Genomic DNA, 121,593 nt, shown 5'->3' with positions numbered 1-121,593 from the left:
ATACCAAGCTGTTTTCAATACTGTAGCTCTGTAGTAGAGTTTGAAGTCAGGGATGGTAATGCCTCCAGACGATCCTTTGTTGTATAAGATTGTTTTGGCTATCCTGGGTTTTTTGTTTTTCCATATAAAGTTGATTATTGTCTTCTCCAGATCTGTGAAGAATTTTGATGGGATTTTGATGGGGATTGCATTGAATCTATAGATTGCTTTTGGTAGAATTGCCATTTTTACTATGTTGATCCTCCCAATCCAGGAGCAATGGAGATCCTTCCATTTTCTGGTGTCCTCTTCAATTTCTTTCTTTAAAGACTTAAAGTTCTTGTCAAATAGATCTTTCACATCCTTGGTCAGAGTTACCCCAAGATATTTTATGCTATTTGTGGCTATCGTGAAAGGTGATGCTTCTCTAATTTCCCTCTCTGTTTCCTTATCCTCCCATCTTTCTTTAAAACAGGAATTTGTTACGCCTCTCTCTCTCTCTCTCTCTCTCTCTCTCTCTCTCTCTCTGTGTGTGTGTGTGTGTGTGTGTGTGTGTGTGTGTGCTTTCACCTTTACATGGGTTTCAGGGATCAAACTCAGGTCATCTCCCTGGCCTCAAAGCTTACGGCCTGTGCTGGGCTACATTCATAACTATCCTTGGGCGCTCACAGTCCAGGCCACTGTTGACACACCTCATACTGCTCTCCTTAAGTCTCTGCTACCCTTACAGGGAGGGACAGTGGCTCTTCACTTCATCTATCCTGTGACTGGCTCACTGGAGGATTGAGCAGATGTCCACTTGACCCCATCTCTCAGTTTCTGGGGCAGATCCTTGCCTCCCACCCTCATTTCTTCATACCTCGCAGACTCCTAGGAGTGGTACTGCTAGACACGGGAGGAGGGACAAAGACGGGAGCAGGGCAGGATGTGGTGTCACTGGGTGACTCAGAGGCTGGAATTCAGACTGGGTAGAACTGGGCTGTTATCTGCAGAGGCCAAACTTCTGGTGACTTCCATCAGTAAACTATGTGAAAGGCTGCGCACGATGATAGCCGTATCTCCTGGGTAAAGGCTTAGTTTATACTCCTAATGAGATGAGCTTGGGGACGTCAGACAGCACATGAAAATCTGCAGGCTAAATTCCATTTTCAAATTCTTAGAATTCTGATAAAGTGTAGGCTACCAGCCTTGGGATTCATGTTGGTGCATTTATCAGCTTTCAATGTCCCTTGGCCTCTGTGTCCTTGAGGCCCACATTTCTAGTAAACCAGGACACAACTGGCCTCGTGTGAGCTTATTTCTAGGGACCCAGTCAGCCATCTGAGCCTGTCGGTGGACTCAGTAACGTGAAAGAAGAAAGATAGCGTGTTTGCTTTCAATGGAACATTGGGTCCCCAAAGAGGACTCCAACGAGGCATTGGGGAGATGGCTTAATTGATGAAATGCTTTGCCAACAAACATGAGGACTGAGCTTGGTCCCTGGCATCTATGTAAAAAGGCACACCTGTGCTACATCATCATCGTCCCAACCCTGGAGAGGTAGAAACAGAGAGGCACCTTGGGCTCATTGGCCAGTCAGACTAGACTATTTTCGTGAGCTCCCGGTCAGTGAGAAAACTCCAACCTGGTCTAAAAAGGGAAAAAATAAGAGGTGAGCAACACCCAAAGTTGTCCTCTGGCCTCCACATACGTGTACGCGAGCATACACAAACACACAAAGAACCATCACAATATGTGTGCTCCATGGCCCCAGGGTTTCATTCCCCTAAAGGCAACACAAGTAAGGATTTATTGCAAGCAGTCTGTGTGGGAGGAGACCCAGAAACCACTGGCAGATCTTCCTCAGAAACCTGTTTATGGATCGTAGAATCTCTGGGAGTCTCCCAACCCCCCTAAGATGTTTGCCTCCCGGGGAGGGGGATCCGTGTACATGTGCTCTTGGTGACAGGTGCTACACGGACACGAGTGTGTGTGTCTCACACTGTGCTTTGCATTTCCATCCAGCACAGTCTGCAAGCCTTCTCTGTACTCTTAAAGATCAAGGTCACGGTTGTTGCCATGGTGATGCCCAAGCCTCTCTTCTCTCGCTTGTACGTCTGTATGGGTTTCTTGTTCACCTGCTCGTTGTTTGGCTTTGCTGTCTAGGAAACACTGCCACAGACATCTTTAACAAACCCCTTCCCCTGGGAAGATCCATCTCTCGGGCACTGTACAGGGCTCTCTCAGGCCCTAACCTAACTTCATCCTTATGGAGGGCTTCTACAGACAAGCACTGGCGTTCTTGGCCTTGCTCCTCGTGTGTGACAGAATGGAAGGACCAGAAGTCAGCATCTCCCAGGAGAATGCAACACGACCATCCAGAGTTGGCAGACAGTTACTTCGTGTGCAGGTTAATAGTGACAGCTTGACTGGTCTAGAATCGCCCAGGAGACAAACCTCTGGCTGTATCTGGGAGGGATTTGTAACACCCGATTTGGTGTTACACCCTCGGTACAGTTCGCGCCACTGTACGGAACGCGAGTCGGGCAAGGGCCTGGAGATTGAAAAGAAGACACAGAGAGACCAGGGTCATTTGAAAGGAGATCAGCCGAATGCCACTTTATTCAGCATTGGGGGAGTCCTTATCTACCTGACTGCAGCACAAGGATCTCCGCCCAGGCAGGTGGGAAATTACCATATTAACAATGGAGTAAATGCCCTGCAGCTAACTACCAGGTGGGGCAGGCATAGCACAGAAACACACAGGAAGTTTAGTTAGTTGATCATAAACTGTCCCCATAAATGCACCACAGGAATAAGGGAAACCAGGGCCCTACAGGGATTATCTAGATTAGATTGATTGACAAGGGGAAGACCCAATTTAAATGTGGGCAGCACCATCCCATTGGCTGGGCTCCAGGACCAAATAAAAAAGAGAAGGTTCACTGAGCACCAACCTTCACCTTTCTCTGCTTCCTGACTGTGACCGTCATGTGACCAGCTCCCTCATGCTCCTGCAGCCATGCCTTCCCCGCCATGATGGACTGTGACCCCTCCAACTGTGAGCCAAAATGGACTTCTTTCCTCATGATCCTTTTGCCAGGTATTTCCGATACAACCTCACTCCCTCAAGACGTGCCTGAGGTAAGCTCATACACACCTCCAGAGCCAGGAGCACCCCAGCCAGACTGAGTTATATATGGGCCTCACAATGTGTCATTAAGCCCTTCTTACCATTGTCATTTGCAATGTCTTACAGACAGTGTCTTCTAAAGGCCATTTATAATGCCCCAGGGCCCGCTGCTGGAATCTCCTGGAGGAATCTCCGTCTTTGGGGGCTGTTTCTGGCAGGGAACAGAGTGACACATCCACACAGGCATATGTCGGAGCTGGGACACGGGGACCTGGCTAGAAGGCCCCGTGATTCTCACCATGAACTCAATGCTCCACTTAAACTAATTAGCCTCCCCTAGTGGCTTGCTCACCAGTCCCTCCTGAAGACTCCCCTGGCAGGTTGGTCCTAGGAAGCATGCTTCTCAGCGGGGCAGTGTTTGGGGTGCCCTCCTGTTTTCTCTGATTCAACATTTGGGAACCATCTCTGAGGAGCACCGAGTACGAACCTCAGTCCTTGGAATGATGGGTGAAATTCTCTTGATTGTTTTTTACATTTAAATAGGCCATATCTTTGTTGTGTATGTAGGAGTGTTTTGCTTATACTTGTGTCTGGGTACCACATGCAAGCCTGGTACCTGCAGATGCCAAAAGAGAGCATCAGTTCCCCTCAAACTGCCGTTACAGGTAGGGATGAACTACCGTGTGGGTTCTAGGACAGTAAGTGCAGAGTGTGTGTGTGCGTGTGTGTGTGTGTGTGTGCATGTGTGCATGTGTGTGCGCATACCATAGCACATATGTGGACGTTAGAGAACAGCTTACAGGAGTTGTCTGTCTCTTCTAGAGGACATGCTCAGGCCATTGGGTTTGGTGGCTGAGTCATCCCGTTAGCCCTCTTATGGTTTTGTTGTTGCTGTTATTTTGTTTTGTTTCTCTGTAGTTTTTGGAGCCTGTCCTAGAACTAGCTCTTGTAGACCAAGCTGGTCTCGAACTCACAGAGATCCGCCTGCCTCTGCCTCCCGAGTGCTGGGATTAAAGGCGTGCGCCACACTACCTGGCTTTGTGATTTTTAAGACCTCTGTGTAGATGAACCCTCCAGGCTTGCTGGCATGTGTTTGCTGGCAGGTTTCACAGGGTAACCTGGACTTTGAAAGACCAATCAGACAGTGATTGGGTGTGGTGAGGATTTTGTAATTCAAGTGCCAGAGAGGCAGATCTCTGGCTTTCCCTGGCCAGCAAGCCTGGCAAAACTGGCAAGTTTCTGGCCAGACAAAAACCATACTTCAAAAATAAAGGTGGTGAACACCTGAAGAATGACATCCAAGGTTGTCTTCTGGTCTTTACCTATACACACATGTGTGCAACGCACACATACACACACACTCACCCACACAAACATACACACTCAGAGATAGGGAATGTGACAAAGGTGGAGGTTGGCAACAGGGGACCTTACAGTGCCAAAGCCTTGCTTCTCATTGGTAGCCCAACACCCACGAAAACTACAGGCACCCCAGTCACCCTCCACAGAGTGGTCTGTCACGCACGGCCTCACCTCAGCCTTTGGACATTCTGTTTCCTTGACCAAGGTTATCTCTTCAATGCTTGTGTACCGATGCTCTTTCTCCAGAACAGCTCCAACACGGACCCCTTCCCCCCAGGCCTACTAAGATCTTACGAGAGCTAACTGACTGACTCTCCTTTCCCGTCCTCCAAGCAGCCTGATCTTCTTCCATTTTGGCATGACTCGAAGGTATCAGCAAACTCTCAAAGAGGACAGGAGAGAGCTATGGTAAAACATCTGGCTGTGAAGATGAATCTAGAATTGCCTTCACCCATTTTTACCTTGTCTTTGCTTCCTCACTGTTGTGGGTTAAGTTGCATCCCTCAAAAATATCTGCTGTATGGTCACCCGTTTGAGTGTAGCATCATTTGGAGCCAGCTTTGGCATGGTATCAGGCTGAGATGAGGCTCCATGGGGGGTAGAATGGGCCCTAGCACAGTGACCAGAGTCCTGACAGTGAAACTTGGTCATAAAGACACGGAGGAAAGAACACTATAGGGACATGGAGGCACACAGTTCAGCACTGCATTTGTACACCAAGGACCACCAAGATCGCATACACATGGCAGAACCTGGGGGACACAAAAAGGCCAACCATCAGAGCCCTCCAAAAGATCACAGCCCTGTTGACACCTTCATCTCCAGCGTGTGGCCTCCAGAACAGGTGGTCAGTTCCTGGTTTTAAGCTGACCAGTTTGTGATGCTCTGTACGGGACGCCCAAGGACCCAAGTGCAGTGGCCCCAGCAAGATGAGATCCACTCATGTCTGTTCACCACGTAGCTACAGAGCACCTACCGTGCACCACACACGGTGTTCTCTTCCGTAAGGGCCACTGCTGCCTCTGCGGGGACTTTGCCTTTCACCTTTAAACCTGAAAACCAAGATGTGACCTTATCTCCCCAGCTTATCGCCCCGGCTAATTAGCAGCACCATCTAGAACTTAACTTAATTGGAAAGCTGCAAAATAATTTAGATATGATAGCAGTATCTCCTACCGGGAAACAGTCACTCGCGAAGGGCTGTGACTTCTGGCAAGAGATAAAGAGTTGCAAAATAAGACTGTTGAGATTTTTATAACACAATTTGTATTTTTTGTTGATTTCAACTTTTACTTTGTGTGTGTGTTGTTGTTGTTGTTGTTGCTATTGTTGTTGTACAGGACGACCCTCTGAGTTCAACTGCCACCATCTTCAGGATGGGCCTGCTCCCAAAAGGATTATCACAGCTGGGCTTGTTGACTGTCAATGTCCCTTCTTGGAAGCAGAGGACAGGGAGGGTTGGGACACCCTCAGTGGAGTATCCAGCCACCCCTCCCAACCAGTTGGGTGCAATTATGCCCTAACTGAACATGGCCTCAACGCCTCCGAGAAGGACAGAAGGATGTAGGTGGGGATTAGAGGAGACAGCTCCATCACCCTGGGGACAGATCTTCTAGGGTGGCCACTTTAAGGTCACCCACCCTCCTGCCTGTAACTATAATCCCTTACCCAATGCTCTGAAAGTCAGTCTGATATACTCATTGGTTCCCCAGAGTGAATGAGGGTGAAACAGCCCCTGGGTTTGCCATTGTGGGCATCTCCCTCATGGAAGGAATTTTAGCAACATGTGTGTGTTTATGTATGAGTGAGTACACCTATGTACAGTCCAGAAATCAATCTTGGGTGAGGTTCCATTTGATTTTGGAGACAGGGTCCCTTTGGCCTGGCGTTCACCAAGTAGGCTAGTCTGGCTTGCCAGTGAACCCCAGGAATCCCCTGTCTCTGCCCCTCCTGCTGTCCTGCGAGTCACTCTGTAGACCAGGCACACACACACACACACACACACACACATGCACACATACCAAGTGGCAGTGGCTGCTGGTGACTCAGTTTGGATTCCCAATTTTGTCTTGTGATGTTTGTGCATGGATTTTGTTTGATAATAAGCAGTCAGTTCAGCTTTTAGCCTCCTTTCCCAGGTGTAGATGTGCAGGGCACATACAGAGGCAGGGGGACAGCTTAGGAGTCAGTTCTTTCTTTCCACCACAGGGGTCCTTGAGATTGAACCCAGGTCATCAAACTTGGAGGGAAGAGCATTTACAGACTGAGTCATCTTGCTCTCCTAGGTGTAGCACAATTAATAAAAAAACCCAGGGACAGATATTGCGGTTCAACCTAAAGATCAGAGAAGTAACGCAGCCAGCCACTGGCTCTTACCTCGACCGCAGTCCGAAATGGCGATCCTGCCTTCAGGAATCTCAGAAAGAGACTGACTGAGAGCTGTCTTCTCCCGTTTTATATTCCTCTCTAGTGCTGGGATTAAAGGTGTGCACAACTCCCACCCAGTTTCTATGGTAAACTAGTGCAGCTACTGGGATTAAAGGCATGTGTCACAACTGCCTAGTCTGTAAGGCTGACCAATGTGGCTGTTTTACTCTCTGATCTTCAGGCAAGCTTTATTTATTAAAATACAAATGAAATACCACTACACCAAGGGCCACAATTACTAAAGCTCAGGCTGAGTTTCAAACCCAAGTCCTCTATCTTTTAACCGGAATCTCCTCCTTCTCCCCCAGCACTGTAATTTCTCCCCTGATCTGTTGATGCATCCCAGATACCTGTCCAAGGAAGGATACAGCTTTCACAGCCTGGAATAAATAATTCTGGCGTTGACGCATGTGTTTGGACATGACAGCAGTGTAAAGAGATAGGTTATCAAGGGACTTTCTGGAAATGTGGGGCAGAGGGAAATGCTTTCTAGGAGAAGACAGAAAAGATAATGGGCTTTGGGATTCCCATGTCATTGCACCCTACTGCATAGTGAGGGGAAAGGAGGCTCAGAGAATGTGGCATGACCAGGCCCACAGACACTCCAGCCCGGTGCCAGTCAAGGTCTCCACTCTTCCTGCCAATGGGTTCCTCAGCTCCAGCTGTGCCCAGTGGAGTCATCTGGAGACAGAAAACACCACTCTCCGGCTCTGCTGAGATTCTGAGTCAGAGGGTCTGGAGCCCAGCCCAGCACAGAACCGGCATTTTGCGAGCTCTCACTAGGCGCTGGCAGTACGCAGACAGGGGAGGAAGCACAGCCTGTTCTAGAACTCTCTGACACCCTGAAGACACTCTCAGCTCAGCCCCCATCCTCCTCCGCAGCTGGGTATGCGAAGGCAGACACTATGGCCTCCTCTTTCCTCTCTCCCCAAACTGTGTGTGTGTGTGTGTGTGTGTGTGTGTGTGTGTTGGCAGGTGAGCAGGTGAGCATTACATGATCGGGTGTGCACTCACATGTAATGCAATCATGTGTATAGGTCCTCAGAGGACAGTTTTGACAGTTGCCTTCTCCAGTACCATCTGCCTTATTTATTTTTGACACATGGTTCCCTCTTGGCCTGGAATTCACCGAGAAGGCTAAAACAGTTGGCCAGCAGTGAGGGAGCCAGCTGCCTCTGTCTCTTGTAGCACTGAGAGTATACACAGGTAGCACCAGCTCTTTTTTCTTTTCTTTCTTTCTTTCTTTCTTTCTTTCGTTCTTTCTTTCTTTCTTTCTTTTTTTGTAAAATGAGTTCTGGGGATTGAACTCAGGTCTGCCTCGTGTTTACAAGTTAAATACTTTACTGAACAAGCCATCTTGCCCACCCCAAGTCATCTTTATTTCAAAACTCACATAAAGCAGAGAAATTGTACACATGCGCAGTGCCCCATGATGCTTTGACCCCTGTACGTGCTGTGTAGTGTGGAACCCAGGTCAATCTCAGCCTTCTGTTGTTCTCCCCACTCAGGCAGCACTCTGAGCAGCGGGCATTGTGAGTTCACCAACTCCCACCCAGAGCCCTGGAAAAGTCAATGTAGATTTCAGGCAATGGCATCGTATCAATGGCTCATAGACGTGAACATCGGGGACACCCTAGAGCCAAAGATGGCCATGGTTTCTCCCTCTTGACAGCCCAAGTTTAATCAAAGGGTTTCAGCTGGACTGGCTGTCCAGCAAGCCCTAAAGATCCTCCTGTCTCTCTCTCTCAGTGCTGGGATTTATATAGATGCTACGAGTGGAATGCAGGTCCTCACGCAGGTCCCCAGCCCCTGAAGCTGTTTGGTGTTTCAATTATTCTTTGGTTCCTGATGGCAGCCTTTTCTTCCCTGTCTTTGTTTTTTAAATATGTACATGACACATTTTGTCCCCTTTTTCCAAAAGAAAGACAATCAACTGTCGATTCATATGATTTCTAAGAGTGAGAAGGAACACACACACGCCCACATGTGCGTATGCGCACACACACACACACACACACACACACACACACTCATTTCCAGAAGGTGAAGTTGTCACCAACCCACACCATGCAATAATGTGATCGATGCATTTGATGGTTCCCCAGCTTGAAGAGCCTTTGCTGGTCTTGAATATCTCCCTGCTCCAACCATAAACACATCCAGTTCTCAGGATGGGCTAGCTCAGGCAACCTAACTCAGCGGAATGCACTGAATCCTCTCCGCCCACTTAAATCAGAGCCTTCCTAGGTTAAGCCAAAAGTGAAAGCGGAGAGGAAGAGTTGGAAAAACACTAACGGGATTAAAGATTATCCGTAACACATGGCTTGGGAACTGACCTTTGACCAAACAGCGTATAAATTACCCAGCAGCTTCCGGCAGCAGGCAGAAACACAGACCTGCAGAGAGAAAGGAAGGAGAGGGAGAGAGGAGGGAGTGTGGAGGGACAGATGAAGTCGTAAAGGAACAGAGGGCAGGAAAACAGGAGCACACGGGATGCCAGGTCTGCTCCAGTAACGTCCTCCTCACTGCCATCCGCCAGCCCCATGGAGATAATATTTGGCAGGAATAAGAAAGAGCAGCTGGAGCCAGTGTCTGCCAGAGTGACCGGTGAGACATCTATGCTTAGATGAGCATCTCTTTTTCTGTATTACAAGTTGCTTTGGGAAGCCTGAAAACCCACGCATGAGAACAAGATAAGGCAAGATCCCTAAACCGTCTCTGTGGGAACCTGGGTGTGTTTGCAGATGCTAACTTAGTCTCCAGGGAGAGAGCTGTCCCTTCCCGCTGTCCCCTGAAGAGTGCCTGGAGAGATAGCCACAGTGTAAACAAGGAGACTGCTGACAGCTCACACGCGTGGGGTCTTTCCACCATGTGGGTCCCAGAAATCGAACCCGGGTGTCAGGCTTGGGTGCCAGTGACTTTACCTGCTGTGCCATTTTGTTGGCCCTCGGGTGGAGTTTTCCAACTGCGGGGTTGCGTTAGAAGTTGATGGGAGCCTTCCCAGCTTTATTATATATTTTCAATGATCATCAAGGTAATATTCAATGGCTATATGTTCAATTATATGTAACAGGTGAATATTAAGATATAAAAGACAAATTTAAAGCATCATTATTTGAGTATATTTCCTTCAAGTGTTTTTTAAGCTTTTATTATCTTTAATCGTTTATATGTGTCTATACCTGTGTTTGGGTGTGTAAATATGAGTGCAAGTATCTGGTTAGACTCCCCTGGAGCTGGAGTTACAGTTGGTTATAAGCTACAGTAGGTACTGGAAATCAAACTCAGGTCCTCTGGAACTGGAAGAGCAGTGAGTGCTCTCAACCACTGCGCCATCTTCCTCGATTCTCTTGAGTTTTCATAAGACAGATGTCTTCATTCGGGTTACTACAGCTGTGATGAAACTCCAGGACCAATGGAACTTGGAGAAGAAAGGGCTCATTTTGGCTTACACTTCCATGTTACTGTTCACCATCAAAGGAAGCAGACAGAACAGAAACTCAGACAGGGCAGGGACCTAGAGGCAGGGGCTGATGCAGAAGGGATAACGCTATAAAGGGATGCTGCTTTCTGGCTTGCTCCCCATGCCTTGCTCTTCAGAGACAGTGGAAGAAGAGAGCTGACCCCTGAAAGTTGTCCTCTGAACACTTGAGGATAAAAGTCAAACTTGGGTCTCATTCCTCAAGATGCCGTCCAGTTTGTTATTTGAGACAAGATCCCTGACCTGGAGCTCGTCATTCACTTTGCCTTCACCTTGGTCCAGAGCTTGCCTGTTTGGTTGCCAGGTCTCAGGGATCTTCCTGTCCCCACCTCCCCAGCACTGGAATCACAAGCACGTGCCATCATGCCTGAGTTTTTATGTGGCTCATGCTCGTGCAGGAAGGGCTTTACCAAGGGAGCCACCCCTAGCCTCTAGAGTGTTCTTTGTGCCTCAGTGAGGCAAAGGTTCTCCCTCAAGGCTATCAGGGCAGCCCTGGGCTGCAGCGCTGCCTCCAGAGAATTGTGTTTGGAGTATCTGTTCTTCTATCTCCTTCATGGACAGAGAGCAGCTTCAGGCTAGAAATTGTGTCTATTCTTCTTGGTCATCCTCAGTGCTAGCAAACTGCCAGGCCCGTTGCACCATTTTGAGAAAGGACTGTGGAGCAGACAGACAGTGAGAAGCTGTACCCACCCTGTGTGCTCAGTTCCTTTTCAACACCTCCCCCTCACTTTTTGAGATTTTTTTCACTTTGATCATGGAATCTGGCAACTAAACAATTTATCTTTTAACAGGCACGATTCCAGCATGGCTGCAGGGGACCCTGCTTCGAAATGGGCCTGGGATGCACACGGTGGGGGAGAGCAAGTACAACCACTGGTTTGATGGCCTGGCCCTTCTCCACAGTTTCTCCATCAGAGATGGTGAGAACCCAGCGTGAGTTTTCTGTTGCCATGGTAACAACAGGAGTTTGTTCCCTTTCCGTTTCGTGGGGTCAGAAGTCTGAAACTGATCACGCTGGGAGTAGTGCCAAAGTATTGGCAGGCTGCTTTCCTTCTGGAAGTTCTGGGGAGAACCCATTGTCTTGCAACGCAAGATTTCAGAAGCTAAAAAATAAATTAAAAAAAAGATTTCAGAAGCTGCCTGTACCCTTGGCTTGTGGCCCCATCCCTGTCTCAGTTGCATAGCATCTTGATGTTTCTTAGTCTCTTTGTCTCTTCTCCTCTTCTTTCTTCTCTGTTCATGTTCCTTCCCTTCTCCTTCCCTCCCCTCTCCTCTTCCACCTTCTCTCCCCTCCCTCTTCCTTCTCCCCCTTCCCTCCTCCTATCTTCCTCCTCCTTTTCGATATTCTTCATCCTATCCCATCCTCCTCTTTTCTCCCCAACTTCTTGCTCTCTCTCTCTCATTCTCTCCACTCATCAGTACAACTTCACTGACCATCCCCCCTCCCCACCTCCCCCTTAGAAGGACCATCAGATCATCGCCAGTCAGATAGCCCCAATGCTTTAACTGAGTAAGACCCACAAAGTGACTTCCATCACACTGGTACTACAGGGGTTCGGATGCAGGCTGATCTTGGGGAGGGCATTACCCAGTCTACTGCAAACAACCTGGAAAGACGCCCAAGGTTCTTTGTCATTTTATCTTATGATCAAATCTGCCGCAGGATGAGCCAAGACAGAGAAGGTGACGGGCTGGGAGCTCAGACAATCTGTGATGAAAACAGGAGGCCAGACTGAAAATAAGCCAGCTGAGCACACTGCTTGCCGTAACCATCGTGGCAATGTGTCCTGGGCCCTCTCCTATCAGGGTCTCCCACATTTTCCACACAACCCTCTAAGTGTGGTCAGATTGCCAACCAGGCCTCTCATCTCCTCTGGAGCTTCCAGTGGCCCCCCAATGTGTAACAGTGGAGGCAGAAACACAGAATATCAGGTCCCCGTCCTTCCTAGTTCAGAAGAGAGCATGTGCAGAGAAATTGGGTTCCGGGGGGTAAAGAAGAAAATGGGAGTTGTTGTTCATTTTGTTTTGGACATTTTTCTTATATTTATTTTAGTTCTCATAAACTAAAGGTATGTATCAGATGTTGAACCTGCCCCCCAGATTATATGTAATTTTATGTGATTATATAAGATCTAGGAACCACAAATGAGAAAAAGCCTCCAATATTTATCTTCCTGAGACTGGCTTAATTTACTTAATATAATAATCCCACCTCCATCCATCTTCCTGAAAATGGCAGAACTTCATTCTTTTCAGCTGAGAGAAAATGGTATTGTATACACTAACCATACTTTCTTTACCCAGTCTTCTGTTGTCGGACACCTAGGTGGGTTCTGTACAGCTATTGCCAATGGAGGTGCAGTAAATGTGGGTGTGCAGGTGAACCCAGAATGTGTTGCCTTAGAGAGCTTTGGGTAAATACCCAAGAGTGGCATAGCTGAGTCATGCGGTAGATCTAGTTTTAGTTTAGTTTTGTGGGGTTTTTTTTTAAAAAAAAGATTTAATTCAACTATGTGTAAGCTATTGCATCAGTGTATGGGTATGTGCATGTGTGTGCAGTACCCTAGGAGTCCAGAAGAGGGCACTGGATCATCTAAAGCTGGAGTTTCAGGAGGTGCTGGGAACTGAACTCAGGTCCTCTGTAAGAACAGCAAGAGCTCTTAACTGTGGATCCATTTCTGCAGCCCTTATTTTCAGTTTTTGAGAAACCTCCAGCTGACTTCTAACGTGGTTGGAGTAGTTTTCATTTCCGTAGGAGTGGATCATGGCCACCACGCTCACTGGGGTGAGATAGCATCTCAGTGTAGCTTTGAATTTTACTCCTCTGATGGTTAGTGAGATGGGACATCTTTTTGTGTGCTCACTGGCGTTTTGTGTTGGTATTTCGTTCTTTGCAAACCTTCTGATCGTTTAGTAGCCCACTTGTTTCTCTAAGAAAGTGAGGGACAGGATGGGCATGGTGGTGCACACCTTTCATCTTGGCACTTGGGAGACAGAAGCAGGAGAATCTCTGTGAATTCCAGGCAGTCTTGTCTTCTGGAGCAAATTCCAGGACAGTCAGAGCTGCATAGTAAGACCCTGTCTCAAAACAAAAACAAAAATAAACAAAAAAAGAAAGGAGACTGGAGAGAAGGCTCAGTGGTTAAGAGTACTTGTTGCTCTTGCAGAAGACTGGATTTAGTTCTCAGAACCCACGTGATGGTTCCCAGCCATCCACAATGCCTGTTCCAAAGGACCTCCTTATTGCCATGGAAACTGCATGCGTACGGACACATACATACATGCAGGCAAACACTCACACACATAAAATAAATAAATATTTTAAAAAGTGAAAAGGCAGAAAAATAGTCTGTGGTCTTCACAGGAGACCACTAGAAGTTAGTGTCTTAAAAAACAGTAAGGATTAAGCATGGTGGTCTCTGTGAGTTCAAGGCCAGCCTGATCTACAAAATTAGTTTCTGGACAGTTGGAGCTACATAGTGAGACCCTGTCTCAAAAAAAAAAAATCAATTGAAGACTGGGTAAAAGAGAAGGAGCAGAGAAGAAGGAAGCTGGAAAAGGGTAAAGAATAGGTTCCTTCATCAAAATCTAAAGGACTTCAAAATAGAACTGTTTGTTTAAAGTTCTGACCGAGAATGATATCAGTCTCCATCAGCAAAGAAACTGTTTCTAGGAGATAAAGTCATCCCACTGGGATCTGAGTATTGGGGTGCAAGCTCATGTATATGTGTGAGAGTATATGCAGCATGTGCTTGGGGGGTTGTGGTGTGCACGTGTGTGTGGTGTGTGTTAGAGTGTGTATAGTGTGTGTGGGCATGTTGGGGGGTGTGGGAGTGCACACGTCTGTGCGATGTGTGTTGGGGCGGGTGTAGATACACAGTACTGTGATATGTGTCAGGGCGTAGGTATGGTGGATGTACGTGTCGTGTGTATTGAGTGTGGGTGCACACAACGGTGTGTGATTTGTACACATGTGTGTGAGCACATGTTGGGGAATGTGGATGGACGTGGGTATGTGGGAATAGATGGTCCCAAGTGTGTGTGGTGTGTCTCGTCAGAGTGTGTGGGTGGACATGCCACCGATATGAAATATTTCTCCAAGAGACTGAAATCTCTGACCCAGGCTTCCAAAAGTAGATCCCCCCAGCTGTGAAGGAGGCTTCAGGGGTCAGGACAACCTTCCCAGTCAGTGTTCTAAATCTGTGTCTTCCCCGGACAAACACCAGCATGGTGGAAGGCACTGCCCGTGACTAGGCCATACTGGGCAAGGTGACTGGGTGTTCCTGAGTCTCAGCTCCTGGGTGGAAATGGGGAGTAGAGGGACACACTGACCATCTCGGTATGAGTCTCCAGTGAGGCTCTATGTGGTGTAAGATGGAGATACAGCTATTAGTAGAATATTCAACTAACTTATACAGAGTCCTGGGTTTGATTCCCAGCACCACGTAAACCAGGCGTGGCAGCATATGCTTGTCATCCTAGCAACTGGGAGACAGAGGCAGGAAGATTAGGAGTTCAAGCTCATCCTTGGCTAGAGCAAGTTCAAGGTCTGCGTGGGCTACACAAGACACCCCCCACCCACACACAAACACACGAAACATCCACATTTTTTAATGTGTTGAATGAACTTACGCTCCATATTCTCTTCTTATTGTAGTACGCACTGGCATGAAAGAGGCTTGTCTGGGTGGCACACCTCCCCCTGGCCCCCAAGAAAGAGGCTTGTCTGGGTGGCACACCTCCCTGTGGCCCCCAGGAAAGAGGCTTGTCTGGGTGGCACACCTCCCCCTGGTCCCCAGGAAAGAGGCTTGTCTGGGTGGCACACCTCCCCCTGGCCCCCAGGAAAGAGGCTTGTCTGGGTGGCACACCTCCCCGTGGCCCCCAGGAAAGAGGCTTGTCTGGGTGGCAAACCTCCCCGTGGCCCCCAGGAAAGAGGCTTGTCTGGGTGGCACACCTCCCCCTGCCCCCCAGGAAAGGGGCTTGTCTGGGTGGCACACCTCCCCGTGGCCCCCAGGAAAGCCCCTGGAATGACTGACATCAATTTCACAGTCCCAGAAAATGCCAGGCTGACAAGTGTTTGTTTTTTCTATTTCAGGGGAGGTCTTCTACAGAAGCAAATACTTGCAGAGTGATACCTACAGTGCCAACATCGAGGCCAACAAAATCGTGGTGTCTGAGTTTGGGACAATGGCCTATCCAGACCCCTGCAAAAACATCTTTTCCAAGTAACATTCCCTTCTGAATCTTAACCAGTTTCATGCTCTTTTGGTATTTTTCATGGTCAAAGCAGACTATATTTTCTCCCTTAGTAGTTTTCTTCAGGGTAGATAAAACGCCGCGTGACTGGCCTGTCACCGTGGATGCTGTGTGATTCTTGATCACTGACGGCAAGAGAGGTACAGAGCAGTTGACAAATTGTCAAATGTTCTCCTGCCTGACTGGTGGGAGAGTGTTTGAACATTGTCAGTCAAAATTACAAATGTGTGTTCCCTTTGCTCGTGTCTGATATGACAGACAGACAAAGTTCTTCCTGGCTATGTCATTTGTTATGGTAAAAGCTGCACACAGCCCTGATGTCACTACCAGAAATCTGGCTGAATACCTGACCGCAAAACTGTATAAGAGAATGCCTCAGTGGGGCAAAAAAGAAATGAGACCACTAGCTATGCTATTCAAAAAAATTCTAAGATGCATTAAGTTAAGAAGTTGTTTGTTTAGATCCAGGTATGCTGAGGAGGTGGCTAGTGAGTGAGAACCTGAACTCTTGTAAAAGCCAAGCATGGTCACAAACATGCCTGTAACCCAGCACCGTGTGAGAAGGAGACAGGCGGGTTGCAGGGATTTACAAACTGCCAGCCTAGCTCCAGGTCTAACGGGAGATCTTGCTCAATAGAGTATGGTAAAGAGTGAGAGGCAGGACACCTGACCTCTTCCCCTGACCCTGTGAACACATATGGCTACATGTACCCGCACACACACACACACACACACACACACACACACAGATGTGCATGAACTACACACATACCACACACACACACACTTTTTTTTTTTTAACAAAAAACAAGTTTCATAAATGTGTTCTCTGTTCAGGGAAAAAAAAACAGAAATTAAGACTAGGCGTGTTTTTGCTCGCACAGAGCATAAAGAGATCAGCTGTCGGAAGCTCACGAATGAGGGGGAGGGGAGATTTTTCTGGGACACATCTGAAGCCATCTGGGCTATGAAACAGATGTGTATGTTACACCTTCGACAATTAAATTCTTGGCTAGAGTCAGGCCTGCTGCCACTATCTCCCTTCTGATACACTTCAGACAGGAGAGAACTATGGAAAGATTCGGGGTGGATTGGCCAAAGATCGGAAGGCTGCTTCTGCTTTTCCAGGGTGACATCATCCATCCCCGGAACAGAGTGACTCGCCCTTGCAGGTGGGCTGAGCTTGGGGAGGCGTCAACAGAGAAAAGGGAGTGGGCTGGAAGGGCTTCAGAACCACACCTGGAGGAGAGTCCCTGCAGTTACATCCTCTGCCAGTAGGCGGAGCACCACTCAACACTTGCATCCGGTGTTTGCAGTTTGGCGTTTGGCAAAATGAATCATGAGTCTTCGCTAACATGAGTTTGTTTTCCTTTTTGCCAAAGCTAACTCTAGAGCTGAGGATGTAGCTTAGTTAGTAGAGTGTTTACACAAAGTCCTGGGTTCGATCCCAGCACAAGCTTAGACGAGATGTGATGGACCAACGCCCCATGCCCGGGCAGTCTCTCACTGAAGTCGGAGCTAAACAAAGCCAGCAAGTCCCCGGCAATCTTCTTGTTTCCACTTGGGTTACAGTGTGTGTGACCATGCCTAGCCAAGCACTCAGGAGGAGGCAACAGGATGATCAGAAATTCAAGGACATCCTTTCGTACATATCAGGTTTGAGGCTAGCCTGGGACAAATGCAACCTTGTTACGAAAGGGAAACAAAATAACCCCCAAATCACTTCTTGAGAAATGAAGATGTTCAATGAGTACTCAGATTCTGCCAAAGCAGAGATGATCTGTTTTGCTAGGTTTTTAGGGGGGTCGGGGTAGGGGGGTGAGGGGGGATTAGGAGGGTGGGAGGGTGGGAGTGGTATTATAGGTACACGTCTGATATCTGCATAGCAACTTAACATAGTTGAAAGCATATCAGTTCCTGCTGGCTCCAGTTGAAGAGACCCCCTGCACTTTTGACATGCAGGAGGGGTGTCATATGGCCACATTACCCCAGTACTTCACTTGCTGGCTGACTCCATGTTGTGGAATGCGTGGGGAAGCTGATACCTGAGTCCTTCAGATTCCTCAAGTGGCCCACGGAGACCCAGAGACTTTTCTTTATCGCTGAAGCAGAACGTGTTAAATGATAAGAAGGCAAGTCCCAGAGAGCAGAACTACCCAGGCGGGAACAGAGACTAACCCAGCCCCCTTTCTTTCCAGAGCTTTCTCCTACCTGTCCCACACCATCCCCGATTTCACAGACAACTGCCTGATCAACATCATGAAGTGTGGAGATGACTTCTATGCCACCACAGAGACCAACTACATCAGGAAGATTAACCCCCAGACTCTAGAGACCCTGGAGAAGGTATGACAGACTTACAGTCAGCGCCCACGTCTGACCCGAGAAAGGAACCCCACTCCCCACCCCCGGGGGAGGGCAAGCTGCCTATGAGGAGCTTACCGGAAGGTCCCCTCCTCTGATGCCATGGTGCTTGTTGTTCTAAGAAGGAACTGCAGGGTCTCCATCTTTGTGGCCGTCCTAGTTCCTGGTGGTTGTTGTATACAGCCTAGTCATGTGCTGTTTAAGTATATTTCAGTTAACTGTGGAACCCATGCGCAATAGGGGTCCTAAAGATGGTTCCACCTACCGACACGGTAGCTATCTTATCTGATAAACTCTATGATGTCCACAGATTAAAATCTCTTCACAATGCCTTTCTCATGTGTCCCCACAGGGCTGGAGAGATGGCCCCATGGTTAAAAGTATGTACTACTGCTCTTAAAGATAATCCGAGTTCAGTTCTCAGCACCCAGGTTGGGTGGATCACAACCATTTGTTAACTCCAGTTTGAGGGGATCAGATGCCCCCTTCTGGCCAACAGGGATACTGCACTCATAGGTGTGCACATACACGCATGCACACACACATCACAATGCACTACCACACACTCTCATATGTATGCAAATACACATACACAATTTAAAAAATAAATCTTTAGAGCATCTCCCCATCCCTAAAAGTGGCACAGACTAAACAACTTAAGATAATAGATATCTACTGTCTGCATACATGGAGGCCACAATTCTAAATCCAAAGTGTCGGCAGGGCCAGGCTCTGGTAGTTTGTAGGAGAGTATCCTTCCTGTGTTTCCCAGCTCCTGGACTTATCACTTTAGTCTCCATCTCCTTGATCCCGGAATACCCTTTGTGTCTATATGCTCCAATTCTATAAGCACACAAGTCATGAGGTCACAGCTCATTCTCCTGTGAAATGACATCATCTTTTGATTATACTACTGCCAAGTGAGGTCACAGTCACAAGCACTGGGGTTAGGACTTCCCTCTGTATATTTGGAAGACAACCCAGAGTCATAGCCATGGCTCTTAGCACCCAGGGGTTCTACCAGCAGTGACCTGCAGAGGGAGGTATTACTCAGAGAGCAAGGGCACCGGCAGACAGAGCCTTCCTGGGAAGGGCTGGGCCGATATTTTCGTGAAAATCAATAGACCCGGATTCAGTTTGCTCCTGCCGCTTCCTCAAAGCCACAGTGTTGTCATAAGACATTTGAATGATCTGCTAAATTGAACACTTTTCTTAGCTGGGAAATGACGTCCAGTTCTGTGTAACTAGGTGGCGAGGGCCCAACTAATGCATGTTTGGAAATACCGGACGGGCCAGAGTCCCACCTAACTCTTGGCTGGCTGTGTTGTCCTGAAGAAGGACAAACAGCTAGTCCCTAGCTATCCTATGGTTCGTTCTGAGCAGGGGTCATAGTTCAACTTGCTAGTAGAATTCATGAGTTTTAGTAAATGGTGTTATGACCTCTGTTTCCAGAGTAGTGCACTGTGAGGCCTAGAGGGCAACACCTCTGCCTCTGTGGACTCCAGCAGGGGTGAATTTGAATGACTTAATGAAACCAGCATAGAGCAGTGGCTGAAACCAGCTGGAAGATGACAATCTCCCTGCCCTGATCATTGTTGGGAGCCTTCTGTCAGGAGGCACTCTCTCGCTATATGCTGAGGATCCTGACAAGACCAGAATGTCGGATGGGAACACACACACACACACACACACACACACACGCACGCACGCACACGCACACGCAACGCACGCACGCATGCACGCTCATGCGTGCTCACTAGCTTCCCACACCTGATTAGTTGCAGAAGCACCTCCTACTGCCAGGTCACCTCAGGTCATGAGAGTAGACATCTCTGTTTTTGTTGTTTTGATTTATTTTTTTTCTAGAGAGGGCTTCTTTGTGTAGCACTGGCCATCCTAGAACTTGCTCTGGAGACCAGGCTAGCCTAGAACTCACAGAGATCCTCCTGCCTCTGCCTTGCAAGTGCTAGGATTAAAGGTGTACACCACCACCTGGCTAAGACGTTTCTTTAAAGGCAAAGTATGCCTTTCTTTTCCAATCGGGAGATGTGCACAGAGATCTGCCTTTCTCGACCCAGGCTTAGTCAGGTGTTCCTTGGACCCCATCTTCTCCTCTTTGGAAGACGGAGTGGCTGTTGTATTTTGCAGGTTGATTATCGGAAGTATGTGGCTGTCAACCTGGCGACCGCACACCCTCATTATGATGCAGCTGGAAATGTCCTTAACATGGGCACATCCATCGTGGACAACGGGAGGACAAAATATGTCATGTTCAAGATCCCTGCCACAGCTCCAGGTAGGTCACTCTGGGATCTGACAAAGCAAAGACAGCTAAATGACCCTCGCTGATGAGCCCCCGATCTGTGTCTGTGACACACAGCTCAGTGCAGAACTTTCCCCCATGGATTTTCCAGATGACCTTCAATTCAGGTTTGTCATTTAGGCAAAATCCAAAAATTCCTTCGGGAAACACTCAATTTTCTCTTTTAACATGGAAGAGACATTTCTGAGGTTATTTTGGATAAAGGAAATCCTGTCACTATTTTAACCTCCTGGGTTTTAGGCTCCAAGTCATGAAATCACTATTTAATTTATCCTCACACCCATCCATTCATCCATTGGCCCATTATCTATCCATTCATGTATTCTCCTGCCCACTCAGTCAGCCACCCATCCACTCATCTACCCAACTCTCCGTTTATCTGTCCATCTATCCATCTACCCATTCATCTATCCCCTCATCTACTCACCTGTCACTCAGCCGTCCATCTCCCCATCTGTTCTCCTACCTACCGAACCATCCATCCATTTATCCGTCCATTAACCTATCTGTCCATCTATATAACCATTCCTCCATCCACCCACCTGTGTAGTTATTCATCTATCTATCTATTCATCCAACAATTTAGCGTATTCTAACTTTAGGGATGAGTTAGTCATTTTTTTTTTAAAGACTCCTGACAAACTTTTGCATGCCAAGATTGTGCCACCCCCTCCATCCTGCAGCCAGGCTCCCAGGGCTGTCGGGGTGCTCAGCCCTGCCGGGATCCACTCCAGATCCACACCCTGTTCCTGGGGCCTTCTGGACCTCCTCCTCTTAGGGCCGGGTCCTGGAGCAAAGCCCAGGCCAGTGATTGCGTGTTCCTGAGGGGGAAGAGGGTGAGGCTCCCAGCCACCTCTGTTTGTCCAGGACCCTCCTGGTTGCCACACCCAGCCAATGAGGCCTTAAAGGGCATTTGACCCGACATTCTGGCCTAGGTAACAAGTTTCTATCTGTGACCCTGAAAGTCTCTGCCTGTTCTCTACCCCTACAGTCTGTAGGAAACTACCAGGCTCTGCCAGAATCTGGAAGCACAGCCTCCCCCATCCCAGGTCCAAAGGTGCCTTGAATATTGTTAAGTGACCCTCACGTTACATGGGCTGGTGAAGGATGTGTGATCCAGTTGTCCAGCATCCTGGCGTGTCAGGCAGCGGTCTTCTGGACATTTTTATGTAGTGCCTCATATGACAGGGGACTGTGAGCCTCAGAAGATTAGGAGACATGGTGTTGGTCACATAGCTTACAGGAGCCCTGACATCATGCAAGAGGCCGTCTCAGGTTCCCGTTGGTGCAGGGGCATTCATGCTCTATATCCCAGACCTGAACCTTCCATCTTAGTTTGTTCTGTGTTCTCCATTGGCATAGAAACTAGCCCACAGCCCCACAGCATCCCCTCCCACCCGCCAGCTGTTTACAGCGTGCACAGGTGGCCTCCCAGAGGTGGGGACATTGACAGGGAACTCATTGTAAAACAGCCCCAGGACTGGGTGGGGAGGCCTTTTGCCCAAGGTTGATTCATGCTTACAAGGGACTCACAAAAACAGAACACACACACACACACACACACGGCCATGGCCTTCCGTGCCAGGCGAGCTGCACTTGTGAACTGTCAACTTGTGAACTGCAGTTGGAACAGTGGTGGGTTACCCACCCAGTGGCTTACCTACCCTCTCACTCCTGCCCCATGTCTTGTTTTTTGTTTTGTTTTGTTTGTTCGTTTGTTTTGTTTTTTTGGGTATGTTTCTCTCTAGTAACACAGGAGGACGTCAAGGCTATGACTTGGATCATAGAGCATTCCCCTCATTTGCCCATGTGTGCAATGGGCATCCTACAGTCTTGTTTAATTGCCAGGGTCCATGTCAAAGTCCCTCATCTGACGGATGGAGGCGTGGCCCTGTCAGTAGAGCTCTAGCCCGGCAAGCAAGAGGATTTGAGTTTGGTCCCCAGAGCCTGTGTAGAAAGTCAGATGCAGTAATACACACCCGTAATCCTAGCACCGGAGAGGCAAAGCTGGGTGGACTCCTAAGACTCGCTAGTCTAATGTGTGGGCTCCAGGTCCTAGTGAGAACCCCTGTCTGAAAAAAGCAAGAGAACACACCTGAGAAGCAATGATAGCTCAGGTGGACTTCTGGGCCTGCGCATGCGCACACACTTGCCTAACCTCGGAGACGCACAGGAGTCTGTGCATGCGCACACACTTGCCTCACCCCAGAGATACACAGGAGTCTCTCGACACAATGGGTAGTGAGTCCTCTGCTGTGTGTTTTGTTATGGGTAGTGTCAGAACAATGGGTAAAAACCCTGTGGAATATGTTGTGTCTACTGACATCCCACAAAACACACATGGAAAGTTCATGCGTTTCCGGGAGGCTTGGTAGAAATGGAGTCTGGGGCCCTGGCCCAGGAACACGTTAAATTCTCCATTTGATCACCATCCCCACGAGCTTCATATGTTCTTCCAAATGTGAGGAAAAGATGGCTCTGCCGTAGGGGGTCAGCAGAAGAAACTATTTAAGGCCCTGAGAACCAGCTCTCTGGTGTGTCCGTCACAGTTGCCCTACTGGCCTACTGTCCCCGGGAAGCAGTCAACCATGACAGAAAGCAGCGGGTGTGGCCGCGTTCCACAAAGCAGCTGGAGGTTAAGTTTAGTTCCCAGCCTGGAATGGGCACCTTTGGATCCTCGAGGCTTCCCTGGGTTAAGGTAGTGGTTTTTCAGGCTGGAGACCCAGAGTTCAACGTGGCAGGCGGGCTCTAGGGGAGTCTCTCCGGTCCTGGTATCTGGTCTTGTGGGCTCTTCCTCAAAGGTTCTCCTGAGGACACAGTCGGAGTGTAGGTGATGGTGCTATCCGGCTACATTCCCAGGTTTGCTCTTCTCCAGGCACCAAGAAGAAAGGGAAGAGCCCCTTGAAGCACACGGAAGTGTTCTGCTCCATCCCCTCCCGCTCACTCCTCTCCCCCAGCTACTACCACAGCTTCGGAGTCACAGAGAACTATGTCATCTTTCTGGAGCAGCCTTTCAAGTTGGATATCCTCAAAATGGCCACCGCATACATGCGGGGAGTGAGCTGGGCTTCCTGCATGTCGTTCCACAGGGAGGACAAGGTGAGACCTTCCTGTCACCTACCCCACTGGAGGGAACATTGACTGCCCTGGCGTGTCTCTGCAGGCAGCTGCCGCCAACTGGAGAGTTCGGGTTCACTAAAGTGATCCTGAGTTCGGAAGTCCCTACTCCCAAGTGCAGATATCCTGGGAACAGGATGTGATCTTGGGCAAACAACCCGCCCCCAAACTGTCCCCAGATGGCCACTATGGAATCAAGTCTTTCTCCATAGTTAGAGCCTACTCTCGTCATATATTGGGGGGCCTAGTGAGTCCAGGATATCAGTGATATTAAATATCAGGATAACTCTGGGTTCCACGGATGTTGAGTGAAAATATCTCCTTCAGTTAGAGACACCTAGGTGTCCCATGCTTATATACATGAGTGTGTACATGTATGTGCATGCATGAATGGGTGTTAAAACACACGTGCGAATGTACTTATGTGTGTATTTATTTAGTTGCTGTTGCTACTTTTGACAAATGTCCAGTGATTCTCAGTGTTATCTATTCAAATAACACACTAGTATAGAAAGCCAAATATATAATCTCTTTCTTGGGCTAGGAATGTAGTTCAGCTGGGAGAATGCTTTCCTAGCATACATGAAGCCCTGGGTTCAATTCCCAATACTGTATAAATTGGGCAGGGTGGTGCTTGCCTATAATCCCAGCACTCAGAGGAGGCAGAGACAAGAGGGTCAAGAGTTCAAAGTCATTCTCAGCTACACAGTAAGTTCAATGTCAGTTTGGACTACATGAGACCTTGTTTCAAAATTGTCATTTTTTAAAATCCCCTTCCCACAAAACTCCCCACCCCCTTCCCTCAGAAGGAGAAGGGGGTAGATGAGGTCAACCACTGCTTAAACCTTCTAGCACTTTTTTGTATTTCTCAGAATAACATCAAGGGCTCCATTCACCACTCCTCAGCCCCCTTTCTTCCACCCCCTGCTAAGGGCCCCTTTGTCTTCTGTTCCTCCATAATGAGCTGGCTTCCTCCCTCACTGATCTCGCTCCCAAAGCCTTCTTTCCTGAGCCTACCTGCAGGAAATCCCACACTGGCTTCTTCTAGGTCCCTACCACTACTGCATTTTTCTTGAGAGTGCCCTTCATCCTTCAGATTTTATTGCAGATTTTATGTTTCTGTGGGTTCCACCTCACTTGTATATACTGTCCTCAAAGGAGTGACTTTTTTGTCTCTGTGGTTCCCAAAGAAGCGCCTGGGACTCATGTATTTGTAGCATGAATGGACAGGACAGAGAAGCCAACTCAAGTTGAGTACACCCTGTATCCATCTCCAGAGACACTGGGGCTGCCCTGCTCCAGGAGCTTGGAGAGCTATAAGCCTGCACTCTGTGACTAGGAAGGCCCTGGGATAGTGGGTCCCAGGCTCTAGAAGTCAATTGAGGTAAACTCTTTTATAAAAAAAAATCCAAGTGTCTGGCCTGGGTTTGGGGTCACAGGAGAGACAATGCCTAAACCAATCACCCTGGTGCTGACCTGTCCACACTGACACTCCCCACCCCTATGATGTCACAGCTCTCCTCTGGCCTCTGGGAGAGGGAAGAAAACAGCTAGACCAAAGAAACTACCTCCTCCTTCAGGAAGGAAGTTAAGCAAGAACTGCCAAAAGAGAACACACAGACACAGACACACACTCACACACACAGAGATACACACACGCATACTCACACACACAGACACACACACACATACTCACACACAGATACCCACACACATACTCACACACACAGATACACATACAGATACACACGTGCATACTCACACATAGATGTACGGACACACACACATACTCACACACACAGATACACACACAGATACACGCACACATGCATACTCACACACAGATACACAGACACAGACACACATGCATACTCTCACACACAGATACACACACATGCATATTCACACACAGATACACAGATGCACACACATACTCACACACATACACAGACATACACACACATGCATGGTCACACACAGATACACACACACACACACACATGCTCACACACACAGATACACATATACATGGGGGGTGGTATCAGACAACTGACCCGCAGAGCTAGCAAATTAGCACCCAGGGTGATTCCAGCCTGGTAGCACACAGCCAGGTCACCCCGGGGCAGATGCAGCTCCCTAGCTAGACCTGGGCCTGTTTCATTGCAGCCCTGGGGCCAGGTGGGGTGAGTGTGACTAGCAGCCCTGGGGAGCGGACTCTGCACTGCTGTGTGCACACGTGCAGGAGAGGGGACCGAAGAGCAGAGCACTAGATGCTTGGGGACTCCAGTTCCAGGTGGAGACTGCACTTAGCAGGTTCCACCAGCGCAATTGTCCCCAGGGAACTTGTCTGTCTGCCACTGGAACCATGGGAAAGCTGTCCTCCTGTGGCCTCTATATGGCCTTTCAGTGAAGGCTCCTACCTGCCTGTCAGTTTGGTAGGGTTTCTTTTGTTTTGTTTTGTTTTAAATTTTTACTTATTTAATTGTGTATGTATGTGCTTGCATGTGTGTTCCTGTGTGTGTGTGTGTGTGTGTGCGCGCGCGCGCGTGTGTGTGATACCTTAGGGTACCACCTACCTTGTTTTTTTGAAACAGTGTCTCTTACTGGCCTGTGGCTTGCTAATTCAGCTAGATTATTCAGTCAGAAAGCACCACGGACCCTCCTGTCTCAGCCCAACCCCATGCCTTAAACACTGGGATTATAGGTGGCCGCCAACACTCCTGGTTTATACACACAGGTGCTAGGGTTCAAACTCAGGTCCTCATGCTTGTACAGAAAACTCTACCAACTGAGCCATCTCCCCAGTCCCTTGTCTTAATCGTTATTAGCAAGTCCTCGTTATATAACATGGTGGATTTACACCGGTATTTTCATTCGACTGTATCATGTACTTTGACTGTGTGCACCCCCTACCCATCTTCTGCTCTCATCCACACGCATGCATTCCCAAATATATATAAATGTAATCGTGAAAAAAATTTTCATCTACGTATGGCCAGCTTGGTTGATTTCATAATTTGGCCGTTGTGAATAGATAGCACTGTCTGGCATTCTGAGGTGAATACGGAGCTCAGAATGGGGAAAGGGACGTCCATAGGGCCCTGGGCTAGGGCAGGCCTGGCTGCTGCGATGTCACCATGCCAGGTATATCAGAGAGTGAGCTGACCACTGGGTCTTCTTTCAGACTTGCATTCATATCATCGACCAGAGGACCAGGAAGCCTGTGCCAACCAAGTTCTACACAGACCCCATGGTGGTCTTCCACCATGTCAACGCCTATGAGGAGGATGGCTGCGTTGTGTTTGATGTCATCGCCTATGAGGACAGCAGCCTCTATCAGCTCTTCTACCTGGCCAACCTGAACCAGAACTTCGAGGAGAATTCCAGGATGACGTCAGTGCCCACCCTCAAGAGGTTTGCTGTACCGCTCCATGTGGACAAGGTACTGTGTTCTCTGTTCTCTGGACAGCCCTGAATCTAGGCCAAAATTTTCCGGACGCTTGTTAACATTGAATTTCCAAATGAACTGGGCTTTCTTTGTTTTGTTTTTCTCTTTACTTTGCTTTGTAGAGCAGAGGACAGAACCCAGGACCTCACAAATAACAGATAAATTCTTTGCCACTGAGCAACATATCCCTGCCCCAGCCCTAAACTAGTCCTTAAAAAAAAAATTCATTGCTTTTCTAAAAGCAGCTATGTTCTGTAGAAACTGTAGAAAATTTAAGTAAGAAAAAAGGAAAGTCCTTTTAAACCTGTCTGGAAATGGTAACATAGGCTGTGTTGCCAGCACTGAGGAGGTAGAGGCCAGCCTTGGCTACGTAGCCAGACCTTGTCTCAAACAAATTATCTCTTTAAACCCACCATACAAGATGGTCACTGTGAATGTGTTTGTGTTGACTCTGGTCTCTTTAGACACGTTTCATATGTGTATAGATACATACATACATACATGTACATGTATATTTTATATTTTAATTGCATCTTTTTAACGGTTTTATTGAGGTATAATCCACACACCACAGATTTGATCCATTTAAAGTATTCAATTCATTGTCATTCGTTACAGTCAGATTTGAGCATCATCCCAAGTCTCGATTTTGAACATTTTTCCACCCTTAGAGAAATCCCATCCCCTTTATCCCTTAGATATTAGCTCCCAGAAACTCTCTCCTTACCCCAGGCAACCATGGATCTCCTCCCAGCCTTAAAGGTATATCACCTGACCAAGCCCATTATGTTGGCAGAATCTGCCAGCACACGGCCTGGCCCTACTGGCTTCCCTTACTCAGCAGTGTATTCTGTTTGCCCATATGGTGGTGTGTATCCACACTTGGTTTTCTCTCATGGCCAAGTGTGTGCACACCATCTTGCCTTTTATATCAGTTATATACCGAGGCGTCTCTCTATGTTTCCATCTTAAATATTCAGCTGATGGTCCAGCCAGGGACCCATCATTGCCAGCTTGCACGATGCCCCTGTTGCATTGTTCTTCACCCTGTCGAGACTCTCAGGACAGGAGTCCTTCTCAGTCAGGGTACTGCTGTCACGGCTCTGAGCAGAAGGAAGCTTCTGGCCCCAGAACTCACTGACTTCATGACATAATTAATTTAAATGGAACCAAATTGAACTCAATTAAACTGCGGCGGCTCCCGCTTACTAGAGGAGAGCTGCATGCCAGGTGCTTCGCTGGGCGTGTTATCTCGTGGTTTGTGTTACATCACTTGGTGACCAAAGCGACTTATGGGAAAGCTTAAAAGCCTCGTTTTACAGCTGTAAAAACTGAGAGTCAGAGATAAAGGACCGTGTCCCTGGCCACGGTACAAGGTTAGAAACTGGACCAATCACTAAAGGTGAATCTGTACCCAAAAAGGGACAGGAAATCGGTTGTTCACCCTTGCAGGCCTCCCGCCTGGAGAACAGCTTTCCACAACCCAGGGAGCCTTTTCCCACACTCGTCTCTGGGTTCTGTAGTACAGGGGTTCAGCCCAGCTGGGGGGCCAGTCCAGGGGGCAGAAGAGTCAGGATTTGTACCCAGGTTTGTGGGTCCTCAATTTCGGCTCTTTCCTCTCTGACAACTCTCCCTGTGTCTCTGCCATGGCTTCTGCCACTTCTCACATCACTCTGACTTCACATCTAGAATGTCTAAATGTTGGTGTTTGAATCAACTGACTGGTCATTAAGCTGTGTGAAAGGGAACATGTCACTCACCAGGGAAAGCGGCCCTGCCTGCTGCAGAGAGGAGAGGAGCACAAATGAGATCTGAGAGCCCAGCAGAGGTCTGTAGCTCCAGCTGAGGCTGCCTCCTCCCAAGGCCTGACTTCGGAAAATAAATGTAGGGTTGGGTTTCTATGGCTGTGATGAAACACTGTGACCAAAATCAAGGTGAAGATGAAAGGGTTTCTTTGGCTGGCACTTCCACATCATAGTCCATCACTGAAGGAAGTCAGGACAGGAACTCAAACAGGGCAGGAACCTGGAGGCAGGAGCTGATGCAGAGGCCATGGAAGGGTGCACTTACCGGCTTGCTCTCTATGGCTTGCTCAGTCAGCTTTCTTATAGAACCCAGGACCACCAGCCCAGGGATGGCACCGCCCACAATAGGCTGGGCCCTCCCCCATCAAGCACTAATTAAGAAAATGCCTTACAGTCAGATATTATGGAGGCATTTTCTCAATTAACTTTCAGATAACTCTAATTTGTGTCAAGCTGAGATAAAACTAGCCAGAGCAGGGGTGTTAGTCAGAGGTAGAAAGAATGCTTAATACTCTGAGATACTGGGTTTCATTCCTGATCTGGCATTGGGCAAGAATGAAGGAGCCAAGCAGCTGGGCATGGTGGCACATGCCTATAACACCAGCACTCTGGAGACCGGAGCAGGAGGATTGTAAGGTCAAGTCTGGGTTGATAGGCTACCTGGTGAGATATTCTTATTAAAAAAAATTTGCTGTTGTTGTTTTAATTGGAAAATAAAAGGGAAGGAAGCGGTTAAATGGAACTCGGTGGTGCTGGTCTGTACTCCCAACTACTCAGGAGGCTGAAGCAGGAAAACCTGAAGTTTTAAGGCCAGACTGGACAACTCAGTGAGACCTCAAAATAAAAATAAATCTAACAATTAGGAAAAGGGTTTCATATAGTTCAATGATAGTGTGCTTGCCTAGCAAACACAAGACCCTGGGTTCAAGTGTTTCACAGTTCTGCTAAAATATGGGGATTAGGGCACTTAAAACTATCAGAAAGCCACCCTCATGGTAAGGGCTATTTGAGTGATCCATGGCACCCCATAAAGTCACCCCCAGCCCTGACCTCTTGCACCCCTTATGCTGGGAAAGCCCCACAATGCGGCACCGAGGACTGTCTTCTGGTGCAGGCAGGAGTGTCACAGAACACACAGGGCATGAGTCACGAGGCTGAACTCAGGCCAGGGCTGATGCCAGAAGAGGGACAACGTTCCCTCCCTGCCCCCATGTAAGGCTTTGCACCCTTTGATCACGGGGGAGAATGGCTACTTCTCAGAGCCAAGCTTGAGCTGTGTGTGCGTGTGTGTCTTTAAAAGCCACCTTGTAAGCCACCAGGAGCTTTGAAATCAGCAAAGAAGAGCAAAGCCTCGCATGGGTGGCTCTGACCACGCTGCTTAATTGCTGTTTATTGTCCCTTAAAGATGGCTTCTTGGCTTTCAAGTCACTCAGCTGCCTGGCTGTACAAATGGGAAAGCTGGGTAGGTGGACACAGCCGCACACACCCTGCTCCGAGGGCCTGGCTCCATCCTAACCGTGGGTTAGGAACATTGGTCCTTCTCAGATGCTCTCTCCTCGGGGGCCTCTGCCCATCAGTGTCCCCTCTGCCTGCCCCACTGACCTATTCCAGAGCCCTGCCTGTTCTCCCTGCTTACAAATTGCTTATCTGCCGCAATTTCCCGCCCACGCTCAGGACAGTATCAGCAGAACCTCCCTGCTACTGTACCAGTGGACATGAGGATCCTGAGTGATTGCAGCACAGGCTGAAAAGACTCTCTGGGCCTAAAGAGCTCCTCATCCTTTGGGTCTCTGTGCCACCACCCCCTGGGGGCATGCGTACACTGTGGTACCCCCCTAGGGTGACACTCTACTCCAGCAGGACAGGCTTGTTTGATTCCCCTCTTGCTGCTGAAGTATAGGCTCCTGGAGGGCAGGGACTGTGTCTTGCAGCAAGCCATCCTTGCATTTAAAAACTCTTAAACAGCCAGGCGGTGGTGGCACACACCTTTAATCCCAGCACTCAGGAAGCAGAGGCAGGTGGATCTCTGTGAGTTTGAGACCAGCCTGGTCTACAAGAGCTAGTTTCAGGACAGGCTCCAAAACCACAGAGAAACCCTGTCTCGAAAAACCAAACAAAAAAAAAAAAAAACTCTTAAACATAACCAGCCCACAAATCACAATCCCAGAGAACCTAGACAACAATGAGGACTCTAAGAGAGACATACATGGATCTAATCTACATGGGTAGTAGAAAAGACAAGATCTCCTGAGTAAATTGGGAGCATGGGGACTATGGGAGAGGGCTGAAGGGGAGGGGGAAGGCAGAGAGGGAAGCAGAGAAAAATGTAGAGCTCAATAAAAATCAAGAAAAAAGTCAGTCTGTAGGCAAAAAAAAAAAAAAACAAACAATTCTTAAACATGGGGAAATGAATGAATGAATGAATAACATGAAGTAAGGTCTGTCAGAGGGCACAGTTCCGTCAGCATTCGCATTTCCCAGTGAGCACTGCTCTACACCCAGAGCAGATGATGGGAAACTATTCTCAGAGATCCAGGACCTCCTGGTCACCCCTGATGCTCAGACCAGCTGAGGTCAAAGGAAGGCAGTGTGGAAACCCCTCCTCCCCCCAACCCCAGCTATTTATGTAGGGCTGCGGGCACCTGAGGTGTGGCTCTGCAGGGGAGGAGCAGTGGCAGGGAGGAACCTAGGCATGTCCAGACAGTGGGGCAGCGGCCCTGCCTTCATACTGAAGAGCGCCGTAGCGTGTTAGAAATAGATTTGTGAGCATTGGCTGTCATGGGTCAGAGGCTGTCACAGTAGGCAGCGAGCCAGAGCGACATGAGATGTCTTTGGATCCTAGACCGGGAGATTTGGGCTTTGTTTCCAAAGGCAGTGAATCTCTGAGGATAAGATGAAATAGAATCCGTGGAGGGTGTGCTGAGTGCTGGGCCCTGTGGGAAATGGCTTTTATTTCCCGATACTTTGTCAATAGGAAGTTTCTCTGAGCTTGTTACTTTAGAGACCTCAGTCTGTCCCTTCTATCTCCAGCAAAGTTCTAAGGACCAAGGGATCATGGCTACTATAAAAGGCATCTCTTTATCACACCTACCTATACATTGGCTAACTGGGGTACCAACCTGTTTGAGAGACTGCCTCTGTCCCCCTAAGAGCAGACTGTGTTGCTGGAGTGCCCATGAGGGATCTGGTGGGACTGGCTGTGACTTTGAATCCTGGGTAGGGCATCTGCATAGGTCCAGGCCGAGCCTGGAATGAGAAGCTCTCAGTGGGCCATTTCATCTGGCTGAGAGCTAAGGGGTCCTGCACATCTCCATCCATACTCCTTCCTCCAGGGCAGCCTATGAGCCAGAACCTGCTATGCTGCTGGAATGTTCTCCCTGTCTATCACGGTAGCTACCAAATGCCGGTGTGGTGGTGGAGCCTGGAGATGTGGCTAGCACTGGGGTCCATGGAAGTTTCAACCTTACTTTACCTCATTCTAAAGTCTCAGTAGCCGCATGTGGCTCTTCTCTCTTTCATTTTCTTCTCTTGGTCTCAGCTTCCTTTGCTACAGACTGAGGGATTTGAACTGGGCCAATCTTTAAAGACCCCTGCAATCCAACTACGGAAATACAGCAAACTTTCTCTTTCCAGAAAAATGAGAGCTGTGAGCATTAAAATAGGTTGGTTTTAGTGCTCATGTGTTAGACAGAATAGCTCCCTGTGACAAAGGCCCATGTGTCTTGGTAGGAGAACGATTTGGTCTTACTTAATCAGTGTGCAGGGTTTGGGCCTAGGGCCTGTGGGCCTCAGCTTGGGCTATTGCTCCAGGCCCTACAAATTTTAAGAATGGTTCACCGCTTTGCCGATTCATACTGCAACCCAACGAGTTATTCTTTATCCCCAAGTCTACAGTTAAAAGGGAAAGTTGCTTGCCCAACGCCAAAGATTCATCGTTGGGATTCTGTCAGGATTTGAATTCGTGTCTGTTGTTAATTACAATGCCTCTGGCTGGGGACCATAAATTTCTGAGATCAGGCAGAACCCACTGTGTTTCACCCAGCACCCCATTTACAGACAGGGAAGACAACCCACTGGGGCCAAGGGTCTTTTCAAAACTCACATAGCAAGTTAAATGAATTCTGATTCCACACAGAAGCTGGTATCTCCATGGGAGCAGGGGGTAGGGGCAGATTTCTGAGTTCACTGCTCCCCCCCCCCCGGAAGTTCCCTCTGGCATCAGGATTGTGGGCAAACTTTTGGGATTTTTCATTAAATTCTGGCTGATTTCTTGTCAACGCTGAGCAGAGTTGGCTTCTAAAAGCAGCCAAGTCATGTTAGGTTACTGCTGTGTGTGGAAAATTAAAAGTTTATCCCTTAACCAGTCTGACAAGTTTCAGGCTGGAGCCAGAACAGTCTCTGTAGACCAACTCCCTGTGAGTCAAGGTTGGACATGCCTTGGGCAGGGAGGGGCTGGCACAGGGTGCTGCTGTCACGTGCCTAGCAAGCCACGGGCCCAGTATAAGCTGTTACAATGTACCCAGCAAGGGGCTACTTGGTTCACAGACTTGGTTTCCTTGGATTCTTCAACCAAGCTGCAAAGCATGCATGTTCTTTGTCCCTTGACCACTGGAAGTAAGGAAAAGCTTATTAAGTCTTGTATTCACTTCCTGGGTGCCGTGTGTCATGCGTTGAAGGAAATCTGGTCTCTGATGTCATGGAAAAAATGACCACAAAGAGGGACAAAGCTTCATGAATGAAATAATCAGAGCCTGGACTGCTGTGCCAAAGACACGGCAGGTTCAGATTGAGCTCTTAGGGAGGAAGATGTTTGAGCTGAGACCTATGGGAAAGGGCCCCTCGCTCTGCCCTCTGTCCAAAATACTATTGCTTCTGGGAGAATCTCAATGTGAAGGCATGAGCCCAGGCTCTGCTTCTCTCTGTATGACTTTTGATAAGTCACTTTCCATCTCCGAACCTCAGCTCTGCTCCTAACAATCAAAGGATTGAACTAGAGGAGTAATCTCCAAGGAACTCTTCAACTCAGCTGCCGTGACGTAGTTAACTTTCTTTCCCAGCAAAAGAGCTGCTACCATTCACATAGGTTGTTGGGGGGCTGGGGAGGTGATTCAGTCTACAAAGTGCTTGCTACGCAAACATGAGGACCTGGGCTCCATCCCTAGTATCCACATGAAATACAAGCATGGCATTGAGTACCTATAATCCCAGCACTGGAGATGTAGAGACAAGCAGATCTCTGAAGCTGTCTGGCCAGCTAGTAAAGAAAACTGATGGATCCCAGGTTCAGTAAGAAACCTGTATAAAAGAAAGCTTAAGAGGTGGAATCCTCTCTACCCCACTTAGCTGCTCAAGGACCCACCATCACGAACGACACAATAATGATCTAAGGGTCCTCACCAGGAAGTTCATGACTATCCTTTTGCTTCAGAGGAAACACATGGTCATTGATGTCTCTAGGAAGACAAAGTACCAAAGACAGAAATGCAGAAAAAGATAGCCACAATGTATAAGACCACACCAGTTAGCATCTTTGTATTTGAATTCAGAGCTCACTTTGGTGGTAGCAAGACAGTGGCTTTGGTGTGATCGATGATTCTTTGGGTGATGCAAAGAAGAATGAACCTAAACCCAGACTTGCAAGACTTGGCCTGTACTAGAAGATGACTTCCAGGAAGCACGGAAAGGAAAGCGGGTACAGACTAAGGAAGATCAGGGGGACCGCAGAGGCTGAAGAGCAAAAGGAGTAGAGACCCTGCCATGTGTTTGTTTGTTTGTTTGTTTGTTTTCTGCTGCGGTGGGACAGATTTCTAAAATCTAGAAATTTGCATGTGAAAAAATAACAAGAGGGGATGCAATGGAGAAAGACACCGAGGGCCAACCACTGGCTCCATACACAAACACACGTACACTAGGCACATACACGTGCCCACAGAGGGAAGACACCGAGGGCCAAACGTTGGCTCCATACACAAGCACACACACACTAGACACATAACACATGCCCACAGAGGAAAGACACCGAGGTCCAAACACTGGTTCCATACACAGCCACACATACACTAGGTAATACACATGCCGACAAAGAAGAAACAGGTTGTTTTTAATGCTAAAAATGATGTTGAAAATTTGGATAGACAAGTCAGCCATAGTGATAATAATTTAATGGTATTCCATCATCTGGTATCTCTTTCCACCCATGCAGTGGCTCAGAACCAAGTGTGCTCCAAAAATATTCAGTGAGAGACCCCACTCTAGCCATGAGGTGGTGGTGCACGCCTTTAATCCCAACACTCAGGAGGCAGAGGCAGGAGGATCTCTGTGAGTTCCAGGCCAGCCTGGTCTACAGAGCAAGTTTCAGGACAGTCAGGGCTTCACAGAGAAACCTTGTCTCAAGAAAGAAAGAAAGAGGAAGGAAAAAAGGAAGGAAGGAAAGAAGGAGGGAGAGAGGGAGGGAGGGAGGGAGGGAGGGAGGAAGGGAGAGAGGGAGGGAAAAGAAAGAAGGAAGGGAGGAAAGGAGGAAGGGAAAGAAAGGCCCCCTCTAAAGAAAAGATACTTACATTGCATTTAAATTGCCTTCTGTTCTGATCTCAGACTTGCTCAGAATACAACACATCACTTTGTACAATGTATCCATTCTCTATATGCTACCCACCTGTTAGTCATTCTGTAGTTGTCTCGGTTATCAGGTCAGTGCTATTGGTTGCAACACTTACACAAAGTCTTGGGTGTTATCTGAGTTCCAGGGCATCATGGAGGGATTGGAAGGAATCCTCTGAGAGTGATACCGCAGACCTACTGTGTTGCCGCAAAGATGTCCTCATCAACAAAAGTGTTTATCTGGGTCCTACTCCAAACCATTTGGCAGATGATGTCACTTAATCTTTGCAATCAGTCAAAGACGTGCATACTATTATCTTCATGATACACAGAAGGACCTCGGAACACAGAGACGCTAATTACTTGCCCCAAAGTCTCAAGCTTAGGATGTGACAACGAGGGATGTCTCCTCCCCTACCCGCTCTGTTGTTCAGATTGGTCACATTTCTCACACTCCCGTCCCAGTGTACCTCATTAGCATACGTGGCTGGGCTCAGACCAAGTGTGCTATTTGTTCCCAGGCGGTCTCTCACTGTAACATCCTTAGCATTATCTGTTACTGCAGACTCCGCAAACACCCGTCGGAGGATGGAAGCAGCTTTTTGCGGGTGAATCATCCAGCATTTAAAAAAAAAGAATATTCTCTTTGGAGCATATTGTTTCCTTAGAGAGATAAAAAGCTTAGATAGGTTCTGACTGTAAGCTTTGGAAGAGTCTGTTCCTGTTGCCAATCCCTGTTCATTTTAAAGCGATGGTTGCATTTTTAAATGTATTTACTTAACGTGTATCGGTGATTTGTATTTTTTGTCCCTGCACTTCTGTATACGGTGCCTCTTGGGGGCCAGAAGGGGGCATTGGATCTTAGGGACTGAAGTTAACAGATGTTTGTGAGCCACCTTGTAGTGCTAGGACTAGAACTCAGGTCCTCTGGAAAAGCCGGACCATCTCTCCAGCCCCAGTCCTCATTGTTGTTGTTGTTGCTGCTGTTTTCGAGGCAGGGTTTCTATGTATAGCTCTGGCTGTCCGCAAACTAGCTCAGGTTAGCCTCGAGCTCAGGGATCCACCTGCCTCTGTCTCCTGAGTGCTGGAATCAAAGGCATGTACCACCATTGCCCAGTGGACCTCACTATCTTTAACTAAGAATAACAGCGATGAAACAGCTGATTCCTGTGGTTACCGAGAGGCCAAGCATCTTGCTATGTTTGGAAGCTCTGCTCAAAAGCATATGATCAAGCAAGGGTTTGTGGGAATAATCTTTTATGTTGTTGTTTTTAACTTACTCTTTTCAGAATGCAGAAGTGGGCTCAAATTTAATCAAGGTGACATCTACAAGAGCAACAGCCTTGAAGGAGAAAGACGGTCATGTCTACTGCCAGCCTGAAGTTCTCTATGAAGGTAGGATACATTCTGATACATTCTTTCTCACTGAGAGGCCCAGAACCCCTCTCTGTGATGCCTCCCTTTCATGCAGGGATAGGGAAGAGCAAGGAAGGCTCTTGAGACCCCGGAAAAGAATTTGGGGATCTTCCTTGGATAGCTCCCAGCACTGATGGTCCTTGGATGAATGACAAGCATAGTGGATGTATACAAATGGCTGTGATGTATTAAACAGGCACAGTAGGTCCCGTCTCTTCCCTCTAAACTGCCACCATTTCTACAAAGTGGGCGTCATAGGCCCAGTGAGCCTGAGAGATGTTAGCCACACACGGAGTGTCAGACCACAGAACAGGAGCCACACCCATGGGCCCATGTTCCTCAGGCACATGGGGGTTGGTATTCTTTGTGGCAGGGCAGTGCTGGCATTGGAGGATGGGCAGAAACATCCCTGGGTGCCAAATAGCCTTACCCTAAACAGGAGCCAGCCAAGAGCTCTCTGGGAAGTGCCACTGTCCCACAGGGCTGAGTTTCTGCACTTGGTGTCTTACGAGATGTACCCCAAAGCCTGGTGTAGAGAAATCTGCATTTCATACTTCCAAGTGTACAGTGAAGCTGGGTATGGTGGTATGTGCCTATAATCCCAGCATCAGGAGGTTGAGGCAGGAGGATTGCTGTGAGTACCAGGCTAGCCCAAGCCACATACCCTGTCTCAAAAAACAAACAAGCAGAAGTGGATTATATGCCTGCAATTTCAACTCTTGAGAGATGGGGTTGGGGGTTAAGGTCTTGCTCAACTTCATTGTGAGTTAAAATCCTGCAGAGACTCTAATAGGTCTTGTCTTGAAACAGACCAAAAAAAAAAATGGGCAAAAGTAATAGAAATATTGAAAGTTGCAAGATGGAGTTTCAGCTGGCAGGCAGTGCTGACCCTAGCAATGCTTTTGAACTTCCTGTTTATGACATAGCCAGCCTTTTACACTTAACCTTATCATATAGACATTTCCCATGTTGGGAAAATCCTTTGTAAATATTCTTTTTATACATATTATAATAAGATTTACCGATTTTATATTATTTATTTTAGACAAGGTCTCACTCTATAGGCCAGGCTGGCTTTGAACTTGTGACAATCCTGTTGACTTAGTATCTCTTAGTACTTACACAGTGACTGCACAAACCCAGGTACCAGACACTCCTCCCAGTGGTTTCTGGAGTCTATTTTCATACTCATGTGCACTTACACACACACACACACACACACACACACACACACAGAGAGAGAGAGAGAGAGAGAGAGAGAGAGAGAGAGAGAGAGAGAGAGAGAGAGGGGGGCGGTTAAAAATTGCAGCAGCCTCTGATTGAAATCTGTAATTCTCTGATTTCTATCATGGATAATTACAGGCACTTATGCATTTAAAGCCCCCTGGTGTGTGGTTCCTCACTCCTGAGCCTTCTGGCAGGGCCGTCATCATTATCAAGGACCCTCCTACCTGTGACCACCTTTGATGTAATCTGGGTCTGAATCAAGGTCAGGGGTGGTACTTGGGAACGGTTCCTATGAACAAGGCCCAGTTTGGCATGAAGAGGGAAGTTCCCCACCCAAGTGATGGAATTTCATCAGTGTCCCGTCGTCCTCTCCAGGCCTAGAGCTCCCTCGGATAAATTATGCTCACAATGGGAAGCCCTATCGCTACATCTTTGCTGCTGAAGTTCAGTGGAGTCCCATCCCGACCAAGGTACTGTCCCTGTGCACGCAAGCTGGGTTCTCTGGACCCAAGTCAGTGTCTGCAAAGCAGCCTCCTCCGGGCTTAAGACTGGGAAAAGGGGTTCAGGAGGGAAATCAGTTGGGATAAGTCTAAAGTGTGAGTTCTGTGTTCCATCTGCACTTTGAGCCCCAGTTATGTGGCACTCTGGGGTGGGCTCTGAGAGCAAAGGAATCAGCAGGGAGTGCTGCCCCCAGCAGCCAGCTCGCCTTCTCCAGCAGGAAGGGTGTCACTGGAGCCTGGAGGATTAATTTTGTTTTTTAAGTGACTATTTGTCAGTATTTACGATAGTCCGGTGCTGTCCAAAGTGCTGGTCAGACACCACTTTTCTTTCATATCAACATTTTTAGTTGCATTAAAAAAAAAAAAACGCAGAGCAGATGAGATAGCTCAGTGGTTTAGGGGATGTATTGTCAGGTTTGGCAACTAGAGTTTGAGCCCGGGAACCTACATAGTAGAGTGAGAAACCAACTTCTGTCCTCTGCCACATACGTGCTGTGGCATGATACAATGATGAGTGCCTCCCCACTGACATATATTTTACATATGGTAAAAATAAAACAATGAATTAAAAATGATTTTAAAAATTAAAATATTACCATGGAGTGGTGGAGCACGCCTTTAATCCCAGCACTCAGGAGGCAGAGGCAGGCGGATCTCTGTGAGTTCGAGGCAGACTGGGCTACAAGAACTAGTTCCAGGACAGGCTCCAATGCTACAAAGAAACCTTGTCTTGAAAAACAAAAAACAAAAACCAAAACAAGGAAATATCTATGGTACAAAATACTCATAAGCAAAAATTAAGGTTTACACACACACACACACACGCACACAGAGCACACGCCAAGCCACTCCCACTAATTCTGTACCTTACAGGAATGGGCCTGTGAGAGATTATGGGAATTTTCCTTTCTATTTGTTGTTTTGTTTTTGGATACTGGAACTCAAACCAGAACCTCAGGTGTTCTGGGCAGGAGCTCCACAGCCGCCCCAGCTGTAGTCCAGAGCTTCCACTTTCAAAGCAACAAAAGAATTGTATCATATAGCCGGGCGGTGGTGGCGCACGCCTTTAATCCCAGCACTCGGGAGGCAGAGGCAGGCGGATCTCTGTGAGTTCGAGACCAGCCTGGTCTACAAGAGCTAAGAGCTAGTTCCAGGACAGGCTCCAAAACCACAGAGAAACCCTGTCTCGAAAAACCAAAAAAAAAAAAAAAAAAAAAAGAATTGTATCATATTTTAATTAGTGGCATTAAACACCTTAATTATGTAATTTAAAACATTGTGAGATAGTGCCAAATACCAGAAAAAAATCATGATTGTTGAGTCTCAGCCCTATGTGGGCCCCATGTTTGATGCTGAGGGAGGAAGTTTGGTTCTTCCCTTTCTGACTGTGCTGCCTGAGACAGGTGTCGCTTGGAGGTGATGTCACACGTGTAGGTTTGAGGGCTCAGTCTCACCCCTGTGGCTCTTCTGCCCTCCTGCTCCCAGAGTCGGTGTGCTTGCACATGTGAGATCCCATCTTTCCCTTCTTTGTGTACACAGATACTGAAGTACGATGTTCTCACAAATTCCTCCTTAAAGTGGGGTGAGGAGTGCTGCTGGCCGGCGGAACCCGTGTTTGTACCCACGCCAGGAGCCAAGGATGAGGATGATGGTAAGAGTGGGGGGAGGGAGTCCATGTGATGTAATCGCCCACCAGACAGAGGCACCATCCAGAGGCACCCCACAAGTCGGTGGCCTGATGAGGAGTCTAGGTGTGTCAGTGGCAAAACCACATTACAAACTTCCCAAGACCACACTTGCTTCTGATGTCAAGTGCCAGCTCAAGGTCTCTCACCCCTGCGTTCTGGAATTCACTAGGACCCCGGAGCTCATGGGCAGTCATTATTCTAAAGATTATACCTTATCACAGTGAAAGAGGATAGACTAAAATTAGCAAAAGTCTGGAGTGGGCACATAGGATGAGGTGCAGGAAGGGCCAGGACAGAGCCCCTGGTCATCCTTTCCCAGTGGGTTCACCCATAGTGTTAACCTCTGACAACCAAGCATCTCCAGCCAGGGAAGCTTGCCCGAGCCTCTGTATCCAGAGATTTTACCATGGCTCACTCATATCACGTGACTGATACCCTGTACGGATGACCTCGGTGTTTAGCTTCTCAGAGGCCAAGCAGGGACCATGTGGTCCTAGACTCATTCATATATCACATTGTCAGCCGGGCGTGGTAGGTATGTCTGAGATCTCAGCATTTGGGAGGTAGACAGAAAACAATCAGGGGTCTAAGGTCATTCTCAGTGACACAGAGAATTTGAACTACTGAGACCATGTCTCGAAAAGCAACAGCAAGAAGATAGGTAGGTAGATAGATAGAAAGATGATTGGATGGGTGGATGGATGGATGGATGGACGGACGGACGGATGGACGAACGACCGTTTTAGAATATAATACCTGGCATGACCCACAGCCTCTGAAAAATTCTCATAGGTCAGACTGTGACAAAGGCCAGACCTTCTATGGGCAAGGTTTAAACTTTCTGCTACACGCCTGTACCTTTCCACTGAGTGACACATGCTCCCTCAAAACGTGCAGTTTTGGGTTTTAAAACTCATCACAAGGACTGGTCCCCAAATCTCAAATGATCTCTCTTACACGCATGTGAAGTTTTCTTAGCACCTGGGAAATGTGGGTTTCCACATAGCCAAATCAAAATCTGATCCCCCTTTGCCTCAAAAATGCCCTGCCCACAGCCTTGGGGATGCTAGGGAGGCTAATAAGCTATGGGTGGGGACACCAGCCCGGCCAAGCCAGGGATGGAGCTGCCCACACCTGCAGGGGAGGGCAGGCTGTCCCACTGAGGCTGCCAGCTTCTTCCTTCAGGTGAGAGGAGTAGCTTTTCACCTGGCCTTGACTTCCTACTGATTCTGGCCTGGCACACAAGAAGGGGGATCCCATGTCACCACCATCTCCGAGGCGAGGGACTGTTTAGCATCCACTCCTACTGAGACCAGTCCCCTACTTGGCTGGCCAGCTGCTTCTCATGCCTTCTCTCCTTGGGTGTGGAGTGACATTGTCCTCATTTCATCAAGGGGAGGCTCAAAGTGAGGCAAATTGACCAAAGTCATGTGCCTCATATGCAGAGGTTGGATTTGAATCCAGGCCAAATCTCATGTCACCCATGTTCGGCTACAGCAACCAAGGTCCTTTGGGAGGTATCTCGGGTATTTCCTGAAAGTTTCCTTAACCCTGCTATACCTTGTAAGTGAGGGCAGAGGATAGAGAATGTTTCAATTTACAGGCAAAAGTTGGGATTGCCAATATAACCAGGAGATGAGCTGGATTCTTTCCAGCACCAGCACAAGCAAGGTGTAAATACCAACACGTGGTCTGTAATCCCAGCCTCGGAGAGGTGGAGGCAGGGAGATGGGAGTTTAAGACCAGCCTGGGCTATGCTGTAAGACCTGTCTCAAAACAAAGCAACAACAGCACAAATGCAAGTGCTTTGGCAATTCAATTTTGCTCAGCTGAGTGGCACATCTTACTCCAAGCGTGCTCCTGAAACTGGCTGGGTCTCTCCACACTCAGAGGTTTCAAACAATAGAAAAAGAGCGTTCTTCAATATACATGAAAATGAACGGGGTGCTTCTAGAGTCTGCCTGCAGATCCCCTCGGCACCCAGTGAGGTTGGAGGTTGGTAGGAGTTATCTCCAGTGCAGAGATGAGACTAAATATCAGCGAGGCGAAGTGGCTATCCTGGACTGGTATTCTGATTCCAGTCCGGGACTTCTCTTCTGCCAACACAGCAGGTCCTATATCCTCTTCCCCTCTGTTTGGATCCTGAATGAGTTGACAGAGGACTGAGAGGCACCTCTGAGAAATGTCCCTCTCCAGGTGGAGGATGCGCAGAGCTTATACATTGGACACTGTTAGGTATCTCTTAGGAGCAGGAGTGGAGCTCGTGGATAGAGCAGCTGCCTAGCCTGCGAGAAGGCCCAGGATCACATTCTCAGCTCTGTGAGTGAAAACAAACTGGGTTTTGTCTGTCTTCCTGTAGGAGTGATCCTATCGGCCATTGTCTCTACTGATCCTCAAAAGCTGCCTTTTTTACTTATTCTGGACGCCAAAACTTTTACGGAATTGGCTCGTGCTTCTGTGGATGCAGACATGTACCTGGACCTGCATGGCTTGTTTATCCCGGATGTAGACAGGAGTGCAGAGAACCAGACCCCTGCCATGATGCAGGAGGATGAAAATTCAGAGGCCCCTATCACCCAACAGGCCTGATGGTGTCAGGATTGGGCCACAGTAAGAATGACTTCTCTGGTGGTACCTGGGGACAGTAAGGGTGATTGCTGACATTGTCAGCTCGACAGCATCTAAGATCACTTAGGAACAAACGTATAGGCCTGGCTGTGCGAGAGTTTCTATACTGGGCTAACTGGGCAAGGAAGATCCTTGACTGTGGGCCGCACCATCCCATGAATTGAAGTCCGGACTGAATAGAAAGGAAAGAGCCAACCGACCATCAGCATTCATCTGCTTCCTGACTGTGGATGCAACACCTCCAGCTGCCCCACGCTCCTGACATCTTGCCTTCCTCTGCATGATAGACCGTACCTGGACCTGAGGGCCAAAATAAACCCGCCCTTCCTTGAGTGGCTTTTGTAGGGATCTTATCCCAGGAATGGGAAAGTGAGTAAGCTTGCACCTCTCTCTCTGGATGGAGGTGGCCATGCACTTCACCCTGCTGTTATTTTTGGTGCAAATACTAAAATAATCCACAGAGACAGCTCTGATTTCATTGTATTAGAATCCTTGCAGAAAAATCAAGTCTTGTGCGGTCAGTTCTGGTATATTTAAGAAAGCCCTTTCTCTTATTAAGACCTTGAGGAACTGGGAAGGTGGCTCAGTCGGTGGGAATACTGGCTACACAAACCCGAGAACCTGAGTTCAGGCACCCTGCCCCCTCCCATAGCTACCCACATAAAGCTGGACATGGCAGCATGTGCCTGTCACCCAGACTCTGGGGAGGCAGAGGCAGGAAGTTCTCTAGGGCTTGACAGCCAGACAGTCTAATTGAATTGACACACTCAGCAAATTGTGGGGGACCCTGTCTCAGAAAATAAGGTGGAGCAGGATGGAGGGAAATACCCAGTGTCCACTTCTAGTCACACACATATTTGCATGCATACACACACACACATATACACACACAGGTACATACATATATACATGCAAAAGACCTTGAGCATGAATCAAGAATTATATTAACCATGTTATCATTGTTCTTCGAACAAGTAGCCATGAGCATGAGAAGAGGTGGGGGTTCATCACTGCTCCTTCCTCCATCTGCCTCTTTTCTCCCCCCTCTCTCCTTTCTAATGGACTAGATTGTGGGTGTGGCCTCTGGTTTTCTCAGCCAAGCCCTGTTCATAAGTCACATGACCAGGAGGGCATGATGCTTTGCGGGCATCTCACATAGAATATAAAAGAAAAAAACCAAACAAACTTGAAGATCTGTTCAGAGGTTATTTGTTTTTATACAGCTGCCTCTTCGAGTTCTTCTGAGCCCATAATGTAGGCTGCAGAACTTCAACTTTCCCGGCCTGCAAGACGCCCAGTCGTATGACCAGTGACTGACAGGTTTGAGAAAGACCTTTCTCTGCAGGAGGGGACACTGAACAGGCACTGACAGGATAAGGGCAAGAGTTCAGGGTGGAGGACAAGGCCGGGCTGGCCTGAGAGCCAGAGCGTATCAGCGGCTGAAGGGAAAGGGGGCGTCCAGGATGGGCTTCAAGGTGGACCAAACATGTGGGGCAGAGTGGAAGGAAGTCCCCAAGCAAGACAGTGACTGGGATTGCAAACAAGTCAGGTCATGGCCATATGTGTCAGTCTAGTGGGTACCTAAAGCAAGCGACATAGCCTTGACCGCTGGAGCCCTTCCCCTTCGTCCCCTGTGGGAAACTCAGTCCTTCAGCCCCTGGAAGGTTGGGGATGTCAGTGACAGTGGCCTAAAGAAGACATGATCAGAGCCTGGGTTTGGGTGGCGGAAGCGATGTGGCAAATGTGACAGTCACTCACCCAACCCGTGCCTCTGCTTTAAATGTTTGAGGGTAGAGTGGAATGTGAGGTGGCTGTGTCCCCACCTCCATCCTCGCAATTGCCAAACAGCACCCAGACCTAATCTCAAGAAAGCACCCAGATCTGCAGGGAGGAAACAACGTTGGTGGTTTGTTGACCTTATTTAAGATGACAGCTGGAATGCCATACTGGTGAGCGAGGCTGGCACACCAGATCCTGTTGTCTCGGTTTCAAAAAAAACACTGAAGACTGACGACAGGATATTGGATTTGTCTGGGTCCAGTGTCCTAGAATCCCATTACATTTCGTACATCCACAGACCAGGGCACTTAGCTCAGAACTCCATGCATGCACCTTTCTCCAAAGGCCCACAAAAACAGCCCCCCCTCCACCTCCTCCCAAGCTTCCTGGTGATGAAGCATGTGGGTGGGCAAGATGGACGAACAGGAAGTCCTGGGAGAGACTCCCCAGGTTTGTTTATTGCTGTCCTCAAGAGCTATACTTCCCGGAGGAGCGTTCCAAGACCAGGGTGTCAGAGTCAGTGAAGGCTCACAGGTGGTGGTGGTGGCCAGAGCAGGTTTCTCTAGGGTGAGTCCGGTGCCGGGACAAGCTGGAGGTGTTGCCTGGGTAAATCAGCTCCCGAGAAACCTTCATGCCTTTGAGCCACCTTTGCAATGTTGATTCATACTTGTTTCCTCAGGACCAAAGTTACTGGTTGCAAGGCTCTCAGCTTGGAACAGGTTGCTGGTCCAGGTTAAGTCAAAACACTTTTGATCCCTCCTTACTCTGTTTAAAGATCTGTCGGGTGGTTTTGAAACACCCAGAAGTCTTTGCTGTGGCAAATCAGGACACACATACAAAAGCCTTCACCAACTCTGCCATGCCCACCATCTATACCATCTGACAGTGAGACACCTTGGGGCCTCTAGGCTTCCTCTTCCCTCTGGAGGTTGAAACTCATGGCCACTATCACACAGGGCTGTCTTGAGAAGCATCGGAAGTAGAACCTTTACTTAGCTACGGGATCTAAGAGGTGTGCAACATTGTATCCATGCGGACTAAGGATGAGCAAGACTTCCCTGTTCTTGGTGATTGACAGGAGCATCTGGAATGGGTGGTACTTCTGGAGTCACTTGAAAATACCTTTGGGGGACCTGCAAAGGGTTGCTCCTGCAGGTGGAGGCTGTAGCTTGGGACTAGGAGAGAGGTAGATGCGGATTATTGAACCAAGCAACGATAGAGCTAAATTTCTTTCCCAAGAAAGAGCCATGGGAAGGGAGAGAGACAGATGAGGGAGTGTGTGTTTTCTGATTATAAGTTCCTGTGCGTTCCTTGTAGAACACCTGACTAGATTAAAATAAGATGAGAAAAACACCGCAAGTCCCATGACCCAAAGAAAAACCAGTGGATGCATTCTTGTCTGTTTCCTGTAGCTTCCATAGTTTGTGTGCAGAGTCCACAGGTTAGAGATCTGTTTATGAGCCACATACCAGCTTGAAAACCTTCCACTGTTTGCACTTAACAGGTCATTACCTTCTTTTCATGGGTGCATATGACTCCCTTTCTGGGACATGGCAGCATGGGTACCACCCACCATCTTATACTTTAAATCATTTCCAGTGCCCCACCCTGGTAACTATTGCCCTGATGGGTCAGCTTGCATGAAATTCTAGACTCCATCCCTTGCCTGGAATACAGGCGATGGTACAGTTTCCATTTTTTAAAAAAAAATTGGTCTGCACAAGATTAAGCTAGTCACTTTTACCATGATGCCCTACCACTGGCTGGGGCGCTGGAGGGAGAGTGGTTTTCTTTCTTGGTACTATGCTCCAGTGGATGGCCGCACACCCAGAAGTATATGAGCAGCACAGACTAGAGTCTATGGGCTATAAAGCGGGTGAGTTGGGCGGGGGTGGGAGAGAGAGGGTGGGTCTGGAGTGAGTTGGGAGAAAGTCGCATATACATAGAATGGTAGATTGCTTTGTTGTTGTTGTGTTTTCGAGACAGGGTTTCTCTGTAGCTTTGGAGCTTGTCCTGGAAATAGCTCTCGTAGACCAGGCTGGCCTCAAACTCACAGAGATGTGCCTGCCTCCGCCTCCCGAGTGCTAGCATAAAAGGCGTGCACCACCACTGCCCGGCTTCTTTAGATTGATTTTTAACTTTTACACAGAGTATCATTTGGTTCAGGCTGCTCTTGAACTCATAGCCAAGGATGGCCTTGAACTTCTTTCTTTCTTTCTTTCTTTCTTTCTTCCTTCCTTTTTCTCTTTACTGTGTGTCTTAGTCTTCTATTGATGTGAAGAGACACCATGACCATAGCAACTCTTATAAAGGAAAGCATTTAATTGGGGCAGGCTTACAACTTCAGAAGTTAGTCCATTATTGTCACAGTGGGAAGTGGCGCACAGGCAAACATGGTGCTGGAGAGGCAGCTGAGAGTTCTACATCTGAATCAGTTGGCAGAAAGAAAAGAGAGGATGTCTGGTCCTGCTGTGAGCATTTGAAATCCCAGAGCCAGCCCCAGTGACACACCTCCTCCAACAAGGCCACACCTCCCAATCCCTGTCAAGTAGTGCACTCCCAAATGACAGGGCGTTCAAATCTATGAGCCTGTGGGGACCATTTCTTTTCAAATCACCACACTGTGTAATTTAAAGTCTAGAGTTTGTAACACAAGGCCAGGAGCTGCTCCTGGACTGTTTGACAGCTGAGGCCAGAGTTCTGGAAAGATTCATACAGGTCATCCGTGGTCATCTGATCCGAAGAAATTATGTTCTTGTTTTCTCAAGTTGCTTCTGAAATTTCTGGATTGTGGGCTGAGATTTAGACACAAATAAACCCTTCCTGAGGAACGGGTTGTCACTTTTCACAAAATTTGTCCCATTTAATGAAACTTTTTTGTTGTTGTTGCTGGGTGCCTAATGAACTTCTTTCTTTGTTACAGTCTTGAGCTCTTAAAATGGTGTGCCAAGAGTCTTGGGGAGTCCCTCTCTGGGCAGCCACCGCAAGCTTGGCCTCTGCAGCTGTGTTCCAAGTGTCTGAGGTGCAGTAATCGTGGGCAACCATCTGAATCTCCTGTAGCCCCTGACTTGGATAGGCAGGATTTCAGCAGATCATTGCCAAGGCATAATCTGCCATGGTGGTGTTTCATGCTGAGTGGTGCTGGGATAAGCCTTGGGAGGGCTAAAGAAGGAATCGGATTCAAATATGGTCTCTAGGAACTTCTAAACCTCCCTGCCTTGGGATATATATCTTTTTTTTTTTTGTCCCAAACTAGGCTTTTGTTCAAAACCAGAAAACAAGATGTAAGCCACAGTCACAGGTGGCTCCATAGCTCGCTCTTCTATGGATATTTTAACTTCTTGTCTTCTTCAGTGGGGCCTGGAGATGGTAACATCTATGATACCTGGTTCAATTCAGACGTCCGAGTACATTTTTCCAGTATTTCCCATACAAAGTCGATCCACTGCGTTTGTAGGATGAGTAGTGGTCTCTGACGTCTCATAGTTCCTGCCCTTTCAGAAGGCGGCAGAGCCTCTGGGTGGCCTTGAGAGTGGTGAAGGTCATTGACCTTCTGATTTTGTTTTCTTCCTGTCATTTGGGCGGGGCAGGTGTGAGGCCCCAGCTCCTAACCTTCCTTGGGGCTCTTCACCTTACCCTAGGAATTGATGTAGGAGGACAGTTCTGTCCACGTGGCTGGTGATTCCCTCAGCTAAGGGTGGGGACCAAGATTTCTTACAAGGAGAGTGTGTGTAAACTGACAAACCAGCTTATGCCAGACCAGGTGTTTACAGGAAGGGTAAGGAAGGTATTGTGGATGAAACAAATTCCATGTTTCAGCCATGCGTATGGCTTAAAGCGGGCGGTTCTCAACCTTCCTGATGCTGCGACCCTTTAATACAGTTCCTCGTGTTGTGGTGACCCTGACCATAAAATTTCTTTCTTTGCTACTTCATAGCTGTAATTTTACAACGGTTATAAACTGTCATGTAAATATCTGTGTTTTCTGATGGTCTTCGGTGACCCCTTGTGAAAGAGTTGTTTGACCCCCAAAGGGGTTATAACCCACAGGTTGAGAAGCGCTGGCTTAAAGCAGTGAACACTGATTCACTTGCCGTTGTGGAGGATAAAAGGCAAGGCATCTTGGGACACCTTCCTTCTGTAGGGTCTAGGAGGAATTCTCCCTGACTCACCCTCTAGCCCTGACTAAGCCCTGACACAGTTTCTGCCCTTGCTCCCAGGGGCACATCTGGATCAAATCCTCCTCTGCCTCCCCCCTGTGATTCCATTGGCCTTCTGGGATGCTGTGGGATGTGTCTCCATCTCTAGATCTTTACTCTGGACACATCTGTAAATGTAGATCTTTACGTCAGACACACCTTGCTATGGCGGGTCCCATTCACAGGTTGCAGGACCTAGATTTCTTTGGGGGAAGGTGCCAGGTGACCACAAGCACCTTCTGGCCTTCTCTATGTTGATCTGCCGTATTCTCTAGAGACAGGGTCTCTGATTTAACCTGGAGCTCACCTTTTTTCAGCTAAGCTGGCAGCCATCAAGCCCCAGAGATACTCCAACCCCCACTTCCGACCCTAGTGCTGGAGTTGCAGGTATATGTTGCCACTCCTGGCTCAGAGCTAAAGCTGGTCAATCTCCATTAAGTAAGACCTGGGACATTCTTGCTGGAGGCTGCAGTTTTCTTCACAGTTGAACTGGGATCATTCTAGTGTTTTGATCTTGGTGCGAGGTGAAAGGACTTTTGGTGTGCAAAGGATGCAGAATTAATGATAGAGAGAAGGTGTACCTTGTTCGTTATGTAGTGACACATTGTCTTGTTCTCTGCTCCATCTCTCATCCGTCATTCTTCACCTGTCTATCCATACATCCATGCCGAATCATTCATTTTCCCACTGTAAACGAAAAAGAGGGAAGGCAGGTGCGGTGTGGGGGTCCACCAAGACATGCATGAAGATGCCACAGCATTGGCCATGGTGTCTAATGCTTGTGTTAACATCAAAGGACCTCTCCATGTCTGAGTCCAAGCGATGCTCTGGGAAGGGGCTGCATCTCGTTGTCGCTCACAGACACACTCCCTACTAGGCACCCCATTCAGCCAAATCAGTTGTTCATTATTTATGTTTGTGTCTTATCCCAAGGCAGGGAGGTTTAGAAGTTCCTAGAGACCATATTTGAATCCGATTCCTTCTTTAGCCCTCCCAAGGCTTATCCCAGCACCACTCAGCATGAAACACCACCATGGCAGATTATGCCTTGGCAATGATCTGCTGAAATCCTGCCTACCCAAGTCAGGGGCCACAAGAGCTTCAGATGGTTTCCCACGGTCCCTGCACCTCAGACACTTGGAACACAGCTGCAGAGGCCAAGCTTGCGGTGGCTGCCCAGAGAGGGACTCCCCAAGACTCTTGGCACACCATTTTAAGAGCTCAAGACTGTAACAAAGAAAGAAGTTCATTAGGCATCCAACAACAACAAAAAAAAAGTTTCATTAAATGGGACAAATTTTGTGAAAAGTGACAACTCGTTCCTCAGGAAGGACGGCATTGTCTTGATTAAAGAGCACACCTGGGAGCCACAAAGTGCAAATTATTGATGTTGAAACCACCCGTTCCCAAGAGGGCAACGCTGACAACAGCCACCAGCCCAGATGCTATCTGCAGCGCTGATTGACTGGACCTGGAGGGACGTGTTCAGAACCGCGGTGGCCCAGTTAAACTCACGCTCCTTTCTTCACGTGTGTGTAGGCTCTGAGCCTCTTAGGTTTGATTCCACTTGTTGACTGTTTGCCAGGCTCCTTGTATAGGTGCTGGGGACACGCAGATGGGCAGCGAGTGACACATGGGAGTATACAAACTTCTCCAAAACGACAGGATGCAAAATCCTGGCTGCTCTGCAGGTTCGCTGAGGGCCAGTGTTCACCTCACTGAGCCACAGTCTTTTAGACCATGACACAGGAGTATCTGGTGTGTAACTTTAGAGGGTCTGTCAGTGTGATGGAAAGGGAGCTCCCGGCACTAGGAGGCACCCAAAGTTCCACAAATGAGCATCGGAGGAAGTGGTAATTATAGAGAAACCGAGTTAATGACCCCTTATTTAAGAAACTCCCAGGGGAGTGAAAAGAGAGAAGTTCCGGCTGCTGTCACCAATATCGGAGGTGTAATTGTTTTTACTTATTTATTTATTTTGCTTTGGTTTTGTTTTTGTTTCATTTTCATTCTCATGTGTATGTGGTGTGCGTGTTTGCACATGTGTGTGTGCAGATGGACATGTGTTTGCATCCATGTGGAGGCCAGAGGTTAGTGTTGGGTCTTATCCACCGTCACTCTTCTACTTCATTCACTGAGGTGGGGTCTTGAAGTCAAACGCGGAGTTTGCTGACATGGCTAGTCTTGCCAATCAGCTTGCTCTGGGTTCCGCTGTCTCTTTCTTTCCAGGCTTGAATTACAGGTAAGCCACTCTGCCCACCTAGCATTCAAGTAAGTTCTTGGATCCAAACTCCATCACCCAAGCTTGCTTGGTCAACACTTTAACCAGTGAGCCATCTCTCCATCTGTGATTCTGTGTTTGTGTGTGTGTGTGTGTGTGTGTGTGTGTGTGTGTAGTACCTGAGAAGGCCAGAAGGGGCATCAGATCCCTGGAGCTGGAGTTACAGACGGTTATGAGCTGTCTGATATGGATGCTGGGAAGTGAACTAGGGTCCTCTACAAGGGCAGTATGTGCTCTTAACCACCAAGCCTCCACTCCAGCCCCATGGTTTGCTTTCTCATGTTAGTGTCTACTGACCACTTGCCAGGTGCTGGACGTGGTGGCACATAGTGGCATCTGAATAACTGCAGCTGTCATGCATGGTGCTGGACACAGCCGGCCAACAAGAGTCTGAGACTGTAAGCCAGTCATTTGTGTCAAGCAGTTTCTCACAATAACGAGAAAACTAGGTACACAAAGGTGTAATGGGGGCCCAGGTGTGTCTGTCAAAGTGGCGGAACGTGTCTATGCATCCAGCAAGTTCCCCAGTGGAACATGGATTGTTCCAGACGGGAACTGCATGACCAGTGGGGGTCATGTGGGATCCGAGTGAGACAGCTGTTTCTAGCTAGGAGCCCCATTCAGGCCATCGCAGTAGCAGGACAACCAGTAAAGTGACAGAAGCAAGATTCGAGGCTGGTAGCTAGACTCCAGGAGAGTTCAGGGTTCAATGAGACAAAAAGGAGCTGAAGGAAGTAATGCTGGGGACTGTCGGCCCTGGGCACAGATCCAGGGACAGAAGACAAATCAGTTATTTACATGAGGCCAGCTAGGAGATTTCCCTGGCTCCATTGAGAGGCTCGGGAGGCTCAGTGCAGAGGGCTGGACACGAAAGACGGTAGACATGTTGAAAATGAGAAAGGGCTGGTGAAATGGCTCGGCGGTTAAAGATGCTTGCCGCCAGGCATGATGGCCCAGTTCAGTCTCTAGTAAAAGAGAACTGACTCCTGCAAGTTGTCCTGGACTCGTACCTGGAAAGAATAGGGACTTACAGATGTGTTAGAGATGGGGTGACTGACGGAGGGGATGGCACCTATCCACTGTGTTCCCAGAGGTGCGCACACACCAATCTGAATAAGCAGGCCATGTCATCTTTGCCAACTAAATTACTGCTCTCTAGACATTCCTTCCCCGAGTAGCCAATTAGTTCCTTAGATTTAGTGCTGACCCTAATTGCATATGGTCTCCCACAAGAGACGGGCATATTGTAAGCACTTAGAATTTTGGTTGAATGAACAGGCTGTTCAAGGTGTGAATGGATCTCCTCTTTAGGTGTCTTTGTCTCTGCAGGACTGAGCTACCATTCAGAAAATCCATATATCAGAGGCTGAGCACAGACTGATGCATGAAAACAAGACCCTCTAAAAGAATGCACAGGAAGACACCCTGAGAACAAGGCTTTCTCAAGCGGAGTGTGGATGAAGTACCAGCTCTGGAGGTCTGTCTGATCGCTTTCTGAAAATAGTTGGATTGGTTTAAGTGTTTAAAGGTAAATCAGAAGGAGGGGGGCTGGAGAGATTGCTCAGTGGTGAAGAACACTGGCTACTCTTGCAGAGGATGCAAGTTTGATTCCCAGCATCCATACTGGATGACTCACAACCAACTGTAACTCCAGGTCCAGGGGAATCCAACGCCTCTGATCTCCACGGGCATCTGTGCTCATGTGCACACAGCCACACAGAGACACGCATAATTATAAATAATAAAAGTGGGGTATGGTGGCACACGCCGTTAGTCTCAGCACTCGGGAGGCAGAGACGGGGATCTTTATGAATTCAAGGCTGGCCTGTGAAACATAAATAAATGCATGCAGCATGAGATAAGGGAGACAGAACAGGGTATTTAAAGATCTAGTATGGAAGGCAAGACCATGTGAAGAAGTTAAGAGATAAATAAAGTTCACCTAACTCCCAGAATTAGGGTCAAAGAAAAACGAAAGGGGAGATGAATATCAACTCAGCCCTGAAGACAGTGCTGGCTCTACAAGAGGAGAAACTCTATGTTACTTAAAGGTCAACTAGAGGTTAATAATTCCCAAGCTGAGCAAGGTCCCACCAAAACCAAAGGCAATGGTGATAGGAGAAATGGTGACAATAAGAGGAACAACACAGCACGTGTGGAGTGCCTACCGTGTGCCAGACCCTGGTGCTGGCCTTGGCCAGCGCCATCTCATTGTGCCCTCCCCATCGCCAGGTGAGGAAGTGCTTGGGTTACCCCAGGTTTAGGAGAAACAATGCTGTGTCTCTGACTGCTCTGGGAATTCTAGACTTAACTATTTTAACCAGAGCAGCTGCGACCAGGAGCCACCAAGCTCCGGTCGATTGACATTCCCTCCATGGATGCCACAGGAGGGCCACTGGAGTCTCACCTGAGGTTCAGCCACTCCCTGCTGGGCTCCCTTCCCAGCTGTGTGCACTTCTGCCCCAGATGCCTGTGGTTTCATGAGATACTGTAGAGAGTCTGAAAAGTTCGCTGAAGTGAGGGAAGTGTGGATGGAGAGGAAGCAGGTCATTTATGCAGCTTTAGGGAAATCACATCTACATTCAGGTAAGACTTGGGGGTTTGTGGCTGCCTTGGGGGTCACACATGTCCCTGTAAGTAACCTATCCCTCACGCTCTGTAAGTAACCCCAATAAATTCATACTGCTCTGATGGAGTAGTTACTTTGTTCAGTCATTGGTGCCCTATAGGGGGAGAGGGCATCTGTTAGGGTCTCCTTTGCAAGAGTTAAGACAATACTATGTAAACTTCCCCAGCCTCCAAGGCTGAGACCCAGAGGAAGTACAATAGGTAAGGAGAATTCAAATGAGTTCAGATGATTAGATATGTCCAAAGTGCAGTGAATTATTTATACTGTGTAAATATTGCCAAATAAACCAGCTTACCAGACACCCCACAGCCAGGTAGTTAGAATTCTTGCTAAAGAATAAAATTTGAGTACTTCTTATACATTGTTTCCATTTTTATAAAGTGGTACATGCCTGACTAGGACAAAACAAAGGTTCTAGCACAGGACCTTGTTTGAAGGAGTTACTAAGGTAGCCTATGCCTGGGGCTGTTGCGATCTAAGGTTTACAAGTGTCATTTTGGGTCCTTTAAATCACTCTCAATAATTTGCATCCTTGGAGTGCAGAGTTAGGCCAGGGAGCAGGAGAAGAAAAGCAATGTCTACCAAATAAGGAAGCCTTTTAAGATACATATTTTGATTCCAGCTTTGTCTAGGGTCTAGTGACACAAAGATAAAAACAAACAAACAACCCCTGTGCAGGCTTGTGAAAGCCTTTAGAACAGATAACCAGAAAGGACACGCAGTGCGCACATACCTGTATATAACTTAGGCAGGGGTTAAATATCCAAAGAAAGAGGAAGTGGGAGTAGAGAGGCATCATCTCTGAGCTCTAAACAGAATAAAGAAGCAAAATGAAAATATCAGTAGACTCCCTGACAGAGAAATAGGATGATCCCAAGGCCCTGAAGTGGGAATGAGTTAGGGTTGCTCCAGGAGAAACAAGTTGGCCAGTGTGGCTAGTGCACACCTAGAAGGGACATTAGAGGTTGTGGTCATAGGACATAGGCTGTAGCTCACTCAGGGTCCTGTTCAGCATGAGAAGGGCTTTGGATCTTCTTCCTCCTAAGTCTGACAGAAAGCCATCGGAGGCTATGTAAACCGGAAGTGGCTTTATTTGACTTCCTTGTCAGGAAGGAAGGATTCCCAAGGAAGGATGAGGTGGTGGAGGGTCAAATGGTTTGGGTGAGACTGAAATGGCTGGAGGCAGAGCAGTCTGCCTCAGACCTTGTGGAGTTCACTGGCGAGTGAGATGAAGGGCCCCAAACACAGTACGGGATACAGGTCAAGGGCTAGGGGCATAGATCCAAGTATATGGCTGTCTTTGTGTGCGCAAGATCCCGGGTTCCATCCCCAGTCCCTCTTAAAAAGACCCCCATTTCTGCCACTGTGTAAACAAATACTATCAGAGTACTACACATACTCAGGAGGAATTGGAATTAGATTTGAGGGATCAAATTTTTAATTTTAAAATGTTGTGTTTATTTTTATTTTATGAGTGTGTGTGTGTGTGTGTGTGTGTGTGTGAGCGCGTGTGCGCATGCACCCAATGCATGCAGTGCCTAAGAAGGCTAGAGAAGAGTGTCAGATCCCCTAGAGCAGGAGTTATATGGACGATTGCGACCCACAATGTAGGTTCTAGGAACAGAAGCCAGGTCTTCTGGAAGAGCAGCCAGCGCTCTTACCTGCCGAGCCATCTCTTCAGCCCTCATGAGTTTACTTTGTGGCCTGCATACATTGCAGGTGGCCATTCACTATTGCAGGGAGTCAGGCAGTTATTATTAAGTAAGCCAGTTTGGAGGTCAGTGGAGAACTGTGGGAAACAGCACCTGGCGTTACCTGGTAGGGACTGGAAAATATCCCTCATTCCTATTAATATATATTCACTTAGCAAATCTGTAGGGAGCACCTAGTGTGCCTGTCAGGCACTGGGATGGATCCTGGGTGGGGCACAAGGACAGCCTCTACCTTCACAGAGTTTTGTTACAATTTAATTAGCTCCCTGGGTTCTGAGACACTTCTCTGGGCACTGGGAAGTACATAGAATCAACTCGAGCATCATAAATACTGACCTGCTCTCTGACTCAGCAATTTGGGAAGCACTTCGGCTTTTCAGAAAGTGCTATCTATGGATTTGGACAAATGACAGATTTGCCCAATAAAATGTCTAAGGACTACCTTAAAATGAATCAGAAGAGACCGTTTCAACCCAATGAGTATCTATAAACAGACAGCCTTTGAGAATGGAAAAGCTTACAGGGATGGAAGGCAGAAATCTGACCTCAGTCCGTTCTACCCTCAGTCTCACGAATGACCTTGATGGAGCCTTTGACTCATCTGAACTTCAATTTTCTCTTCAATAAAGTGAGCCCATCTGATCCCATGTTTTCAAACTCCTGATTGAGTCTTTTCGTTACAGTGTTTATTGTCTTGGGCTAACAGTTACTTTAAAGTAAAAGCAGGAGTTCCCAAGGGGATGCTTCTCTTGAGAGCTCAGTTTTCAACAGAAGAAAGCTTTTAATATATTTTTTTTCAAATGGAAATTGTTCTTTTCTCGACTGTAAATACGATACATGCTCAGTGAGAAAGTAAAAGCGGAGGAGAGTGCAGAGAATAGAGAATTATTGAGAGACACATGTCTGCTTTTAGGATTCTTGCACCTGCTGTGAGGATCCGGTGGCCAACGCTTTAGAAAGCCGGTCTACTTGCCAGCTATTACTATTACCTTGCAAACAGCCTTTTTGGTCTTTAGACAACACGCATGCCCTTACGCACGCTGGAAGCCCTTCCTCTGGAGGCTGTGATCTTAAGTGTTGTCACCAGAGACTGAAACTGGCTGGGCAGTCTGGGATCTCGCCGATGTCCTGTTTCACAACAGCTGCTATCTGATACTTGTGGAATGCTGAAAAACAATAACATCGTGTGCACGACTTCAATGATAGTAGTTAATATCAGGACAGCTCCGTTTGAGCCGTATCCAGGATTGCAACGCCTTCCAAGGCACATCCAGGAGCGCTGGGGTGGACAGTTGTTCCTCCAATCTCCCCAGGACTCCTCCTACCCCTTAACACGAGGTTGAACGCTTCTGGGACACTGGGACTCAGCGGGACATATTTTACTGTCGGCCTAGCATCAGGGGACCATGAGCTCTCTGGTGATAGTTTTCTGATGATCTTTGAGAAGGGATTAAAGTAAGATCTTGGCTGCAGACCCACGAGGCTATTCCCCCTAAGTGGAATGAGCTGCTGGCACTTAATCCCATGTGGCGATCACCTGGGATTGAGGGGCGGTGTTCTTCATCTCGGCATCCTACATCCTTACTCTTATCTGATTTGCTAACTAAAGTATGAGCATCTACTAGGCACCAGGCACTATGCAAGTCCCAGAGAACACAGGGGCATCCAACACCGACCCATCCTTAGAAGTGCTCACAAGCCAGCAGAGGAAGAGGGCAAGAGGAAATGGCTGGGCTCAATGGTGTAGCAACTGCCTAACATACACAAAGCCCTGAGCTGGATCCCAGCCCCACAGTAAATTCATAAAGCACAGTATGATAAATACAGCTCTTGCCTGCCCTGTCCTGGGAGGCTAGGAGGCTTGATTGCCAGTCGTGTGTGAAAAGTTTCAGAGGGTGACTCAGAGTTCAGCGAGCAGACGGAGTGGTGGGAAAGACTGCAAACAGTGGAGGTGGTGTTGTGTCCTGTTGTGCAGGTGCACCTTGCAGCAATCGCCTTCCTCCCGACTGAGGATGACTGTTAGGAGCCTCTGTCCAACTCACACCTTCCTCCTGATGCAAACCCTGGAAGCTCGTCTCTACCAGGAAGAGTCCACTTCAGCTTCACTCACTCCCGGTTGCTTCTGTGGAGACAACGCTCCCATCCTGAGCTAACTGCCCGTCATTCTGTTGTCAGAGCGGTTTCTTTCAGAACCTGACACATGAAGAGGAGATGACCCTTGCAAGCAATACCTTCTTATCAAATACCTAGTCATATACGTCACTGGGGGGGGAGGGGGTGCAAGCATCTGAAGAGGCCAGAGTGACATCAGGTGTCTTTCCTCTGTCATTTTTCTACATTACTTTTGAGACAGAGTTCCTTGGGATTGCGATTCTGGCTAAACTGGCTGGTTAGCAAACCCAGGGATGTTCTTGCCCATCGCCCAGTGCCTCCCCCAACCCCAGCTACAGGTTACAAAGTCAGCCAGATTACAAAGTGACTTTCACATGGGTGCAGAGAGCTCAGGTCCTCATGCTTGCACAGCCAGCACTTGCAGACTGAGCTGTCCCCCACTCCAACAGTCCGCTTTTGACAACAGCCCAACTGAGAAAAAAATGAACAAGAACAAAAATACAACCCAAGAAAGATTTATTTAGTGCTTGGTATTCAATTAAAAATTCAGTTAAAAAATAAAATACCACCTGCCATCCACCCAACCCTGAGTAAATAGCACTGTGCACCAAGTACCCTGTTACCAAGTGCTTAGCACCTAGCAATCTTGCCAAGCTACAATATACACAGAAGTTAGCTAGTCATACGTAGTCATACGGATAAAAAAAGGTCATTACAGTAAGTGTCTTACAGAGCAATGTTCAAAGTGTTGGCTGTGCCCAGGAGCGCTGGGCTGGTATTGTAGAGAACACGAGCTTGCATTACTTTATTATACTATTTTCTCAACAGACACAAATACAGGGTAGTATTATACAACACAGACCCACAGCCCCCTTTCCAGCTTTATTCAGGAGTTGCTCGCGGTCCCTTGTGATTTACCTCTGCTTTCCCCAGCCCTTGGTTTTGGCAGATTCTGGATATTTTTATTCCTGCTCCCACAGATCCTGAGCTGTGTTTGAAAAGGGAACTGGGAATGTGTGGGTCTCCACTAATAACTCCCTTGCCTCAGCTGGTCTCCTGCCCTGAGAGTGCAGGTTATACTGATTCCTGTCAATGACTCCAAAGCCTTGCCTGCTTCCAGGGTGAAGACCCCAAGACTTTCCTGGGGCTTTTGGTCTAAGGGAGGCTGTGCTGGTGCAGCGAGAGCCCCATCCCACCTTACCTGGAACGCTGCCCAAATGTTCTGATCCTTAGTCCTCCTAAAACTTAATCTTCTGAGCTGGGCTTGGTGGTGCACACCTTTAACCCCAGCACTTGGGAGGCAGAGGCAGGAGGATCTCTGCGAGTTCAAGGCCAGCCTGGTCTACAAAGTGAGTTCCAGGACAGCCAGAGCTACACAGAGAAACCCTGTCTCGAAAAACAAAAATAAAAACAAACAATATTTTTTTTCTGGAAGTTTGGGCACCTAATGTTTGCACAATATGACAGCTACTTCCTCCACTCCCAAGCATTTTCAGCAACGTCCAGGGAAACTTAAGGCAGTATGTATAAGGCTTGCTCTGTAGGGTGAGCTCACCCAGAGTTGCTTACTGTCACAGCCTTGATTGATCTGCCTGTATGGAAAGCCTGGCCCCACCATTTGAACATCCAGCCTTTCAGACTTTATTTTTCCTGAAAGGTAGGAATCCATGCAGTTAACTAGACACCCCCTCCCCGCTTCACATCTGCAATCTTGTGCATGCGCGCGTGTGTGCACAGAACCCCCTGATCCAGACCACCATCTACTCTTAACATGGAACGGCCTGGGGCACCCGTTATCTTACGCTCCACCCAGCCTCTTAATGACGTCCATAATACCTTACCCCTACAGCCCCATTTAAAACCCTTCCATTCTTTCTGGTACCCAACCGCAAACCCAGCAGGAGGAAAACAACGTCCTTGCCATAGCCTTGCAAAAAGGAAGCGCTTCTCTCGCTTCACCCACATCTTCAATGAATGCTTCCTGCAGACTCCGCGCTCTGCCCAGGAATAACGGACGTGAACGGAGTAAGTCCTCAGCTTCACTCTGCATCTCAACTCCGTCAACAATGATAGTACTCGGATAACCGAGACTCGGATTCGTATTCGCTTCCGCCGATCAGCTAAACCCTTCCTCCCAAAAGCAGCCCAAACTCCGTCCTCCCTGGGTGCGCCCGCGGCTCAGAGCCCAGCCCCGGAGGAAGAAGGCTTCTGATTGGTTGCTGCGAGATGGGGCGGAATCCGGGGGAGGCGTCGCGGAGAGATGATGCAACGTCGCGGAACCTTAAAGGCACCGACCGCACGCGCCGCCGATGGCGCAGGCGCGTTGCTGGGCTTCCAGCTCTGACTCCAGCGCTACACTGAGTCCGGTCGGGCGGACGCGCGGAGTGGACGGCGGGGACGCGCGCGGGATTCGGGCCGGCGGGCGGGCGGGCGGGCGGGCGGGCCGGGTGGCGGCGGAGGAGCTGGAGGTGCGATGGCCGAGGGCAGCGCTGTGTCCGACCCTCAGCACGCCGCGCGCCTGCTGCGGGCGCTCAGCTCGTTCCGGGAGGAGGCGCGCTTCTGCGACGCGCACCTGGTCCTCGACGGCGAGGAGATCCCGGTGCAGAAGAACATCCTGGCGGCGGCCAGCCCGTACATCAGGTGAGCGGGCGCCGCCGCCCATCGCCTCCGCATCCCTCCCTCCCTCTGGCCTGGCCGCCCGCGGATCCCGTGGTTCCGCCGCCACGCCTGTCGGGGACCCCCATGGGCCTCTCCCGGAGGCCCCCTCCCCACCAAGATCGCCCTGGCCCCGGAGACCCGGGAGGTCTGCAAAACCCCAAACGCGGTGTACAGGCCGTCTTGGGACCCGCAGCCGCGAACAGGGCGGGGCTGCTCCGGGAAGAGCTGCTCGTTCGCCCCGACAGGCCCCGCCCGGCCCGCCGAGCCCCGCAGAAGTTTACCTCCCAGTCACCGCACAGTGGGCAGGGCCGGGTTCTGCGCGGGGAAACCAAACAAACACCCGCGGTGTTGGCCGAAGGAGAACCCCGTAAGATCTCGGTGGTACCCACCCCCACCCCCACCCTCAAAGCCCAACTGTCAGTTTGCCACTCCCTTGTTACAAAAAGGTTAAACTGTTGCGAATTTGGAAAGACCCACCGGGATTCTTTGGATACATTGTAGTCGAGGACCCAGAGATTGTAACCACCAAGAGAGCACTGTAAAACTTCAGCGACCAAACCTTAGCTTGATTTACCAGGGTAGTGAAAAGGTTCAGACCCAGCTTATAGCATCGGGTCAGAATTTGCAAGGAGGCTGCTGTCTTTTCTTTAGCAACTTTGCTTCAGGCAAAGTGGGTTGCTCTTTTAATACCGGAGGCGGGCGAGCTAAAAGCTGGAGAAAGTGCCCAGTAAGCTGGTTAAATATAGACTAATGGTAGACAATGTCACTAGAATTGGCAAGTCAGAAAAAGGAAAATTATGTGTATGCCGTTCTGAGAGCTCTGTCCCAGCAGAACTCAGCACATACGCTGTACTTTAATCTTTGGTTTTTGGAGACATTGGAACTTAAAAGCAATCCAAGTGCCCTTGAAACTTTTGGCTTCTTCTGTCCTAGCCTTGCCTTGTAACATTGTGCTCTTTGTGGACTAAGGGGTCAGGTGTCTTTGTTAATATGAAATTTAGATCACCAATATGACAGCTCATAGCTGGCAGTTCATAGGTTAGGACAATCAATCAAATTAGATCTGCAGGCCAGACCTTTCCCGGATCCAGAAGCAGTCCCTGTTTGGGAAATGCTTAGGAAAACTCCAGTGGATTCGATATTGTTGCAGATCCTTCCGTGGCACCTGCCTCTAAAGTTGCTCATCCTGAAACAGTTACTGTCTCCGTCTTTCCTCATGGCACTTACCACTGTAACAGAACCTGTATTTTGCTCATCTTGGTGCATCTTCCTCAGCCACAATGTAAACCCAGGCCAAGGATTTTTCTTTTGTTTCTTACCCAGCCCTTCGCAGAGAAACTAGTACTTGGTGCCAGAATAAACGCATCGAATGAATGATCACCTTCCTTTCATTGGACATCAGAGGGTTATATTAGCTGGCTGGCTATGCTCTGGGCTCGATGTTTGGAGATCTGCTTCATGTTTCAACTCTTAACCTGCCTAGCTTCGAGTTGTTGGGGATGACTTAGTCCTGACTCCAGCTCACTCGTGACAAAGGAGGGACACAGTGTGTTTTTGTGTCATTTAGTCTTGGAGGCTCCTACAAAGAAATGAGTTTCAGACACTACATCTCCACACAAGTCTGTTCCCTGGTTAGGAAAGATCTCCTGTGGTTCATGTCTGTCTGTCTGTCGCTTCCCAAATAAAGGATAGATCTTCTGTGGTTCATGTCTGCCATCACTTTCCAAGTAGAAAAGTATTACCTCAGAGGATCTGAAGTATATCAGGGTTACTGGTACTTAGTGGTTGAACTAGGATTTGAATCTAAGTTTATGGTGCATAGTCTCTTGTTCCTACTGCTCCAAAAGACAGCGTGGCCTGTGTTTGGATGTACTTTGGAGAACACCAAGATTGATGGTTTATAGGATGTTGCCATTTAAATGCTTGTCAAGCATGGTCATTCATAGACTTGAGTTTCATCTTTAACCAGTTTTTTGCAGTTGGTTAACATTTTATGTTAATATTATGTTGTGCTTAAAATTACACATTGTTAACATTTTATCAATAAATCAATTTTTAATATAAATATTGAATTTTCTTTATTGGAAGATTGTGTTAAATTTGACTACTGAAATGCTAGAATTTTGTGGTATTTTTAGATTATCAATTTCAAGGATATTTCAAAGTATCTGAATTACTAATTAAAACACAGCTTGGTTTTTTATTCATTTTTACAATATTTTTATTGGATAATTTCATACTTACATGCAGTGTGTCTTGATCTTGCATTTTAATGGTTTTTTAGATTTATTTTTATTTTACATGTATTCGTATTTTGCCTGCATGTATGTCTATGCACCATATATGTGAAGTGTCTGCAGAGGCCAAAGAGGGCATTGAATCCTCTGGAATTGGAGTTACAAATGGTTGTGGGCCTTGTGGGTCCTGTGTTCTCTGTAAGAGCAGCCAGTGCTCATAACTACTGAGCTATCTTTTTAGGTCTCTAGTTTAATAACTTTTGACCCCAATGCTATTGGACTTTTCTAATGTAGCTTTGTTGAAATGGCACTTTCGAGACTACAGTGAAACAATATATAAGCACTTAGAGTTGGGTTATGTCTGTGCTTTGTGGTTTTGATGTTTTTGTTTGTTTTTATTTTCTTTCCTTTTTTTGGTTTTTCAAGGCAGGGTTTCTCTGTGTAGCTTTGGCTGTCCTAGAACTCACTCTGTCGAACAAGCTGGACTTGAACTCATAGAGTTCCATCTTTTTCTGCTGCCTGAGTGCTGGGATTAAAGACATGAGCACCACTGCCTGTCTAATTTGTGATGTTTTTAATCTGCGAATCTAAAAGTATGAATTTGTTCCCTGTTCTTAACCTAGGTAGAAAAAACGTCATCAGAGGTCTAAAGTTGGGTGGTTTAAGAAGCCAGATCAACTTTGCCACTCCAGGAATGAAGGCAACTTGATTGACATATAGTCTACTTACTACCCAAAAGTCTTGCTACATAATGTACTGGTTTAATCTTTTCATGTGCTTTTCCTTGGTTTAACATTTATTTTTTTTCCAGTAAATAGCCATTCCAACCATGCGACATTAGAAATATTTTAAGTAAAAAAGTCAGAAAACTCAGTTTCAGCAACAAATTCCTTCTAATTACCTGAAAGGTCTGAGGTTGGGCCTGTGTAGAGGGTGTCCTGAAGTTTGACATCATGACACTCAGGGGAGATGGGCAGGTTCTCCCATGATTTATCACTCAGCTCTGAAAATGGAAATGGCACCTTAGAGACTCGGTTGAAACAAAATGAATATAAGCATTTATATTCTAGCAGGCTGTTTTCCCAGTGCCATCCCTGGCTGGCATTTGCTTCTGGCTTGTTGGGAAAACTATGTCTCAGTGCAGCTAAGAGCCCTAGAAAAGGACAAGACTACACTCATAGACATGATGCTCCCCCGTCTTTTCTGCCTTAGCAACTCTGCCTTCCCCAGGGAATAGCCTCTTGGGTTATAGGACATTTCTTTGGAATACTGCAGAGCTTGCCTTGCTTTCTGAGGCTCTTCTGAATCCAGCCCCATGTTGTTGACCTGATGGAAGCTCTGAACCCCCCACTTCAGCTGTGCTTGGAGACGATGCAGGTGACAGGGGTTTGAAAATGACTCTTTCTGTGCCTGTGAAGTGACATTAAAGTGGCTCTGTACAGAGGTCCAGGTCCTGGAAAGTCCGGTGCACCTTCCAGATTTTTATACATTTCTGGGGACCTGTTACCATACTGTTTAGCATTCAGTCCTGGAGAGCACAGAGTTACCACGATTTTTTTTTTTAATCTTTGATGAGTCAGTCAGCAATGGAAATGGCTTTGTTTCTTTGCTTTCTGGTTGGTCTAACAAGGGTGGAGTGAGAAGCCTGGCCATCTGAACTTTTGTAGGACCCAGTTTCTTTATATGTGGGGTGAAGTTGACTGTGTCACACGAGGCCAAATTCCAAGTAACGTGGAAGCTTGTGGCTCGTTTGCTTTGCACGTGCATGGTGGAGGGATAGTCTCTTTCTAGTTTTGTGTGTTGTTATGTGTACATGTGTGTGGTGGAGGGATAGTCTCTTTCTAGTTTTGTGTGTTGTTATATGTACATTGATGCTGAAGTGCTCCCCTTGCCTTGCGCTGCAGGACTTTGTCTGGTGTTGTGTATGAATGCAGCCGTAGCATTGTGCCATAAGGAGCATTGTGTCATACTGTTAGCTTGGGTACATTCCAGGCCTAGTTATTGGCAGTCCTGCGTTGACATCTAGATCTAAGATTTGACTTATGGATGAATGGTGTGGAGGAAAATACTGAAGGAAGTTAGCCTCAGCTTTAGAGGGGAGCCAAGTTTCATAGTGGCATAGAAACTGTCAACGTCCACTCTAGGGATGGCTGAAAGTTTAAAGTCACTGGGATCTAAGGACTATCCCTAGTGTTGTTCACTATATACAGAGCATGTGGTTAGTTCCCAAAGCCCTTTTTCTTGATTCACTTACACACATAACTAAGTAACCTTTAACCCATCTTTGTTTCCTTGATGCTGAAGCTGAGCCACCCAGGCATCCGCCCCCACTGAGGTCCTTGCTGTGAACCAAAGGCATTGCAGAGTGATGCTCTCCAAACAGTCTTTTGATTTCCTTGACGTTTTCATCTTTTCCCAGCACTTTGAGTTTGTAGTAGCTTCTGAACAATTGCCAGGAGGGTTCTGAGGAACCAGGGTCGCCTACTGCATGTCTTAGGATTCTTCTAGTAGGCTGGGTTCTGTGGTCTGTCTGAGTCTGCACCACTCCTTCAGGCTCATGATACCCTATCCATCTCTTGTCAGGATCTGGGGTGGGGGGTGGTGGTGGTGAGTCTTTTATCTTTTAATGGATCTAGGTCTCATGTGTTTTTATCTGCCTACTATAAGGCTTTCCTAGCAACTGCTTGAAAGGATAAGTCTGAAGCTCTTAGAGTTAAGTGTTCTAAATACGCAGCAGGGAAAGGCTCTGTCGTCAGCCTGGTGACTTGAGTTTGATCCCTGAGACCCACATGTGGTAGAAAGGAAGAACCAACTCGTAAAAGTTGGCCTCTGATCTTGACACACATACTCTGTTACATGAACAAGAGCTTGCATACACATAAATAGATAAATGTAATTAAACATTTTAATGCTCTTTCTTCATCTTATTTGGTTAAAACCCATTCATATGTGAGTTTTTCAAGGGAACTATTGTAGTCATGACCCCCTCAGACCTCCGGCGGATCGCCAGAGTATCCTGGTCTGGCTTCTATGGCAATAAGCACTTGCCAACTGGTGCTGTTCTTAGGCTTCATCCCTTTGGCTAAAGGTATGTGTTTGTGTGCGACAGCGATTGCCATGGTGTGGTCATGAAGGCCCTGATTAGAGAGGAGGGTTTCAAATGCAGAAATAAATCAATACAGTTCTCGTTAGACTGTGGCTGGAACATAGAGGGAAGTGTTGCTGTCCGGTGTGGGGTGCCATTTGGAGTTAGCAGTACAGCTCAGCTGTAGTTGGTGCTGTTTGTCTGATTGATCCGTCCTCTGTTACCCCGACACTTTTGACCTTTGCTTATGTTCTGGATTTTCCCATCTCCTTCATCATCCTTACAGTAACCTCATTTTATGGTTGAGATCCAGTAAAGTGCTTTTCCACATAGGAACTCTGAAGCCTTGGGAGTCAGAACCACGCTACCTATTATGCGATGTGCTCATCCGTTCTTCTCGTGCTGTCAAAGAGGGACCTACAACCTCCTTATAATCCATAAAGGAAGCATAATTAAGACAAATGAGGAGGCATTTGGTTCGAGTAGCAGGCAGCAAGTCTCAGAAAGCTGCCTCATCTTTTCAGAGGAGAAAGGCTATCATTTTGTGTACTGAAGCTATAATATAAATGAATAATTTGCAAGTTAGGATTCTGGGTTAAGGGCGGAGATGCGGGGGCCGTGGGCTGTGACAAATGGCAGGCTCTGGTTACAGCCGGAAAACTAAGTGCTTCTTCCCATGACTTCTTTGCCTCCTAAGCCACAGAAGCCTGAAGAAGGCAGGGGATCAAAGGCTCAGGTGGGATGGCAGGCCTGTCCTCACAGAGGCGAAGGCTGCGCATCCTCAAGCAGTGCCCTTGACCTCACGCTTGCAGAACAGAGTTGGGCTGTCTTCCAGGGCCTTACTGCAAACAACCAAACCACACGGTGATGGGCTGATGTTTGCCGCTCCTGTATCCCGTGGGAGTCAGTGATGACAAAAGTCCCAAGTTGTCACAGAGTGAAGTGGGAAATGTCCAAGCTAAAAAATCTGAACTATCCAGAGCCTGATCCCTGACCTTACGTCATATAGGTCAGAGTTAAACGTATAGTGACATAAAATTGCATGAATTTTGTTGGTGTTAGGGTCCATCCACAAAATAAAAAATAACATAAAATTACATGAAGTGTTTTGCTAGTCTTGGGTCCTATCCCCAGAATATCTTCTGTGTGTGAAAATTCTAAAGTCCAGACATCTTCCTTTCCTCTGCTGGTTTGACCGAGGGAAAGTCAGGCTGTGCTCCTTACTTGCCATGCTCCATCTTCCATCATAGGAGAAAAGGCATCTGCTTCCTTCTCAGAGATGTCAGGAAAAGAATACATAGGTCAAGTAAGGTTTTGGCACAGTGAATGCGTCATTGGTAAAAAGATAAAGCCTTTCTAAAAAAGAGAGGGAAGGAGGGAAGGAAGCAAGCGAGTGAACGAGCCCCAAGGCTTGGAAGGTGGCGCAGTGGGTAAGAGTGTGTTTGCTGTGCGAGCCTGAGGACCTGGCGTCAAATTCCCAGCACCCACATAAGATGTGGGTGTGGCAGCACGTGTTTGGCCAGTGTGGGAGTCAGTGGATGCTCTGGGCTGGCTGATGAACTACAGGCTCTGTGTAGGAGACTCTCTTAAACAGCGTGATGACAACTCATCGAAGCTCTCCAGAGCCAGAGGAAGGCACCCGGAGTGGATCTCTCACCTTCGCAAACCCCTGCATTCCACAGAGCTGCACACAACGTGAACACTCGGTGAAGCCAGCTTGCTGGCAGTGTGTGTCCTAAGTGGGAGACAGATAGACTGGTTTAAAAAATCTGCTGGTTAAGAAGCACCAAGGGGTGCCATCTTTTGTTTTCCTTCTTGGAGTCCGCATCCTGAAGGAGGCAGACACTCCACTGTGCCATATTGTTCCTAGCTCTTTACCAAGAAGCATTTTCCTTCTCTAGGAACAACTTGAAAGAGGATTCAGCACTAATGAATACATTTTGAAACCTGGTGTTTCTAGTCATATTCGCATTCATCATGACCAGCTGCCTGTGCCTCTGAAGAACTGAGTATAGCCTGTTCTGTGGGGCCTACGGGATTCCCAGACTTCTGTCTCTTGAGTGGTTTGTGTTGTTCAGTCTCTTCACTGCGCTCCAACCTTCTTACCCAGGCCTAGTGACAAGTGAGGTCGGAAGTCTAAGGGCAGGATTTCAAACAGCAGTGAGATCCTGAGAAGAGCCGCAGATACTGTGTCTGCCATGTCCTCTGCCGGCTGGGGTCCAGCTAGTACTTAAGGACAGCACCAGAGACAGAAGGACCCCAGGCTCGCTGCATAGGTTTCCTCTCTTAGTAAAGGGAACATTGCTATGCTCTAGCTTTTCCTACAGGGGAGCTGATACAGGACAGGACAGCTTTGTCATAGTTTTTAAAGATTTGTTTTCAAATATCTTTGTGGGGGGGGGCGCACTTTGGAGCCCCTGGAGCTGGGTTACAGGTGGTTGTGAGCCACCCAACCTGGTATTGCTAATAACTTAGAGCTGTTCTCTGAAAGAGCAACTAACATTCTTAACTGCTGAGCCGTCTTTCCAGCCCGTACTCATTTGTCTTGAGGTAGGATCTGAGCTCTGCAGCCCAGAATAGCCTCAACCTTAGGCTCCTTCGGCCACCATCTCCCGTGTGTCAGGGTTACAGGCATGTCCGTACACCCTCCTGGTGTGGATTCCCTTTGGTATGTGGCTGCCTCATCTCTGTGCTCTCCTACCTGCCTCCCCAACAGCTCCTGTCTTGGTTGGGCCGAGGTCCAAGTCTGTCCCCTACATAAAATTTCCAATCCATATTATTGGCATGGAGATGTCTACTGCCACCTTCTCCTGCAGTGGGGCCCGAGAGCAGAAAGTCAGATGCTTCCTTCCATCCCCTTGTGGGCAGAAAGGGGGGCTAAGGACGGTATTCACCACCATAATAGTCAGAAAGGGGGGCTGAGGACGGTATTCACCACCATCATAGTCAGAAAGGGGGGCTGAGGATGGTATTCACCACCATCATAGTCAGAACGGGGGGCTGAGGACGGTATTCACCACCATCATAGTCAGAAAGGGGGGCTGAGGATGGTATTCACCACCATCATAGTCAGAACGGGGGGCTGAGGACGGTATTCACCACCATCATAGTCAGAAAGGGGGGCTGAGGATGGTATTCACCACCATCATAGTCAGAAAGGGGGGCTGAGGATGGTATTCACCACCATCATAGTCAGAAACTTCAGAAATGTCATCATGGGCTTCATACACGTGTCACACGGCTAGTTAGGGTTAAGGGAGGGAGAAAAGGACACATTCGTGACACCACTCAGTTCGTGCTGAAGCTGACGTTTTGTTGCAGGGTTGTGAGTGGCATTGGCAAGTTCTCGGGAAGAGATTGTATAGTCTCGTTTTGTACTTTTGTTTAAGGGCCACTCTGAACAGGGGTAGAGGAGTCTGGGTGGAAGCAGGAGCCAATGGTGAGACAACTACGCTTACTCAGAGAGAAGGCAGGGTACTCAGGGGTCAGCTGAGGAGTTGGAGCAAAGGGGCTGGGTCTTGGCATTGGGACTTGGTGGAGAGGAAGACAGAAGGTAGCGAGCAGACATGTGGGTGGGCCCAGGTAGCTAAGGGGTGCATATGGAGGTGAGGGGTTCTAGAAGGCTAGGTCTCTTTGGTTAGGTCCTTATTCAGTCTTTAGCTGTTGTCATTACAGAACATGCCCTGGAATGTGGTGGAGAATTGTCTGCTGTGAGGCCTGGCAAGGGAGAGAATGGGTTCTCACTCCATGGCAAGAAGGAGGCTCCAAGTTTGGCTGATATCGGGGATTGAGGAGAAGTTGATGCAGGGGCGGGGGAGCTAACCACAAATAAAACAAAATAAACAGAGAATGAACAGGCATTGGGGCCTGTAGAAAATAGTCCCTCAGAGCCTCGCTCTCGTGTATGTGTGGCTCTGTCCACTGTGACTGGTCTCTGCCCTCCTGGACCTCCTGCTACTTTGGAGCAGCTAAGTTCATGTCCATCCTCAAGACCTGCTTCAGGTGGCTCAGGGGCGAAGTGCTTGCTGTGCAAACTGGAGGACCTGAGTTCAGATCCTGGCACCCACATAAAAGCAGAAGGGAACAGACACAGTGGAGTGGCTGCTTTGAAGGCTCATCATGTAGTCATCCAGACTAAAGGTGCTAGAGGCGTAAGAGGATCTTCTGTGCGTGAGGGTTAGACAGGAGCAGCCTGTGAGTGCTGGTGCCGGGCTTCAGCATGCTGTGTGCGCTGCCCTGTGAGATGATACCTTTAACCGAGCATGTCTCTTCATGGCAGAGTATATGTTAGTGTGGAGGGAGACAGACAGAGCAGCCACCTTCCCCCAAGAGTAACCGGTGAGGGGGCCCTGGTGTTGTGCTGTTGCTCTGGTGCAAGAGGCCTGGGAGCGGAGAGCGCTCTGTTCAGAAACTCGCTGCAGAGAGCCCTTGTTCCTGCGGGGCTGGGGACTTGAGGAGAAGCATTCATTCCCTTGACAACACTTTGGAAAGCCATGTGCAGCTTCAAGTTGTTTGGAGACAGTTATAGCAGCGGGTTACAATTAAGGAGCTGCCAGAAGCATGGGAGTAGCTGGGAGCTGGAGCATAATGCTGTAAGTAGAGCCACCTCCGAGGGGGTGGGGCTTGAGCTCTGTTTGTCCTGCTCAGACTGTCCCCCTTACGAAGGCAAAACAGAGGCCCCTTAGAGCTCCTGTAGCACTCTGGTCTGGACTTCTGTGAAAGATAAATTCTTGGAACTCCTACTGCCCCTTTGTTTTTATTCAGGAGGCTTGCTATATCTGAAAAGCCACAAATTCTCTTCCTCCTCCCCCTCTTCCTTCTCACTGTTCTGTTTGGAAAGAAAATGGAAAGAGGGTGTCTGTGGTATTTAGTGCCATTTGTATACCGTGGCAAAGAAGAACCCGATGAGCTTTTTTAATGAGGAAGAGAATCTCCTCACTGAATCTCTCCCGACTCCCACCCTGTTTCTGTCTCCGCTACATAAGGAGAAGTACGTCTGCATGGATAAGCCAGGAGGAGCCTAAGCGTCCTGACACCTGTCTTCAGCCTGTTGGCCTCCAGAACTACATAAAATGACAGGCACAGTAGCCACAGCAAAGGGGTGTGCCTTTGACGTGACCTTTTGCATGAAGTCGCAAGGTCATTGAAGGAGCCACGTTTCAATGGCATCTAAAAGAAATTAATTCCCAAGTAGACAATCTGGAGGTGTTGACACGTCTCTGCACGAATCTGTCTCTCTTGTGTGTTTTCTAAAGGTCGGGGTGTGACCAGGGCAGGGAATCTGCCTTGTTTCATTCGAGAAAAACTTGCTTCAAAAGGTGCTGGATCACTATTCTGCCTTTGAGTTCATCTTGAAATGTTAGCATGTGTTTTCCCGCTTTGCTTTTGAAAATGTAAATGTTCCTGCCTGACTTTGGAAATGACAAAAACTGGGCTTAAATTGAGAAAATGTATTTCCCATGCAAAAATGGAAACTGTCATAAGAAACCAGCTCAGTTCATTTCTGAGTGAGTGAACTCACGTCACGTCAGATCTTTCGATCTCAGTAAAAATGCCCATAACCATGCTGGGCAGTTGGTGTGTGTGAGCCAGGGTCTCACACCACAGCCAGGATGGCCTTAAACCACAGCTGTCCTGCTTCTTTCCTCTTGCAGGGATGAGCCACCGCAGCCAGCCGGCTCATTGCTTGCCTGTGCTGTCTGTTGTTATATCCTGCAGCTCTGCGTACGGTCATTTCCCGTGCTCTCGGTTGATGTTCCTGTATCCCTATAAAGCAGTCAGAAAATATGTCAGCTCCCTTTGCTTTGTATCTTGTGGTGTAGGTGAATGAATCTTGAGGACCTTTGTTCTGGGTGGACCTTTGAGCTGGGCTGTGAGAAGATAACCACTGACCAGAGAGACTACACCATATTTTTTTTTCCTGTAAAGACTACACCCACTATCTTGTAAAACCACCAGTGATGTGGGCCTCATTTTTAGAAGACCTGTCACCATTACTTAGCACTTTTGGAAGTGAGTTCGCAAGATCATGGTTTTGCCTCTGGTAGACTGAAATTTAAAATCATGGCAGTTGTATCCAAAGCAGGGACCGGCAGGCTTTCTCTGTAAGGGTCAGAAATGTTGAAGTCTTGGTGGTGTCCTGTGGTCTCTTGTTGCATACTCTTCATCCTAACACACTTTTAAAACATAAAATCTGCCTTCACTCAAGCGGGCAGCAAGATGAAACCCAGTACCCCTCCTGCCACAGGGCTAGAGCCTTAAATGTTCGGACAGAAATGTAAGCACATTCTCTGTGTATCTGTGTATGTGCTTGTCCCCAGGTGCAGTGGCACTGCGTGTGTGTCAGGATGAGTAGGGAGGCCAGAGGTAAGGCCAGGTGTCTTCCTCGATTGTTCTCTACTTCCTCCCTTCTCCTCTTCTCCCTCCCTTCCCTCCTTGACTTCTTTATTTGAGGTTTGTGGGTATACACACACAAGCAGGTGTGCCATGCAGAAAGGCCAGAAGTTGACTTTGGCTGTTTTTCTCTGCTTCTTTCCACCTTATTTTTGAGACCAGGTCTCTGACTCAACCTGGAGCTCCCCAGTTCAGCTAGACTGGCTTCCAGGGAGTTCCAGGGAGCCTCCTGTCCCCACCTTCCTAGAGCTGGGGTGTCAGGTACTTGCTCCCCAAACTTAGCTTTTTACATGGGTTCTGTGAATCTAAACTCCTGTCCTTCTGCTTGTGTAGAAAGTATGTCACTGAGGCTCTCTTGGTGCTCTTTTGTGTGATGCTTATCGTCTTCTGCTGTCGCGACTGGACACCCCCTCCTTCACTTACAGGAAACTCTGTTTCTTCACCCTCCTGTTCTGTCTCCTTCTCTGGCTTTCCTTCCCTGCAGGGAAATGTGCCTCAGTCTCCGCATGCCTCAGTAGAAAGCACAGTGACTCCGTGTCACTCTGACGCATCTCTTCTGAGGGTGCCTGGGCTCAACTTCCTAGTCAAGGCTGTGTCCCCACCTACCGTTTTGTCGTCACTCTGTAGTTACTTGCATCTCATGGCTCCACTAAACCCGTTCTTTGAAATCAATCTCCAGATCCAGTGGAAACTATAGACAGACTTTTCTTTGGGCCGCCAGCTCATAAAAAATGACATGGAGACTAATTATTAGTTATGAAAGCTTGGCATATAGCGTATCCTTGTCCCACTAGCTCTTATAACTTAAATTAACCCATGTATAGTCATCTCTGTTTTGCCACGTGACTTTTCCCCCTCTTCCGTCTCACACTTCCTGTTTCCTCTCTGTTGCCTGGCATCTCTCCCATGCCTAGGTTCATATCGTCTCCTCTCTGTCTGTCTGTCCAGAAGTGCCACCTAATCTCTTCCTGTCTAGCTATTGGCCATTCCGCTCTCTAGTAAACCAACCAGAAGGCACAGTATACAAAAAGATTATTCCACAACAGATACCAATACATTTCTCCTACTTGGCCTGTTTATCACGGCTCATCATTTTCTTGACTGCTGGTCTCTCTATGCTCCTGTGATGTCTTTGTCTGTGTCCCCCACAGTCGGCTTCCCACCTTTCCCCTTCCTGCCCCTATACTGCAGTCAGGCATAGCATTTTGACCTTACTCCTCCTTCCACCAGCTACAGCAGCACTGTCTGTGCCAAGACACTTGCTGACCTCCTCCCTCTCCCAAGTCTGAAGGTCACTAACCTCATGCACGGCCACCTTCAATCCTGGTGGTCACACTCCTCCTTCCAAGTAGGTTGTCCCCTGTCCCTTTTCTATATGGTGTGTGGGGTGGGCACATCTGCGTGTCCACACAGACACTAGAAGAGTGTGTCAGCACCGTCATCTGCTGCTGGCTACATACATGTCTTTTGAGACAGGACCTCACCCTGAAGCTCACCGTTGTGGCTGGACTAGCCTGCCAGCCAGGTCCTAGGATCAGCTGACTGTGACCTCAAGCACATGGAGCCACATGTCCAGCTTTCATGTGGGTGCTGGGGATTTGAACTCAGGTCCTCCTAGTTTAAGAACAAGTCCTTTTACCCACTGAGTCATCTCCCCAGACCCTTATTTCCATCTTCATTATTACTGGGTATTTATATGGGGAGGTGGTACACAGCCAGCAAGTGTATGGAGGTCGGGGACAACTCTGTGGGGTTGGCTCTCTCCTAGGGATGGAGTCAGGTCATTGGGCTTACAGACAAGTTCTTTACCCACTGAGCCACCTCACTATCCCCTCCATTACCTTTAATGTGCTACCAGGCTCCCCAGGAGAGAGTTGAGAGCTGTTGGCGAAAGGCCTCCTCCCCTCTTTCCCTCAGCATCTAATCAGTGCCAAGGCATCACTTCTGGGCTCTGGAGTCTGTCTCCTCCACGCCATAACTGCCCACTCAGGCTCCGGCTTCCATTGGCTCCAGGCTGTTCCGGCTCCCGCTGGCCTGCCTTCCTCCACGCACAGTCCCCGTCTGTCTTCCACCCTGTTGCCGCCAGAGGGAGGCTTCCAGAGTGGAATCAGATGACATTTAAAACTCTAATGTCTTCAGAGACCTAGTTGGCTTGGTGCCAGGGCAGGAAAACTCTGTGAGCCTGAAGTGTTTTGTGCTGAAAAGTAGGAAGGGACCCAAAAGAGTCAGCCTCAGAAAAGGCCGGTGGCTGAGGTAAGGCGGCTTGAACAGCAAGGGACTGTGCTGGATTATAGTTAGAGTAAACTGCCATCCATATGTGAGTGAATGAATGAATAACTGAATGAATGTGTTGACAAATGGGACAGAGGAGATGCAGTGTGTCTCTTACAAAGGCCTGGAATAGAACACCTTGGAACTAAGCATTAAAGGTGGCTGAAGCAAGAGATTCGTGAGTTCAGAGCCAGGCTAGGCAAGCTCAAAGAGCCCAGTGTGTATTGTTCGGGAGACAGGAAGGTAGCCAGAGAGAGATGGAGCGGGGACATCATCCTTGCCACGGTGGTCATTGTTGCAGGCGGATCCACTGGTGGGTACTGAGCACTGGGCAAGAATTTGAGAGAAATTGATTTTTATATTTTCCCAAATGATCTCCGATGTGTTTATTACCTATGAAAGGAAACGTGGTGGTTGCAGTGGAGAACCCTCGGAACCATGTAGCCCACTGACCCATAGGAGACGGCTCTTCCCAGTAGATACGGGCACCTCAGCATTTCCATAGCGTCCCTGCCCCTAACCTACAACCACAGTGTGACCATAGAAACTAGCCAACCCTGACTTGAATGATGCTGTACAAGGTAACTGGCCAGCTCTGCAGAGCTGAAGTCTAGAAAGACGAGAAGAGGGAGCTGAAGAGATGGCTCACTACCAGCGCTCACTGCAGAAGACCCAAGTTCAGTTCCCAGCACCCACTTCAGACAGCACACAGTGGCCTGTTCCAGATGGCCTAACATCCCCTTCTAGCCTCTGTGGGTGTCTGCACACAGGTGGTGCCCGTAAACCCGCACAAGCACATACACATACATATATACACACATACACACACACATACACACATACATACATCCGTCCTTAAGAGCACTATTAAAAGACATAGATGGGGAGGGTCACAGATGGGTCCACCTCTCTGTGGCAGTCATCAGCTGTTCCTTTTTGGCTTGCATGCTTCATAGGGTGGCCTGTGACTTGGGCATAGGTTTGCCTCTGATGACAAGCCATGATAAGAGTGTGACCTTCTGTGTGTTTCAGATCTAAAACACCGTGATGTCAGTGGTGTCCTAGCACCAGCTGTTTTTAGTTGGGTCACAACTGGAGACATCTTTTGCCAATGCTGCTTTTCCTTTGTAACCAGGAAACAGATCTGGGGAATGATAATGATACCCACTGTCCCTTGCCAGTTTCAGCATCAACCTACAGTTTGTACCATCTTTATTCCTCCAGTGTTTATTAATTTCTTTTCTTACACAGCTGGATTGAAACAGTACCATTTAGTAAGGGGAGCATCCAGTGGAGGAACAGACTTTGAGCAGCCTGGAAAGAAGAGAGTTGTGGACAGTAATGTGTGACAGGAGTGAGTTAAAACCTGGATTCCAGGAGTTGATAACACATTTGATTTTGTTCACGCTGTTTGTTTAGAAGTGCTGTTGCCATGGCTGCTGGGGGGGGGGGGGGCACCAGCTGGCTCTCGAAAGTTTTGTCTACCTCACATTCTCACTGGGACAAGGAAGGGTTAGTTGCACAAGACTAAGCCAAATAGTTTGTACTGTTGGGGTCATAGGCTGTGTCTTTCTCTGGGGGAATGGCTCTTTCTGCTTGGAGGTCATTGTCTCTTGTGAATCTTCATTCCCATTGTTCCTGGGATGCCGTGTGTGCTGCTTGCTACCTCTCGATCCCCAAACTCCTATATACACTGTAGATGTTTCCATAGCTGTCCTGTATATGTACATACGCATGTGTAGCTTATGTGTGTGTACATATGTACACATGCTCATAGAAGTCATGTATAATACATCCTACCTTTTTTTAAGATTTATTTATTTATTATGTATTCAGTGTTCTGCCTGCATGTGTCCCTGCAGGCCAGAAGAGGGCACCAAATCTCATTACAGATTGTTGTGAGCACATGTGGTTGATGGGAATTGAACTCAGGACCTTTGGAAGAACAGGCAAAGCTCTTAACCACTGAGCCATCTCTCCAGCTCTCCACCCTACCTTTTTAGACAGGATCTCTCCATCTGTATCTACTCCCACAAGGCTCAGGAAACATCGCAGAAAGAGTCTGCGCCGAGGATTTGGAGGAGTGTGCTCTCTTCAGGACTAAACAGACTGACGCACTCATGGGCTCACAGCGGCTTAGGGACCTGCACAGGACCAAGCCTGCCAGTAATGCCAGAGTAAATGGGGGCGGCTTCACCCAAGCTGAAGAGCTATTGTCAATTGGTGTTTGCTGGGGGAAGGAAAGTCATGAATATCAGGGATGTGGCCCCTGCTGGGTTGCCTGTGCTCATGCAGGCAGCACTGATTGGACCCAGTGGGTTACTGTTTTTTTTAGAAAGGTCATGAAGGTGGGAGGAGCATGTTTTGTGGGGTCCAGAGGGACTTGAGGGTGGAATCGATCGTGATACATTGCGTAGACTGGAGAGCCATCTCTGCTGCTAAGAGCATGAACTTCAGAGTACCCAGGTTTGCTTTCCAGCACCTATATGGCAACTCACAACTGTCTCCAGGTTCACCCTCTTCTGGTCTCCATAGGCAGCAGGCAGGCAAAACACCAATACACTTAACATAAATAAATTTTTTAAAGATACATTGTATATGTATATGGCATTGTCAAAGAATAAGTTAAGGGATCTGGAGAGATGGCTCAGAGGTTAAGAGCACTAGCTATTCTTCCAGAGGTCATGAGTTCAATTCCCAGCAACCACGTGGTCCTCCTAGGTACCTATAATGAGATCTAGTGCCCTTTTCCGGCATACAGGCATACATAATAAATAAAAAATTTTTTTTTAAATAATAAGTTAAGAGCATTAATTTTTTAAAAAGACTAAGTCTCTCAGCCCCACCTGTTAGTAGACTGGCCATTCAGCGAACTTTAGAAACCTGCCTGTCTCCACCCCAGCACTAGGGTCACAGATGCTTGACCAACCACACGTGGCTTCTTATAGGTGCCGAGGATCCAGACACAGGTCCCCATGTCCCACAGTCTACACTTTACCGGCAGCCCCTACCCCAACCCTCTGTTAAGTTCTAATACATGCTGAATTCCCAGTCTCTGTTCAGAAAACATGGCCTCCCTATGTAAATTCCATCTTCCTTCAAGTCACATGGCTCTCAAAGACAAACCCTTAGCTTTCTCCTGTGGCACAGAGCACAGCCAGTGCAGTTTCCTTCTGCACAGTTGAGGCCAGGCTCCCCGAGGAGAGCGAGAAGCACCCTTTTGCCTGTGCCACAGCCTGGGGAGGGTGTCGGGAGGTGGGACCACAGCACCTGAGCTGAGGCCCGGGCTCTAGAAGCCTTTTGGAGTCCATACCACTTTGTAAATTTGGGTTTCCCAGCAGCCATAGTGATGGTGAGCATGGGACATGGAAGCGCAGGAAGATGAGGTTCAGCTAGCTGGCTCACAAACAGAAGCCTCCTTCTCAACCAGCCTTCCAGTGCAGCTGCCGTGCGAGGGCACCAGCCAGCTGAGGGCAAGTGTGTGCACCTTAGACTTTCCAGTGCATCTGGCCTGCTGAGGGCAAACATCCTCGTCTGGGCAAGTAATGGTGAATGCTCTCAGCTGCTGTGCTGGCCACTCGTGCCCTGTCCAAACAGCTGGGGGTCATTTCATTCCAGTCACAGGTTCTGCGGGCTTGGAACCCATCAGTTCCCACTCTGGTTGTGTGCTCAGTGTCAAGTCCTTATGTGCCGAGGACCATAGTATTGGTGTGGGGTAGGGCAGTGTGTTAGGTCGTTTTCTGTTGCTGGCAGAGCAGCTGAAGGGAAGAAAGGTTTATGTGGGCTCATGGTTTGACGTTATGGTCAACTGTGGCCGAAAGAGCAGGGTGGTAGAAGCTTGGGGCCGCTGGTCCCATTGCATCCGCAGTTGCGAGCAGAGAAGGTGGATGCTGGTGCTCAGCTCACGATCTGCTTTTATGCCGTCCAGGGCGCAGACTGGAATGGCGCCACCCAGAACTAGGGTCTTCCAACCTCAGTGAACCGAGTCTAGATGACTCCTTACAGGGGCTAACCTAATCTAAATCATTTTAGGTCCTGTGGAGTTGACTTTGTTAACATCACAGGCGAGCTGCAGTCTGTTTTCATGGCAGTTGATGTGAAGCAGGTGCAGTCCTGTAAAGACGGATGCGAACAGGGAAGAGATGGTGAGGGTGGCTGTGCAGGGAAGAGGAGATGAGGGCAGTTGTGTAGGTGGGGGGGTGGTACCAGAGTATGCAGATGTGGGGGAGAGGCCCTAGAAGCATTCTGGGCAGCAGGAACAGGCCAGATGAGCCAGGGGATGTCTTATATTTATTATGCAATCTGAAGCTGACTGAGTCGGTCTAGGATGAGAACCAGGTGTTTGATTGGCTATAGCAGCTCTCTAGAAGATTCTGGGAGGTCAGCCCATGGAAACTACTTGTAAAGTCATTCAATACAGGATCTGTATGAGGGAAAATTTTGAAAGTAAATAAGCACCATATTCTTGGGTACAAAGAAGAAATGGCTGGAGGAGAATCAAAGTGAAGGGATAGCATACACACTGTTGATGTCACCCTTTGAAATGCATTTGGAAGCTGCAGAGACAGTGCAGTGGTTAAGAGCACTTGCTGCTCTTACAGGATCTGAATTCAGGTCCAACCACCCACATCTAGTGACTCAGAGCTGCCTGTAACTCCAGTTCTAGGGGACCCAACACCTTTTCTGTACCCCACAAGCACATATATGTACATGCACTTACCCACACACATACACATAAATGTTTATAAAATGACATTCAGAATCCAGCAGCCTGGTGCCATTTCTTTCCCTCCTTCTCTTTAATACTGCATGGGCAGCCCCCCCCCCTGACTTCCGTCGCTTGTTCTCACTTCCCTTTTGTGGCTTGGCTACAGAAAACACACTAAGAAGATCCCGTGGTTCACCTAGATGTGGTGGGGCTGTGCATGAAGCTTGCTTGGGTCTCTAGCTCCCAGTGCACAGCCCCCCTTGCTTAGGCCTCCCTCTGAGAGCTCTGTCAGTCTTGGGACCTCAGTGTGAATTCTTTCCTCCTGTGTCTGGGAGGAGCTGGGAGGTAGCTGCTGTGCTCCTGCTGGAGCTCATGCCATCCAAAATCTGCCAGAGGGTACCATCTGCTGATTGAAGTGTTAGCAGCAAATGATACTGCCTCAGGTGGAAACAGAAAAGACCTTTGAAAAAAACAAAACAAATATCAGCCTTTAGGGACTGGAGAGATGACTCAGCAGTTAAGAGTGTGTAGTTCTATTCCATAGGACCTGAGTTCCCAGCATCTGGATCAGGCAGCTCACAATCTGTAACTCCAGTTCCAGGGAATCTAGTGCCCTCTTCTGGCTTCGGTGGGCACTGCACTCATGTGCACAAAGCTATGCTCAGACACAACTAAAAAAATTTTTTTTAACTAAACCGTATGTCTTAGGGCGATTGTAAGTCGCAACAAAATTGAGAGGAAGGAACAGGAACGCTGCATCTCCCCCGAGCCCACGTATGCACAGTCCCCCGTCCAGTACCCTCACATCCCCACTAGCATGGCATGTCAGTTCAATTTTGCGCACCTACATTGACTCCACATGGTAACCCAGACTGTGGCTCACATTGGGTTCCCTCGGGTGGGTGTGGATTTTGTGGGTTTACACAAATGTGCCGATACACATGCTTGCCAGTACGGTGTCACATACAGGGCTTTCACTGCCCTAAACCGTTTCATGTGGCTTCTGGAAGCTCACAAAAACAGAAAAGGGAGTCTGTGAGGGAGTGTCACCTGTAAAACACATTCTCCAAAGAACAAATGACTAGTTTGGGGCAAAAGTGCTGGCACAGGCTGTCTCCGGGCTCCTCAGAAGGCCTGCTTCATAGCCGCAGAGTTCCAGGTGACACGAACATTGCAGCCTTGTGATTCATGCCATGAATCACCCCAAACCACAGTGCCCTGACTCTGTGGACATTGCATTCCCTTCCTGAAGGGAATGAATGTCTGCATCAGCAGAGAAGACAAGCCCTGTAGAGTTGCTGTTTGTCACTGTCCCGTCTGTGTGTGTCTTGCTTTCATGTATGTATGTATGTGCACCACATGTGTGCAGAAGAGGACAACAGATCAAGTTATTAGAAAGTCCTGCCTATTTGATTCTCCTTCACTCTGTTGCGCCTGAAATCATCAGGTGGTGATTTTCTTTGTGGCAGTGCATTGGCTATTTAATAGCAACTAATAGTTTAGAATGTTACAGATAATTGTTGGATATTATGTTGGTTACATCTCAGTTGCTGTGAGAAAGTACCCTCGAAAATCAACCTAAAGGAGGAAAGGGGTGGTTGAGCTCATGTTTTCGGTCTATAGTTGCTTAGCTCAGTTGCTCTAAGTCTACTAAAGCTGAATGTTATAGAAGAAATGTTTGTTCAGGCAAAGCTGAAGAAAAGCTCCTCCAAACCCATAAATCCAAGTACACAATGCATGGGCTACCCATGAGGTAGAGCCCTCAAGATCCTGTGACCTCCCAAAGGCCCTGGATTCTGTTTGCAGGGGGCACTGACCCTTCAACAAATGAGTTTTAGGGGGACACCAAAGAGCATTGTTTTCTTTCCAAACCTGCTGGGTTTCCTGGTAGGAGTACAGTGATAAGAAGTCTTGCCTCTGGCCTGGGAGCTCAGCAGAGGAGCTAGGATGTGGCTCAGTTGGCAGAGTGTCTGCCTAGCATGCACGAAGCCCCGGGTGGCGGCACCACCTAGGCCAGGTGGGTGTGATGATGGCACAGCTGTGATTCCAGCGCTCAGGTGGCAGAGGCAGGAGGATCAGAAGTGTATTGTTTTAGAGCTAGAAATACATGAGATCCTGTCAAGAGGACGTGGGGACACACACACACGTACACACACACACACGTACACAGGCACACATACACATATGTACATACTAGAACTTGAACTTAGGTCTGTCACAGTGAAGGGGACATTCATATGTGTCTTGCCAGTCCCAGGGGGAGGATCTACAGATGTGTGACTATAGAGCAGCTGGCCCTGGGGACTGGTCACTCGGGGTAGCAATTAGGTCTGCTCAGGTGGTGTTGTGGTGGGGGGCAGACGGAAGACAGAAGAACACGTGAATTTAAATTAATATTAGTTTTGTTACTTAGTCTCTAGATGTGTAGAGTATAAAATTAAGTTTTCATGGGTTCTGAAAATGACTCCATTTTTTAAAAGCCTGGAGTGACATAGTTCATATTTAAGCTGGTCATTTTTCTCTCCTCTCAGTCATTTCTGTCCTACTACCTGTTCAGAGAACATGGCACAGTTTAAAATGGATCCCCTCTTGTTGGAAGAACATGCAACAGTACAGTTATTTTTAAGTAGATTGTCAAAAGAGCAATGGTGAAAAGTTTGCAGTGGCCTTTGCCCTAGGAGCTCAGCTCCCTCATCCTGCAGTGTCTTAAAACACAGCACAGCCAGGCCTTGTTTGGACATAAAGGTGAGAGAAATCCACCCTCGCTAAGCATGTCTTTAATAGCCTTCTGTGTATCAGTCCAGGTCAGAGAAACAGCACAGGGATTTGAACAAGAAAGTTTGGGAGGGTTTTCTGTTGTTGTTTCGTCTTTAAGGTTTATTTACTTTTATTTTATATAGAAGTACCTATATATATATATTTTTTAGTGCCTTGCTTTCGTGTATGTATGTGAATAGTGTTTGTGTGCCTTGTACCCAAAGAGACCAGAAGAGGATATCGGTTCCCCTGAAGTAGAAATTAATAGATTAGATTGTTCAGAGCAGCCATGTGGGTGCTGGGAACTAAACCCAGTTCCTTTGCAAGAGCATTAAGTGCTCTATTTTTGTTTCGTTTTGTTTGGGATTTTTTATGTTTGTTTTTTGAGACAGGATTTCTCTGTGTATTCTTGGCTGTCCTTAAACTCACTCTATAGACCAGGCTAACCTTAAACTCAGAGCTATGCCTGCCTCAGACTGCCAAGTGTTGGGATTAAAGGCATGCCCCTCTGGGCAATGGTGGCACACATCTTTAATCCCAGCACTCAGGAGGCAGAGGCAGGCGGATCTCTGTGAATTTGAGGCCAGCCTGGTCTACAGTGCGAGTTCCAGGACTGGCTTTGTAGCTACTGAGAAACCCTGTCTCCAAAAGCAAAAACAAACAAAAGGCTTGCCCCACCTCTACCAGGTTCATACTCTCTGGGCTTTACTCCTTTTTTGGGAGGGGTGGAATGGGTGAGCGGTGTGCCCCAGCATGTGTGGAGATTAGAGAACAATTTGCAGAAGTCATTGCTGTGTCCACCAGATGTCAGACTCCTTTATTTGCTGAGCTGTCTCCCTGGTCCTGAAAAAAGAAAGTTTGTAACAGGAGATTGGGGTAGCCCTGGGTTGGCTAGTCGAAAAGGAAGCTTTTAAAATACAGGAGTAACAGATCTGAGCAGCAGCGACAACCCCTAGGCTGACCTTGCACAAGACATGCCTATGGCTCACAGGCAAGGCAGGAAAGCCACACTGGTGCAACTGGGTGAAAATTGGTTTTCTAAGGTGCCTGAGAAAGCTGATCTAGAGAAGTGACTGAAGATGGCACCTGGATAGCCTGGCAGAGCAGGGACCAGAGGCCAGGAAAGACCTGCACTGTGGGGACTCCCCACTGACACCCCAGAACCAGGAAGCACAGCTCTCTTGTCCTGCAATCTTGTTTCTACTTTTGTCTAGTTGCTTTGTTTCCACCGGCTTCTTCTGAAAAGCTCACCATTACTCCAGGGGAAGAAGAAAAACGCTTTAAGAGACCCAGGCCCACTTTCACAGAGGGTGAATTGGAAACGGAGTGGCAATGTCACCAGCACAGTGACTCTGACAGATGTCAGTAGCCATGACATCCCAAGTGAAAGGTTGCTAGGAGACATGCTTGCACATGTGCATTTGGGAGGCTTGGTATTATCCATACCATCTTTTGTCTGAAGATTTGTCTGAGGCTTCATTTTTAGTACCAGGCGTACAGATAGACCCTATGGCACCACAAGTGGAGGCCCAGTTAGTCCTTAGCTCAGACTTAGAGTCAGTAAGTAGTCAGGGATTTCAATGCCAGAGAAAACAAAGTGTTTAAAGCCTGCTTTATGGGTACTTGGGAGTCATACTGTCCATTTTCCTGAAGATCTGCAGGGGCCTCGTGTAGCCAGCTATGATCCAGGGGTTGCTCGTCACCGTCAACCTTTGCTTCCTTCCCTCTCCTGGGCTGTGTGGCAACACCACCAGCACAGTGACAGAATCATGTCTGTGTTGTGTGCGGTATCTTCTTTATGGGTCAACTTCTGTGGTTGGCTGGAATATATTTCCCAACCACATTCTCAGAAAGGTTGGTAAGCTGTTTGGTGACTGTGTGCCTGAAAAATGCCTGTATTCTATCCTGCAGTTTTGTTTTGAGACAAGGGTTTCACTGTGTAGCGTTTCCCTGGCTGTCTGGAACTCGCTCTGTAGACCAGGCTGGCCTCGAACTCACAGAGATCCGCCTGCCTCTGCCTCCTGAGCGCTGGGATTAAAGGCGTGCGCCACCACCACCCGGCTTCTATCCTGGATTTTTTAAAAAATCTCTTTTGGGTTGTTTATTTTTTGTTGTTTTTTTTTCTTTTGTTTTCTTGTTTGTATGTTTTCACACAAGGTCTCACTATGTTACCCAACTTAGAATTTACAAAGATACACCTGCCCCTGACTCTCAGCTGCTGGGATTTGAAGTTTGTGCTGCCACACCTGGATTTTCCTCATGTTTAGACAGTTTGTTGGTTGTCAAAACTCTTAGTTGGAAATGTTTTCCTGTCAGAATCTTGAATCTTTCTCCCTGGTATTACATCTTCCTATTTGTGAAGTAGGAAGCCACTCTGATCTTCACTCCTTCCTTTGTGGCCTGTCTTCCTTCTAAGAGCTTCTAGGACTCCATTCCTGTTTCCAGCATCCTTAGGCAGCATGCCGATACAGCTTGGTCTGTCTTTCTCTACTCATGAGTACTTACTAGGTATTATTTTATTTGTCTTGGAGATAGACCTATTCTTAAATGTTCAACCTTCTGGGTTAATCTTCTAATTTTCTTAACGTAGCTCTCCTTTTTTTTCTAACTTTTTCTGTCTTTTTTTTTTGAGATTTGATTACTTTTATGTATATACGTGTTTTCTTGAATGTATGTCTGTGTGTCACATGCATGCAGTACCCACCGAGACCAGAAGAGGGTTCACTCACGTGGGACTGGAGTTACAGATCGTTATGAGCCTCCACGTGGATGCTGGGAATCAAACCTGGTGCTCTGGAAGGGCGGCCAGTGCTCCTAACCACAGAGCCACCACACCTTCTTCTTCTTTTTTTTTTTTTTTTAATTAAAGACAAGGTCTCATTGTGTATCGCTGGCTTTCTGCTCTTGCAGAAGACCTCAGTTTCTGGCACCCACATCAGTTGTCTCGGAACTACCCATAACTCCAGGATGATCCGATGCCTCTGGCTGCCATGAGCGCCTGTACTCGTGTGGGCACACATGCACATAATTAAGAGTAAACCCCTGAACAGATTAAGTAACCTGCGCATACTCGGGCCAGTGGTTTTTAGCTAAAGCTATGTATGTTGATTTGAAGCTAAACTCCATAAGTGGAGGTATTCTTGCTGCTCAGTCCATGTTATGGTATAGTGTTTAGTACATAAACATTTCGAGCTGTTTCTGTTGGTTCATAGGAATTTTACGTTGTTTTCCCTTTCTTAGGACAAAGTTAAACTATAATCCTCCCAAAGATGACGGCTCCACTTACAAGATTGAACTTGAAGGGATATCGGTAATGGTTATGAGAGAGATCCTGGATTACATCTTCAGTGGGCAGGTATGGTGGGACCCAGGGTCCAGGCCCAGCAGCGGCTTCCCAGCTTTCAGAGTGGTACTTGCACATCATCTTCTGCCATCAGGGGCATCTGTTGACGTCTTCCTGGCGATGGCCCCAAATACGTGTTCTTCCAGACTCTGTCAGACCAGGCCCCAGTTTGTGCTCTTCTGAGTGCCACCCTCCAGGCTGAGATTCGAAGAACATGTGTACCCCTCACCGCTGACTCTTGCCACCACATCTTGAGTCTGATCTTGCACGACATCCACCCTGTCAGGACCTTCTCTGTCTGCATGGAAACGGGCTTCTCTGGGCACTGTGACTTATTCTGTAGAAACAGAGTTTCCTGTGGGTCATTGCCATGAAAGGCGCCTCCCAGTGAAAGCCACCCTTATGGTCTTCGCTGGTGGCTGCCTTTCACCCCACCCCTGCCCTGGCTCCCTGCGTTCCCTCTACTCTTTGTGCCACCTGGCTTCGGAGATGTGACAACACACAGGCAAGGAATGGTCAGCACCTAGATTGCTTTCTTCTTGCTTTCCCGACCCCGTCCTCTTTCTGTAACTTAAGTTCTAGCATAGACCTCTTTCAACGCTTAGCAGGGCTACAGAGAAACCTCGGAGCTCACGGCTCTTACAGTCCCAGCACCTGCAGCAGATGGCTCACAGCCACCTGGAACTCCAGGTCCAGATCTTCTGGCCTCCGTGTACAAACACACATATACCTCCCACCCACCCACACACACAAATAAGTAAATAAAGATAAATAAAAAAAAAAAGCACACTTTTAATCCCAGCACTCGGGAGACAAAGGCAGGCAGATCTCTGAGTTTGAGGCCAGCCTGGTCTACAGTGCGAGTTCCAGGACAGGAACCAAAGCTATAGAAGAAGCCCTGTCTCCAAAACAAAGAAACAAAGATTCCATGGTATTTTGGCCAGGGTAGTGTGTCGTCCATTTCTGTGTGTGAAAGTGTGCTTCCCCATTTCTCAAGGTCTTTCTCACATCTTGCCCTCTCCATGAACCCTCCTCCGTCGCTGCTGTTTCCCCACTTCCCCTTTTCTGGGGGGGTCTGTTTTTCCCAGTAGTTTTCTAAGCATTCTGCATGTCTTTTCTAAATGTGTTTGTTCTGCCCACAGAGTCAGGGATTCTAGTCCCCGACTAGAAGCGTGTGGTATGGTTCTGTAGCATTGGGGAAACAGTTCAGAGAAACTCTTCCTAAACAGAAGGCAGTGGATGCACATGTGTGTGAAGATGGAAATGAGTGAAGCTCAGATCCTGGAAGCGTCTGCCCAGCCAGGGCTGACTTGAGTTACGAGCACAGCAGGTGCTGGGCCACCGAGGGTGTGCTCTGTGCAGGCTGCAGGTTCCGGCTGCCGTCCCGGGCTGTCTGCAGGTTGGCTGCCAGCATTCATTCCAGTTTAAACCTTAGGATCTAGGTGGCAACTTAAGCTATGACAAATTTCTAAATTAGCTGTTTGGTTTAATTGAGATGTATTTAGTGTTCTTCATGGGTTTGTATCTGAGGTTATTCCCCGTCTTCTGGTTGAATTTAATATTCTTGGGGCTGGGGATGTGGCTGAGTGGTAGAGCTCTTGCCGGGAATGCATGAGGCCCTGGGTTCCATCCCAAGCAGTGCCAAAAAAAAAAAAAAAATTAGAAATGGGAGGAAGGTTGGAGAGATGTCTTGGTGGATTAAAGCTCTGCTGCCAAGCCTGATCACCATCACCTGGTTCATTCTGAAGGACCTACAAGGTAAAAAGAGAGCATGGGTTCCTGAAAGGTCCTCTGACCTCCGCGGGTGTCCTGGTTCACATGCACCCACACAGAGATCTGAAGTACACGCGCACTGTCTTAGTCAGGGTTGCTATTGCCGTGATGGGCACCATGACTGAAGCAGCAGGGGAGGAAGGGGCTTATTCGCCTCACACTGCCACAATCCAGTTCATCACTGAAGGAAGTCAGGGCAGGAACTGAAACAGGGCACGGTCCTGGAGGCCGGAGGTGGTGCAGAGGCCATAGAGAGGTGCTGTTTGCTAGCTTCCGTTCTATGGCTCGCTTAGCCTGCTTTCTTACAGAACCCAGGGCCACCAGCCCAGGGGTAGCCCACCTCCCACATCAGTCACTAGTTAAGAAAAAGCCCTACAGGCTCGCCTGTAGCCTGATCCTATGGAAGCATTCCCTCATTTAGGCTCCCTCCTCTCTGATGACTCTGGCTTGTGTCAAGTTGACTTAAAACCAGCCAGCGCACGCACAAACAAACAAAACCAAAACAACAACAAAGATAAAAGAAGAATAAAAAATTAGTGATGTCCCCAGCTAGCATGTCCTCACTTAGAATATTACTTCCTGCAGTTGTGCTCAGTTTCTGAGGCAATTGGTAAGAACACGTTTTTAAATTATAGCACGAAAATGCATAGGATGTGGTTAAAGGTTTCTTGCTGGACCCTGAACTCTCATTCCTGAAGCAGCAAAGCCTGGAGGAGCTCAGTTGTGGTACGGCATTTTATGGTTACATGGGGAAGTGTGAGACAAGGAGAAAGAAGCATCGGTCAGAACACTGGAGAAAACTAAAGGCTCAGAGGGAGGGTAACCAGTACAGTGGGGACTGATTGCAGATGGAAGTTTGAGGCCCACGTGCTTCGGTGTTGAGTGCAGGCTGCCGAGGACATACAAAGCCCCCCACTTTGAGGCTTACACCCACTTGGCAGACAGAAACCTTGATGTATCTGGAGATAACTCCAATTTCCACAAATTTCCACTGTTCTTAAATGCTCAGCCAAGTTTTTGTGTGAGTTGCAACTCTGAGCTCCCTCAACAGGAGGAGGGTGGATCATGCTGGCACAGGAGGGAAGGCCTGTACAGGTGAACAGGCTAAAAGTCAGACACTTCTGCTGTGAGAGAAGGCCCTTAGATGCCTCGAGGAGAAATGATGTAGTTGTTAAGAGCGCTTCCTACTCTTGCAGAGGACCCGAGTTCAATTCCTGGCATCTCACAATTGTCTATAACTCCAGCTCCAGTGGGATCTATACTCATCTGCACATATACATAATTAAAAATAAACCTTTAAAGATAAGAGAAAAAATTGGGAATTTCCCGTGAACTAGAACTAAGTTGGTGGTTTGGGTTTTATGTCTGCATTCAGATATAGTCTTTATGGTCCTCTTACAGATCAGGCTAAATGAAGATACAATCCAAGATGTTGTACAGGCGGCCGACCTGCTGCTGCTGACGGACCTGAAAACCTTGTGCTGTGAGTTTTTGGAGGGCTGCATTGCCGCGGAGAACTGCATCGGCATCCGCGACTTCGCGCTGCACTATTGCCTGCACCATGTGCATTACCTGGCCACGGAGTACCTGGAGACTCACTTCCGAGATGTCAGCAGCACAGAGGAGTTCCTGGAGCTGAGTCCGCAGAAGCTCAAAGAAGTGATCTCTCTCGAGAAGCTCAATGTTGGCAATGAAAAATACGTGTTTGAGGCGGTGATTCGGTGGATAGCGCATGACACAGAGATGAGAAAGGTGCCTGCCACTCGGTCCCTTTGCGTGATGGGAGGGATGCATGTAAATGCAGAGGCCAGCCATGATGGTGTCCCATAGGAACACTATCCAGCTCTTTGAGGGTCTCTCATTAACTTGAAACTCATCAGTTAGGATGGACTGGTTAGCCAGCAAGCCCCAGAGATCCTCCTCCTGCCTCTGCCTCCCCAGCCTTGGATCCAGCCATGGTGCACATCCCCGTGCCCAGCATTTTGACATGGGTCTGGAGATCAGGCTCAGGTCAACACACTTGGAGGGCGAGCCCTTTTGAGTCAGCCCTTTGTTAATTGTTAACACAAATGGTAGTCGTTTTGTCTTCTCCATCTTAGAAGACTCAACCAAGCTGTGATGAAAGGATCTCTGGGAAACATCTTCCATCTATTGCTGAAGCTGTCAGTCTCTCAGGCCATCTGCAGGCATCTGGCTGCGATCCTTGGCTTTTCCCAGATGGCAAGGAAAAACACTCCATAGCTGGCAGTCCCAGGTCCTCAAGTGCCCCAGAACCAAAGGCTCACACTCTGAGCGCTGAGAGCCAGGATCCTGTTTGTCCAGGCTATTCAGGTGGACTTACACTGGAGCCTGGAGATGGTAGGGTTGGAAGCTTACTGCTTTGGGCTTTGATTACCAGTGGTCCTGGCATTTGACAGCTTTATCATCTTAGGTTTCTAGCAGCAGTGGGCAGTGGTGTTCCTTCCTATAGCTGTTACAGCTTCTGAGGGCCTCAGGTGTTGACCCTCAGTTCCTACAGAGGCGAGCGTTCTGGTTCTCAGGCCTAGGGTCTCTGAGACCCTCAGAGTTTACATCTTAGCAGTTCTCTGGAAGTCTTCCAGTAACTTGGCTAATAGTTTCTCTTTTTTAGCTCTTTACAGCCCTCGTTAGCTCCTGCACCCAATCCTGGTCGTGTTATGGACCCTTCAGCTGTCTTACTGCTGCTGTCTCTGCATTGCTGTCCCCAGCTTATTCTCTTCCATTCCCTTCTCTCTGTGCCACAGTTCATCCTAGGCTAACAATTAAGATCAAAGGCAGGAATGAAGGGCCATGCACGGAAGGGCCCTTTGTGTGTGTGTGCAGAGGGGTAATAACATGATGACTGTATTTGTGCTACTCAAGGTAGACCTTCATACCAATGAAGGACTGTTCCCACTAACCTCAGGCTGCCCACCAGGAAGTGCTCCCCCTCTGGCCTGAGTGAAAATGGCTGCTGGCAGTTAGTGAGGCTCGATGGACAAGGGTCCAGTGCAGGCTGTCAGAATGCTGTGGCCAAGACAGAGATTGCTGGAGGCAGACTTGTGCTTCAGCAGTAGGCAACTGAGATGGCTATGAAGCGCCCTCAGTTCAGCAGGCAGCTGAGGCAGCCATGCAGCGCCCTCAGTTCAGCAGCAGGCAGCTGAGGCAGCCATGCAGCGCCCTCAGTTCAGCAGCAGGCAGCTGAGGCAGCCATGCAGCGCCCTCAGTTCAGCAGCAGGCAGCTGAGGCAGCCATGCAGCGCCCTCAGTTCAGCAGCAGGCAGCTGAGGCAGCCATGCAGCGCCCTCAGTTCAGCAGCAGGCAGCTGAGGCAGCCATGCAGCGCCCTCAGTTCAGCAGCAGGCAGCTGAGGCAGCCATGCAGCGCCCTCAGTTCAGCAGCAGGCAGCTGAGGCAGCCATGCAGCGCCCTCAGTTCAGCAGACAGCTGAGGCAGCCATGCAGCGCCCTCAGTTCAGCAGCAGACAGCTGAGGCAGCCATGCAGCGCCCTCAGTTCAGCAGCAGACAGCTGAGGCAGCCATGCAGCGCCCTCAGTTCAGCAGCAGGCAGCTGAGGCAGCCATGCAGCGCCCTCAGTTCAGCAGGCAGCTGAGGCAGCCATGCAGCGCCCTCAGTTCAGCAGGCAGCTGAGGCAGCCATGCAGCGCCCTCAGTTCAGCAGCTATGATGCCTCCCAAAGGCATCTGTAGAATATTTAAAGCAGGGCATGAAGAAGGCCTAACTGGCTGCTTAGCTGATGGTTTCTACTCCGGGCAGCTAGGGTGCCAGGTAAGAGACTAACTTGTCAACTAGAGTCAGAGGGCCCTGAGCTGATTAGGAGGAAAAATAAAAATAAAGGGATGCTTATCTGGGTATGGGCGGATACTTTAATTCCAGCCCTTTGGAGACAGAGATGGACATTATCTCTGAGTTCAGAGCCAGTCTGGTCTCCGTGTGAGTTCAGGCCAAACAAGGCTACATAGTGAAACCCTGTCTCAGAAAACAAAACATGAGCAGTGAAGTGCTTTCACATTATTTAACCTAATATCCCCGAGGAGACTTGGGTCCTCACATTTGCCCCCAGAGACAGCCTGAGAGGGAGGCCCGTGTACTTCACAATACGCTGGGCACCTCTAAAGCCATACTCTGCGTCATACATTGCTTTTAATGGTGAAATGTAGTTTAAGCTGGAGTTTTCTGAGCTGCAACGGAACCTTTGCTGTGGGAAGTGTCAGGCCAGCCTCTCACGAGGCACTGCACCGGCAGGGAGGAGTGGAGCATGGAGTCTGGCAAAAGAGCTCTTCTGAGGCTTTTCCTGGAGTGACTGACACCATGCAGGGAGTGTGTGGCACTCTGGGAAGATGGCTTCCAGCTCAAACCCGTCACCCTGAGTTCATTCCCTGGAACCTGTGTTAAAAAAGCAAGACCAGTGCCAGATGGTGGTGGCACATGCCTTTAATCTCAGCACTACGGGGTGGGGCGGGGGGAACAGAGGCAGGTAAATGGTAAATGTCTGAGTTCAAAGCCAGCCTGATCTACAGAGTGAGTTCCAGGATGGCCAGGACAACACAGAGAAACACTATCCTGAAAAACTTATAGATAGATAGATAGGCAGGCAGATAGATAGACAGATGATAGCTACATAGATGATAGGTAGGTAGATAGATGGATAGCAGGATGCAGCAGTGCACATCTATAACCCCAGTGCCCCTACAGTGAGATGGGAGGTACCGACAGGAGACTCACCTGTAATCTCATATACCAGCCAGCCTGGAGTATACAGCACAGCAGAAACAAGAGAGACCCCTTAAGCAAGGTAAAAGGGAGAACTAACAACTGAACGTGGTCCTCTGCACATACTCCATGGCGTGAGTGCACCACATTCATATTCTCTCTCTCTCTCTCTCTCTCTCTCTCTCACACACACACACACACACACACAAACTCAATTTAAATTGTAGTCCTCGGGGCTGGAGAGATGGCTCAGTGGTTAAGAGCATTGCTTGCTCTTCCAAAGGTTCTGAGTTCAATTCCCAGCAACCACATGGTGGCTCACAACCATCTGTAATGAGGTCTGGTGCCCTCTTCTGGCCTGCAGACATACACACAGACAGAATATTGTATACATAATAAATAAATAAATATTTTAAATTGTAGTCCTCTACATATATGTGACAGTTGTGTACCTTGGTATACTTGTGGGACCCTGAAAATGGACGCAGGGACTGTCCCTAGTGCTTTGGCTGGCTCCTGGGACCCTACTCCTCATACTGGATTGCCTTGCCCAGCCTAAATACAAGGGGAGGTGCTTGGTCTGACGACAACTTGATATGCCATGCTTGGTTGATACACATGGGAGGTCTGCCCCTTTCTGAACAGAAACAGGAGGAGTAGAATGGGAAGAGAGGGAAGAGGGGAAACTTTGGTTGGGATGTAAAAAGAAAAAGAAAGAAATTGTAATTAGTTAAACAGGGAGGCTGGATACCACATGCCTTTAATCCCAGCACACAGGAGGCAGAAGCAGGTGAATCTCTGTATTGTAGGTCATCCTGATCAACATAACAAGCTTTGGGACAACCAGAGCTATGTGAGATTCTGTTTGAAAAGTAATATACAAGCAAATATCAACAAAAACAGAATGGAGAAGTTGGGGGAGGGTCCTAGAGAGCATCAGCCTATGGGTCCCCATTGGGATCCAACGGGGGATCTGGCTTGTTTTCAATTCTCTCCAGTTGCTTGTTTCAAAATAAGAATGTATTGAGCTGGTTTCAGAGAGTAGACCTTGGAGTGCATCACTACACCGTTCATTGTTCTTGGCAATGACTGACTCAGTTCTGAGTGATTATCTTGTAGTTTTTAAATTTTGTAAGCCTGTGAGGGTGTACAACCACGCTTGTACACTACTTGTACGCAAGTAGGCACCTAGCGTTCTGCTCCATGGTAGGTACTTGAGGAAGGGAGGTACTCATAGAAGCCACTAGGAGGCACTAGTCCTCCTTGACTTGTGTTGGGTCATCCACTTGCTCAGGGTGCTCACTGTGCTCAGGGTGACCTGGGAGCGGGGCAGTTCTCTGAGCTTTGATTAATCTAGCCTCTCAGAGCATAGGAAAGTATGTTTTAAGTTACTCAATAGTGTCCCCTTAACCACAGATCAAGTCTATGGCCATAATCATCCGGAGCATGCCCAAGAGTCAGAGACCCAAAATTACCCGAAGCTGTCAGGTAGTTTTGAACCATGATCATTGCATGAATTATTATACAATTCTGGGTTGTTGTTTTTTTTTTTTTACCTTTGGCTTTGCTGATTTTCTTACAATATTAATGTTTACCATACAGTACTCATTATAACCATTCTGGTGTTTCCGTGAGTGGCTTAGTCACCGTCCATCCAGACAGTGAGATGAAGCAGTGTGGCCGCTTTCATGAACCCACTGGCGTTGGACACTTCAGTGTGTGGAAACTTTTTGGAACTTTGCAATACAAATACAATTTTTTTTTTGTATTAAACCTTTATTCCCAGAGACTGTGGGCAGCAAGAAAAATCAAAAAGGAGAGGAGAACAAAGTGGCACACACTGTAATCCCAGGACTTGGAGTCTTGAGGCAGGGGGATGGTGGGCTTGCATAGCAAGACACTGTCTCAAAAGAAAGAAAAGAGGTGGGGGTGGCCAGAGAAGTGGCTGAGCAGTTAGGAAGGAGTGCTGCTCTCGCAGAGGACGCGCATCTATCAGGCGGCTCACAACCACCTGTAACTCCAGCTCCAGTGACTCTGGTGGCTCTCTGTTCTGTAGACACCTATACAACATAGATAATTAAAAATAAAATAATAAAGCTTTATTTAAAAGGGGGAGTTGGAGAAATGGCTCAGCAATTATGAACACTTGCTGCTTTTGCAGAGGAGGACCCAACTTGATTTCCCAGCAGCCACATTGGACAACTCACAGCAGCCAGTAACTCGAACTCCAGAGAGCTGGATGTCATCTTCTAGCCCACAGGAATACACACATGAATAAAAATAAACTCTTCAGCACTGGAGAGCTGGCTCAGTGGTAAAGAGCATTTGTGTTTGCAAAGCTCCCAGGTTCGATTCCCAGTCCCCCATGGAGGCTCACCACCTCTGTGAGCACCAGCCTGTGTGTGGTGCACAGACATACATGCAGGCAAAACACTCATACACGTAAAATAATAAAAATTAAATTAAATTTTTTTTTTTTTTTTAAGAAGAGGAAAAGAGCGGGCTGGTGTGCATATTCAGGCACTGCAAGGAGTGCCGGTGTCTGCCAATTGACTGTTAGGGCCGCCATCTGCTGAGAGTCAGGAGGTGTGTTTCGGATACCCGTGTCATCCCTCTCCTGTTGCTCCTCCTCCCTCTGCAGGTCCACATGAAGGATGTCATGTCAGCACTGTGGGTCTCAGGGCTGGACTCCAGCTACCTGCGGGAGCAGATGCTGAATGAGCCTTTGGTACGGGAAATCGTCAAGGAGTGCAGCAACATCCCGCTCAGCCAGCCGCAGCAGGGGGAGGCCATGCTGGCCAGCTTCAAGCCGAGGGGCTACTCAGAGTGCATAGTGACCATTGGAGGGGAGGAAAGAGTGTGAGTGTGGCAGGGGCCTTGGGAGAGGGGTGTAGGGGGAGGGGGAGTTACAACACACAAGAAATGCAAGGTAATATTCTGGGCCAAAATGTGACAGTAATTGGCTTTCTGAGATGGTTAACCGTGTGTCGACCTCTGACATTGACCGTGGGGTTCGACTGTGAACAGAAATGTAAGACATCAATTGTGTATTTCCTTAGTTCACGGAAACCCACGGCCGCCATGCGATGTATGTGCCCTCTCTACGACCCTAATCGGCAGCTGTGGATCGAACTGGCCCCTCTGAGCATGCCCAGAATTAACCATGGCGTTCTCTCAGCAGGTACGCTCCGCTTAGCTCTAGCAGAGCCCTGACCAAGGAGTATGTCGTTTCCGGCCTATGCAGACGCGCAGGCGCATTTTTTCCTGGTGTGGTGACACACACCTTTAATCGCAGAACTTGGGAGACAGAGGCAGGAGGATCTCTGAGTCCGAGACCAGCCAGGTCTACCTAACAAATTTAGGTTAGTAGGGATATGTAGTTGTATACTGTCTCCAAAAAAAAAAGATAGGGAGTGTGGCCCTACAGTAGTGTGGCCAGACTCTGGGCTCCATCACCACCTGGTGTGGTGACATGAGTTCCAGGGAGCAAACTCAGGTTATCAGCCTTTGCAGCAAGCTCTTTTTCCTGCTAAGCCATTTCACCTGCCCTTCTCGTCTTCATCCATTTGGCCTCCTGCCTGTGCTGCCTCTGCTCTCAGAAGTCTTGCCAAGCATGTCAGACCTTTCTCCTCCATTCTCTGCTTGCTCGTCTCAGCTTCTGGCTTCTGTCTCTCTCTTGCTGGTTTGATGGTGGCTTTTGATTTATCTTCTGTGACTTTTCAGCTTTGAGAATCTATTGGTCCATCCATGGGGCTTTTCTGTTTCTGTTTCTCTGTGACTCTTTGCTCAGTGTACACTCATTTTGTAGTTACGTTTTCCTGTTGTGGCAAGGGTTGCTGCTTTGCCTTCTCTAGTTATCCAGTCGAGTCTTGGCAACCCCGTTGCCAGTGCTTGTTTCTGCTCTCACTCCATGGGACCATGTTTCCTGATGTGCCTGAGAGCTTCGCTGGATGTTCTTCTTCACAGGAGCAATTAATGCCTTGCAACATGTCAGGTAGCCTGGGCTTGCAAGAAAGTGCCCTCTTTCTTCAGTAGAGGTTTGACATTCGTTTCTGATAATTGCAGGAAAATACTGTGTTTCCAAAATTGAGTTCAAGCTTGAAACTTTCTAGACAAGCAGGAGGTTTAAATCAGTCAGGCTGGACAAGGTGGGAAAAGGCACTTGCCATCACTGAGGACCTGAGTTCAATCCCTGGGGCTCACACAGTGGAAGGAGAGAAACAACTCCCGCAAGTTGTTCTCTGACCTTCATATGTGATTCGTGGCTTGTGCACATGCACGTACATACACACATACACACACGCACTTGAAACTTTTAATTTTAATTTTTTGAGAATACCATTCATGAGTACATTTTATATTTATACTGTTCCTATCCTTTCCTCTTCTCACGCCAACTCTTCTGTGTTCCACCATGACTCCATCTCAAATTAATGACCTTTTGTAAAATATATATATGTACATACACATGCACATATACATATGTATGTGTAATCTCCTGAGTCAATGTTGTCTGTATGTACGTGTATCTAGGGTTGACCACTTAGGATTGGGAAACCTATCTAGCTGCCTCTAGAACTTCCTCTTGTAGCACACGGAGCCTTATGAGATTTTTCCCCTACTGTGTTGGCTGTGGACAGTTGTGGTCTTGTGTAGGCAACCCAGCTGTTGAGAGTTCGCTGGTGCAGCTTCCCTTCCTGTCTAGAAGACACTGTCTCGTAGCAGATGTCCTGGCCCATCTGTCCCCACCCTCTCTTCCATGATGTCCTCTGAGCCTTAGATGCAGGGCTTGTGTTGTGATGTCCCAGTTAAGGTCAGGCACCCTATGGTCATTTACTTCCTGCAGTCTGGCCAGTGGTACTCACTGCTCTAGCCTCTAGACAGCAGCCTCTTTGACGAGGCTGAGAGCCACACTCACGAGAGAGAATGTGTACAATGTCAAATGTAATTTTTTTTGAGGGTTCGGGTATAGTTTATTCAGTGGGTTATGGAGGGAAAGGGGAAGAGGAGAGACAGGCACAGAGAGAGAGAGAAAAAAAACACAGAGAGAGAGAAACAGAGAGAGGAAGGGGGAGGAGAAGAGAGGAGAAGCTACCTTTTCGGGAGACGGAAGAAAAAAGTGTCAAATATAATTTTAAAAAAGAAAGTTGAGCCAGGCGGTGGTGGCGCACGCCTTTAATCCCGGCACTTGGGAGGCAGAGGCAGGCAGACCTCTGTGAGTTCGAGACCAGCCTGGCCTACAGAGCGAGTTCTAGGGCATCCAGAGCTACACAGAGAAACCCTGTGTCGAAAAACACAAACAAACAAACAACGACAGTATTGAGTTAAGTAGAATGGCCAGAGTGACTAATAAGTTTGGATCTGTCACCAGGGAACAAGAAGACTGTGAGGGGTGGGGAGGGGAGCTCTAAATGCACCATAGCACTTGCTGAAGGTGTCCTGTGTGTCCCCTGTGCTTTCTTCAGAAGGGTTTTTGTTTGTGTTGGGGGGCCAAGACGAAAATAAGCAGACACTGAGCTCGGGAGAGAAGTACGACCCAGACGCCAACACGTGGACTCCTCTCCCGCCCATGAATGAGGTACGGCGCAGTTTGTCTCCAAGGTGTTTCTTTTCTCCACGGCACCTTTATTAATGTGTGCACAGAAAGAAGAAGCAGCCCGCTGCCTGGAGCCCTGCTTTCTCTCATTGCCTCTCCTGCCTTTTCCTACCCCGCCTCCTCGTGGCCTGTTGCCTAGCACCACCTCCCTGTTGCTTGCCCTAGCCTCCTTCCTCTCTTGTTTCCCACCTCTGCACACGCTGGTTTTTCGTGTTCCTACAGAGACTCCACAAGCCCTGAAGTTGTTATGTTCTGTTTGGGCTGCGGGCGAATGATAAGCACCTCTGGCTTCCTGATACTCTGGCATGCCCTGTTCCCCACGAGGGCCAATCCTGGCCACCAATAGTCCACAGTACCTGGCTTTTGTCATCTGTCACAGTCTCCTCGGAAGCCTGCCTGCCTATAAGTGCTCAGAATCAATGCCACAGATTTAGTTATCCTGGGAGGCAGGCGTTCTTCTGAGTTCTGTAGGTTAAGCACAGAATCTCTGAGCCTGCATCTTTGGTCCCTGGTCCTGAGGAGTGATTAGCTCTGTCTGTTGTGCTGAGGAAGCCACACATAATAGTTCCGAGGAGAAAGATTATCACAGGCTCTTCTCTGCTGGGATGCTGGAATAAGACAGTGCCTGTGACATTTAGCAAACTTTGAACATCCACTTTCTCCTACAAAGTTTTGTGCTATCTTTCCAGGCAAGACACAACTTTGGGATCGTGGAGATAGATGGGATGCTGTACATCCTTGGAGGGGAGGATGGTGACCGGGAGTTGATTTCCATGGAGTGTTATGATATTTATTCAAAAACCTGGACAAAGCAACCTGACTTGACCATGGTTAGAAAGGTGAGTGCAACGGGCTGCGGTAGCTGGTGTCTTTGCAAGCTGACTCCAAAGTCAGTGTCTCCTCCTGGGGATGGTTGTTACAGTGGGGAGGCTCATACCCAGGGATTCACATAGTGTTCTTCTGCTACACAAAGTCCCCAGCACACATCTTCATTATTCAGTATGCTTTTGAACAATGCCGAGAGGATCAAGGCTCGAGAATTCTAGACAGATCTCTGCTGGCAGCTTGCCTTCATGTCAGCAGTTACACGTCCCAAGTGGAAAGAGCCCGTGTGAGTGTTAGTCTACCTCCGAGCAGCAGTGCTGGCTTGCAGGGTCTGTAGAAAATACTTTGTGGATAGCCTGATCTCCCCTGCATTCCTCATGCCCTCTACAAGTAAAAAAAACTGTAGTGGCTTCCTCCCGTGAGCCTCCCTCACTTAGCCTCAGGTCACAGGCAGAGCTGTCCGTCAAGCCATCTGGATATCCTGTCTTCTCTTACTGTGTACCCGTCCAATGAGAGCATGTGACAGCGACTGAGCAGCTCATTGTTCCAAGAATCTTTTTTTTTTTTTCGAGACAGGGTTTCTCCGTAGCTTTTGGTTCCTGTCCTGGAACTAGCTCTTGTAGACCAGGCTGGCCTCGAACTCACAGAGATCCGCCTGCCTCTGCCTCCGGAGTGCTGGGATTAAAGGCGTGCGCCACCACCGCCCGGCTGTTCCAAGAATCTTAACTCTTGGGAACTCAAATACTGGTGAAAGGAGACGGATGCTGGAAAGCCCCTTCTACTCCCATCTCAGCCATCCCGGTTTTCAAAGCTCCCGTGAAAAGTCAGATATATTATGGGGACATCAGGATGGCTCAGTGGGTAAAGGCACTTGCTGCCAAGCTTCCAAACGGTGGAAGAAGAGAGCCAGGGCAAAAAAAAAAAAAAAAAAATACTTTATAAGATTAGGGGCTAGGGTCCAGTTTCGTGGCAGAACACCGGCCCGGCATGGCCTCACAAAAAGTATAGTTACTGCTTCTTTGCTGAAGATGGAGGAAGACTCCTTCTCTGGGGATTTCCAGTACGTGCCTCCAGCTCTCTCCACCTCCCAAGCCCTGTGGGGTCATGTGAAGAGGTGTCATTGTTTTGCTCTTAGGAGTCAGCACTTGTCCTATGCATGTGACCATGCTCTCTGCGTCAGTAGCTGTCTGCTCATCCAGTTCCAATGACAAATGGTACTTCTCCCTGCCATTGTGGTTATTTTTTTCTTTCAGATTGGCTGCTATGCAGCTATGAAAAAGAAAATCTATGCCATGGGTGGAGGATCATATGGAAAATTGTTTGAGTCTGTGGAGTGTTACGATCCCCGGACCCAGCAGTGGACTGCCATATGTCCACTGAAAGAGAGGAGGTGAGGCAGAGTGTGTGTTGCGTGCCCCTCAGTGTGCCACTTGATGGAGCTGAGGCCTCAGAGTACGGCATCTCCTAAAACAGAAGGCCCATGTGCCATTACAACAAGCAATAGAGACTGGGAAGGGAGCTCAGTGTTAGAGTGTGTGGTGTGCTGCACAGTGTCGGGACCAGGGTTCAGATCCCCGGAACCTGAGTCAGTGCCAGGTAGGCAGGCCCGGCACTGGAAAGGCAGAGACAACAAGCGTTTCTGAGGAAGCTGGCTTTCTAGACAAGTCCAGCTAACCCAAGTTAGCAAACTCTGGGTTCAGTTGAGAGATCTTGCCTTAGCAAATAAGAAATCCAGAAATTACTACTGATGTCGGTCTTAGGGCCTCGACATACACACACAGGTGTGCCTAAACACGTGAAGACAAAAAGCAGTTGGGTTACTTGGGCATGGTGGTACCTGCCTGTCATCCCAGCACTTGGGAGACTGCTGGGGCAAGAGGATTGCTGTGAGTTCAAGGCCGGTATGGTCCACATAATGAGTTCCAGCGTACCCTGGGTACGTAATGAGACCCTGTCTCAAAGAGACCAGCAGACAGAAGAACAAGTAGTAGAGGACTTAGGGCTGAGGTCCTGAGCTCTGAGCCCGCACCTGTGTCTGTGGCCCTACAGGTTTGGAGCAGTGGCCTGCGGTGTTGCCATGGAGCTGTATGTATTCGGAGGCGTCAGAAGTCGAGAGGACATCCAGGGCAGTGAGATGGTCACCTGCAAGTCTGAGTTCTATCACGACGAGTTTAAGAGGTAAGCAGTGTTGAGGCTTCTGCCCGAGTTCTCTCCCTCTGTGAATTGGACAGTCTTGAGGCCCTCATATCTGTCCTTGCCCTCGGTGCTTTCAGAGATGTGTCTCAGCTTTGATTTCTAGTGACTGCTCTGAATTCTCTGTTTAGGGAGTATGTCCAGTATGTACTAGATATTTTTTCAGTGACTTCAGAAGTTGAGGAGTGCCTTAGTTGCTTTTCTCTTGCAGTGATAAGACATGAGTACATTTAATTGGGCTTACAGTTTCAGAGGGCTAGCTTTCATGGTGGGGAAAAGGGCAGGGCAGCAGCAACAGTTGAGAGCTCACATCTTGATCTGACAATTGGAAGCAGAGAGACAGCAGTGGAAATGGAGACAGGGTTTCTCTGTGTAGCTTTGAAGCTTGCCCTAGCTCTGTAGACCAGGCTGGCCTCGAACTCACAGAGATCCACCTGCCTCTGCCTCCCAAGCACTGGGATTAAAGACGTGTGCCACCATGTCCAGCTTAAGGAAAACATTTTCTAAAATACCTGCCAGGCCATGGCATGTTTCTGTGGTAGGTGCTGTCTCTTCCTCTCACACACTTTCCCCTCATAAGCACGAGGCAGTGTTCTCACTGCCATGACTGGTTCAGATCCCCACAGAAGGTCATGGCTGATCTTACGTGCTTCGGTCATGTTCATGTTACCAGAGCGGGGAGCCGTAAGATAAATGTTATCTCATTTCCTGCCTTTGAGATTGGGAGAAGAATGAGCAGGTAACAGGCGTTAGACACGCATATAAATGTCGCCCAGTCTGCCACGCGCTTTCCCTCCAGGATATTTTCAGAGATGCTTTTGCTTCCCGTTACTCGGAGTAGACTGCCAGGGGAATTTACTAGACAGAAAATGAAGCCGTTTAGACGGTATTTGCTCTGTGGGGGTGGGCAGAGGATATCAGCGGCTTGCTACATTTCTTCTTTGATACGCTACTGTGGGGGCCGGCTGCCGCAGTAGGAAATAGTGTATTAATCTCTCCCCCAGATGAGTGTGAGACAGTCTGTCCCGCTTGATTAACAGACAGTAGCAGCATGTTTGGCTTTGGATAAACACTGACACAACCCTCTCTTCATGACGACTGACTCAGTGTGTAGTCACTGTGAGCTGCAACTTGTCTGCAGTCGCTTGCTGACGTTCCTTCTTCATTTTGTCTGCTGCCTTGGGTGGAACACAAATCTGGCTGTAAAGCTTCCCAGCTGTCCCGGGGCATTCTGCGTTCTAGAACCCTGGCGTTCCTGCCAGTCACCCACAGCATCTTTGTTGTTGGTAAACTTGACGACCTGCTCGTAGTACCGAACTGCGGCCCTATGAGTGGAACCAGTGCTCCTTTTTCCCATTTGTCTTCTCTTCCTTCCTTCCTTTTTTTCCTTTTTCTTTTTTATCTTTTCTTGAAGGTCTCACTCTGTAGCCCTGACTAAAGTGGAACTCTGTATAATCCAGGCTTGCCTTAAACTCACAGAGATCTGTCTGCCTCTGCCTCCATACCTGGCTTTAAATTTATTTTTTATTATTTATGTATGTGTGTATGCATATGCACGCACTCAGGAAGGTCAAAAGACAGTGTGAGATTCCCCAGGAGCTGGATTTACGAGCACCAGATGTGGGTGCTGGGAACTGAACCCAGGTCTTCAGAAAGAGCAGTCAGCTTCTGACCACTATCTGCCTCCCCAGCCCCGTGCCTGTATTTAGAAGGGGGTGGGGGAGAAGTGGGTCAGCTAGGAAAGCACTCGCTGCTCAAACATGTGGATCTCATTCTATCCCCAGCACCCACATGAAAGCCAGGCCTGACATCGTCCTACACATATGTGCACACGCACCGTCACGTACGAATACATCCACATCCACACAAGAAATAAATAAAATGCTTTGTCTCAATTAGGGTTTCTATTGCTGTGAAGAGACACCATGACCACAGCAACTCTTAGAAAGAAAACATTTAATTGTGGGAGCTCACTTATAGTTCAGAGGTTCAGTCCCTTATCATAGTGGGACACAGTGCTGGAGCTGAGAGTCCTACATCTTGCAGGCAGTGGGAAGTGTCTGAGACACTGGGCATGACTTGAGCATATATGAGACCTCAAAATCCGCCTCCAGAGTGACACACTCCCTCCAACACAGCCACACCTACTCCAACAAAGCCATACCCCCTAATAGTGCCACCCCCTTTGGGGGGCCATTTGCTTTCAAGCCACCGACCTTTCATCCTAAAATATTTTTTTCGCCAGGCCGTGGTGGCACACGCCTTTAACCCCAGCACTCGGGAGGCAGAGGCAGTAGGATCTCTGTGAGTTTGAAGCCAACCTGGTCTAAAGAGTGAGTTCCAGGACAGCCAGGGCTGTTACACGGAGAAACCGTGTCTTGCGGGGGGAAAATTTTTTTCAAATAAAATACATACATCTCCAGCCTGTGTTCCCAGGCTCCCAGTGTTAGTTTATAAACAGAAAGCAGCTGGTAAGACCTCTTGTCAGTGACTTGCAGGACGTTTGCACATTTGTGAAACACTGAGCATGAGCAACACCAGATGCTGCTCGGCCTCTGCCGGGCTCCTCTGTTCCTCTCTGAGGCCATGTCACATGTAACGACACCAGACACTGGGAGGTGAGCATGCGGCAGACCTGGAACCCGAGCAGCTCAGACTTCTGGCTGCAGGGCTCTCCCATGCACCCACCCTACTGGCCTGACTCTGTTCCCATAAATCCTGGCAGAAAAATAGCGCCCAGCCGTGGGGCAGCATTCCCGGGTATGCTCTCCTCGCAGCCGTGGGAGCTGCTGCCAGATGTGTGGTCTCTGTCAGCATGGAGACCATTCCAATAGTAGGAGTCTCTTGTCTTTCCTGTCTTTGTTCCCTATTTTTAGGTTAAAGCTTTCCTGGGGAAATGCCATATCTTACTGTTTTCTGTGGTTTCTGAATTTAAATAAATAAATAAATAAGGCCACAAGTTACTCCTGAGTCATGGTAATGGCACATGACACCCAGAGAACAGGGACCTGTGGTATTTCTCTCTGTGCCCTCTTCCCAGCTGTGCCCACACTCTGACAGGATCCTCCCGTTCTCTCACTCTCAGGCCACTGCCACATTTTACCTTTCACCTTGACAGGGGGGTCTCTTGGGCACCCACCTTCTCCCCTGCTGCCCCCGCCATGGACTCTTCCTCCCCTCAGAGCAGTGTGGACATGCATCCCCCTTCCCAGCTTCTGCAAGGGGAAGCAGGCACTGCTGCCGGCTGAGTGTCCTCTGTCCTGAGGCTGAGGCCTCTCTTGTGGCGTCTTCCTTTCCCGAGTCCTGTCCTTTCACCTCTGCCTGAGTTTCCTGCCTTGATACATGGTCCTTGTGTTAACTTTGAAGTTGTGTTGCCAATGCCACCCTTTCATCTTTGAGTGTACAATAGAAAAGGGATGCTTGACACCTGGGCAGAGGCTGGTGACCCTTGGACAGGGGGTCATGTGGCAAGAAGGACTAACTCAATCCCTGGATTTCTTCTGCCGTCCAAAGACAAGAAACCCACTGTATCCAAGAGGAACTGGCAGAAAAAAAAAATACAGGTGTGTGAAACCTGTCCTCCATTAATTCTCTTAGAAAAGGTAGAAAAGACTGGGCATGGTGGAATACACTGTAATCTTAGTACCCAGAAGGCTGAAACAGGAGAAGTTTTAGTTCAAACTAACATCGATACATACTGCAAACTTAGGAGGGAGAGTGGGGGAGGAAAATGTGTGCACTGTCCCCAGCTGTGCTGGGTGACTGGGCTGGTCGCCATGGCTGTCCAGATGTGGTGTGTCTTCCCATCCCATCCTTGCTCTGCAGCTGTGAGCTAGCTGGTGTTTCCTCTTCGTCCTGTTTGCATGGCTCAACAGAGAAGTTTTTCTGTCTTGGTCTTAGAAGGCAGGGCCAGCAGTTAACCTGCGCAGTGTGGTCTCAGGGCTGACTTGGTCATCCTGACATTCTGCGGAAAAGCACACTGCCTGCCCTTGCTGAGCATGTCCTTTCATTCGCACCTCATGGTTGGAAGAAGGGAGCGCTGCAGCTCACTCAGTAAGACTTGTGGGGTATTCTTTTGTTTGTTTCTTTGTTTTGTTTTTGTTTTTCCCAGACAGGGCTTTCCAGTAGCTATGGAGCCAGTTCTGGAACTCACTCTGTAGACCAGGCTGGCCTCGAACTCACAGAGATCCACCTGCCTCTGCCTCCCAAGTGCTGAGACCACTGCCCAGCGTGAACCTTGCTCTTGACCTCATCACTTTCAGTCATGGTCCAGCCTGGAGGCAGAAACCACACTGTAATCTAAACAGAGAAAATGCAATAATGTCTATAATTATTGACCCGCAATGACAAAGGATGAGAAGGACTCTGAGAACAGCAGGCATTGGGCTGGGATATGGCTCAGTAGGTAGATGCTTAACATTTGTGAGGCCAAAGTCCATATTTTTTTTAATATTTATTTATTATGTATACAGTGTTCTGTCTGTCTGTATGTTTGCCAGAAGAGGGCACCAGATCTCATTACAGATGGCTATGTGCCACCATGTTGTTGCTGGAAATTGAACTCAGAACCTCTGGAAGAGCAGTCAGTGCTCTTAACCTCTGAGCCATCTCTCCAGCCCCAAGATTTATTTATTGTGTATACAGTATTCTGCCTGTAGGCATGCCTTCAGGCCAGAAGAGGGCACCAGATGTTATTACAGATGGTTGTGAGCCACCATGTGGTTGCTGGGAATTGAACTCAGGACCTTTAGAAGAGTAGGCAGTGCTCTTAACCATTGAGCCATCTCTCCAGCCCAAAGTCCATATTCTTAGCCCCAGCAAACCAAGTGATCATAGACTGGGGATGTGGCTCAGAAGAGAGCATGATGGAGCCCTGGGGCCCATCCTTTGTACCCCATAACTCAGCCTGTTATCCAGAACTCATGAGGTAGAAGGATGAGAAGTTAAGGTCATCCTTGGCAGCTTAGCATGTTAGAGACCAGCCGGGGCCCTGTCTCAGAGGAAGGGAAAGGAAGAGGGAAGGTGAGACAGGAGAGGGGCAGGGATATGTGGTGGTGGCTTAGCTTTATTTTATAATCTTGGGTAAATAATCTTGTTTCCTTGTTTCTTGGAATTCAAAATAAGGAAGCTGTTTCCTAACAGCCAGGGAAGAGTTCATTGAAGTCAAAGTGAGATGTTCCTATGGTGGTTTGACTTCAGAGTTCACTCGCTTGCTACACAGGCTCCTTCGCTGCTGTGCAGAGTGGAGAGGCCAAAGTGTCCACTGAAGTGCATGCGCCATCCTCGACAGTGAGGCCTCAGGGCTGCTTAGGCGGTGGCTATGATTTGGCATGCCTATAAGCTATTAGTGGGAAATGGTCCATGGTTTCCTGAGTGAACGTTACTGCATGGCAAAGCCTCGATTTTATCTATCTCATAGGAAGGTCAGAGAGCAACCTTTGCAGGAGTTGATTCTTCAATGTGGATCCCAAGGATCAAACTAAGGCAACAGGTTGAGCAGCAAACACCTTTACTAACTGAGCCATATCTGTTTGCAGTAATTTTTATATGTATTTCTGTTTATGAGTGTTTTGCCTGTATTATATGTATACCATGTGTGTGCCTGTGGCAGTCAGCAGAGGGCATCAGATTCCCTAGAAATGGAATTTCAGATGGCTGTCAGCCACCATGTGGGTGCTGGACACTGAATTGAATCCTCTGTAAAAACAACCAATGCTCTAAACCCCCAAGCCATCTCTCCAGCCCCTGCAGCCATTTTAGGCCTCTAGAAAAGTCTCATAAAGTCAGGGTATTCCCGTAAGTCCTACGTTTGCCTTCTAATGCTAGTGTCCCCGTTGACCAGAACCTAGTGTCAAAGCTATGCAGGGCTAGCCTAAAGTACAGACTGCCAGCAAAGTCACCTGCTCTCTGCCAACATGTCCCTTGCCTCAGTTCAACCTGGATTGCAGTTGCCAACAGGTGCTGTGTTTCCTTGCTGCCCCTTAGCCTGTGATAGCCCCTGTCTTTCCTGACTTTGACCCTTGAAGGTTAGTCAGGTTTTTCCCTAGAAAGCCTTTTTTAAAAGGGCTTATCTTATTTTTATTTGTGTGTGTGTTCTCTAAAATGAGCAAATTTTTGCAAAAGAAGGTGCATAAAAGTACCCAGTAAATGTGTGCCAAAATCCCCAGCACAATTAGACTTAAGGGAATTCTTGTTGTTATAGTGGCTCAGTCTTCAAAGGACTGAGGGCACCAAGACCCAGTGAGCATGAACAGCTGGGATTCCCACGCCTCGCTAACTAGAAGACAGAGCAGCATTGTATTTTGAGTAAGAGGGATATTTTCTCATCACATGCCACATGCCCTTTCTGCAGAATCCAGCCATTCTGGAAGCCCACCAAAAACCAGAACCAAACAAGGCTCAGGCTCACCTAATGTCCCTGATGGTTGTCATTACAGCAGCCCAAGCCAGAAGGCATCCAGATGAGTGCTAGCAAGTGTGCTGGAACTTTAACACTAAGCATATCCCTGGGCTGGAGAGATGCTCAGTGATGAAGACCACTTGCTGCTCTTGAAAAGGGCTGGGGTTCAGTTCCCAGCACCCACATCAGAGGGGCTCACGGTTGCCTGTAACTGCAGTTCCAGGGGGTTTGGCTTTGTCCTCTGCCCTCCATGGGCACTTCAGTCATGTGTATGCACATACCTACACACAGACATACACACACAATTAAAAATTGAAAAGGGGGGAGCAGTAGTATGTGAGTAAGCCACACATGAATGAGTCAGGAGCTGTGGTGCTGGGCAGAGGCAGTCCTGCTCTGTGGCAGTCACTGTGGGAGCCTTTGTTGTCTGTCTCGACAGTCACCACAGCCACGGTTCTTGCAAGTGGAGTGGGGGTCGAGAGTGGCAGTGCACAGTGTCTTGCCAAGCTGCACTGTCCCCATTTGTTCTTTTGATTTCTTGAGTTGTGTCTGTTGGCCTTGCTTCCAGGTGGATCTATCTTAACGATCAGAACCTATGCATTCCTGCCAGTTCATCCTTTGTGTATGGCGCTGTCCCCATAGGAGCCAGTATTTATGTTATCGGAGACCTTGACACAGGTGAGAAAGCTGCGGGGGTTTCTCGGGAGCTGCTTCCAGGGGCTCAGGTGCACCAGCTCAGCTCTGCCCCCTCTCTGGGTCTAGGTACCAACTATGACTACGTGCGTGAGTTTAAGAGAAGCACGGGCACCTGGCACCACACGAAGCCACTCCTGCCATCCGACCTTCGGCGCACAGGCTGCGCAGCTTTGCGCATCGCCAACTGCAAGCTCTTCCGTCTGCAGCTGCAGCAAGGCTTGTTCCGCATCCGGGTCCATTCCCCTTGAAGAGGAAGAGGAGCCAAAAGCGAGGTCCTGCCCCAAGCGCATCTCGTGGCTGGTCGTCAGCAAGCACAGAGAAGCAGCTCCATCTTGCTGTGTGCTGGGCATCAGTATGGTTACTCTTCGGTGGTTTTTTAATGCTTAGAAACTTGGGCTTCTGCTCTTGTTTGGAGACCATGTAACTGTTGAAAAACTACCCGGGAGGAATCAGTTCCTCCAGCCCGATGCGTTTGTAAACCGTGGAGGCTAGTGAATGTCAAAAGGAGGGAGTGGGGGGTTGGTGTCATGTGAAATATCAGAGTTAAAGCCCTAAGGTGCGTATTCCCAGAAGGGAACTCTTACCTAACTGACTGTGTCCCAGTGTATGTGGCTGAGGTAGACAAACAACAGAACCCATATATGCAAGCCAACATCCCCAGCACACAAGGCTGTCCTTGTATGGTGTGGAGGGGTAGATGCCTAACCACACTCAGTAAACTGAGGTTTGTGCCAGTTAGTTCCCATTTATTACTAGTCCTCTGTCTTAAGATTCTTTAAGAACTATATTCTGATGCACTGAGACTGAGATAAAACTCCTCTCTGACAACAATCTTTCAGTTGCCCAAAGAGCTCAAGTCCGCAGCCCCATATGAGCTTAAAGGAATCGCTCGCTATAAAAGACCCTGCGTTCTGAGAGAGTTCTGGGGGCGCTGTGAGCTTGGGAGGGAGCGTGTACCATTCTTTCTTTCTACCTGGAAAAGCAAACTCCAGGCTGGTAGCACAGAGGAGACTTCAGAGTGGAGCAAATGACAGAGGTCTGCTGCAACTCAAAACACAAAAAAGCTGTCCAGGTGACGTCCATAGGAATCAAACCTTCTTCTACCTTGTCGGAAAGCACACGAAGTCCTGTTTACTGCTGCTTAGACATTACAAACTTATCTTCGAATGCAGGTGTGTTTGGAATCTCGTCTTTGTAACAGGCTGCCCCCAAAGCCGTTCTCTGGTAGTTTTAGATGACTTTCACTCCCAGTAATGTTTGGCTGGTAGAATAAACTACCTCAACTTAATTTCATTCTGTTCCCGTTAGTGCCCTCTTCCTTTCTCCCTCCTTCCCCATCACTCATTGCCACTTCCGCCCTCCTTCCCATTTCCCATTAGTAAAAACAAACCAATCTTTAGTTGGTGGAATTTATCTCATAAGATACTGTTTTCCATTCAGATTATGCCCCCTTGGTGTGAAGTCAGGGACTGGAGTGTACTCCATTACTTGATAGTGTGAGTTGTATGCAATATCAAACTTCTAGTCAACTTGATACAGAGTTCCTCGTTTCTAATTGTTTTCTACAAGTTTCTTTCTTGGCTAGAAGAGGCAACATTGTATCTTAGTGATTGCTAAATGTATAAGTACATCCTTTGGTTATAAATTGGAGAACAGGAATTTCTTCTAGAAACTTCCTACGTGAGATGTTTATATGCAATTAAATTGCATATGAAACATTAATCCTCTTTCCCCCCGCCTGTGGACCTGAAAAGGCATGGCTTCTCCGCAGGGATTTTCCTATACCTGTCTCGAGTGGTCGGCATTATAAAAAGTTGGGGAGAAGAACCCGGAGGGTGGGTGTAAAAAGGGCTGGGCGTGGCTTCCTAACTCAGCTGTGGCCAGAAGCAACTTGGCAAGAGAAGGTCTAAGTTTTTATCCTTTGCTCTAGGCCGGATGTGCCACACATCCACGCCATCCCATCCAGTCACATTTATTGTCAGTCAGTGGATTATGTTGCATATCAGCCATGTTGCTTTCCATCGAGGAAGCCACAGCAGAGAAATTGCCAGAAGGGCGAGTTGACTTTGGTGAAATACCTGCACAGGACAGAGCCATGGCCTGCCAGAGCAGAGAGAAACCGACGCAGGACAGCTGTGGTAACTGCTCTGTTTTGGTTTTTATTTGTTGTGTTGTTGTTGTTTATTTGTTTGTTTAAACTCCTGAAGTTTAAAATTCTCAGTGTGCTTCAGGCCTCTCCAAGGAGACAGTTCCTTGTTTAGAGTCATGGGTCCAATAGTGATGTCACTAGTGCCTGTTGACTTGGTCAGTTCACTTAAACAAACAAACAAACAAACAAACGGGTTTTCACTTCAGTTCATTGACACTATGGCTGCAGAAATTAATGTTTTATAAAATAAATTTGCAGCTTAATATGGGATGCAATAACAAAAGCTGCTAAGTGCCAAACTGTTATTTTTAGGGGTGTGTGTGTGTGTGTGTGTGTGTGTGAGAGAGAGAGAGAGAGAGAGAGAGAGAGAGAGAGAGAGAGAGAGAGACTGACTATCCTGTTGAAAAGTGGGGCTGTATTTAATTTTACTATGACGTTTCAAAGTCAGCCACGCCTCTTGGTAACCACTCTCTTAGTGTCGAGCAGTAGCTGTAGCCCCTGTCGCGCAGGTTGTGTTTCAGTGCTGCACCTGTGTCTTGGTCAGGTCTGCGGGAGTGGTCCTTCCCGTCTCGGTAAGGCACTTTGACCGGGTAGATGTTACATTTGGCAACGGAGGCTAGATCTTAAAATCTGAAACACAAACATCTTGGGGGAAGTGCAAGTTCTTTTCACTGGAAGGTCTTAGGCTACAGTCATGTAATCAAGACACCCTCCTAGGCTAGAGTCTAAAGTATGTTTGTTTATTTCTCTAACATATCTAAACATATTTTTCAAAGATTTAAGTGCTTAATTTAAAATGAAGTGTTTTTTATGTGAAGAGTGTTTATGTTCTATGCGATGATAAAGCGTGAGAGATGAGCGAATGTGCGTGCGTGCTGTGCCACGTGACTTGACACGTCTGTCTGTATATGTTTACTTTTGAATCGTAGTCACGAGCTATCTCTGCTACCGTCTCCTGGTGCTTCAGATAAACCTTGAGTCTGTCGACCTTCAGTTACACGGCTGTGTCAAACACGCGCCGTTGTGTAAATGCAGAATCTTTGTGGACAGTAGTCAATTTTACTAGCTTTGCCTCTTTTCCTTAGCAGGAGCGAAAACATGGATTTACCTGCTAGCAGTTGATCCTAGGAAGGGCTGGTCTAAGGGGCCGAGCGTGCTATGTGGTTGCTCTGAGGAGTCATGGCTCTGGTTGGGCTTTCCAACCAAAAGCCTGCTGGGGCTGTGTCTGAGTCTTGTTTGTGCTGAAGCGAGTGTTCTGTTACATCTCACAGCTACTGAGGCTACTCTGATCTCCAGTGGCTTGACAGTGTCCCCATACCCTTTCTAAGTGGGGAGAGGCCACCCCTCAGAGGGGTCTCTTCACGGAAGTGAAAGTAGAGCTGTCCTTGCCGTGGTGCCTCAGATTCTCACAGGATGCCAGTCAGGTGTCTAGGGAAACAGCTGGCTCTCCTTGAGGGCTCTCCATGGTAACTCCTCTGCAGTGCCCTGTGCCAGGGGTCTCAGAAGTTCTCTCTTATAGTGGGGAGGCTTTCCTAGTTACACAGTCCTCCTGTGGTTGGATGCTCTGGGAAGGGGTGAGGTGACTTTTACCATGTGCACTTAGAGGCTTCAGAACTACCTGAGAAAAGCCCACCGGAAGGGTAGAGCAATGCTTCCTTCTTGCTGTAACTTCCCCTTAGCCAAGAGAACACCAAGAAAGCCAGGGATTGAAGAGGCGTGACAGCGCCTGCCCTGGGTCACCCACCAAATACAGAGGGCCTCCCTAGAATTGTGCTTGAGTTTCGGGGAACCTTACAAAGGAGGCAGAGGGGACACAGCCCTCCCTCTCTGTCTTATAAATTCGCTGGAGCTTGAGCAAGAACCTTGTCTGTGTGAGTTGGTCCGGGGTTTGCAAGTAGGCATCGAGTCACAGTATTCTGGCCTTCAATGAGATGCTTTTCCCTAAGCAGAGAACGCGCTCTTCAGTTCTTCTGGGCTTTAAGTGAGAAGCTGTGTACATAGGTGGGCTGGCCTCAGAAATCCCAAGTGCCTCGTGTACTACTCGCACGTGCCTGCGTCCCCAAGTGCTTCGGCAGGACGCTGCACCTGTGCCCAGCGCGCCTCATAATGCTCATCACGTGAATGTCAGGTTGATTGGCTGCATCTGACATGGGCTTAAAATCTTCTCCATGTCTGAGGTGGGTAGGGGCGCTCTCCCCTTCCTACAGTGAACATTCAAGTGTGCGCAGAAGCCAGGCCCTGGGGTTACCAAGGGTAATCCAGCCAACTCAGCAAGAGCTTGAGCTTCCTCAGCATGCAGGTGTTTCTATTCCCAAAATAGACATCATTTGTAGTATGGGCTCAGCCCCCAGACCAACATTCTGGCTGGAGAAACCAGAAAACCTTTTCCTCTCCCTGTCAGTTGGCTGTTGAAAGTCTCTCACTTTCCTGAGTGTCTTCTGGAAGCAAGGCCCGGTTTATTCATAAAGACTAAAACTAACATTTCATTGATTGTCCCCACTCAGTCGGGGAGGGAGGGACTGCTTTGGCAAGCCGAGGGGTCTTTCTGCCTTCTGAGTAATCCCTAAAGGCTCCTTCTGGCTCATTCTGATGCTCACATACAGTTCTGGGGTAGGGATGAGAGAGAGTCCATTGACTCAGACGGTGGGTGTCTCACGCTCTCTGCCAGTGAAGTCTGGCTGGAGTTGAAGAGCAGGCGCTTCCGCATATTCTGCCGCTGTGAGCGGTCTGCCTCCTGCCTGGTGAACTCCCTTAGACCCTGGTGCTGAATTTCTTCAAGCTGCACCAGGGAAGTAAGTCTCCGTAGGTTACTTTATGGCATTTCCTGTTGAATCGGATGGGAATACTTGCAGTCATTCCCATTCTTTGTGTTTCTGGGGATAAACAACCCTCTTGTCCGCTACCTCATGGTGTGGCATTGGATTTGTTCTGTAACAAGCGCCTGGAAGCAAGCAGTGAGCAGCCTTGAGAAGGTCAGTCCTCTCAGGCGGAGTTTCCATTTTCGTACTTTTTAAAATAGGCACTTTAAACCTGGAGGAGCGGGAATTCTTCTGGGGCTTCTGCGAGGCGACGACTTGAAACTCAACTTGAACTTGAAAGAGTCATTTAAAGGCGATGCTTTCTCGTGGTAGAACAGTGGCAGGGTCGCGCAGCAGCGCTGTGGCGTTTCTCTCCTTGTTAGGATCAGAGGAGAGCGCGTCTGCGATTTGACACGGTGTTTGGAACTTACATGCTTGAGGCGGCTGTGATGTCTCTTGCAAGGTGCTGCCGATTCCTGGGAATTCCTCCTTTTGCTGGCCCCTCCCCTACACTCTCTTCTTCCTTCAGTCCTGGGAGCACCAGATGTCAGAATGAAACAGATGTTTTCCAGGTTCACGAGCAAGCTTGACCCAACTACCTTGAATCACGCTTTACTTAAGAGCATGACTCATCTGTCACACTCGTAGGGGACTCTCCTGCGCTTCACCCCGCACGTCCCTTCTCCACACCCAGTAACAGGCTCTCACTGACCCAGCCTCTGGTCTCTCCTGGTCCCCAGGTGAGAATGACATCACTGAGGGAGCTCAGCAATTGGAGACAGTCTTCCAGGAGTTCGTTCTTATAGGAATGGCCACTTCTCAGGTCACAGTTGGACCTGGCCTGCTAAATAGGAGACCTGGGTAATCAACAGAGGCCAACTCTCTTTTCAGCTTTCTGTTCCCCTCGGAGTACTGCACTCTCTTGAGTGTTCCCCTCAGAGCTCTATCCCTGGGTTCCAGCCCTCCCTTCAGAGCCTGATACATTTTAAAACCTCATACAAGTGTAGTGCCCTAAGACTTTAATCCCAGCACTCAGGAGGCAGAGGCAGGCAGATCTCGGTGAGTCTGAAGCCAGCCTGGTCTACAGAGTGAGTTCCAGGACAGCCAGGACTACACAGAGAAACCCTATCCCAAAAGTCAAAAAACCAACAACAATAAAACACCTCATGCAATCAGATGATTGAATGTATATTCTGGTGCTTTCAGAGTTGGCCCAGAGACTGTAAATGGCAAAGCTTCTCCTCAGGTGGCTGCATATGGCAGCATCTGTGCCCAGGTGAGCAACAGGAGCCCATGATTTAAGAAAGCAAATCCTCCCTTCCTGCTTAGGCCCCAGGTCTGTGGTTTTGGTTATTCCTAGGGATTTACCTGGGACTTGAGCAGGCCCAGTAGTCAAGAGCATAGGAGTTGGAGAATCTGGGGTTGAAGACTTTTGCCACCTATGTTTTGGTCTCTAGGCTTAGCTCAGTTTGCCTTTGGAGAGAGGGCGTTGACCTCCCTGGGTGGTAAAGAAAGGTCGCCTGTGGAGCCTGGATGGTGATTACCCATAAGTTGTGGTGGCTGTCATTGCTCCATCATCATCTGTCCACACAGAGTGCTGTGAGACCCCGGGCCAGTAGGGGACTGCTTGGAGCTGAACATCCGGGCCTCCTGCCAGTGCTCACCCCAGTGTCTGCCACCACATAGATACCAGCAAATGTCTGCTTATGCTTACAGAATGTGTTTCCTTCTGGCCACATGCCACCTCTCACCTCCAGCGCTAATGGTTATATTCAGGATAACCACGGATATCAGAAACACCCAGCACATGTGCTTACAGTGTTCGAGAACTGTGGTCAAGCCAGGTGTGTTGGTGACACCTTTAGTGCCAGCACTTGGGAGGCAGAGGCAGGCAGATCGCTGTGAATCTGAGAACAGCCTGATCTACATAACAAGCGCCAGAACAGTTAGGACAGAAAAATCCTGTCTCAAAAAAAAAAAAAAATACATAGATGGTCAGTTACTGTCTTGAGAGCTTGCCTAATCGAGTCCTCTAAGATTCCTTAAAATCCTTTACTAAGGTGGAATTTTACTTTTCACCAGAATATCAAATTTATCATCTAGATTTACCAAACAAACCGGGTATTTTCTACATCTCTGACTGAGGTCACAAACCTAAGCTTCTGCTTCTTTAACTTGGATGTCATGTGTGGAAACTGCTCCCCTGTGTCCGTGGTGAAGCCTCCAGCCTGGAGGATGTAGGCAAGCATGCAATGTGGGGTACAGCAGCCTGGGACCACCAAGCCACTTGGCAGTGACCAGGCTATGGCCTGATGCTGGGCTTACAAAGGAGGTGTGCACCCTCCAGAACATTCAGGCCAGTAGGCAGAATTACAGAATCTATCACCTTGCTTATTTATTTAATTTATTTTTTTTCTTGTGTGTTTTGAGACAAGGTCTTAAGCCTCCTGCCTCCGCCTCCCAATGCTAGGTTTGCTCTTCTGTCGTCTTTAGACCCATGAGGTAGAACAGCTTTGGGGTAGCAGGGTGTCCTCTGCAGTACCAACTGATGGCTTCTGTGTACTCTACCAGGGCCCTCTGTGGGCAGGACAGTCAGTGCGATGCTCTGCCTGGCATTCAGAGCTCCTGCAGGCCAGGGCTTCTGGGGGCTGTTTATTTAGTAAAAAGGGAGTCCTTCAGAGGGTCGTGTGAAAGAGCCTTGTGTCCTTTCTACGCTTGCCTCATGTCCTTCCCCTCTATTCTTCCCCTCTATTCATCACTTTGGTCCCTTAACTGTGGCCATCGGCCACCACACCATGGCAGTCCCTTCACCAGGGTGCTCATGGTCCAACTTTCTATAATGGTCTTTTATTTCCAGAGATTTCTTTAAGCCATAATGTCCATCAGAACCATGATTTTTGGTTGACACACATTTTGTTTTAAGCTCTCTTTGCTGTCTACTCTGCCTTAAGCCGGTGAATGACAGTCATGCCTCCCAAGTTGGGCTGGCTGCCTGGGAAGGTGCTTGGTGAACTCAGCCAGCTTTCCCTGGGAGCTGGCATGGCTCTTCGTTACCTCTTGTAAAGCATTTCTAGGAGCCCCATTCTTATGTTCCTATTCTGTCTCCCCTCTGGTGAAAGCCTGCCATAGGACCCTCAGCCATTCACCTAGAAATGGGAACCCTGTGATCACAAGGGAGCAGCTCCCAGCTCCCCTCCCCATCCTCGGTGGGCTGGGCTGTCTTATTGGCCCCTGATGGCCACCTAGATGCCGGAAGGAGTCTGAGAACAGGGTCCTTCCCACAGCCTGAGCAGTAACCTCTAGCAGTCTGAGGACTTCTGTCTAGGAGGAGGACGCTGGTTCTCTTTACCAGAGCACTGTTGTCATGCTCTCCTGCCCCTTTCAGACCTCTCACGCTTGTCCCCGCCTGGCTTTCTAGTCTCTTGAATTGTGTCACAAAGAAGAAAGGAAAAGGGGGCTAGCAAGGTGGCTCCACAGGGAAAGCCTGATGACCTGAGTTTCATTCCCGGGACCCATGTGGTAGAGAGAGAGAGCTGATTCCCACAAGTTGTCTTCTGCCCTCCCCCACACTTACATATACATATTAATAAGGAAATATATAAGAAAAATTAGAAAAAGGAAAAGGAACTAGAGCTGTAACTCACGCTGCTCCCTGGACCACGGAGCATGGGGTCAGCAGCCTAGCCAGAAGGCGTGCCTTCTCGGTCCCTGACCATACCTTTGTGCTGGCACTTTCCTCCTGCCAGCCAGTCCCAGCAGCTTCCTGGGCCAGAACCCAGCATAGCCCCAACCCATCTCAAGCCTCAAGCACCTGGAGATGAATAGGAGCCTTCCACACCTGCCCTGAGGTCACCAAGGGCTCTCTCTGAGTCAGGGGCCAGCACCGGGCCACACACACTACCTCAGCATCTAGCCTCAGTCACAGCATCGTGTGGTCCCAGATTGTCCATCGAGATGTACTCAGAGCCTGGATGGCCTCTCAGAGGCTGTCTGACACCTCTGTCTGCACTTGACCCTGAAAACTGCTCTGGGATTCCTTCCTACATCCCGTGGCATGCTCCCAAGAGCAGGCCAGGCTTCCTTCTCCTCCTGTCTTGTTTAACTCTGACTTGAATATCCCAAGCGGTGAATAGAGTCCAAAGTGGGTATGGCAACAAATTTGCACTAAGAAAGGGACCACTTTTTTCATGTTCTCATCACAAAGGTATTTGCTTCAAAAGAAACTCAAGAAAATGTGCGTGTAATGTTGAGGGCCAGGGTGGTGAGGATTATGGTGGTCATGAATTGTAACTTAGAGTAGCCTCCTGTACTTGACAGGTAGGCTTTGTTAAAAAAAAAACAAACAAACAAACAAACAAAAAAAAAACAATAAGCCAGGTGGTGGTGCACACCTTTAATCCTAGCACTTGGGAGGAAGAGGCAGGCGGATTTCTGAGTTCGAGGCCAGGCTGGTCTACAGAGCGAGTCCCAGGACAACTAGGACTGTTACACAGAGAAACCCTGTCTTGAAAAATAAATAATGAAAAAAAAATTTTAAAGACAACAATAATAAACAGTGGAAACTGGTACCCAGGGGGAAGTGTCATCAGATTTTAAAAGCACCAAAGCCTAAGCACCCTGTCTGTCATGCAGCACCTGCTTCTAGATGGCACCTTAGGGTCCAGCTTCATCATGGAGAGGGCATCTAAAGCCCATGGGCTGAAGAACCTTATGTTGGGAACTGTACCAAGTGGCCTTCCGTGGAAAAGAAAAGAAGCCAGGAGTGGCACACGCCTATAATCCCAGCACTCAGGAGACAGAGGCAGGCAGATCTCTGTGAGTTTGAGGCCAGCCTGGTCTGCATAGTGAGTTCCAGGCCAGCCAGGACTACACAGAGAAAACCTGCTCAAAAAACAAACAAAAACTAATAAATAAATAAATAGAAAAGAAAGCACAAACTGTATAGCAAAGCTTGCTTAGTTCAGTAGTCAGTGGCTTTTTCTGTCTATGGGGTCTTTCCATTTGGAACCCACTCAGAACCCAGCTGCTGTCTTCCCTCTCCCCTAACCTCATGTTAACAGTGGCATGGCGATACATGGTGGTACTTGCTTTGACCACGTTGTCCCGTCTTTAAATTGTGACAGCCGTAAACAAAGACGGTGGCTGTTGAGGAAGTGCTGAGCATACTTCACAGTGGCTCCCATAGTTCTTGCCCACAGGCCCAAGGCCCCCACCCCCAGCCCGAAGAGCAGTGGTCTCAACCTTCTTAACGCTGCGACCCCTTAATCCGGTTCCTCATGTTGTGGTAACCCCCAACTGTAAAATTACTTCACTGACTTCATTGCTTCTTCATGACTGTGATTTCTGTGCCGTTGTGAATCAGAATGTGATTGTCTGATGTGCGACCCCCAGACGGGTCAAGACCCAGGTTGAGAACTGCCGTCATGGAGATTGCCAGGCATTCACTCCTCGTCAGTACCCAGGCTGCAGACACAGCCCGGGCAGACCTCATTCCTCAATGATGGGGCATTTGTTTCTATATGTGAATAAGGCCTGCCCACAACACACAGTGAACATGGCAGTTTGTAGGTGTTCCGTCACTGAGTGTCTTCTGCCAGGACAGAAAACTATCAAGGAAACCCCACTAAAAAGAGTAATTGAGTTAGATAAGACATTCTGTCTCCAGGCTCGGGACCAGCCTTCCTGGGGCCCCACTTCAGCAGAGTGGCCTGCCGTGTACTCCCTAGCCCTGTCAGTATTGCGTGGAACACTGGAGTGCAGTGGCCACTCCTGTGGTCACCCTTGCCAAGAGCGGGTTCCCAGCTGGTTTGTTCTCTGACGCTTTTCCTGCCATAAGAACAACCCCATAAAGACCATAGACTGCCAGGTCTCAAAAACCCCATCCCCAAATCCATCCTGCCAAAGCAAGCCTGTCTCATTGACATCGCTGTGTTTCTTGGCATGGTACTCATAGAACGGCTTTTCATTTAAATCCTGCAGCTTTAACTATCCGGTGAAGTCCCCAGGAAGACCACGCTCAGGTCAGGCTGAACTGAGTGTGGTAACGCTGAGTGCTCACCATACAACGCTCCCATTGAGAATGGGGCATTTGCAATGGACGCACACAAACACAACGCGAGTCACTCTCTGAAAAAATGTAAAATATTTGAGGGGCCAGAAAATTGCACCTCACAGAACTGTCCAGATTTGGTAGGAGAGTAGTAAACTTTTGAACTTCCTTGCAATGTCCCTGTCTGATGCCTTGTGGGCCAAATGTATCTGTTCCGTGGAGTGACTGCTTTTCTATTGCTTTGCTGGTGTCTGTAGCAAAGTCAGAAGTCTTTTTTTTTTTTAATTTGTAACCTTTCTTACAAAGTTACTTTATGGTTTACAAGCAACACTGATGCAGAAGGATGTGGTAACTTTCTTAAATTAAGTAGCAGCACTTTGTTTACGGGGTGTGGATATTGTCGGTAACCGTGGGGTTGGGTCCCTCATCCTCAGGACTCGACCTGTGTCCTGGGGAAATATTGCCATTGTGCTGTTCTCTTGTACCAAGGATCAGTGAAAGTGTTTTATCTTTTTTACGTAGTTTGTATTGACTGGGTTTTATAATGGTAAGAAAACAGAACGTTGTATTTTGAGCTTGAAATTTGTGTATGGTCAAGTAGTTCTGTTTTATGTATTGGAAGTTCGTTTACAACTTGAACTATTTTCTAGAAGAGTGCTGAACAAAATGAATTGTCTTCAAGCTGTTTCATTAACCTAATAAAATAATTTGATGGGGAAGACATTTGAATCACTTTGTTTTTGCGTGTGAGTGTGAGTGTGTGTGTGTGTGTGTGTGTACACATGTATGCAGAGGCCAGAGGTCAAACTTAGGTGTCTTTTGTTTTTAAACACTTTCTGCCTTTTTACTTATTTATTTATTTAATTAATTTTGAGAGGCTAAGTTTCACTTGTCTGGAATTCAGCAAGTTGGCTAGGCCGGCTGGCCAGTGTGTCCAGAATCCCTACAAGTGCATGCTACCGTACCCAGCAGTTTTGGTTGGTTGGTTTGGGGTTCTTTTTTTGTTTGTTTGTTTTTTGAGACAGGGTTTCTCTGTAGCTTTGGAGCCTGTCCTGGAACTCCCTTTGTAGACCAGGCTGGCCTCGAACTCACAGAGATCCGCCTGCCTCTGCCTCCCGAGTGCTGGGATTAAAGGCGTGCACCACCACCGCCCGGCCCTGGTTTGGGGTTCTTGTTTGTTTTATTTTGTTGTTTTTCGAGACAGGGTTTCTGTTAGGATTCAGGCATTATACTGGCCCCTGTCACCTGGCAGGATGCACTCAGGCAGTACCCTGGCCAGCCCAGGATCCTACGGCTGCTAGTCACTAGTCACGAAGTAGTCTATACGCAGATCAAAAGGTCCCTTTAAGAGACAAGCCCCACCCATTCCCACTCTTTCTACTGTTTGCCCCCCCCTTCTCTCTCTCTTCCCCTCCCTCTCTCCCGCTCTCCTCTTTCTCTTCTCCCCCTACTTTCCCCTTCTCTCAATAAGCTCCTCACCCAAGCTCTATATGGCCTGTTTGTCAGTCCCTCACCCACCGTGGGCTCGCACCCACGCCAAAGTCCCTCTTTGCACAGAATCATTACACTGGTGTCGTGACACCATTTGGTCAAGGCCAGAAAGCACCCAGATACAGTACATCCTGCTCCAAAGAACAGAAAATATAGATATTTAAAAATACTGTGTACAGTACCTGGAGGATGTAGGTTCTTTTGAATATACCTGATACACTCTTAGAGCGCTTGAAGTGAAAGCCTATGAACGAGGCCAGTGGCGGCAACCCTGCACTAGTAGCTTTAGTGAAGCACTTAAGGTGTTCACAGAAGAGCAGCAGGAAGTGCGTGAGCAGCAGGAAGTGCGTGGGAAGGGCGGAGACTATGTAGTGCCTAGCAGCCATAGGGCTGGCTTGAGTACTGCCTGAGTGCATCCTGCCAGGTGAGGGGGCCAGCATAATGCCTGGATCCTAACATTTTCTCTGTGTGGCCCTTGGCTGATCTGGAACTTTCTCTGTAGACCAGGCTGGACTATAAGTCATAGAGATCTGCCTGCTTCTGCCTCCCAAATGCTGGGCTCAAAGATGTACACCACCACTGTCCTGCTCGGGCTTGTTTTAATGTCTGTCATGAGCATCAAATGCAGGTCCTCATCCTTGCAAGGCAAGCCCTTTTTTTTTTTTTTTAACTAAGCCTGCTCCATAGCCCCTCATTTTATTTTTTGGAGTGAATTCCGTGAGTTGGCATTGTAGACACAGCATGGACCAGTCTTCAAAGGAGGCCTGCCTTTTACCATGGCTCACGGGGGTGGTAGACACTGAGTCCAAAGGATTCATTACATGCTGTTTGACCATGTCCACAGAGAGTTATTCTATAGCAGAGGCACTTAACAACAACAATAAAAAAAAAAAAAATCCAAGCCTGAAGCCGGGCAGTGGTGGCACAGACCTTTACTCCAGCACTCGGGAGGCAGAGACAGGCAGATCTCTGTGAGCTCAAGGCCAGCTGATGGTCTGCAGAGAGAGTTCCAAGATAGCCAGGACTACACAGAGAAACCCTGTCTCGAACAAAATAAAACAAAAAATTAACCTCTCACTCTAGGTAGAAGAGGGTTGAGGATGTGGCTGCATGTGTAGAGTGCTTGTGGAGCACGCATGAAGTCCTGGCTTCAACCCCAACCCCAGAAAACCTGGGAAACTGAGCTGACGGCTGACAGCCCACACATAAGTTATCCCAACACGTGTGGGTTCAAGCTCAACCCCAGACGTGTAGGGAGTTCAAGGCCAGCCCCAGAATACAAGAGACATTTTCTCATTTTTTCCTTTTTTTTTTTTTTTTTTTTTGAATGGAGGTTGTTTTTTGAGACAGGATTTCTCTGTGTAGCCCTGGCTGTTCTAGAACTCACTCTGTAGACCAGGCTGGCCTCAAACTCCGAGGTCTGCCTGCCTCTGACTCCTGAGTGCTGGGACTAAAGGCGTGCACCATCACTGCCCTGGCTTTTGGTTTTTTGTTTTTTGTTTTTCTTAAATAAAGGGAACAAGCTGATGAGGATGTATCAAAACAGGAACCTTGTGTCTGACTGGTGAGAAATGGCACAGCCACAGCAGGGAAATGGGTAGTTATTGCTCAATTTAACCGTTGCCATGTGGGAACTGCAGGCAGGGCTCAGTGGTTAAGAGCACTTGCTGCTTTTGCTGAGGACCAGAGTCCAGCTCTCAGCACTGGAGTTGGACAGCTCACAACTGCCCATAACTCCAGCTCTAGGAGATCTGCTTCAGCCCTTCTGCCTTTCAAAGACACGTGCACACACACGCAGGCACATGCACACACACATACAGGCACACGTATGCCTGCATACACATACAAGCAGATACATTAACATATACAAAATTTAAATCTTTAAGTTAATCACGTTGACCCTCAGCAGTTCCATGCCTTGTGTATGAACCTAAGAGAAATAAAAGAAGATAAAAGAAAGAAAACAGCATCATGGTGGCCACCCTGTGATCCCTGCACTAGAG

The 121,593-nt window shown here is 48.3% G+C and overlaps 2 protein-coding genes and 1 pseudogene across 4 annotated transcripts; all 3 read left to right on the top strand.

The window, feature by feature from the left end:
* Positions 1–9,269: 9,269 nt before the first annotated feature.
* On the top strand, positions 9,270–43,188 carry Bco1 (beta-carotene oxygenase 1). The gene is made up of 11 exons (XM_041650274.1): positions 9,270–9,487; positions 11,153–11,281; positions 15,457–15,586; positions 17,816–17,963; positions 20,130–20,277; positions 23,180–23,403; positions 26,606–26,863; positions 36,561–36,666; positions 38,290–38,384; positions 39,954–40,065; positions 42,462–43,188. Exons 1-11 carry the CDS (start codon positions 9,424–9,426, stop codon positions 42,689–42,691), a joined length of 1,644 nt encoding a protein of 547 aa, XP_041506208.1. The 5' UTR covers positions 9,270–9,423; the 3' UTR covers positions 42,692–43,188.
* Positions 34,055–34,421, top strand: LOC121446886 (annotated as a pseudogene).
* A 16,702-nt stretch (positions 43,189–59,890) lies between the features above and the next one.
* On the top strand, positions 59,891–118,812 carry Gan (gigaxonin). 3 transcript variants are annotated; one of them, XR_005974134.1, is made up of 12 exons: positions 59,891–60,082; positions 84,792–84,906; positions 88,069–88,419; positions 94,035–94,252; positions 94,453–94,574; positions 96,859–96,971; positions 97,679–97,828; positions 99,068–99,204; positions 99,864–99,992; positions 106,976–107,085; positions 107,170–108,275; positions 118,030–118,812. XR_005974134.1 is itself a non-coding variant. In XM_041649594.1 (11 exons), exons 1-11 carry the CDS (start codon positions 59,916–59,918, stop codon positions 107,349–107,351), a joined length of 1,794 nt encoding a protein of 597 aa, XP_041505528.1. In that variant the 5' UTR covers positions 59,891–59,915; the 3' UTR covers positions 107,352–109,599. The 3 variants fall into 3 exon arrangements, 2 of the variants coding, with proteins under 2 accessions (XP_041505528.1, XP_041505529.1); XM_041649594.1 differs by lacking the exon at positions 118,030–118,812 and having other exon boundaries at positions 107,170–109,599; XM_041649595.1 differs by lacking the exons at positions 84,792–84,906; positions 118,030–118,812 and having other exon boundaries at positions 59,995–60,082; positions 107,170–109,599.
* The last annotated feature ends 2,781 nt before the right edge of the window (positions 118,813–121,593 follow it).

Source organism: Microtus oregoni, unplaced genomic scaffold (genome assembly GCF_018167655.1).
Source record: "Microtus oregoni isolate MIOR12 unplaced genomic scaffold, Mior012 000004F_ref0000308, whole genome shotgun sequence".
In the NCBI taxonomy this organism is placed as follows: Eukaryota; Metazoa; Chordata; class Mammalia; order Rodentia; family Cricetidae; genus Microtus; species Microtus oregoni.
This window is presented reverse-complemented; position numbering and strand designations above follow the sequence as displayed.

What these genes read in the sequence shown, in the direction of transcription:
- Bco1 (XM_041650274.1), top strand. Translation starts at nt 9,424, where the DNA reads ATGGAGATAATATTTGGCAGGAATAAGAAAGAGCAGCTGGAGCCAGTG. An exon ending in CGTTCCACAGGGAGGACAAG is followed by an intron (nt 23,404 to 26,605) that starts GTGAGACCTTCC and finishes GTCTTCTTTCAG; the next exon opens with ACTTGCATTCATATCATCGA. An exon ending in GCCTGAAGTTCTCTATGAAG is followed by an intron (nt 36,667 to 38,289) that starts GTAGGATACATT and finishes CGTCCTCTCCAG; the next exon opens with GCCTAGAGCTCCCTCGGATA.
- Gan (XM_041649594.1), top strand. Translation starts at nt 59,916, where the DNA reads ATGGCCGAGGGCAGCGCTGTGTCCGACCCTCAGCACGCCGCGCGCCTG. An exon ending in CCATGGCGTTCTCTCAGCAG is followed by an intron (nt 94,575 to 96,858) that starts GTACGCTCCGCT and finishes TGCTTTCTTCAG; the next exon opens with AAGGGTTTTTGTTTGTGTTG. An exon ending in CTCTCCCGCCCATGAATGAG is followed by an intron (nt 96,972 to 97,678) that starts GTACGGCGCAGT and finishes CTATCTTTCCAG; the next exon opens with GCAAGACACAACTTTGGGAT.